This window comes from Anolis sagrei, chromosome 4, assembly GCF_037176765.1.
Source record: "Anolis sagrei isolate rAnoSag1 chromosome 4, rAnoSag1.mat, whole genome shotgun sequence".
Classification (NCBI taxonomy): Eukaryota; Metazoa; Chordata; class Lepidosauria; order Squamata; family Dactyloidae; genus Anolis; species Anolis sagrei.
Window position 1 is genome coordinate 166,035,002 of NC_090024.1, and position 113,420 is coordinate 166,148,421.

A 113,420-nucleotide genomic window follows, 5' to 3' on the forward strand; every position below is an offset into this window, starting at 1 on the left:
TGTTCTTTTGCCAGTGCTGATGTTGGATTAGTTTCACAAGGTAGCTGAAAACTTGCTTTGAGTGGCATGACGATAAAACTTTAGATTGCTATTAGGTTTATTGACTGAACTGCCTTTGAACTTATATCTCATATAGTGTCAGCTTTTCCAATTGTTTCTCTTCAATCCTGCTGTCACCTGGGATTGCAACATCGACATACTTTGTTTTTTAACACGATCATGAGGTCAGGAGTATTGTGCTCCAAAACTCTGTCTGTCTGAATTCGGAAGTCCCAGAGTAGCTTGATATGTTCATTCTCTGTAACTTTATTATTTTACTGACACAAAAGCACAGTATGTCACAGCAAACGAGATCTATTTGCTGGATTTCGTATCAAAAAATCACAAGTCGAACACTTTTGGCATGGCACCCAGTGTGCCAATGACCACTGGGACCACCTGCACTGGTTTATGCCAGAGCCTTTGCAGTTTGATTTTGAGGTCTTGATAGTGGCTGAGTTTTTCTTCGATGCGGCTGTCACCTGGTATTTTTATTATTATTTTATTATTATATCATCCAGTCTAAAGCAGAAAACCTGAGATCAGATCCTGGGCTATAAGGCCTGTCTGGAAGGGCCCTGAGGCTACTCCTCCCCTGGATTGCTTAGGCTCCATCTACACTGCCGAATTAACACAGTTTGACACCACTTGAACTGCCAGGGCTCAATGCTGTGCAAACATGTGAGTTGTTGTGATTTCCAAAGTCTTGAGCCTTCTCTGGCAGAGAGATCTGGTGCCTCACCAAAGTACAAATCCAAAATTGCCATTGCATTCAGCTGTGGCAATTAAAGCGGTGTCAAACTACATTAATTTTACAGTGTAGATCAGGTGTGAGCAAACTTCGGCCCTCCAGGTGTTTTAGACTTCAACTCCCACCATTCCTAACAGCCTCAGGCCCTTTCCTTTCCCCTCTCAACCGCTTAAGCGGCCCGAGGCTGTTAGGAATGGTGGGAGTTGAAGTCCAAAACACCTGGAGGGCCCAAGTTTGCCTAGGCCTTAGTCCTGTCTTCCTGGAGGTTTCCTCATGTAGGGAAAGCGGTTTGTAAAGGAAACAAAGCAAGCCGATGCAAATGAGGACCGGATTGCCTTCGAGGCGAAGAGCGAGAACGAGACACTGAGCCAGAAGTTGACACATCCATGATGATCTGCAAAACCGGGAAGTCCGACGTCGAAGGCAGTCCCGTGGCCTTGAGTGCGCATGCTCGGCGGGCAAGTCCCCCTTCGCTCTTCCTGCGCATGCGCGGGGGGGGGGAGGCTCAGTGGGACGATTTCCCTCAGAGCGGAGAGAGCGAGAGCGCGGTGGGCACGGAGTGGGGTTCCCTCCGCATTGACACCCGTGTCTTCCTCGCCCCTCGGCTGGAGCCGGCGAGGGGAATATGCGGGGCAAAGAGTGAGAAGAGGGCTGAGCGAGGAGACCTGTTCCTCTTCGGGGAGGCGTCCAGGGAAGTGGTGAGTGCGGGGGCGTCGTCGAGGCAAGAGAAGGAGAAGGACTTGGGCCTACTCTCCTGGGGGGAAGCGGGAGGGGGCTGGCCCTTGGTTCCCTCAACTCTTCCCCTTTTCCCTCTTTGATCCCCCACCAGTCTTATCACCTCCCAAATAAGCCTATCTCTAGAGCTTATCTATAAACTACACTTGTTTGTGTTGTTGTCGTCATCATATTTATGTATATGTTGCTTTTTCAGAGACTGAGCAGCGTATAAATAAGAGACAACAATTCAAAACGCATACAATCTTACCTAAACATTAGAAAGAACTTCCTAACAGGAAGAACAGTGGAACTCACTGCTGAAGAGTGTGGCTGACTCTCCTTCACTGGAGGCTTTTAAACCTAGCCTGGATGGCCATCTGTCCTGAGTCACTGCAACACAACTCATTTTCTCCCCCCCCCCAAAAAACAAAAACCTAGTAGTCTTCTAACAATTTTTTGTCTAATCAAAGCAGATAATTTGTCCATTTCTGCTGCTTTGCTCACCTTTTTCAACCATCACCACTATATAGTAGGTAATTTTGGATTATTCTATTTTTTTTGTTGCCGTTATCATATATTGAAGTAATCTTCCATTGTTCTTTTCTAATTGTTCAGTCATAAAACCCGGAAGAAACTTTTGTTTTTACTTGTACACTAATTCTTAAAATTCTCTGCATCAAATTATGTATGGATAGGTATTTGGGCTTTTCCCAAATACCTATCCAAACGCATCTCACTTTATGAGCCAATTAGAGCATTAGGATCGGGTGAGGAGGTTCTGCTTCCTTCTCAAATATGAATAGTGGGGACGAGAGACAGGGCCTTCTCAGTAGTGGCCCCTTGGCCGTAGAGTGCCCTCCCTAGTGAGATTAGATTGGCCTCCTCCCTCCTGGTCTTTAGGAAACAACTTCAAACATGGCTGTTCACATTACTACTTGATCAAATGGTCAAAATATCTTCAAGATTGATGCAATTGAATGTTTTTAAAGTTTTTGTGTAGATTATGTCATGTTTTAAGTTTTATAGTTTATTAGTTTTAATCTATCATATATGTGTCATGTATTGTATTTATAATTTGTAAGGCATTGAATTTTGCCATTTACTTCATTGTGAACCGCTTTGAGACTCCCACCAGGGGTAGGAAAAGCAGTATATTAATGGAATAAATAAATAAATAAATATACCACATAAGATAGAAAGCCCCTTCTTCTTGTTCTCATTTTCAACATACATTTGAAACTCCCTTATACATTCTAGGCAGCTTTTCTGGTGTTATATACCATTATGATATCTGTATACTCACGACTGAAGATGAAAAAATTGAGGCAGACAAGAAACCCGCATCCAACCCTTGTATGCATACCCACACCATTGGTACGCATGCCTGTGCAAACTTTTGTGGCACTTTGACTATCAGCAGCCCAACCAGAAGTGGGTATGGCTGACATCCTGTTTATTATTGCACCAAAGAACGGCCTATTTTTTTTCCAAAAGTTTTGGTTTTTTTTAAAGCTTTCCCCCCTCCCCCTTTATTTTCTTTTTCTTTCAAGCGAATGTATGTTTGTCATATTCTTGGGAAAATCAAATGAGGAAATGCCCGATTTCTCTCTTTCTCTTTTTCACTCTTTGTGGGTATTTAACAAAGAAGAGAGTGTGTCTCATATGGTAATTAGGATTATTGACTGAATTGAGTTGTTACATGAGGAAATTCCATGCTGTGTTTACAGTTATGTTTGAGAGGAGGAAGCTGTCTTTCTAAGATAAATGGTGAAGTGGAGGATGGAAGAGGAACTGATACATGCACAGTTAGGAAAGTTGCGCCATGTTGTGTGCGGCACAGAAGGAATAGGAAGCATGATGCTAGGCAAAACAATGTTTTCCCTTCTGTGCTATTGAGAGCTAGATAATGTTTTCCCCATTTGCTATTTAAGATATTTAAAAAAGTGTTATATGGCGAGTCCTAAAACACATAAACGACTTTCTGAATAGAGACATGTATGATCAAGACTCACACTCTTCTAAGCAATTACGTTGGCTTGCCAGATCTCAGAATTTCTGGTTTTAAAAGGCAGTTTTATCAGTGTTTTATGCTAATTTCTTTGGCTGGGAGCCCCCGGTGGTGCAGTGGGTTAAACCCCTGTGCCGGCAGGACTGAAGACCGACAGGTCGCAGGTTCAAATCCGTAGAGAGGCAGATAAGCTCCCTCTGTCAGCTCTAGCTCCTCATGTGGGGATATGAGAGAAGCCTCCCACGAGAATGATAAAAACATCAAATCATCCAGATGTCCCCTGGGCAACGTCCTTGCAGATGGCCAATTCTCTCATACCAGAAGCGACTTGCAGTTTCTCAAGTCAATCCTGACAAGATAAAAATTTTTTTTGGCTTGAATCCTATAAGTTGCCTCAAGTAGAGTAAACCAATGGATTGATGGAATTTGCTTGCTTTTTCACTTCATGCTCAATAATCAATTTAATGAATTTGCACTAGTTGGAACAGTCAGAAATTCTGAAGCCTTTGCAGTTAAAATATTCCTACTTTCCCTCAAATATTTAGAGGTAGAATAGGTTAAGAATTTGACTAAATACCAGTAGTAGCTGCCTCAAATATTCAAGGTGATAAGATTTGTGAGGAAATAAATTCAAGTGCTTTCATCTTTTGCTTTTTATTTCAAAACTATTTGCTAAGTAAATTATTTAGTTGGTGGGCTTTAGTAATTAAATGGACCACAGTTTTATTCATGACTAGGTCTGGTTGAACTCTGGACTCTGTTCTTATGTATATTTACTTAGAATTGGCTATAAGAGTTCTTCCTGTGCTGGTACTATGGATAACTCATATCTTATGCCAGCTATTAAAATATGTGTCTGCAATGTATGGTAATTGAAGAGTGACTGCTACTTTAGTATATATTAGCCGTCCCCTGCCACGCGTTGCTGTGGCCCAGTCTATGTATATATGTGTGTGTGTGTGTATAATATTCGTGTATATGCGTATATATGTGTGTTTGTGTGTATATGTGGTTTTGTGCATGCATTGTAATGTAATTTTTGTCTTTTTGTCTTTTTAAGTCTCTTCTGCTGTTTTTCAGTGTTTTTATGAGTGATGGTCACTTGTCCAAATTTCGGGTCAATTCGCCCAGTGGTTTTTGAGTTATGTTAATCCCACAAACAAACATTACATTTTTATTTATATAGATTTTTGTTTATTAAAATATTTTTATTCCATCGTATATCAAAAGATCCGAGGGCATTATACAGTAACATCAGTTGAAACAATTAACATGTGAAAACATTAAACATAATATACAGTCTAAAACTTATTAACTAGGAACAAAATTACAAATACAGCGTAGGTATTTGGGGATCAATGGGATAAATTTGATCCCCAAAAGCTTTAGTAAAAAACCTTGTTAATTTCGCACTGAAATGAAACTAATATCTGCACGGATTTGACCTTTAGGAGAAGACATCCTACAGTTGGGTGCTATAGCAGAAAAAAGTCCATGTCTTCACACAGTGTATTGCTCCCACTAGTGGGTTGTTAAAGAAGACCCATGTGATAGACTTTTGCCCTTTGTCATGTGTATATAAGAAATGGAGCTCCATTACATATTTAGGTACAATATGCACTTACTTAGATAACTGTTGTATGGCTGATATAAGATGTTGTAGTTGCTGCATTTTGCAGTAGGTGCGGATTCCGGTTCTCTAAGATTAGCTGCACAGTGCCTAAATTGGGAAACTTCCAGTCTCTAAATTTTCCCTATCCAGGAAAGGCTGTTGCTAGTGGATTATTGAGCCATGTTTTTCTTCTGTGCCTCCAGTAACAGAGATAGATGTGGGAATATTCCCAAGCTGCACACATGTAAGTTCAACCCATCCAAGGCAAAACATTTACCCAGTTCCTTGACCCAAGAACTACCTATGCACAGCCTTTGTTCTATCAGGATTCAGATGATTGCACAGCCCAGCTGTCCGTAGTAACAAGAAGTAAAGCAGAAAGGCACAGTACCCGGTCTGCTAATGACCTCCCTCACTGGTTTCATATAGATATGGAACTGCGTGAGAAACAAGATGACACTTGATGGCATCCCACAGCTTAATGGACTTGAAGGAGAATCCTCTAGTGCCACTGTCTAGAACTGGCCTCATAGATAGGAATGGAATCACTTAATATACGTTTGCCTACTCCCTTCTGATGGAGTCAGTAAGGGATACCATGTTTGATAGTTTCAAAAGCTGCTGTGAGACTACAAAGATCAACAAAAGTACTACTATCCTGTCTTTCATCTAGATTAGTTGATGGTCAAGGTAACCAAGACTGTTTTAATACCATGTTCTGTCATGAAACCAGGCAGAAATGGGTCCACATAATGTATTTCCTCTAAAATGGATTACCCAGTCGGTGGTGGGCTTCAGAGTCAACATACAGATAACCATTCTGCCCTCATGTTTTATTCCCTTTGAAAAATGCACTAGCTGAAGCTGAGTTGTCATTTCAGGTTGAAAGGTATAAGCAGAACTTTGGTATTTGGTTTGTTCAACGAATGTATAACATTTCATAATTAATCCCAGTTATTAAGGTAGAAAATTGAACTTAATTCTGAGTAAACATTTTGTAAGATATACACAGAAGCAAGAAGGTCTGGGGGGATGACATGGAGGATGGATGGTTGACCTGTGTCTATCTCCCACACGTAACTGGATGCTCCTCTTGCACTTTGACCTCCAGTCAATGGTTATGTTGGTGAGGTGCAGAAGCTAAAAAGTGCACTTTGTAAAAGAGGAAAGCCTCCAGCCTTTCACAATGACAAAAAAATAAAAATGACCTACTTTGGGAAAAGTTAGACTTACACCACAAAGTCACTAATATTATGATGTTAGCCATCTACTCTGAGGAGTTGTAATGTTCTAAAATCAATTAAACTCTTAAGTATGGATTAACATTACTATTAACCAGAAAAATTTTATGGCCCAGTTTACTTGTCTGAATGTATCTCCCGCTATGCTCCACCTAGAGCCCTAAGATCATCTGAGGAGACCCTGCTCGCTGTCCCCCCATTGTCGCAATCGCTTTTGGTGGGGACAAGGGACAGGGCCTTTTCTGTGGTGGCCCCTCAGCTATGGAACTCCCTCCCGAGTGAAACTAGATCGGCTGCATCCCTCTTGTCCTTGAAACATGTAAAATCCTAGCTGTGGGATTAGGCTTTTGGAGAGTAGGCTAACTTGCTAACGTGCTGACCTATATAGAACTGATGGACTGCCCATAGATAATGTTTAAATCGGTGACCGCTGACTGTTTTTTGTCTGTTTTTATACTGCTTTTATATTGTTCATATGGTTTTATACTGTTTATACTGCTTATATTGCTGTTTTATTATATTGTTGTTAAATTGTATATTCATGTTTTGATGTGCGTGCCATGGGTGCTGATTCGTTAGCTGTCCTGAGTCCCTTTGCGGAGGTTGAGGTAGGACGGGATATAAAAACCCTAAATAAATAAATAAATAAATCCAAATTAATTCAGCCATATAACTACAGAAAACTACCGTAAGTAAAGGTTTCCCCTGACATTAAGTTTAGTTGTGTCTGACTCTGGGGGGTGGTGCTCATCTCAATTTCTAAGCTGAAGAGCTGGCGTTGTCTGTAGACACCTCCAAGGTCATGTGGCCAGCATAACTGCATGGAGCGCTGTTACTTCCTGCCAAGGTGGTACCTATTGATCTACTCACATTTGCATGTTTTCAAACTGCTAGGTTGGCAGAAGCCGGGCCTAACAGCAGGAGCTCACCCCACTCTCTGGATTTGAACCACCAACCTTTTGGTCAGCAAGCTCAGTGGTTTAACTCGTTGCACCACCAGGGAGCCCTAGAAAACTAAACAGTTCATTATTTAATCAGTCAGCTAGTTTTCAGGTTCTTGACATTAACTTTGTGTTGTGTGAATAAATATTGTTTCCTTCAGTTTCTTCTGATATAGAAAAGCAAACCTTTAATCGGTATTTATTAGATTGATTACATTCTTATCAGGTACCGAGAGAATATATATATATGACATTTTGCTCTCTCTTGTCATTAATAAATATTATCTTTTTAATGGAGTGGATGTGAGGGGCGAGGAACTTTGATTCATATTCTCATCTTGCCAGACTACTATCAGTATCTGTTTTTTTATAAATAATCATGAAAAATTGAAACATAAATATCTTGTAACTACCCTATTGCATTCGGTAGCAAGAATATTCATAGCTAGACTGAAAATGCTGAGGAAGTCAAGCTTTTCACATGTTGGAGAGAACTGTGGGATCTCACAATGGTTATGTTCAACATATGATAAGTGATGATGAATTAGAATCTTTCATACGTTGAACAGAACTGTGGGATCTGACATTAAATGAAAAAAAATGACCAAGATAATAGTTTTCAGAAGGGATGCTAGGGTAAAAATGATTACTGAGATATGATACCCATTCATTGTTTTGTTTGTAAAACAATGCATCTCATATCAGGAGACTACTGTGGTCCCAGTATAAATAGCGGAAAGAGTTGATACAGGATCTCAGATTATTTACATACTAAATATTAAAACTTGTCCACTTGTTAGAGATGGATGGATGGAATTCATTTAATTGTGCTGCAAAATTGACTGCATCTTTTTTTTTGTATTTTTGAACATATGGATAATATATTTATATTTATTATTTTGTATGATGAAATAAACTAATAAAATTAAATAGAGCGTCAAACTTAGAAGCATTTAGAGTTTAGAAGTGATAACAATGATAAAGAACTTATTTTATGCAATGCCTTAAGAGCACCAGGTTCCATATGATCTTGAAAGCTCAGAAGGGTCAGGAGTGGTTAGCAGTTTTACAAGGTTAGTTAGCAGTTAGAGAAGGCTAAACTACAAATCTCAGAATTCTATATCATTGAGCTATGGCAGTTAAAGTGCTTTCATGCTGCATAAATTCTACAGTTTAAATGTACCCAGAGTGTCAATTTCTTCAGGTCTGAAGTCCTAGAGCAACTAACAGTTAATGGTGAGTGTACTCGTTAGTCATAGGGGCAAGTAAGCCTTACAGTGTTTCCAATCCCATCAGTCAGTATCTTGTTATTAATGTTACAGTAGTTATTGTGGTATATGCTTTAGTTACATCCATAAATGGTTGCATACAATAAGTTCATAGTAAATATTTTGAAACTTCAGCTACATCACAGACAGCTACAGCCAGGCTAGTTACTAAGTCTAGAGCACACAACTCACTTTTTACAGTCGTTTCTATAGCCATCAGTATGTTTCTGGGCACAATTCAAGTTGCTTAACATGATGTAATAACACTGAACAGTGTGTTCTTGCCCAGTGGTTGCTTCTCTTGGGTATAATAATTGTAATTTCAGACTTCATTGTGAAGCATTTTAAAACTCAAAATTCAATGAATTTTGCCAAAAGTAGTCCTCCTTCTCCCCCTCTGTTGCATGCACTGATAAATTCCAGACTAGACTACTGAAATCTGTTCTATGTGGGGTTGGCCTTGAAGATAACTCAAAAGGTGTGGCTAATGGAAATCACTCAGTGAGATTGCCCAGATAGTCATATGACAACCATGTAACGCCAGTGCTGCTAGTATGCTTCCAGTTGACTTTAGCTTTCTGGTTTGGAGGTACTATTCAGGAATGAGGCCATAAGGAGGAGCCCTCTTACATCTCCTAGAATTCAGAGGTGATAAATAAATACAATGAATAAATAACTCTCATGTTTGCCTCTTCACTTTTCCTCTGCATGAGCATGTAAATGGGAAGCTTCTAATTAACTATATTGAACTAAATTAATTAACCAGATTTTTTTAAAAAAAACAGGAAACAGTGAATTACAGCTTCAGAGGAAACCAATTTACCCATATGCACTTGAGTCTAATGTGCAATTGAATCTAATGCACACCTCCATTTTCAAAACCCCGAAACCAAAAAAAGGTTTTGCTGGAAAATGCAATGCATAGCGGCAAAAAGTGCATTCTTTGTGCAATGCTGATTAATTAAGAAAAAAAATTCAAACTTGCATTTAATAATCACTTCATATGAGAGTGGTTCGTTTGTACTCCTTTAAATGTTGGACTTAAACTTTCGTCTTGCCTCAACATTTCTGATGACTGATAGGAAATGGAGTCCACCAGTGCCTGGAAATGGGGCTTTAAATTGTTTGACTCAATTCTCCTTCTGTACAAGGTGCTGAAAGTACTCCATTCACTAATTCAAACCAACACTCTCAGGCAAAGATTTCTATTTATGTTAATCAGGTTTTTGATATATTTCTGTAGACTGAAGTCTACAAAGACATGTCTGTCTAATCTTGTGTCCAATGGCATATTAAATGAGGGCGATATGGCACTCAGTGTTCCACACTAAACAAGCCAGTCGGATGTCACTTTGACAACGAGTAGATGTGATTAGTAATAACGGTGTATCAGCAAAATGAAAGGATGATTTTAGAATAAGGTGAAGGTAGGAACACACTTCAGATAAAAAAAGATGCATTGCTCAACAGTGCCACATCATTCATACCAGAAATCCATCTTACAGTGAGTGGAGATTAGGCCAGAAATAGATTTTTCTGATTTAGGCAAAGTACCAGTAATCTTCCGTGCCATTTGATACATAAATGATTTTGGAGTTGAGTCAGCAATGAAGCAGACAGCTTTTTAGATAATACCAAGATACTGATGGGATACTGCCAATGAATGCCAGGTGCTGTAGACTGTATTTCAGAGGAAGAAACTGACAGAATCCCTTCTTAGTATTCCTTGGCTAAGAAAACTCTATGAAATTAATGGGATTACAGACACACCCCACAAATCATTCAAATTTGAAAAAAACTCAAGCAAAGTGAGAAGTCTCAAAAAATCATTTGTAGAGACCAAGCATTATGCCAACTGACCTGTATATTTTTGAACTGCCCTTGGGTCTCTTTTAATGTTACACTGACTGTTTTCTAGCCCAGTTGTCCAAGAATATGTAATATATTTAGTTTTACACCATCATTTGGATTTTTAAAGCGCTGCCAGATGGATCTGTCTATGCTCAGTGTTTATTTGTGTACGAACCCACACAATCCCTTCATCTGGAGAGGCCCTGCTCGCGCTCCCAACTCATTCGCAGGTGCGATTGGTGGAGAGGGAGAGGGCCTTCTCAGTGGTGGCCCCCGGACTCTGGAACTCACTTCCCAAGGACATCAGGCATGCCCCAACTCTGGCAGTCTTTAGGAGGAGCCTGAAAGTGTGGTTGTTCCAGTGTGCCTTCCCAGAATAAGGAAAATTCTCAGCAATATGCCCTCAGAATGCACTTTACTACTGGTTTAGGATTGACTGCGTTCCCTCATCTCTCTTTGAAAACCCTATACCAGTTATATCCTACCTTGTTCATGCCCAGCATTTTTTTTTAATTTCTTAAACTATTACATTTGGCCCGTCCATAGGTTTTTAAATCCTTGTGTGTTATTGTTTATTGTTTATATGTGATTTATATTAATTGTATTGTATTTATTGTTTTTGGTTATTGCTTTTTTATTGATGTACTGTTGGGCTTGGCCTCATGTAAGCCGCTCCAAGTCCCTTGGGGAGATGGTGGCGGGGTATAAATAAAGTTGTTTATTATTATTATTATTATTATTATTATTATTATTATTATTTGTTTCCACTTTGTCACTCAGGTCTAGAATTTAATTTTTTTGTCTCAACAATTTGTCTCATGTTTATTCTTCAAATTCTTTCCCCCCCTGAAAATATCAGTTTCAGAACAGGTATCTGGCCAAAATCTACTGCAGTGGAAACAGAAATATATCCCAACTTCTATCCAAATTTATCTTTAGCAATCTAGGGACCCAAGAGTTCAGCCCTTCTTTATATACAGTACCTGTATCTCAATAGCTGGGAAAGGAACTTACAGCTTTATCTGTGATACACATTTAATGAGGGAACCAGTGACTTTTCCCTTTTTCTACTATTCTAAAACCCATAAAAAGTACTGTGATTTTAGTGGCTATCATTGTAGACTTCATATAACAATAAAATATTATCCATTTAGCTTTAAGCATTATGGATAAGACTGTAAATTTTTCATGATGGCCATAGATTTCTGTAAACCATCAAATGCCCCTAAATTGCTTCAGTACATGAATATTTTAAGGCTAATATTAAATACTAGACAACATGCAGTAATCTTTTTAGATATTTCCGCTAAACATTTGTTTACTGGAAAGATAATACTATTATAACTATTTGTCGATGTTGGGAATTGAAGTGTAACGTCTGGAGAAAGTTTATTCATATGTTCATGACTCAGGATTTTAAGAAATCTTAATTGATGGATTACATTTGCATATGCGTGAAGCACAAAATATGAAGATAATGAGTCAACACAGATAATAAAACAAAAACCTCTTTATTGTGAGAGCACTGGATCCTGGATCATCTGATACGAAAGTTTCCATCTTTGCTCTCCTTTTTTCTTGGTTGCATGCCAGAGAGCAAAGAAATTGGAGAATGGCCTTGAAGAAAGTTGTTATTAAGCTCACCCTGGCAAATAGTGTAAATATTTGTATCTCTTTAAGGCAGTACCACTACGCCTCAGTTTACAATCCTTTTTACAAAGTCTTTTTAGACCTACACAGCCTTCCCTTTTCTTTCTTTTACCATATCAGGTTGGGTGGTCTTTTTAGTAGCATCAGCATTAAGAAGATAGTAAAGGAGGGCTAGCAGACCTCAGATTGCAACAGTGTGTCAATGGAAAATTGTGCTGGGAGAAAATTGGGATTTTGTTTGGGCTGATCCTACAGTAGCCATGTGTTTCTGTCTACCACAGGAAAGATAAAGAGCAGGTTCCTCCGGAATCCCTTACCAATATATGCAAACTACAAAACAGATAGAAAACGATATAACAGATAATTGTGCCTCATCAAATAACAGCAAAACAGAGAGAAAAGGAGATTTTTTTCACCATATTAAAAGGCCTACATCTCTAAATTTGGTCACCAAAATGGAAACCCAAGTTAAAATGGAAAGTAACGAAAGAAAATAATCCCTCCTAGCTGCAGTTTGGGAGTAGCCTTCAGGTGGTTTATAGATAGTTCCAAATATTTTCGTTTACTTATGTAGGTTTTCCACAATGTGGTTGTTTCATTTCAAACATATACTCTGTTAAGTTACGGTAAAGGTTTCCCCTTGACATTAAGTGTAGTCGTGTCCGACTCTGGGGTGTGGTGCTCATCCCCATTTCTAAGTTGAAGAGCCAGCGTTGTCCATAGATATGTGGCCGGCATGACTGCATGGAGTGCCATTACCTTCTTGTCTGAGCAGAACCTATTGATCTACTCACATTTGCATGCTTTCAGACTGCTAGGTTGGCAGAAGTTGGCCCAACAGCAGAGCTCAGCCCACTTCCTGGATTCAAACCACTGACCTTTCGGTCTGCAAGTTCAGCAGCTCAGCAGTTTAATCTGCTGCGGCACCGGGGGCACTGTTAGTTTTATATAAGTTGAATTCACCAAAGTATCTGGTGAACTCCATTCCCTATCCCTGCTATAATATGCTTTAAGAATAGGCATGGGCAAACCGACTCTCCAGATGTTTTGGACTTCAACTCCCAGAAATCTCAGCCAGCTTACCTGCTGTTAGGAATTGTAGGAGTTGAGGTCCAAAATATCAGGAGAGCAGGAACTGCTGCTCCGTGCCCCTAAACATGTAGGAATATTTGACTGTGTAAGAGCTCTTATATAGTGGTGGTTTCTTTATTCCCTCATTACTTGATACAACTGTGCAAGTTGTGAAATGCAATCTGGAAATGAGGACTCAAAATTTAGTCATTATGCAGCACAGTAGTGAACAACAAATCCTGTTGCATGAGACTTTCTCCCACTCCAGATCAGGAATGGAACTGGTAGTCCTCTAGATGCTTTTCTTTTCCTATTTCTTTTAGCTCATGACAGCATCACACATAATCAAACAAGGCTGGAGTCGTGTGCTACAGGTCCTCATCCTTCAGTGTTGCAAAATAGGAGCTTTAAAATGTGAACAAGAGCGAGCAAATTACCTTCATTCAATGGAAAGTTATCAGAACAGCTCTATGAGGGCTTATTGAATAGATATTGATTGTTATGTTCCCTAGAAAATTATTGTAAAAGAATTGCACTTGCTAGCCTTTGTATTCCTGGAAGAACTGCTGTAATTGGAAATCATGTAGGGGTTAAGGGTTTGTATATTGCAGTTCTACAAAGCTATAGTTCTGACAGGTTGAGATTTTGTAAGCTGAGTATTTTACCCTTCATATTTTAAAAAATATTTGTTTATTACTTTGCAAAGTTGCTGCAGTGCCTTTGACTGAAAGGTAGTTTTCAAACACCCTTTTCTATAGAATACTGCTTTTGCAATAAGTTACAACAACTTTTCAGAGAACCATAGAGTTGGAAGAGACCGCAAGGGCCATCAATCCAGTGGTTCTCAATCTGTGGGTCCCCAGGTGTTTTGGCCTACAACTCCCAGAAATCCTAGCCAGTTTACCAGCTATTAGGATTTCTGGGAGTTGAAGGCCAAAACATCAGGGGACCCACAGGTTGAGAACCACTGATCTAATCCAACCCTTTGCCATGCAGGAAAAGCACAATCAAAGTGCTGTACTCTTGACAGATAACCACCCAGACTTCGTTTAAAAGCCTCCAAAGAAGGAGCTTCCATCATTCTTGAGGGAAAAAAATAAATCACTTTGCTGTGAGATGCTGTGGGATTGAAATAGTCTTGTGCCATGCTTTCTGGAATACATTGGCCTCAAAGTCATTGTAAAAGTAATATAATCACCCTAATTGTAATCAATTAACAAATAGAACATTAATTCAATTACAGTTAATGTTGAATTAAATTAAATTAAATGGATCTGTCACATGTCAATATCTTCGTTTAAATCTATGTCTACTTAACAATGACCATTACCAGTAGTCAATATTATAATTGCACTAATTAATTCACTTAGCAAAAGTGAAACTAAATGAAGTTATCATACATTGGACATATCGTGAAAAAATGCTACATTGGAGAAGACAACAATAGTGGAAACAAAGGGGGAGAGGAAAAACTTTTATTGAAGTTGGATTGGTTGAATAAAGCATGCCATGGCTCTCAGTGTTCAAGATCTAAGCAATCCTATTAATTACAAAATCTGTTGGAGGGTTCTCATTCATTTTCTTGCCAGGGGTTTCACTAACTTACATAGCAACAAAATTTCACTGAATATCACAAAAGTCACAAAACATTTTATTGGCCAACAAAAATGCACAAAATACAGCACATAAGCTGTTGAAGTTTCACTAGCTTTTTCGTTAGGCAAAGACGCTAAAAACCATAACATTCACTGAACAGTTTACATTGCAGAATATATTGAAAAGATGTCATCAAGCTCATATGAAAAAGAGAGGAAACTAAAATAAGACTGGAAAGGATCACAAGTCCTTTGACCTGCGTGCAAGAAAACTCAGGCTGTTTGCATTCAGATAGCAGGAAAAAAAAGCCTCTCCTCACCAAAGCCCTATGTTTCAACCTCAGCTCAGTTGCCAACCATCTGGGGTCTATTTTTAGTCCGTAGAGCACATGGATCTATACAAGGTGGGTAAAAAGCCTATCTCAGAGCATTAAAAACGATATAAACACAACACCGGGACCTTCATATGTATCAAAGTTAGAAGTCACTTCCTTAATGAATGCTCTTACAGAGCTGAATGCAAGCGAAACCTTCAGTGTAGAAAGAGGCTAGAAAGGGTTAGAAAAGGTCTGAAGAAATGAGATTGATGTTATAATGTATAACCTTGTGGGTTGATACTGTTTTTCTTTGCTTTTAAACAGAATTGACTTGATTCTGCATATTTTTAAGTAACACCTATTCAACTGGTTTGGAAGATTAAACATCCATATAAATGCAGGTATGTATTTTGTGATTCATATGTGTTAATGTAATTATAGTTTATACTATCAAAAAACCTCAAAACACAAAACAAAAAACTTCTGCATGTAACTCACTCTGTTTTCTAGCTGGCAGCTTGTGTGGTCATTATATTTGAAAGATATTAATTGCCAGTAATTGCCTGACAGCTTTGGAGGAGACGTTATTTATTTATTTAATTTATTAAAATAAAATATTTTAGAAATACAGAACACCTGCTCATAGGAGGCTACACTCTGTTTTGTGTAGTAATAAATGAGTTTGATGCATCAATTCCTAAAAAAGTTTGTTAGATGAAGCTAAATTGGTTAAGTTGTTCCAGAGATGATCATTTAAATCCTAAGATTTTTATGTTTCATTGTAGATCAAGAACTGATTTTTTTTTCTCATTCAGGGATAAAAATTATGAAAGTTTAAGTTTAATTATTTGACATTGTCTTAGTTGTGCAAGAAAACCTATATGTCAGAATCAGGAGTTATTAATTAACAGAATACCATACTTAAGTAACAGTTTGCTTCAGTTTTCTGGATTGTATATATGTTCTATGTTCTATGTACGTTCATTGGCTCTAACCAGAACTCTGGTGCTTAGAACTATAATATCATGCTTAAAACCAGAATAAGAATTTAATGGCTTTGTATATTTTGTGTCCCTTTTCCTTTCATCTTTGCAGTATTTTAATGTAAAAGAAGACTGTAAAGCTATGGCTTTCTGTGCAAAAATGAGAAGTAGCAAAAGAAATGAGGTCTACATAGAGAATCAAGAACAAGGACTGGAATTGGCATTCTATTTGCAAGAGAAGCCTTCTCTTTCATATACATCTGGAAAGTACACAGCAGAAGAACTTTGCATTGAAGCTGCCCAGAAATGCTGTGAGTTTCAGTAGTGTCAAATCTTATTTTTAAAAGTAAAATCAACAGCTAATTGTGGACCTAAATCCATTTGTAAGTCGCAGTCAGAGTGAACTGAATTTATGAATTAATCTCAGTGGAATCAGTGGAATTTATAAACACATTGACTTGCCGACTTCCTGTTTACTAAGTAAGTCTATTGTAGCTGGGACTAACAATTGGATTTAGGCCACTGCTTATCTATATTACTTGAAAACAAGACAGGGATTTGTATGATTCTGCCATCCCACTCTTAAATGTCCTGTTTCCACTTTATTAGAGTATGATTTTCTGTTTCTGTTTTTGTTTTAAAAATACCCTTTCTTTTTGGATATTATATTAATTTCTTCCTGTTCTGTCCTTAGTACTTACTTAGACGATCCCTCGTTGTCCAAGTAGGATAATCCTCCAGGGTGGGTCCGTTGGTGACTGTGGAGTCCTATACTTGATCTGCATCGTCTCCCGCAGTGAGGGCATTGGTTTCCAGGTGGAAGGCGGTCCCGGTCGGGGTTGGCTTGACACGCCTTCCTCTTGGCACGTTTTCTCTTTCACCCTCCATTCATGCCTCTTCAAATTCTGCAGCACTGCTGGTCACAACAGAGCTCCAGATGGAGCGCTTATGGGCCAGGGCTTCCCAGTTCTCAGTGTCTATGCCAGAGATTTTAAGGTTGGCTCTGAGCCCATCTTTAAATCTCTTTTCCTGCCTGCCAACATTCTATTTTCCGTTCTTGAATTCAGAGTAGAGCAGCTGCTTTGGGAGACAGTGGTCGGGCATCCGGACAATGTGGCCAGTCCAGCAGAGTTTATGGCGGAGGACCATTGCTTCAATGCTGGTGGTCTTTGCTTCTTCCAGCACACTGACATTTGTCTGCTTGTCTTCCCAAGAGATTTGCAGGGTTTTCTGGAGGCAGCGCTGATGGAATCGTTCTAGGAGTTGCATGTGACGTCTGTAGAGAGTCCACTTTTCGCAGGCATATAGCAGGGTCGGGAGAACAATAGCTTTATAAACAAGCACCTTGGTATTCCTACGGATGTCCCGTAGGGAAAAATGCTGCATTCGCAGAGCTCAGGCGGTGTTCTATTTCGGTGCCAATGTTGACTTTGGTGGAGAGGTGGCTGCCAAGGTAGCAGAAATGGTCAACATTTTTAATGTTATACCATTAAGCTGTATCTCTGGCATTGGAGAGGGATTGGCTGGTGACTGCTGGAAGAGGACTTTGGTTTTCTCGATGTTCAATGACAAGCCGAGCTTCTTGTAAGCTTCTGCGAAGGTGTTTAGAGTGGCTTGTAGGGCTTCTGAATGCACACAGACGACGTTGTCATCAGCATACTGGAGTTCTATAACAGATGTTGTTGTAACCTTGGTTTTGGCTTTCAGTCTGCTGAGGTTAAATAGTTTGCCATCTGTCCAATAGATTATTTCCATTCTGGTGGGAAGCTTCCCATCAACAAGATAGGCAGTGCTGCAAGCTAATCCCTGGTTTGTTGTTGTGGGATTTGTGAGAGAATCTCTTCGGCCACGTTGGAGCTGTGATTAGGAGGCTTTGGTAGTCTTCTTTTCAATGTAGTGCAATTGATTTTTTTGTCCTTCAGAAGTTTGGTTCCATCTGATGAGCGTAGCGTGGTTTCTTGGTCCATAGATGACCTTTGTGGCTTTGAAAAATCCCTGAGCATTATGGGTATCTGCCAGGTGTTGGATTTCTTCAGCCTTCTTTGTCCACCAGATGTTCTTGAGTTCTCTTGTCCTTTGGACCTCAGCTTTTGCACTGGCATAGATCTTTTTCTTAGCAGTATACCAAATCCATAATGTCTGGTTTGGATCTCAAGTGTAAATATACCCTACTATTCTTGTTGGCAAGTAAGAACTTATTAATACATTTTGCCCTTTTTATTTTTTCATAGACAGTTGAATCTCTTTGACAGACTCCCAGAGAATCAAATATACTAATACTGGTTCTATGTAGCATCTCCTCGTTATAAATTGCAATGCATACTTTAAAGCCCTAGTACTTTTGTCTTTGTTTATTCTGAATGTCCTGTATATGGTTGTGGTGGGTGCTATGTTCCTGTTCGGGGAAAAAGGACTACCTTTTTTGCTTCTTAATAAATGTTTCTGTAATGCCCCCAAACCTAATCTGTAATACCTTTGTGTTTGTATGTAGCCTGTTGACTTATGGCGAATTTCAGGAGTTTACCAGTACATTCTGATTGGTTAAAGGGGTGATCAGAGGAAAAGTTCAACATTCCTGCAGAATGTTGTAGGAACCTTTATTTGAGCAGAACCTATAGTTTTAGATTTAATCTTACCAAACTTTCCTTCCATGTTTATAGTGCTGTCACTGCCTGATCAGTAGCACTGTTGCCTATTTATATTACTGTTTTATTTAAATATAGGTCTCTTGTGTCTCACTACCATATTTCATTGTATTATAGTTGCACTCTCCTCATTTTTCCATCAAAAAAGGGGGTACAATTATTACACAAAGAAAAAAAATCTGCCTTTGAGTCTCTGTTTGTTTGGGGGGGGGGGGTTAGAAAAAATAAAATTCCTTACCTCTGAAAGGTGAGGAGGGGGGATGATTCAGCCTCAAACAAACACCTCTGTTTCTGTTTGATTGTTTTTTTAACTGCAGAGCCATTTGGGGATGATTCTCCCTTCTTTCTCCATAGGCAAAGCAGTTTCAAAACTATGAAATGGAGGTTTTTGAAAATAGGATCTTTCTTACTTTTTCCAAAGAGCTCCATTTCAGATTTTGTAAAGTACCTTGCCTTGGAAGGAGAAGTGAGGAGCGAAGAATGGAGCTCCAGAGACCTCCATTTTATAGCCTTGCCTTCAGAGAAAAAAAGGAAGGAAGGGGCAATCGGCACCAAACGGCTCTGTGACTACTTTGCGAAGAACACGAAAATACCAATATTACCACCCCAAAAATGGAGGTGCGGCTATTATGTGTTGGCAACTATTAGGCGATGAAATACTGGTATTCTTTCTGGTCATCCATTGCTCCCTGTGGTTGAAACTGACACTCAGCATTTTGGTGACTATAGTCAAAATTGTAACAATTTTTGTATCTCTTCAAAATAATTTTTGTACAAAATAATCTACTTTTAAATATTTAATCCATTTTTCCTTTTTAGGACTTGTGCAAAAGTATCTTGAACACCTAATATATGTATCTCTTACATGTTGATGTTTCTCTCTTAATAGCTATATCTCCATTGTGCCATAACCTGTATGCTCTCTTTGATGAAAGCAGAAACCTATGGTATGCGCCAAATCATGTCTTCCAAATAGATGACAAAACTGCACTCCGGGTTCATTATCGTATGAGGTACATGTGATATTCAGTAATAAGATTGTTTGAATTTAAGTCTTACATTAAAACTAACTGTAATTCAAAAGTTATTCAATTGTAGTTACTAATTGAACTACAGCCTAGGTAATGTAACTAATTACCTAGGTAATTAGTTACATTACCTAGGTAATGTAACTAATGATGAGGATAGAAGGGGAGCTGAAGTCCAACATTTGGTAGGCCATAGATTGGTCACACCTTATCAAAGAACTGTACAATCCTGAATTCTCTTAACCTTAAAGCACAGCAAGTTTTCTATTGTAGCTCAGAAAATAGAGAGATATAAATTTTTCTGATAACTAGAGGTTTTAAAAAGGTCAGTATTCTTGCCAATTATGGAAAAGAGGATATTCATTATAATTTTGTTACTTGATTGCAATATAGGCAGGGGACAGAAAGTATACACATAATGAATTAAAGAATTAGTTACAATGCTACAATCATATGGATTGAGCGTCGTCCCAAAAAGAAAAGTATCTAATTAATTTATTCTAGTTTATATATAAAAAGTAATATACATTTTATATGATAAAACGGGCTTCTTGAAATGTGTCCTTTTATATAATGTTTCTCAACAGATTGCTTAAATCGGGCATGGGCAAACTTTGGCCCTCCAGGTGTTTTGGACTTCATCTCTCACAGTTCAAATACAAACTTGTACGTTTATAGTGAGAGCATTTATGCAAGAAATGTTTAGCCAAGCTCTGTAATACCAGTCCTGGTACCAAACAATGTTTGTTGTTGTTATTCCTGTTGCCTATAGGTGCTTAAGTTTAAACTGCTTGTCTTAGTTTGCAATAACTGGACATCCCCAGCATCTTGTTATTAAAACAATGCAATCATTAAAAGTAACAGAAGCAAGTACAGATTTTAAATGAAAAAAATATTTCTGTCCAAGGTGATTTCAGTCTCCAAAGAAACTTATGATTAAAGGGTTTTTTTTTTTAAAAAAAAATAGATAATTGGGTAGGGTGTTCAGAATCCCAATCCAGAAGTATTACTCTTGGTTTAATCAGAATTAACAGGGTTGAAACCAGGGAACTCTTTTATATTAAAAGTTCAGGAGCTCTTCTCTTCGGTTTTAAAATTTCACAGGTAAAAATTAGTTCAACACCCAAGAAAGTAAATCATAGTAGAGGATTTCTTCAGACCATTGCTACTAACTATAACCTTGCGAGTGTGCTTCAAAAATGTTGCCAATATTTGGACTGGAAACATACCACAGAGATGTTAAGAAGCCCACAAACAGTTTCAGACAGAAGGAATTCTTTTGTGGAACAGTGAATCTCAACTCTGTGGATAAGTGGGATTGTATCAAGTTGTGGCCATTAGTATTTATTAGACAGCGTGAATATTTAAAATGAAAGCTTTAGTATCATTTCTGTTTTGGGAAGGCTTTGGACTTCATTACCTGTAAGAAAATTTTCATTTTGTCACCAGTACTTAGGTGTGAGACCTGGGTCTTAGAGCACTGAGGTTTGAAACAACCACCACTCCTTCAAGTTGATTATTATATTTTTAATATTTGTTTTCAAGTCATATTTTTAAAGCATTAACTAACATATACAACTCCGTTTTTTTCTTAACTCTTTCTTGTTATTTTCGAAAGGTTTTATTTTTCTAATTGGCATGGGACAAATGAAAATGAGCCCCCTGTCTGGAGACATTCTTCAAAGAAATCAAAGAATTATGAAAAGAAACTAGTGCAAGAAGGAACACCCCTCCTTGATGCATTTTCACTAGAATATCTTTTTGCACAGGCAAGTGACTTCTAAGACAGGGTTTTAAGAAATGTTATATTTAATGTTGTGTTTTATAACATTGAGTCGGACTTTTTATAATTAAAACTAATAATTTTAATTTTATAATTAATTTACCCTGCCTTGAGCCACAAGGAGAGGTGAGTGGTGGTGATGATGATGATTTAAAAGAATTCTACCCTTGCTTCTGCCCTGGGGGTGGATTTAGGAATGTTTGGACCATGTTGCCCTGGCCACTTTTAAGAAATAAGTGATAGAGAAATGCAAAATTCATTTTTAGGTATATAGGACATTTTCTTTGATCACATTTTTAGTAGTGTTCAGTTATTAATTGGTTTGAATGTACGTACATAGAAAAGCAGCCCAAAAATATGATGACATTTCTTGGTAACGTATATTTATCAACTGAATGTTCAGTGGTGATGTTTCATTGTATTTTTCTGATTACTGTGGAAAGTAACATGGCCATTTCATGATATTCGGTGTCCTGCACAAAACTAAAATTGCTTTCTCACACTTTAGGGACAGAATGATTTGGTGAGATGTTTTGCACCTGTTCGGGACTCAAAAAATGATCAAGAGACTCAGGAAATTCAAAACGAATGTCTGGGCATGGCTGTTCTTGCTATCACCCACTATGCAATTAAAAAAAACTTGAAGTTGCCAGAACTTCTCAGAGACATCAGGTGAGCCTGAAGTAGTTGTGTATTGTCCCATTGTAGATCTACCTTTGTTGACTAGAATATGTTAGAAAAGGAACTGCAAGCAGAATGAAGATAATGTTTTTTCTCCTGCTATTAACTAACAGTTAAGAAGACTAAGCATTTCTGGTCCTATAGCAGATTCCTAAAGAGTGGGTTGGAAAATACTTTAGAAATGAATTCATAAATTCATGCCTGTAGTTTATGAAATAAAATAAATTTTAATTTGATACACAAAGTTGCTATGTGCAAATAAAAATCAATAGGGTTGTTGTAGTTTTTTTGAGCTGCATGGCCATGTTCTAGAAGCATTCTCTCCTGACATTTCGCCTGCATCTATGGCAGGCATCCTCAGAGGTTGTGAGGTCTGTTGGAAACTAGGAAAATTGGGTTTATATAACTGTGGAAAGTCCAGGATGGGAGAAAGATCTCTTGTCTGTTGGAGCTAGGTGTGAATGTTTCAATTGGCCACATTCACACCTAGCTCCAACAGACAAGAGTTCTTTCTCCCATTCTGGACTTTCCGCAGTTATATAACCCCCCCCCCCTCAAAATCGATATATTTCAAAGGGAAGTTATTGAATAGAAATGACAATAAATTGAAGATATATTTATGAATACACTGCTCCTTCAGCATTGTCGTACCATGTAGATTTTTATTAAATTATTTTTCTTTTTATCCCTGAAAATATTAAATGAAATGTCCTTTCCATCATCTAAGAAGAATAAATATTGAGCAATAAATGTGATCTTTTCCTTCCATACTCTTTTTTCCAGCTACAAACGTTATATTCCTGAAAGTCTGAACAAAACCATCAAACAGAAAAACCTTTTAACGAGAATACGGATCAACAATGTTTTCAAAGACTTCCTAAAGGAATTTAACAAAAGGACAATTTGTGACAGCAGTGTTTCCCCACATGATCTGAAAGTGAAGTACTTGTCAACCATGGAGACGTTAACGAAACATTATGGAGCAGAATTATTTGAGACCACTTCATTGTTAATTTCATCAGAGAATGAGAAGACTTTTAACATGGATGATTGTAACATCATCCCACATTATGAAGTGATAGTAACAGGCAATCAAGGAATCCAGTGGCGTGTAAAGCCGTATGGAAGTATGATACCAGTGAGTGTTAACAAGGTTAATCTGAATCATCAACAGGTTGTTGCCTCCCTGCCTCCATGGCCCAAGGAATTTCAGCTTTGGGGACACTATTTTATGGGTCTTTCTAGCCCTTTGAAGCATGTAATCGAATGTGGAAGGGGAATTGAAAGGAGAGCAGAGTAGAGAAAGAGAATCATCCTACTTAAAAGTAGAAATACTAAAGATCAATAAGTGAAATGAGAAAGCTACCCTTTTATAATGGTACCATTCTTTTAAGAATGCAGGCTATAAATTATCCAACTAGCTAACTCAGCCATTTTTTAGTTAATACGGGCAGTCCCTGAATGACAAATACCTGACTTACAAACTGCTTATAGTAAAGAACTGGGGTGAAGCAACAGGAAATAAGATAAATCCACCCTTTGGAAGTGAAATTCATGCCTGAAAGAGTTGTCATGAGGAAAAGGTGTCTCCACTGAAGCTTTATCATCAATCCTTATTTCTACAACAAGCCAAATTTTTCAAAATCCAGTTATCACAAGGACAGAAAGTGAGGTGAAATCTTCTGAACAGGGACTTGGACAGCAAAAAACAAAACAAACCAAAAAACAAAACAAAACCCCACTACAGGGGTGTTAACCCTTCCCTATACTATCCAAAGCTTTGTGTGTGTGTGTGTGTGTGTGTGTGTGTGTGTGGAAAGAATTAAGTTGAATGTGTGTGTACTTTCCAACGTACACACACATTCAACTTAAGAACAAACCTACAGACCCTATCTTGCTTGTAACAAGAGGACTGCCTATAGTTTAATTATCTTTTGCAATATGTCACTACGTTTTAGGCATATATTTTATTCCATCAAATTCAAAGTGCAGTTGAATGTAAGGCACATACAAATTTCAAACTTTGATTTTAAGAAAAAAGAATTTTCTTATAATGTCCTTTGCATGCACAACACACTTTTTGTTGGTTTGTTTCAATACGACTTTGTAGTGCAATCTTTCTTTTGGAGTGAGGAGGAAGTGTGAAGAAGCCGCAAGTCATCTGTCTGCATGATCTATATTAAGTACTGCGGAGGCAGTAGAAGCATGTAGCGCTTAGCACAAATACCAGTAAATAGCTATCTGACCAAGACTGAGGACAAAGTAGTGGGACATGGCAGAGCCATTTGGGATTCGGGGCCTCCCTCACTCTCTCCCCACAAGACAGTTTTGCAACTGAAAAAATAGTGATTGCAAGGCTCAACCGCAAATGTAAGGCTAATTTTGAGGCCTCTTAAATGGGAAAAAGTACACCTTATTATAGATGAAATACAGTATATTTATAAGTTACTGTTATTTTGAGAAACTGCTAAAATCTAAATGTCTATAAAAGGTTGCTGCTGGCAGCTACATAATAATGAGCCAGTAATTTTGCCTTACTGTGAACAAGCAGTATGCTAGTGAAGTTAATCTTTCTGATCACCCTTTAGAACAACTAAAGTATTTTTTTAATAAAGCGTACTAGTAAACCTATAAATCCGTATTTGGGAGTAACAAAAAGGTTCATAAATTCAGAGATCTTATTTTGTTTTTCTGTTTGTTTTACCCACATGCACAGTAAGAAGGCTAAGACAGGAGCAATGAACCAAATAATCGCTCATATAAACTGTGTAAGCTGTAATCCTTGTTTGTAATTGCAGTAGAGTCTCACTTATCCAACCTTCACTCATGCAATGTTCTGTATTATCCAACGCAGTCTGCCTCCTGCCAGGATCCACAACTGTTTCAATGTATTGCAATGTTTTGGTGCTATATTTGTAAATAGAGTAACTCCTCCATAACGTTACCGTGTTTTGAGTTGCTTTTTCTGTCGTTTTGTTGTAAAACATGATGTTTTGGTGCTTAATTTGTAAAATTATAACATAATTTGACATTTAATAGACTTTTCCTTAATCGCTCCTTATTATTCAACATTTTCACTTATCCAATGTTCTGCTGGCCCATTTATGTTGCATAAGCGAGACTCTACTGTGTATGCAGTCAATCTGGTTTATCATATATCCAGTGTTCTGGTACATACTGCCCAGTCACTCTCTTTTATTTGAAAAGAGCTAAAGCTTATGAACCTAAATTCAGCTGTTGCTCTGGTTTGTTTTTTTCTCAGCAAACCTGAGATGGATTCCATAGTGTATTTTATTTGTTTGTTGAAAGAAAAGTGAACCCAGAGAGACATCTGTGCCTGGTTTGCATTCTTGCTGCAAGCGGTCTTCTTGTCCACAATATGCCAAGGTTTCCTTAGGCCCTTGGTTTCTCAGGGTGTGTGTACAAACATAGCTAGTAGCTTTGGCTGGGTTGTATTCTTTATATAAACACACCTGGCACTGTTAGAAGTGGGATTTCTTTTAAGTTGATAAAGCATTGCTAGGTCCAGATAATAAAAGCATGTTCAAATAATGAACAGAAGCCTTTACAATGCTGGCACTGACTGTGTATGTGTTTATGTGTGGTTTTAAGGAGCTGATCTGGCCATGAAATGAGTAGAATTGAGAGCCTACATGTGCAGAGATGTAAATTTACAAATCTGCCGGTATCAACACTACACTACACTACAGTAAATGGGAAATTTCTGTTTTAACAACTCCTTTTGGAGAATAAATTCCTTGTGGAACTGGAAAAGTTATCTGGTGTTCAATACAATTGAAACATTGTCTGTTACCAAACAGCTTAATATTTAGACCAGCACTGGTTTTGAACTTTGTTTTATTACTTTTCTTTCTAGTAGTAAAATTCGTGTTTTCTCTTATCATCGACACTTTCCCTCATGTTCTACAGATTCATTGTCTCCTTCACTATTTTTTAAAAAACTATATGCATTTATTTTAACCAGGTTACTCAGACAGAGAAAGAAAAACATAAAACAAAGAGAAAAAAATCAGACGGCAAAGTTAAGAAAAATGAAGAAAAAACTAAGAGGGAAGACTGGAACAATTTTTCTTACTTTCCTGAAATCACTCACCTTGTGATCAAGGAGTCCACAGTTTCTGTCTATAAACAAGATAATAAAAGGATGGTGAGTTTGCTCAGTTCAAAAAGCTAGTTCATATATATGTATTATGTACTTTTGCTTCCAGAATTGGTGACCGCTTGATTCTGTATCCTCATCCACTAATATAGTTTACAACTTAGATTTCATACTAATTGCATACTGATAGAATGGGATAGGTCTACACTTACTTAAGCACTCTGAATATGCATACATGTAAATGTTGTGCCTTCAAGTCATTCCCTACATATGGTGATCCCAAGCCATGCCAGGGCTTTCTTGGCATGATTTGTTCAGAGACGGCTTACCTTTTCCTCTTTCTGAGGCTGAAAGAGTGTAACTTTCTCAAGGTCACCCAGTGGGTGTCTGTGGCTGAGTGGGGATTTGAACCCTAGTCTCTAGAGTCATAGCCCAGCACTCACACCACTACACCACATTGGGCTCTCATCTGTGCAAATTTTGCTTTATCAAATATGAGAAGACTTCCAAGTCTCTTTTTGCTTTCTGTATTCATTACAGTAGATCCATGTATTATATGATATGATTTTTGCTTATTATTTGGAACTCTGTTTTTCTTACATCGAATGAATGATATCTAATGCTTCCAGCTGAAGCATATTGTTTAGGAAGATGTAGTGATGTCTAGAGAATTCTCTAGACAATTCTCTGGTCAGTTTCCAGCAGAAAATTCTGGAAAAAGTTGAACTTTGAGTCACTCCGGAGGCCTAGAGAGAATCTTTCTGTATGCTTTGCTAGGTGCTCCTCTGGAGTGACTTTGTGTATAACTGAAACGGATTTGGTGAACTCATGTAATGTGGTCTACTGTAATTTTTTTCCCATTAATAAATACATTTTACCTGAAACACTGAGGATGAGGAATTATGTGCATTTAATTAATAGTACAAATTGTCAAGTAAAAATTTAAAATAAATATAGCTCTAAATATAGATGAATCTTCATTTCTCATGTGAAAAGGCATAACTCTTCCTAAAATTACTTTTCTGTTAATAGGAGCTTAAACTGTCTTCACACGGCGAAGCGTTGTCATTTGCTGCTTTGGTAGATGGTTATTTCAGACTTACTACAGATGCCCACCACTATCTCTGTACAGATGTTGCACCGCCCCTCATAGAACACAACATTAAAAATGGCTGCCATGGACCCATCTGGTTAGTTCATGTCCTTCACACACTATGTGATGGTTTTCTTGCTTTTTTCTTAGAAATCTTAACTTGATAGATTTTTTTTGCTGGGGAGGGGGGGAGAACAAACAAATATATTTTGTTGGGGGGAGAACAAACAAATATATTTTGTTGGGGGGAGAACAAGAAAGAAGAGGAAGTAAATAGCAATGACTAAAGCATGTCCATGAATATAAACTGACTTTGTTTCAGAGAATTGGAATTTTTTATATATAATTTTTAAAACTTTCATGCATATCTAAAACGGATCTTCTGACCACTGAATCATAGATGACAAATTTATCTTGTGTCCTTGCAGAATACGTCTAATTTGCAATAGTGAAAACATGTAGGGGCCTATCACATTAAATTCCATTTTGCAGAATAAAATTTAAAAGAATGTGGGCATATAACAATACAAATTTTCTAAAGAAAAACTAATACATTGTAATATATCCAAGCCCAAAGAAATAGTGATAGGTGAATATGCTTACATGACATACCACAAAAAATATCTGTTGGAATTACTAAAATCTGTAGACAGTTTATTATTGGGGGAGATGGTTGACCTTTTTGCACACAGTTTTAGTTTATGCTGATGGCCTTAGGCTTTGTTTTTTTTAAAAAAACATAGTAAAGCATAATGGTCCCGTCCCCCTCAAACTCACTGTAATATGGCAAGTTTTCCCCCATCTCTACTGTAATATTCTGCAGACCATTTGGGGCATTTTCCTTCAAGTTTTTCATATAAATTCAAGAGCATGTGGCCTTCCAGCCTCCCTTAACCTTCAGCTATTGCCCACTTCTACCGTAAACCCCCCATAAAGTAATAATGAATTATCTGCCCCCATTTAGTCCTTCAAAAATAATCGTTCTGAACTAGCATGTGCATGGTTTTTCTTCTGTTGTGAAAGGTGGCTTTGTACAGTGAGTATTTATTCTTAGTAAAGTTTTATCTTACTAATCTTGTGATCATGGAGGAGTTATGTAGGCATATATGAGTAAAGGCCCTTGAAACAATCTGAAAATGTTTTTTTTTCTATTTATTTTGCAATAGTTTTTTACAAAGTATATGATATTGGCAAAATTGAATCTCTCCCAGAAGTACAATTTGTGAGAACATGTACCACTCAAAAAACAAACAAATGTTTTTGGAATTAAAATCAGATTTCACAATCTAGATTTTGCAGTCAATCTGCATGATCTCTGTTTCACTATCTTTGGCAGTTTTTTCCATAATGTGTGGTAAAAAAGATTGTCTTCCTTTGAGGAGTATTTCTACTAATTTCTAAACACTTACAGCACAGATTATGCTATCAGCAAGTTAAAGCAAGAAGGTAATGAGGAAGGCATGTATGTCCTGAGATGGAGCTGTACAGACTTCAACAACATCCTCTTAACTGTGATATGTACAGAAGGCTCACAGGTATGATACCAAGTTTTGTCAGGTATATGAACAATAGATGCATGTATGTCTTTTGATATGTAAAGCCTAATTTTTGAAGAGACGGTTTGAGGGAGACTTGATGGTTTCAAACCATGATGCTGAGGATCTAACCAGAGCTTAATACTTTCTTTCTATTTATCTAAAAGCAGGAATTTTTAGCTTCCTTTGGCAGTAAGTGGTAGACCATTACTTGCTTCATTGTTGAAAGTGAACAATACATTTAAGTGAATTGAATACTCAATGGCTTTAAATATTAGTCTGCAAATTTGATAATTGGCAGATCTGAAATCTTCTTACAACCATAGTACTATCTATGAGATTGATCTCTAGGTCTTGTGTATTTCTGGTATAATAAAAATGTAGTGTTTGTTATTACCTGTCGTTTTAGGTATCCACATATTCCCCTGAATTCTGGTTTCTAGGTGTAACGAAAGTACATTTGCTTTCTTCTCAGTGTGTCATAAGATAAGATTAAAAAGTTTCAAATGCTTGCTAAAAATCACATGAGGAATTTCATTGCATTCTCTTGAATCTCCCTGTTGAAGTCTTAAATTATTTTCTGCATTTTACTTGGGTTCACTTAAGAGTGATTCTTCCTCTTCCTCTCCTTTACTTCCTTCCCCACAACAGTTTTTAAATCCACTCAAACAGTACAAGAACTTCCAGATTGAAATGAAGAAAGATGGCTGTCTCTTACATGGATCTGATAAGTTTTTTTCATCTTTGAAAGAACTGATGGACCACTTAAAAGGGCAGATCCTTCGAACAGATAATATAGAATTCACACTCAAGCGATGTTGTCAGCCAAAGCCAAAAGGTTAGAAAGGTTTGAATTAGCATTCTTTTAAAAAACATTGAATCTTTGTCATGGAGAACTATTTGTTAGTGAAAGAGGAAATTTGTGGTATAGTGCTAAACTTGATGTCAGATTTCAGTCCAACATGTACATATTATTTATTTATTTTTTAAAGATTTGCCTTATGAGGGAATTTTGAAATTTCTAAAGAGCCAAACAGATTAAGAACCACTGGTATATATGAAGCAGAAATGAAGATATCTCATACACACGCACACATATCTGTACACACATACAGATATTCCAAAACTGGTAAAATTCCAAAATCCAAAACATTTCTGGTCTCAAGCATGTCAGATAAGGGATACTCAACTTGCACTGAAAGAATATAACAAGTTGGGATGCAAATTTATTTAAATTTAAAACGTCTTTTTTCCCACCAGAAATCTCCAATTTGCTGGTGGCTACCAAACTGTCGCAAGAATGTAAGCCGGTCTATCCTTTAAGTCAGTTGAGCTTCCATCAAATCCGTAAAGAAGAAATAATACAAGTAAGTTGTTGTGGCTTTTTAAAGGTTTCATGAAAAATATAGACCTCAGAGAACTTCCCTGTTACTATTTGAGAAGTACTGATGTCTGGGATGTGTGGCAAACACATTCAACAGGTTTAATTTAAATTATATTGTAAGCGTAAGTGTTCAGGTACTGTAAATTTCTACGATGTTTAGAAATTTTAATCTTCCTTTTGTAAATTATACACGTTACTATGCTGATAACATGAATAAGAACCCAGTTATTTATTTATCAGGTTACATTTATGATTACTTCCATTATATTGGGCTCATTTAATATTAATATAGAGGTGTTTCACCTATGAAATGAGCACAGTACAATTAATGTCATATATAGTAAAATCCAAAATGTAAAATGAGGTCTTATTTAACTGTTGTCTTTGGGATGATTAATGATGGTGTTTTTCACTAAAATAAAGAAATTGTTAAGACTTTCACAATTTCTGACTGAATTTCAACTGTGTTATAGGGTGAGCATCTTGGAAGAGGAACAAAAACACAGATTTACTCTGGGATTCTAAACTATAAGGACGATGAAAGTTATCAGAGTGAAAAGGAAATTAAAGTTCTCCTTAAAGTCTTGGATCCCAACCACAGAGACATTTCTTTAGTAGGTATCTCTATTGATTCAAATATAAATAGCCAATGTCATTGTTACTCGTTTTCTTTTATATGGCTGATAGAATGACAGAAAATAAATATAAATTTCCCACTTGTTTCAATATCCTTTTGATTCTGGAGTATTCATAGGTGAAAGTTTATCCAGATGCCCATGTATTATAAGTATGCTAGGTGAGTTGAAGCACAGCTCTTTGTATTATGAAATTCTGTCTTCTCTTGCCACATCTTGCCAGTTTGGTATGAAACTTACAAAATATTTTTCACTACATTATGTATTACTTGGGAATTGTTTCTGACATCACACATATGGGTCTTGTGCACAGGACAGCTTAGAATTCTCTATAGCTTTAAGAAGCCTCTTGATTGAAGCCCCGCCCACCTTCCCCTAGAGGATATATAGCCATCAGGCGGGACTAGCATCTCAGTTCCTCTGCCCTTATGACAGCAGCTTACAGAAACCGAGATTCACAGATGACAAGATGTCACCTAGTAGCTGTTTTAGACATTTACACGAATCTGTTGTGCAGTGTTTACAGTGGACTTTCCAGAAGATACTTCACCTTTACTTCGTAAAAAGGAAAATCAGCAAGCCTTTCAAATGCTGATTTGGTATCAGCAAATGTTTGGGGTTTTTACCTATTTTATATGCCTACATCTTTGGATCATGTAAACATTTATTGAACCAAAAAAGGTTGTGAGTGGAAACATTGAAGAAGCCTTGATCTGGAAGTATTGTTCTCCCATTCATTGAACAAGATTTTTCTTGTGGTTCAAAGCAACTTCAAATAGTAACGTAAACACATGCATATCACTGAACTTAGCATTCTTGTGGGAAGACTTTGTTGATTTATCCTTTCATTGTTTTATTGACCTTAAATCTCTGTTGAGTTGCCCCTGAAATGTGTTTATTTTTAATAGGCATTTTTTGAGACAGCAAGCATGATGAGACAGATTTCCCACAAACACATCGTCCTTCTTCACGGAATTTGTGTCCGTGATGTAGAAAGTAAGTAATTATATATGTCTGAAGTTGTAATTATCTAGTCCAAATACACAAAAGGACAAGATCTTGTCTGCTTTTGGAAGCTCAGCAGGTCAGCTCTGGTTAGTACTTGGGTAATTATTGTTGTCATTGTCATCACTTATTTAAATAGAGCCATCTTTGTTTTTGGCATTTTATAAGTTAAAGAACAATAAAACTGACCCTGCCTTCATGGTTACAATCTGGTTAAGATGTGACACAAGATGAAATGGGAGGGGATTAAGTCCAGCAAATACTGTCCCTACTTCCAGGTGTAGAGATGATTGAATTGTGCCTGCTTCTTCATTCCTTCTGAGGCGAAAGCAGTGGCAGTTGGGGTGGAGGTCAACTGTTTTGCATTTCCTAGGTGTTGCAAGCCACTGCTCCTTAAACTATGCGTCCAAACCCCAAATGGGTTCCCCTTAGCTCAGTGTTGGAGTCATGACAAATTGGCACCAATAAAAGGTTTCTGAATATTCTATTTGTATCCATCATGAAAGTGCACTGACCATTAAACTATATGCACTACAGATTTACTTTCCCTTTTGCTGCAGACATTATGGTTGAGGAGTATGTTGAATTTGGACCTCTGGATCTCTTCATGCGCCGCAAGAGTGTTTTGCTAACGACACCTTGGAAATTCAAAGTAGCAAAACAGTTGGCAAGTGCATTAAGCTATCTCGTAAGTCCTAGATTTGTTTTTACCAGAAACAATAGTCTAATAGATGATATTTCTGGAAGACCGTTCATATATGTTTGTTTGTTATCTGTTTTGAAATTCCCATACACATGGATTTGTTTATTTCTTCCATTTATTTAACATATATACGTAAAAGTTCAAGTTGAATCTTTAACAAAATATTGCAAAATGCACTGTTCAGGTTTCTGCATAAGCCGTTGCCTTCACCATACCCCAGTTTGTGTTTTTCACCCTTCAGAGCAGTCAGTTCCCACTTTGTATCTATTGCACAAGCTTGATTTTCATAAGATTGTGAATAAGAAAATGTGGGGGCCCCCACTCCAGTTAGGTTTTCTAAAACATTGAACGAGTAATATACAGAAGTGAAGGATGCCTCAGGATGGCAGTATTAATAATTTTCATGTGAGTCATTGAGGCAGTATAAGAATATTGAGATTGCTAGATTTATGATAATTATTTTCATCTTTTGCAGTAATACCCTAGTTGATCATACTGGCTATCCAGTGCTAAATTATATAGGCTATAGAACTTGAATGTGAACATAGGATTTGGACCCAAATATAGGTTAAAGAAGATTGTAAAAGGAGCTTTGTCTTGCCCCATTTTCTTCCCCACTGCAATGGTCTTCAGTCTATCAATCTCAAAAAAAGAAACTTGACTAGAGGGTAAGGATTCCCTCCTGGGAAATATAATTTTAGGACTACAACTTCTGGTCTTTAGTGCCATGGAGATTCTGGAAGTTGTGGTCCAAAATGACCATTTGGAATGGCCATTGATTATGATTTTGGATAACCTGATTTTAATATGTCTTATAAGATTGATATATTTTTAATGATTGTTTAATATATATGTTTATTTTATTGTGTATGCATGTTTACATGGCATCAAATCTTTGCCTATATATGTAAGCTGCCTTGAGTCCTGTATGGGGTTGAGAAAGGTGGGGTATAAATAGGGTAAATAAATAAATAATTTTCCAGGTTTTGAACTCAATAAGCTTCTGAGGGAGGCAGGGACAGCTAATATTCCTAGTATGAAGTTCCTTTGCTTGATTTAGCATTCAAGCCATATTTCTATCCCTTTCATCATGTTCAAAATGTGTTCACCTTATTTGGATTGTAAGGTTGGAACATCCTAATGCATATTCTCTCATAAATGCAGGAGGACAAAGATTTGGTACATGGGAATGTGTGCACCAAAAATATATTATTGGCCAGAGAAGGAATTGATAATGAATATGGACCTTTCATAAAATTAAGTGACCCAGGAATTCCTGTTACGGTGCTATCTAAACAAGGTATTGTTAAATATGTATGTATTTTCCAGGATATTAAAAAAACACACACACACAATTTACTGGCTCATGCTTTCTGTTCTTATACATTTCCCTACATTACCATACCTCATACTGCATCTCAGGTTATATAATTATTTGGTGCCATCATTGGCGATCATTCGTGTCTGAGTAAGATGGCCTTCCAAGTGTAGGGTCTTGACGGCGGGTCCGAAGGTGACTGTGGAGATCTTTTCTTGACCCACATGTTCTTTCACAGTGAAGACATAGGTTTCCAGATGGAAGGCAGTTCCGATCAGGGTTGGCTTGATGTGCCTTCCTCTTGACACATTTCTCGCTTTCATCCTCCATTTTCACCCTTCAGAGCAGTCAGTTTCCACTTTGTATCTGTTGCACAAGCTTGATTTTCATAAGATTGTGAATAAGAAAATGTGGTTCCCCCACTCCAATTAGGTTTTCTGAAACATTGAATGAGTAATATACAGAAGTGAAGGATGCCTCAAGATGTCATCCTTCCATAGCACTGTTGGTAACAGCTGATCTCCAGTTAGAACGCTCAAGGGCCACGGCTTTCCAGTTCTCAGTGTCTATACCACAGTTTTGAAAGTTGGCTTTAAGCCCATCTTTAAATCTCTTTTCCTGTCCACCAACTTTCCGTTTTCTGTTCTTCAGTTGAGAGTAGAGTAACTGCTTTGGGAGACTGTGATCAGGCATTCGAACAGCGTGGCCAGTCCAGTGGAGTTGATGGCAGAACTTCAATGCTGGTGGATTATTTGGTGTATAACTGGCAAGACTTAATTGAAATCTTAGTACTGGTATTAGGAATATTGCTTTACCCACATTGTGATGATGATTTCCCTAACTTAGTAGTACATTCCGTGAAGTAGTGAACTATTTTGCCAGCTCTCGGCTGCCTGCCAAAACCACTCATTTGTTGATGCCAATCTCTAGCCTTGGGAGAGAAGGACAAGTCTTTAGCTCTTCACATTGTTTCCAGAATACTAATTCATTTCCAATAAGATGCTTGGCCCTCACTAAGAAGAACAATTAATTCAAATTGTTTCTTTATTTATATCCTGCTTTTCTTCCAAACATGGAATATTTCAATGAACTGCACTCTTGGACTATTTAATGTGCATGCCAACTGTGAGATTCTTAAGAATGGGGGAATCAATCTGTTTAATATGGGAATGCCATTCACATGCTATCTAAAAAGCTGAAATTTGCTATACCTGTATATCAGAAATCTCAAATTAAGTATGGGCATACATTAGGATACATTTATTAGAAAAAATATGAAAGAAAAATGTGTTGCAAAAGTAAGAAATATATTCTCACATTGATAAAGTACTTTCAGGCTACATGGAATTATGAAACTTGACACTTTCATCATCAGGATATTCTTAAATGGGACATTTTTGTACCTAAGAACCAAAATATATCTCTTAAATTGATGCCAGCATTCCAGGACAGAACAAGATGTACAATATGATAGAGAAGGGTGTAGCAATGTCAGTATTTTAATTTGTGTCTTCTTGCTTGGCTATGAGGGTAGAGGGCATTTCTAGTAGCAGCCAAAGAAATAGATTGTTTCCTTGTGCTTTTTTTTTAAAAAATGAAAAAGCTCGATGAAAGCCTTTCCTTGTCAGGTGGAAAGGCTTTCACCCTTGATCCTTTTGGTTTTCCCAGCTGTGTTGTGATCAGTTGTGAGACAGAAGAACTCGAACTGAAGCCTGTATTCTAAAATACTGCCCCCCCCCCCAATAGAACAATGTAATAGTGCAGCAATGTGTATCATTTTCTAGTAGTCCCCAAAAGCAAGTTTGGCTTTTCCATTGCTAGAGTTGATGCTCTCAGTGTGCTTCCTACTTCAGCATCAAAACTTCTGTCCAGAAGAATCAAAGTTTGTACTGTGTCTTTGTGTATATTTGAAATACAAATAATCCTCATCATCTCTGGTGAAATGTAGACATTTATGTGAGAGATGTTCAGAGTCAGGATTTTTTAAAGTCAGATATCACATGCTTTAGCTGCTTACACATCACTTTCTTTGCTCATCACTTTTCTTGCAATTGTCACATTTAATATAGTCTTGTGTGCACCTGATAGTATCTCTTTAGTTATAGGTCATCTTCTTCAAGTTAATTCTTATTTCATCTAAAGAACATTATGCATTTATTGCTTTATTATAATTCATTGCAACGCCTTTTCTTCTTCTTCCAAGAATGTGTTGAGCGCATCCCTTGGCTTGCACCTGAATGTGTTGAAGACTCCAAAAATTTGAGTGTGGCAGCAGATAAATGGAGTTTTGGTACAACATTGTGGGAGATTTGTTACAATGGAGAAATGCCACTTAAAGACAAGACATTAGCAGAGGTGAGGTGACTGTAGGCTTTTCCTAGTAGACTCTAATTTTGGAGGAAACAAACATCTTACGGGATAGGAAGAGGTAGTTGAATGACCTCTTCCTTGAGTCAAATAGGCTTATTGACTTCTTCCAGCACAAGGCATAATCTGAGCAGGATAATAAAATAATAAAAATATTTGTTTTTCCCATCCCATGTTGCAGAAGGAAAGGTTTTATGAAGGACGTTTCACACTTAGAACGCCATCTTGCAAGGAGCTGGCTGATCTGATGAAGCAGTGCATGCACTACGATCCTAACCAGAGACCCTTCTTTAGAGCAATTATGCGGGATATCAACAAACTGGAAGAGCAAAGTAAGAACATCTATCCTTATTATTCCTTGTCTATAAGTGAATGTTATTTTCTTTGATCAGTGGGATTGTTCAATGTAGTACCTTCATGGCAATATAAAAACACGGCTGCATATCCCACCATTTTTGTTGTTGTTCCAAAACTAATAGTAAAGAGTTTTGCAAAGGTTTTGCATTCTGAGATCTGAAATCAGTCATGGTCCTGGAGTAGAGATGCAGAGTATGTTGTTGCATATCAATTGCTTAAGAAGCATTCTCTGTGATGTAGTATACATGCAGTCTGGCCTATTACTTAGTTGCTGTGATTGTGCTGCTTTGGTATAGTAACATACCAGTAGTTGGCTGGCTGGCAGTCAGCTCTGAAACAAGGAGACTAGAACAACAATCCAAGTGCTTGATCCAACTAAAGATAACTCATTTAATGACTATTCTTTTAGGCAGAAGTTTAGAAGTTCTTTGATCTTCACCTTTAAACATATCAAGTTTGCTGTTGTGTACTTTCAACTCGTTTCTGAATTGTGATAGTTTAATATCTGAATTTAAAATAAACTCCATATAAAGTTTTCAGAGTGCAGTGTTGATTTCTCACATATGTCTTTCTGTCAGATCCTGAAATTGTCTCAGAGAAGAGGCCCAATGATGATGTTGACCCTACCGTTTTTGAAAAACGCTTTCTGAAGAGGATTCGTGACTTAGGCGAGGTATGCTTACTACTACTCTTTCTCCATACTTATCAAATACTACTACAAGTGCTGTGCAAAGCACACAAAAAAGAAATCCTGTACCTTGCAGCAAGAGTGTTCCAAAGGATGTCTGGCTTTCTTGCAGTCATTGAGCAATACAAAGCATGAACAGATTTCTTTAAATGCAGCTTCTGGATTTTCATCACTTTTTTTTCTCAGTCCACTCCTCTTCATCAAGATAACTGATCAGGATAATTGGAAATAGGAAGTAAGAATGACCTGTAATATCTTTCATGAATTCTGGAAAATGGTGGTCAAAAACAAACAATATGATCACTAAAAAGGTCAAGAAAACCCAAGAAACGTGCTTATTAGGACTATTTAGAAGGTGTATTAGCGCAGGAGATGATAAATTTGTCAATATTGCTTTGTTGCGGTAAGACTAATAATAGCTAAAACATGGAAGGGGGGAAAAGAGGTAACTATTAAAGATTGGAGAGATAAATTATTAGATTATATCCAAATGGCTAAGATGACAAATAGTAGCAGAGAAAGAAATAATGAAGAATTTGCAAGCAAATTTAGGCTTGCACTTGGGTATCTGAGAAAGAAGACAAAGATAGATTTGATGACTGCCACAAAGGGGATTTAGTGAAAGAAGACATATAGTAGTTGTCAGCTAGTTATGTGATCCTCATTGAGGGGTGTCATGGAGGTTGGGTTCATAGGTGCGGGGTTGGAGGGATTAGGATATTATAAGGTACAGTAACTGTACAAATAGTATCACATGTTTAATGAGTGTTTGCTGTATATATTTTATTTGGTTAGAGCATTCGAACTGTCAAGGAGGCTTGATTCAAAAAGCATTTTAAAATAAAATAATGTATTCCCCCTGTTTTAAAAACCAGGGCCATTTTGGCAAAGTCGAACTCTGCAGATATGATCCTGAAGGCGATAACACCGGAGAGCAAGTGGCAGTGAAGTCCCTAAAGCCCGACTGTGGTGGGAACCATATCGCAGACCTGAAGAAAGAAATTGAAATTCTTCGAAATCTTTACCATGAAAACATTGTAAAATACAAAGGGATCTGCACAGAAGATGGTAAACTGTGGATGTTCTGAACATGTTCTCATTTTTTTTCCTTTCCAAGTTTCTTATGTGAATTGTTCTTTGTGAGAACCTCTTTACTTTTTGGAGAAACCAATTCATAAAACTCAGTTTTGATCCTGCTGAGAGCATGCTGACATAACAAATGATGGGTGATCCCTTCCTCCCTTCCTTCCTTTCTCATCTAAAACACATTACTTTTTAGTAAAATGGAAAAGCTTTATTTTCTGTGTCCCTTCAAAGGGCAAGTTCTGTTGGCAGTGAGGAATATCCTCCCACTTCCCTCTATCCCTGTTATCTTAAGTTGATGCTCAAAGCCAACATTGAGATTTCTGCTATGTGCCAGAATTTGGCTCAAATAGCTCCTCAGGAGCTCTGTTTTTTCCCCCCTTGGGTCAATTCTATTTCTGAAAAATTTCATTTGGAGTACTGTGAGAGCTCTGAAACGAAATTAATGGAGGATGTGGTATAGGCCCTTCAAATGCCAGTGCATTATGTAAATCTTGAAGAAAAAAAGAAAACGTTGGCAGGAGATTGGCACCAAGCCCATAACTTTGTGAGATTGTCAATCTGGTGATACTAGCAATTGCTGGATTCCTTCTGAAATGTCATTACATGTCTTTAGTCTGCTAGTCTTAGATTTGTTTGTGGAAGCCGCACTCCAACTGCTGGATTCTTGAAAAGCACATACTCGCAAAGCTAGTTTAATATGACTATTGGCTCCCTTTGACTGTTTTTGGAACCACTTCTGTAGTAGGAAGTGGCATCAGTAGACAAAGATTCAGATTCAAATATCGATTTTGTGAATAGCCTTCAGAAGGACACCTTCATATTGAATTATGGCTTCTAGAAATAATATATTCTCTGGTAGCCTTCACTAGAAGCCAAATAGAAGGAGCCACAGGACTTGTCTCGGTTGGAAGAGCTGGAACGCACAAAATGAGAGAAGGAAGGGAGGTGCAGTTGCCTTTTAGAGTAGTGGTTCCCAACCCTTTTTTGAGCAGGCAAACAAGAATCCTCTTTACTCCAAACATTAATGGGATGCCAAGGCACTTTGAAAATACTGGTTTAAATTGTACCAGAGAATGATTCAGAATATTTAAGGAAATAAAGGTTGCTTACCTGTAACCGTATTTCTTCGAGTGTCCATCCGTGAAATTCACACTTATGGGTTATCCTTTCGCGCATGCGCAGCAATCCGGAACTTTCTAGAAATTTTAAATGATTTTTAAATGATTATTTAAGTACAATATAAGCCCCGCCCATCCCCCGCCCCCCCGGTATATAGGCCCTGGCGTGCGCCTGAGAGGTAGTTCCCAAGCGCCAAATAGCGGCGTAACATATATAGGCATGACAGAGGGGAGGACGGGCGGGTCGTGTGAATTTCACGGATGGACACTCGAAGAAATACGGTTACAGGTAAGCAACCTTTATTTTTTCTTCGTGTCTTCCGTGAAATGCACACTTATGGGTGAATAGCAAGCTACTGACCTGGAGGTGGGTCATGCCACGCAGGAAAACAGTACAGCTCTGCCAAAGGCCGCATCCTTCTTGGCTAGTATATCCAGTTTGTAGTGGGATGCAAACGTGGACGGCGTGGACCACGTAGCAGCTCTACAGATTTGATCCAGTGGAACTCCACGCAAAAAGGCTTGAGAGGTGGAGACCGATCTGGTCGAATGGGCCACCAGGTGAGATGGTGGTTGTTTCCCTGCCAATTGGTAGGCTAGGCGGATCGTAGAGACGATCCATGAGGCTAACCCCTGAGAAGATACAGGGTGCTCCATCATGTCTTTCCTGTATTTTAAAAAGAGTCTGGGAGATTTTCTGTGTGGGGATGTTCTATGGAGATAAAATGACAGGGCTCTTTTAACATCTAGTGAGTGAAGGGCCACCTCGAGAGGAGAGGATGGATTTGGGAAGAAGGCTGGTAGTATGATGTCCTGAGACATGTGGAAGTGGGAGACTACCTTTGGTAGAAAAGTGACATCGGTTCGCAGTACAACCTTGTCATCATGGAACCTTATATATGGTGGGTCTGATCGAAGGGCCGCGAGTTCACTGGTCCTTCTGGCCGAGGTGATGGCCACTAGGAATGCCACTTTCCAGGAGAGGTGAGAGATATCATTAGAGGCCATAGGCTCAAAGGGAGGTTTTGATAGCTGAGATAGTACTAGCTCCAGGCTCCATTGTGGTGGGGGAAGGGAGACAGGAGGATGAACATTTTTATATCCTTTTAGAAACAATTGAACCAAATTATCTTGAAAAAGGGACGGCAAGCCACGTTTTCTTCTAAAGGAAGAGATAGCCGCTAAGTAACATTTAACAGAGGAGAGGGAGAAGCCTTTCTTGGAAAGGTGAACCAGAAAATCCAGCACCACCTGAGTGGGTGCAGTGATGGGATCGTGACCCACTGATTTTGTGAATGTTGAGAATATTGACCACTTGTAGGTATATGACTTTGTAGTGGATGGTTTATGAGCAGCGAGGAGTATACGCGATACTTCTTCTGACAAGTTTAATGTGGTCTGATCCTCCACGCCGTCAGGCGGAGGGAGTGGAGGTCTGGGTGGAGAACGAGCTCGTTCTCTACTGTGAGGAGGTCCGGAATGGGGGCAAGGTGGAAATAGTCCCCGTTGGAGATTTGGAGGAGGGTGGCGAACCAGTGTTGGCGTGGCCACCAAGGGGTGATCAGGACGCAGTTGGAGTTGTCCTGGATTATTTTGGCTATGACAGGTGACAGGAGGGGGAGGGGGGGAAAAAGGTAGATGAGGTCTGCTGTCCAGCGGAAAAGAAAGGCGTCTCCTAGACAGCCTGGGGATACGTGAGGGCGGAGCCTTGCGCAGTATATTGGGCAGTGAGTGTTCGCTGGGGATGCGAACAGGTCTATTGTAGGTGTTCCCCATTTGCGTGTAATGGCTTGGAACTGAGACATGTGGAGATGCCATTCGTGATTGTTTTTCGCTGTTCTGCTCAGTGAGTCTGCTAGAGTGTTGTCTTGGCCCGGTAAATGAATGGCCGTGAGGAGGATGTTTCTCTGAATGCACCATTCCCAGATGCGTGTTGATATTGACGTCAGCACCGCGTTCCCCCTTGTTTGTTGATATAGAATTTGACTGCAGTATTGTCCGTCACTATTTGGATTATGCGATTGGAGACGATGCGGGTGAAGGCCCGAAGGGCTTTCTCTACCGCCATCATTTCCAGGGCATTTATGTGGAAGTGTGTTTCTTGAGGGAGCCAGTGACCACTGATTCTGAATCCCTTGAGATGTGCTCCCCAGCCTGAGTTGGAGGCATCTGTTGTTAGGGACATGGATGGGTGTGGCTGTATGAAAGGCATGCCTAGGCGAACATTGTGTGCTTTTGTTCACCATTTGAGGGACTGGAGTATCTTGTGTGGTGGGTGCAGAATTCGAGACTGTGGATCGTGGAGGGGGTCGAAAACCCTGATGAACCAGTTTTGCAGGGGCCTCATCCGAAGCCGAGCAAAGGGGGTTATGGCTGTGGTGGAAGACATGTGGCCAAGTATAGACTGAATGGCCCAAGCCGAGGCTTGTTGGGAGTGGAGGAGGGAGAAAATAGCCTGTTGAAGTTTTAAGAAACGGTCCTCTGGAAGGAAGGCTTTTTGAAGTGTGGAGTCTATGATGGCTCCTATGAACTGGATGCGCTGAGTTGGTTGGAGTTGCGATTTTTCGTGGTTCACAACCAGGCCGAGATCCTGTAAAAGAAATAAGGTGTAATGAATATCTGTGTATAATTGAGATTTAGAAGATGAGGCCAACATCCAGTCATCCAGGTAAGGAAAAACTGTTATACCTTGTTGGCGGAGGTGTGCGGCTATGACCGCCATGCACTTTGTGAACACTCTGGGGGCGGTGGATAAACCGAACGGGAGAGAATTGAACGAGAAGTGGTAGTGTTGGACTGTGAAGGTGAGAAACCTTCGGTGTGAATGTCGAATTGAAATGTGGAAGTATGCTTCTCGTAGGTCTATTGTTGCTAGCCATGAACCTTCAGGAATGAAGGGGAGGATGTTGGGAAGAGTGACCATACGAAATTTGCATGGAGTAATGAAGGTATTGAGTCTGCGAAGATCAAGGATGGGCCGTAATCCTCCATCCTTCTTGTCTATGAGAAAATAGCGAGAGTAGAAACAGGTGTTGGATATGTGTGGAGGTACAGGAGATATGGCTCCTTTGAGGAGTAATGAGTGAACCTCTTCCCATATGGCCTGGGAAGGTTGTGTGAGGATGACTTTTCCCACTGGTGGGTATTCGTTGAATTCAATCGCATATCCTCTGTCAACTATATCCAAAACCCAAGTGTCAGAGGTAATGGACTGCCACTGTGGGAGAAAAGAGTGTAATCTGTCAAGGTAGGTGATTGGTTGTGTGGGGGAGGGGGAGGGAAGGGAAGAGGTTATGCTAAAAACGACGTTTGTTGTTGTTTGAGGGCCTGGTACCACGGTACTGACCTCTAGACGGAAGTGAAGGGCGTCTTGTAGATGTCGCAGGCGTATATGGTCTTTGTCGTCCTCTGTAGAAAGAGTTGTTGTAGGGTCTGTTATAAAACTGGGGGCGATAGTAATAGGAGCCCCAACGTTGTCTTTGATAAGTGTATGGTTGTTGGTCATATTTGTACACTTTGTTTCATTTTATGAGAGTGCTCCAATTGTGAGTCAGTCTCTGGGTTGAACAGGCCTGCTTCATCCATAGGGAGGTCCTCAATGAGAGAACATTGATATTGGGAAAGAATTGCTGCCCTAAGCCATGCATGGCGCCGGAGGGCTACTGAGCCTGCAATAAGTTTTCCAGAAGTGTCAGCTGTATTTTTTGCTAGGTCTTTTTGCAATTTGGCCAATAGGAGGGCTTCCTCGTGGAAGGCTTTAGCCAATGGTTGTTCGGCTGGTGGTAATAGGTCTAGGTATGGGGATATTTTGTTCCAGAGGAACGTCTGGTATACACTCATATAAACCCCATAATGGGCCATGCGTGCGAAAAGGCATGCTGAGGAATAGAATTTTTTGGCCATAGAGTCTAGCTTTCTCCCTTCTTTGTCAGAGGGGGATGCTTGGTTTCTTTGAATAGGCTTTGGTTGAGCATCGGTCACCACAGAATTTGCCTTGGGCATCTTAGAGAGCCATGAGGCTGTGGATAGATCAATACGGTACAAGTTTTCTGCTCTTTTAGGAGTTGCTGGAACCAGGGCTGGTGCAACTCCTGTATTTTTTAGAATTTTCAACAAATATGGAAGAGTGGGCAACACAGTGGATGCAGGTGTTTGTTGTTCAGTAGAGGTGAAGCATGGGTCTGTCACAGTGTCTGTGGGCTCAGGTGTGGTAAGATTTAAAGATCTAGCAAGTCTTATCAACAGTGCTGAGAATTTTTTAAAATCCTCTAAATGTTGAGGGGAAGGATCAGGGTCTGGTTGGGGGTCTTGGATAACTGGTGTGTCATCTGTAGACTCCAAATCAATGGTCTCTGGGTCTAATTGGGGGGGCATGTTTGGATCCAAAGGGAAGGCTTGAGGGTCCAAATCTGCTTGGAGATCTGGAGGGAGAGAGAGTGTGGCTGAAGGAGGGTCACGTGGAGGTTGGGGGAAGTTTGGATCCGGGAGGTGAGGAGGGTGGGATCCCCTGAAGTTATCAGGAGGATGAGGGTAATAATAAGGATAGAAGGGGAAAGGAGGAGGAGGAGGAGGAGGAGGAGGAGGAGGAGGAGGAGGGTAGAGGTGGTAAGGATAGCCGTGGTAACCATAAGGCTGCTGATGCTCCGAAGGCAAAGAGCGCATCCTCTTGGGAGGGGGAAGAGAGGGAGTTTCAGGGCGGTGTGGAACCGGGGTCGGAGAGCGGCGGCGGCGTCCGGCGGCGTGCGCCGAGGTACTGGGCTGTGTGGGCGAAGGGGATTCGCCCGGTTCCGGGGATTGAGGAGGGCTGGGGGAGGGAGGAGGCGAGGTTTGAGATGGGGGGAGAGGAGGGGGTGAGGCAGAGAGATCAGTCGGAGGCTGTGTTTGCAGTTCAAGGTGCGGAGCTAAGAGTTCCAGGGGAGGAAGGTGGGAGGGGTCTTCCATTTGGAGGATGTTGGGGAGCGGTTCCTGCAGATGCAGAGCGGAACCGGGAAGGAAAGGCACAGTTTGCAGTATAGGGGGACTCAAGGGCTGTGTGCCAGTGAGTTGCCGTCCCTTTTTTTGTTTGTTAGCTTTTTCTTTTGTTTTTGAAGACCTTGTGGTCTGTTTTGGTGCCTTGGATTTCTTTTTCGGCGGCTCCCCAATGGGAGCGTCTGCCTGATTTTTGTCCCGCCTATCCCCAACGTGTGGGGAGGAAGGCTGGGAGGTCTCTTGTATCGGGGAAGATTGGGAAGGGGTGGGAGCCGTTTGCGGGGCCAGGGCCCGCTCATAAAGCAGCGCTTTCAGCCTGGCATCTCTGCTTTTGCGCGCTCTGGAGGTAAAGGTTTGGCAAATCTCACACGTTTGGAGATTATGGGTTTCTCCTAAGCAAAGGAGACATTTAGAGTGCCTGTCTGCCTCGGGGAGATTAGCCCCGCAGGCAGAGCAATTTTTAAAACAAAGAGAAGACATTCTAGCCTGATAATAGAGTCGTCAGCCGGTCCGAGTCAGGTAAGGAGAGTTTGGGAGGTCGAGAGACGGTCCTAGTCAACAGAAGCCAAAGAAGTCCGTAGAAGGTAGAGAAAGTCCTGAGATGCTGCCTGTTTGGCGCGGAAAAAGGAACTACCTCTCAGGCGCACGCTAGGGCCTATATACCGGGGGTGGGGGTGGGGGTGGGGGATGGGCGGGGCTTATATTGTACTTAAATAATCATTTAAAAATCATTTAAAATTTCTAGAAAGTTCCGGATTGCTGCGCATGCGTGAAAGGATAACCCATAAGTGTGCATTTCACAGAGGACACGAAGAAAAAATTAACTTTCTTATTTTGTGAAATAACTCAATTACTTTTTTCGCAAAGGTGGAAATGGAATTAAACTCATCATGGAATTCCTTCCTTCTGGAAGCCTAAAAGAGTATCTTCCCCGAAACAAGAATAAGATCTGCTTGAAACAGCAACTGAAATATGCTGTACAAATCTGTAAGGTAAATTCTCTTGGTATTGTATTATGTGTAGTGGTAGGTATTTCGATCCATTGGTGTTTATTATAATGTTTGTATTGCATAATAACACTTTGAAATTATTATTCAAAAATAAAAAGAACTTGTTCGTTTTTTGGGGGGAAAATCATTTGATTTTTTAGACAGTTCAAACATTAGTTTTGAAAAGCTAAGAAAATAACAAGATTCAGCATTATGCTTTGAGCAGATCCTTTAGTGGTGCTTTGAAACGCAATAATTGGAAGAGTGTGAAACAGATGTGAAAGTTTTGTGTGCACTTTCTTCACTGGCAGGGAATGGATTATTTGGGATCTCGCCAATATGTTCATCGAGACTTGGCCGCACGAAATGTTCTCGTTGAAAATGAGCAGAGAGTAAAGATTGGGGACTTTGGACTGACCAAGACTATTGAGACTGATAAGGAGTACTACAAAGTCAATGATGATCGGGACAGCCCTGTGTTCTGGTAAGGAGATATCTACTGGCAGTGTAGTAGAAATACAGCAGGTTTGTGCTGCAAAAGGCAAGAACGTTGTGTTTAAAACTTCCTGTATATGACTGTAGATTATTCAAAAGCTTAGAGTCAGGCTTTCTTGTCCAGTCCATACAACTACTGTTCTGTGTTAATAAAATCACTTGTTTATGTGAGTTAGTCATAAGGACAGATAATTGTATTGCTTACTTCAGTCTGATGGGTGTTTATTTCCATAAATATCCATGAAATGTAAAGTCTTCTTTTAATCAGTTCATATTTATCACTTGAACACCCATTTCATTAGTCCAAGAATGGTGACGGAGTGGCCCTTCAAACACGGGACTGCCTCTGCTACAATCCATGATCAGGTCTTGCTAGACAGAACCAATGGGAATGAAGTCCAGCAACACTTGGAGGGCCACATACACCCTTGGGCAGTACTTCTCATCTTTTGCATGCTTTTCTTGTTATTTTTGATTTGCAGTCCACGCCTTCTAATTATTTTCATTTTTTCCTGTTTTGTTTTCCCTCCCAATGGGTTGTTTGCAAAATCAGGAATTATAACTTAATTTGGAGTGCTGCTATTATCTCTGTATTTACATTAATACCACTATACATAAGTTAATATCTCACTATTTAAATTTGAAATACGCATTGGCTGGCATCCTGGTAGTTACTCTCACTAAAATAGACTTACCATCATTATCGTCATCATTGTTGTTCCCTACCAAAAAAGGCTCAGAGTAACTAACATAAGAAGCCAAAACAATTGATCCAATCAATCAATCACTGAAAAGTGGATTATCATAAAGGTAAATACCACTGACTAGAATAGATCTACGCTGGTCAGGAATAACAACAGGATTTTGGCCATTTTGTGTAGCAGACTTATCAAAAGAGTAAATGCCACCTTTTATGTCTACAGGTATGCTCCAGAATGCTTGCTGCAGAGCAAATTCTATATTGCTTCAGATGTTTGGTCTTTTGGAGTGACCCTCTATGAACTATTGACATATTGTGACTCTGATTGCAGTCCAATGGCAGTAAGTAGCTGGAAAAGAATGTGACGTTTTCACAATGGAGATTTTGGATTTTGCAAAGGGTCAGTTTTCAACATAGACTTAGAGAGGTCTCTTGGTTTAGAAATGTTTTCAGGTAGGAAACAGAGGCAGTGCACCACACATGGGTTCATCTCTTGCACCAACCTTTTCAAAGGGTTATTCAGGGGTGAAGGTCAGTGTATTGCTTGATTCTGGACATGGAATAAAAGAAAGCTCCTTGTATTTAGTTTGTGGCTACCGCCATCTGCCTCAGGAAGTCGCTGATTGACTAATGCAAATTAGTTTTGTAACCTGAGAAAAGTCTGTGATGTCAGCAATCCAAAGCTGGCACATTCTCCACTGGTGGTACGATTTGTTTAGCTGAACCAAACTAGTATAACTGGTTTAAATGAGTATCACTGAGTAAGTCCTGCTCCAATATTTTGGGTCAACAGTGTGCATTGCCTTAGAGTTTCTTTTTAAGGTTCTTTTGAAAAGAAGCAAGTCAGGTACTTCTCTGTGGACCCCTGTGAAATGGGCTTGCACATTAGTTTCGGAACTTTCTAGTGGCTTTAAGATGCATTTTGGCAGAAGCCCTGCCCACTCTCCCCTTGATAGTATATATAACCAGTGAGAGGGTCTATTGCCCCAGTTCCTTTTTTCTGCCACAAGTGCAGTATTAGGAACATCTCTCCTGCTTGTTGGACTAGCTACTGACCTCAATTTGATCAATATCCTAAATTGTGGTTTTGACTTTGGGCTCCTCTGCCTATGTCTCTTCTCCACAATTTGGACTGTACACCTCTCTGTCTTCTCAGCTGACTCTGGAGTGCCTAACTGATCCTCCCCCCAGGCCAGTTGCCTCACCCAGCTATTGAATATTGCCAATGTGTCCACTTAAAAAAGTGCTCCCAATGTTGGGGGAAGCTCCCAGACATGGACAGCCACTCAATGCCCTCTCCTAGACCTGTTGTGCTTAGGAGAGGGCAACGCGCCCCATTCATGCCCAATTTGCCAATCCTTCACTCCCCAGACCTGTAAGAACAGAGAGATACGATATTTGTGACCCAAAAGATAAAAGAGAAGCTGTGCTTTATTGTTTAGGGGAAGAGTTCCATCCCTTTTTAAAATGGCGCAGAAGTGTTTTCAAACAGCGTTAGAGTGGGAAATACGTCTTTGTTGCTCAGAAATTGGGCCAGCGTTCACTCGTTGCAATCTAGTGGCAACTAATTTAACTGGCTGTAGAAGAACTGCACATTTCTTTATCTAATTGAAAGCAATACATTAAATATTGTCAGCAGATACTGCATATTCATATTGCATTGTTTTATTAGGGTATGCAGATAGTCTTGAGTCCTATTCCTAAGGTTTGTTGCAAACATCAAACTGCTTATAAAGATCTTATGAGCCACCATAAATACAGCTGCGTAGACAGGTGCAATGATGGGCACAGCAGCAAGGATAAAATGAGCAGCCACAGGAAAAAGCAGAAACCAGCCACCTTGTCAATCTCCCAAGAAGTTTCTGTTGATTCTTGTGTAACCTTGTCCCCACTGTGCCAGTTTGCATGAGGGTATTCAAAAGTGAAAAGAAATCTGGGAAGGCTCTCTTGGGACATTATTTGTCCTGCCTAACTCTGTGGGAAGTGGCGAGATGTTTTTACTGCCTCCTCTGCAGTTCTGCTGCACAGCCCTTGGGGAAAAAGTGGGTTAAGCATCATAGGAGAGCATTACACCAGCATGGTACAATAGGATTGCAGTCTCTGTAGTATTTCATAGTAGTTGAGCAAGTAACAGAGCTAGACACATTCACTTCAACTTAAGCTGAAGTCTGAACTTGAAGAGCTCTCAATTTGCGAAGCGTTTGGAATACTCTCTCTTCTCCTTCTGTGTAGCAACATTTGGGGAAGTGTGTGCTTTTGTATTTCACTTCCCCACTGCCACGTTTATTCTCCTTGGACTCAGAAAAGACCTAATTTGCCATTCAAAATTGGCTTGAGTCCACAAAGCCCCCGTTTTCACCATTATTGAGTTCCCTCCCTCTCTCTTTCTCACAGACCCAGTCTGCCAGTTTGGATGCACTTCCTATCCTCTTCTTAGTTCATTTTATCATCTGGTCCACAGGTCCCTGAATGCCCACTTCTGCTAACAGGATAGTAAACATGTGTTTTTTATAATATTTACAGGAATTCTTAAAGATGATTGGGCCAACCCAAGGTCAGATGACAGTCACGCGGCTTGTGCGTATATTAGGAGAAGGAAAGCGTTTGCCATGTCCCAAAAGTTGCCCTGAAGAGGTAAGCAGTTAAAAATTGGAGACCTACACAGTTCTCACTCCTGCCCTAAAGGCTGACTTCATAAGGCTTCAGAGAAGTTTGCAGTGCTTGAGCTACCAAGCACATTGAAGGGAAGCATGTGGATCTGAGGAAATTCCTAAACAGAATGAGATACTTCTGATGAATTTTTTGTCTCTGGAAGCCCTCAAACCCAGAGTACTAACAATCATAGCGGGGGGGACGGGGGGACCCATGTCTAAATGTATCCTGGTTGCAAAATCCCACATTCCTTGCTTGAACATACAGATTTGCATTACACAGCTCCTGTTCTTATCAAATGCATCAAATTTGGAGGATTATTGGTATTTCTTGAACCATTAGAAAGTATTTGGGAATTTTTGTATAATTTTGGTTGGGTTGTGGCTGAGAAACAGCTGAAAACCCCACTTGATTACACTGGCCAACCCATATTTTGGTGCCCCAAATATCAGTCCTATTTCTAGGTATATTTAACCTAATTTTAAAAATGGCATCAATTTTTCTCTTATGAGTTCTAGTTTTTGAGATACAGAGCATGTGCCATATATGAGTCGTCACTTGCTCACCCATAGAAAACTATGATGACCATAATTAAGAAACTAGAGCTGATGCTTTCTATCCAATGCAATTCTTTGCTTCAGCACCTCAAATAACCATAGGGACAGGCCTAAAAACCCAAACACCAAGTTTGTTGTTGGGCTTTGTTATGCACGTCCAGGATCATGTTGTGCATTCTGGAAAAATCGATAAGGAAAATGACCCTGTATATATCTGAATATTCCATATGGGATTAATTTCTGTTCCAGATATTATGATAATTGGGGGTGGAGGGATGAAGTCAAATCCTTTCTGATCGTATGTCGATCAAGATGACTTTGCAGGGACCCTACGAATGAAAGACCTCAGGTCCTTATACCTGTAGTGTAGTCTTCCGCTTTCCTTGCTGCCATCCACTTTACCAAGCATCATTGTCTTGTTTGTTGTTGTTGGTAGTGGGTTACTCTTTAACTTCCATATTTTAAAAAACTTATTATAGATGTAACAAACTAAAATGTTTGCAGCATTTAACCACATTGCCTTAAAATATACAGTATTACATCTTCACACATTTAATTAAAGTTTTATCCAAACTTGAAAAAGGCAAAACTGAATTACAAATCATAAATACTACTGAACTTCCCATTTATCTTTATGTACATCACTACATGCTTTTGAAGAATGATCCTTCTGTGATGTCTGTTAACTCTTATAAGTACCTGAAGCATTTCCCCCCTTTGAGGGTTCTTGGGCTATATACGTGTCTTCCCTAAGTGTGACTCTGTACGATCTACATAAAAGGTCTGGGTCTTCCTTAAATGAAAGATTAACATGTTTTGAGTCTGCCTGCTTTTTCTTTTCTAGGTTAATCAACTGATGAGGAGATGCTGGGTGCATGACCCTGGCGAGAGGACAACGTTCCACAATCTGATTCAAGGATTTGAAGGATTTATGAAGAAGATGTAATCCAAGATTTTTATACTATTCACTGTCAAATATTTGAGCTCTTTTATTACCCGTTGTAATTTTGTACTTTGGTAACACTGTGTTTAAAGGCACTTTCTTTTCTCTTAAGTGTTCCTCTTCCAGTAGGAGCCAAGAAGTACACAGAAATCATGGTTTGACACTTCTCTGGTCAATATTTTATTCTCACAATGGTCAAGGCCCTACTTCTTAGAGATGTGACTGAAGATTCTAGTCAGCATTCTGCTATTTCTGACAGTCTAAATTATTTGAGAACTGTGGCCTTAAAACACAAATTTTAGTCATTTGTCTGTGCACAATTTCAATTATGTTGTATTCAAACAAAACATACCAGAAGAAACAGTTTCATGACTCAGTGAGTAAAAAAAAAGTATGTTAATAGTAGTTCTTTCATAAAGATACAAGATATCCTCAAAATGTATATATCCTAAAGAGCCTATAATTATGTTTTTTAAAAAATCAAAAAAATGTACACTCTTAGCAGAATTAAAGATTACAGTAGCAAAGAAGTAATCTTTAAGTGGGATTTGTGATTGTGCTTTGACAATGCAGCAGGGATAAAAAAAACTAACACCTTACATAAAATTGTAATTGAAGATGGAATTTGTAATTCTGATTAAATCATCATTATAACATTGATAGTTGTGAATAGTTGCTAAAGCAGGTGTGGACAAACTTCAGTCCTCCAGGTGTTAGGAGTTGTGGAAGTCCAAAACACCTGGAAGACAAAAGTTTGCCCATGTCTGCTTTAAAGTGAGTATTGTGCAAAAATATTAGATCACTTTTTAATTGGGATCCTAAAAAGCCATATAACTACTTGAGTATAACTATTAGGGGTGTGCAAAATTTCATCTTTAATTCATTTTTCGGATCAAATCATTAGATTTGTGCATATGAATTGATGTTAGAAAGGTGTGTGTTTGTGGGGGGCAGGATTAAGAATCAAAACACTCACCAATCATTTTCGTTAAGATTTTGTAACATTCGGATGCCTCCCAAGGTCACTTGGGAGAATTAGCATTAAGCAACTTTGGTAAAGCCAAGAGAACAAAAAGCATTTTAAAAACCAGTCCTTTTTCTTTGGCCTGATTGTCGCCATAAGCAAAGGTACTTGGGCGGGACTAGCAAAATTAATGGGCAGGAGATTGAGAACACGTCATTCTTAAAAATGTAGTTTGGGAAGGCAAGGCCTCCTGTGGCAGAGAATGCAAACACCCCTGCCCTAAGCTACATTTCCCAGAATGCAATGCTCAGCATCAGAAAGTCCCAATGGGTGGCACCATCTGTTTAGAGTCAGTCTAATAATAATAAATAAAATTATTGAATTTGCAAAGAGAACTAAAGTAAATAATAGTATAAACCCTGTGCTAAGTTGAAATTATGTAGTTCAGTGTCATAAAGATGACAAACATTCAAGGGCATTGCTGTTGTCGCTTTTGTGGGGGATAAATTATTTTTGTCAAAACTTTAAAATCCCCAAAAATCTGTAGATGTGTGAATCTTTCTGAAGCTTCTGGGGATTCGTGCTCTGGTTATCTTTTGCATTGTATATAAAAATTCAAGTAGATAGCTCTTGTAGGTTTTTTTTTTTAAATGTTGTTTATAAAAATTTTGAAAATTCCCCAGAAATCTGTGGATAAATGAAGCATTCTGAAATTTGGCAGGCTAACAGTGGTCAATGAGTTCTACATTGTAGCAAATTTCACTCCAACAGCTTTAAAAATGAGAGAAAGCCCCTGAAGGTGTTCCCAATTATAGTAATTATGTGCAATTACTATAACAAAATAGTAACGAAATTTTGTTACTCTCATTATAGTAGCAATTTTTTTTCTTAACAATACTTTAGAAACGCTTTAGAAATGAAGTGGCAGTGTCCCCCAGTTTTTTAATGCCTTTTGAACCATTTTTTAAATGGATCGCACATCCCTAATAACGATACACCCAAAGGGTTTAAAGAGCTATTGTGTCTTAAACATCAGTGATTTCATGTCTGTGAGCAAATACCTGTTGTACCTGCCTTAAACATTCAGAAGCACTTTCTATTACAGTATATATGACATGTTCAAAACAACTTCAAGGACAAAAAAACCCCTTTCAAAGTCACCACTGAGCATGCTCATATTTTGGATTGCTGCTTCTGTTCATACATATGTTGCATTTATAAACTTTTGCTAGTATTTTTTATACCAGTGCTGTCCCCTCAGATGGGAAGTTTATATTGTATTGCCTGATCTTCAATAAGAGTGCTCATTTATTTATTCAAAAGGAGTAATTCTATCATTTAAAGAGTTGCCTGATAAATTTGTTACAGGACAGAGTGGAAGTGTTAGGGTTACTCTTGCAGGGGGAGAGGTCAGTCCATGGAAAGTGTGCCCTAAGGAAAGTGCACCTAATGTTCATTAGAGATGTTTCTTGACTGAATGCTGAAATAATTATGAGACTCTGAAGTAACATTTTAATATATACACCTTGTAGGCATCCAAAGGTGGTCACAAGACATGAGAACAAAACTGCATTTGTGGAAAAGTGCACTTAGTAATCTGTAAAAGGAATATGTTGATCCTTGTGCATGACAACATGGGGGCTGTTATATTTATCAGACTAAAGATAAAAAGAAAGTTATAAGGATGAATTGTTTTTGGAAGCCATAATCTCTGGTCTAGCAAGATGGATGTGTCTAGGTGCAAATAGGTTTCATTGTGGATTCCAGCAAATACTGCAAGAAGTTGCAAGAGAGAATAGACCATAGTGATAGAAGCTGTGAACACATTATCCTACCATAAAGAAGTTCCTATTTTTAAAAAATCTCAATTGGGACCATTAATAAAGGAGTCACTTTACTTTGCCATGCCCTTCTGTAAATGTACTGCACCTTTTACTGGTGAAATAGTAAAATGGGCTTAGTTTATAACTGTTGTTCTTTAGATAATGATGTTCTTTTTTAAAGTCAAATATTGCATTTGAGGAATTGCAATAATGTAAAATTTAATCAAGCATCAAATTAGAATTGAATCAAGCTAGAGCCATTTTTTTGAATATTGCCTGTTTCTGCTGTATATGCACTTTGTTATTCTTTATTAAAAAATAAAGCTTTTAATCCATGTATATTCTGTAAGATTTTCTTTTAATTTTATTGCGTCCAAGCAACCAGGTTAATATTGCTGGATCCATCTTATAGTGCATCTGACACATATATCTTCCCCACTTACATCTATCTAACTTTCCTATCTTTCCATAGCTGCACTTTTCCTGCACTTCATATTTATATTCGTTTTCAATTATGTAGACCTACCCATCCAAGTCTTCAGACAAAATGTGGCAAGCTGTTTTAAGATCCTTCTGTTCCACACAAAGTATGGAAATATACATATATACATATGGGAGACTTGACACTGTGTAAATGCTATTTTAGACTGTAAGTCGCTCGGAGCACCTTGGTGGAGAGCGACTAATTAAGAAATAAAGTGAAGTGAAGAAGTGAAGATACAGTCCATGGATTCACTTGTCTGTCTTCTGCTCTACAGTTCCCTACTTTAAACAGAAGTGAATTTTCCCCCCTTAAGGATTTGTTTCTTGTCTGTGTTGAATGTACTGTTTGCATATTGTGTGTATTCATATGAAGGCTTTCTGTACTCCTATCTGAAAAACCACCAGATTCCTTACTGTGGCTCTTTCCTCCACGACAGGAGCATAGATAAAGGAGGAAAAGAAAAAGATCCAGCACTTCCTTCAGGGGGACAAGATCACCATAGAATTACATAACATCATGAAATGGTTTTTTAGTTTATTCGCCAAGGGGCTCTTTATTCAGAACTAGACTCAGTAGAGAGGAGACTAGAATACTCAAAGTGTAGGAAGGGAATACGTCTCTATAAGTCCCAGCGGCATCTGCTATGTGTGAGTAATGCCTGTTTGATTCATCACTGCAATCTGACTCATAATTAAGACAAATTATAATTCATCAAATGGTTTAATAATAACTTTCTCAAATTCTACTGGATTGCATTCAGGCTTTCTTTTGAGAGGACCCCTGCATGTCCTTCCATATGAGTACTTCCACTTTTGCCTTTCTCTTAAACATATTAATCAAAATACACCCTTATGAGGGCTTGCTTTTTTCAGTTCAAGGACACTAAACTGTGAGTGTGGCTGCTCCAGGGGTTTTTGTAAGTAGCCAATTCTACTTAGAAATAAGAGAAGAGTCACCACATAGCTAAACAACTATACAAATACAGAAAGTTATAACTCCAGGAGTCAACCAAGAATTGCCAAAGCTGCTTAGTGAACTCAGTGCTTCAATGTTTTTAAACTGGACACAACAAAAATTTAAAAATGGGTTTATAGAAATGGGCTGTGATCCAATATAACCTGGAGATGCACATCATTACTAAGCCATAATTTAGATTGGACTCTAAACAGAAATTCATACTCATTTTGGAAAAGCATATGAATATTGTCTGTAGGGACAAAGCAAAACGAATAAACACAGGTGAGTCTCCATTTTGTTTCTATAGAAATGTTGACATTCAGACATGTATTTTCAGCATTACACTAGGATAATCTGATTAATAAGACAACTCTTTACTGATATCTTCCTAATGTTCTAGCACTTTAGAAGATGTGACTGTTACTTTTCCTGTCGTAGTCACTGTGAATCGTACATTTGGTATTTACACGCATGCGTGGAACAGCTTTCGGAACCTTCTAGAAAGTAAAATAACAATTTAGACCCCGGCTAGACCCGCCCACCCTCCCCCGAGTATAAGTAGCCCGTGGGCGGGGCTAGCCAGCAGTTCTCTTTTCCGCGCTCCAGTTGGCAGCTTGAGAACCTTCTTTCTCCGTGCGAGCTTTCTCTTGTTATATTGGACTTTGATCAGGACTGTTTGACTAAGGTATTGGATTTAGATTTGGACCCCGTTTGCCGTCGATTAACTTGGATCTCTCTCTCGAGGCCTTGCGTGCCTGAGGCTTCTAGCCATGGCGACTACCTCATTCAAACGGTGCTCCAGTTGCCCTAATTTGTATCCGAATACGGATGGGCATTCTATGTGCTTGGCCTGTCTAGGAGAGGGGCACCTCACTCAGGCCTGCCCGATCTGCATGGCCTTCACACCACAAACGAGAAAAAGCCGCGAGCTTAGACTTAAAGCGGCTTTGTACGAGAGAGCCCTGCTCCCGCCTACGCCATCGGCGCAACAGGCGCCCTCAGTGCTGAATACTTTGCCGTTCCTGGAAAAGGCTGGAAATGTGCCCAAAAAGAAGGCAAAAAGGCCTAAAGATAAGACCCCTCAAGATGGCCGCGGCCTCTTGACCGGGAAAAAAGCGGTCTCAAAAAGGGCGGGAAGCGCCTCTTCCTCTTCAGCTCCGCCCCCTGTAATGGCGGAGCAGCGAGACCAACCAGATCGGCCCTTACAAGCACCTACCTTGTGCCTCGAGTCGGCAGATGTTACTCCGGTCAGGGCCTCCTCCTCGAGGCCGGAGAGCCTGCCCCCAGAGACCTTGCTGACTCCAGCGATGCCGATTCTGTCTTCCCTCGGGCCCGAGGGAGGACAGGAGGCGGGGCCAAGGCAGGACGGACCTCCCTCTGTAGCTCCACCCATAACTCCGCCCATGGAGCCTGTTCCTTCGGGAAGCGGCGCGTTCGGGGGGCTCTTCAATGGCCCGCCCCCCCTCGCAATCGATACGAGTGTGGCTGTAGCCTCCCCGAGGTCGGCGATCTCGGAGTTCCCCCGGGCCCCGGGAGGAGCCAGCTGATTATTCGGCTGACATGCCAAGTGCTGTCGGGCCCGCGGCAGTGGCCGCTTTTGGTGACCGACAGCGAGAGAGCCGGGGTTCCCGCCGTCCCAGCAAGCGTCCCAGGCGCTCCAGGTCCCCATCGCGGAGGAGCAGAGGCTCCCGGCGCCGCCGGTACCGAGCCTCGCCGAGAAGCAACAGGCGTTCAAGGTCGTCCTCCTCTTCCTCCTCTTCGACCTCATCCTCCTCCTCATCCTCCTCATCGCCCCCATCGAGGCGCCGGAGACGCTCCCATCGGTCCCGGAGGGGACAGGAGCTGAGAGTTGCGGCCCCGCAGGGCTTCTGGCAAATGGCCCCGTCGGGCCAACTCATCTTTGTGCCGGCCCCGGTGCCGTTTTCGGTGGCAGCAGCCCCTCCACCCCCTTCCCTGCCGAGCTCGGGGCGAGGGGGAATTGGCCTCCAGGTGGCGCCGTCGCCCTCAAGGCCCCAGCCTCCACAGGCCTCTCCAGCGGGCCTTCTCTTGACCGGGGTGGGCGAGACTGCCCCAGCTGCTGATAGACTGCCCATCGCGGGCCCCCAGCCGTCATCCTCCAACGCTCCCCTGGGAGCAATGAGGGCTTCTGACTTACCTGTATGCATCTCTCCTGCCACAGTGGTCCCAGCCACCCCGGGCTTGGCCCGCACTGCGGAACTGGACATTACGTTGGCCACCCCCGTGAGACCCGCACCCGTGGAGGCGCCAGGGGTTGCGGCCCAGGAGGATAATGAGCCTCGGGACAGTGACTCCGGCTCAGAACCACCTGATGTGACTCAGAACTTGGGGGGTGAGGATGCTTCTGTTATTCTCCCTGCTGATTTTAATAAGTTTGCAGCTCTGGTGGAAAGGATGATACGGGCCCTGGAGAACCCTGCCCCTAAACCCCCGGAACATGTCGAGGACCCATCGGATGAGCAAAATGTGGTCCCCTCCTCGGCCCTCCCAGTGCTGCCTTATCTATTGAAATTAGCCAAAATTGTAGACATGGCCCCTTTGGCGGTGCCGGCCGTTCCGAAACGATTAGATTAATTGTATAAGATTGATATGTCTGCTGCCAAATGGGCGCTGACACCTCCTAGAGCCAACACTGTGGTGGCCGAAGTCACCAAATCCAAACGGCCTAAGAACTCAGTGACAACCCCCCCAGACAGGGAGGGCAGGAAATTGGACACGATGGGAAAAAAAGCTTACTTTGCAGCTAGTTTATTCACGCGCATGGCTCATTATGCTACATATATGAGCGGTTACCAATCATTTCTGTGGAACCGGATGTTGCAGCATATTGAGTCCATGCCGCCGGAAGAGCAGCGCCTTCCCAGGGCACTGCAAGGAGAGGCCCTGGTATTATCGAAACTACAGAAAGACTTTGCGAAACATATGGCAGAGACAGCGGGCAACTTGTTTGCCACTGCCACTTCCATTCGGAGGCATGCCTGGTTGCGGGCCTCTAACCTCTCTGAGGAAGGGAAGGCCTTAGCTGAAGACCTCCCCTTTCACGAAGAGGGACTGTTCAACCCCAATACAGATGACAATTTGAAGCAGAAGCAAGACGTTAGGCAGTCAGCCTATAAGTTTGGATATACGTGGCAGCCGTATAACCAATCCAGGGCCAAGTGGCAACAGTCTTCCACTCCGTATCGCAAACCCTTCAATAGCTCCTCTTCAGGACCCTTTAGGAATAGATTTTCGGGGACTTCCAGATATCAAGGGGCCCGCCGAACCCCATATTTCCAGAAGGCTAGGGGGCAACCCTTCCAAGGGAAACCCAAGCTTCCCGGCGCCTCCAAGAAGCGCCTTTGACGCTCCTACCACGAGCTTAAGGTCGGGCCTGCCCAGACTGGCGGGGACCCCATTAGAAGACTCCGGTCATCTGGTTCCCCTTCCACACTGTTCCACCACGTTGAACCCTGAGGTCCCAGTTGGGCCAACCCCCTTGTTCACAGACAGGCTTGCCCCTTTTTACCCTGCATGGGCACGCATCACAACGGATGCCTGGGTACTGTCGATTGTTTCTGATGGTTATGTTATTGAATTCCATGATATCCCTAGAGTGGGTCAGTTGAAAGACACCACTTCTTCCCCTCAGCTCATGGAGGAAGTGGGTATGCTGTTGCAGAAGGGGGCCATCTCCTTAGTGGACCCTTCATCGGTTCAGTTCTGTTTTTTCTCGAGATATTTTCTGATTATTAAACGTGGTGGTGGAATGCGCCCTATCCTTGATTTGAGAAATCTAAATAAACACATCAAGCCAAAGAAATTTCGGATGGTGACTCTTGCTTCCATAACCCCCCTCCTTTCCAGGGGGGTTTGGTTCGCGACCGTTGACCTTAGAGATGCGTACTTCCACATCTCTATTGCTCCACACCATCGTAGGTTTCTCTCCTTTAGGGTAAATGGCCAAACGTATTGTTTTAACGTTCTACCTTTTGGCCTCTCCGCTGCCCCAAGGGTTTTCACAAAGTGCATGGCGGTAGTGGCCGCCCACCTTAGGACGAGGGGCGTGACAGTTTACCCTTATATTGACGACTGGCTGATGGTGGGCAGATCCCGTTACGTGCTTCAAAATCACGTTGCTATGGTTTTGTCTCTTCTCCAGTCGCTGGGCCTCGTACTCAATCGGGAGAAGTCGGTGTTGGTGCCTTCACAACGCATCCAATTCATCGGGGCTCTTCTGGACTCCATCGCCGAGAGAGCCTTTCTGCCCGAGGACCGCTTCGCCAATCTGCGCGACCTGGTCAGCCTGACCATCAGGGCACCCGACATGTCGGCCCGGCACTTCCAGGTGCTCTTGGGGCACATGGCTTCGACCACGTCGGTTATCCGCTATGCCAGGTTGCGTATGCGGTTACTCCAATCTTGGTTCCTCTCCGAGTTCAACCCGTTGATGGACAACCCAGCCGTGAGACTGTCCCCGCCATCGTGGGTCCGCTCCTCACTCCGTTGCTGGATGGATCCGGAGTGGGCTTGTGCGGGACTGCCTTTCTGCGCCCCTCGCGCCACAAGGACGGTCACCACGGACTCCTCTTTAACGGGCTGGGGGGCCCACTCCCAGGGCCTGGTGGCTCACGGCATGTGGGAAGAAGAAGAAAGCGCTCTTCACATAAACGTGCTAGAGCTTCTCGCCGTCGACAGGGCCCTAAAGTCCTTCGAGAGGGTAGTCACAGGTCAGGTAGTACACATCCTCACCGACAACACCACGGTGATGTACTACCTGAACAAGCAGGGAGGCACACACTCACGCACCCTGCTGGACCTTTCCATACAAATATGGGAATGGTGCATAGACAGGGGGACTCATCTGCTTGCGACCCACGTGCCAGGAGAATTGAACCTGTTGGCGGATTCTCTGAGTCGGAACCCGCTAACACATCACGAGTGGTCCCTGAACCAGGAAGAGGTGCAGAAGCTCTTCCGAGCATGGGGGACCCCGGAGTTGGACCTTTTCGCAACTCAGTCCAACTCGAAGTGCCATCTCTTCTGCGCACGATCACATGCGTCGCCTCAGGGGAGGTGTCTAGGAGACGCCTTCATCCACACCTGGACAGACTACAGGACTTATGCGTTCCCTCCCTTCCCGCTTCTGTTGAGGGTGGTGGCGAAGATACAGGCAGAGAACGCACACTGCATATTAGTGACCCCGTGGTGGCCAAGGCAACCATGGTTCTCGCCGTTGCGCCTATTGGCGAGGGGAGTATTCACCCGCCTGACGGACAGGGCAGACCTCCTAACATCGCAAGGAGGACAGGTGTTGTACCCAGAGGTACACAGACTGAGACTCACGGCGTGGCGGATTCTCCCCAGACTGTAACTCCGTTTTCTGATTTATCCCACTCTGTACTCCGGATTATAGAAGCGGCCCATAGGCCATCTACTAAGCGATCTTACCTTTATAAATGGTCGAAGTTTTCTTCCTATGCCAGGGGACGGGGAGCGAATCCAGACACTGCTCCCATCTCCCTAGTACTTGATTTTCTTGTGTCATTGTTGGATGCAGGCTTATCCTACCCATCGTTAAAATGTTACTTGGCCGCGATTTCGTGGTTTCGTAGGAAAATGGGCCTCCCTTCGTGTTTCTTAGATCCCCTTGTGAGGGCTTTTTAAAGAGGGATTATGAATACTAGACCCCCAGTAACTCCGGTGGCCCCTTCTTGGAGCTTAGAGCTGGTTCTTAATTCGTTGATGAAGGCCCCGTTTGAGCCCTTGGCCTCGGCCAGCTTATTTTGTCTGTCGTGGAAGACGGCCTTCTTGATAGCGATAACGTCGGCCAGGAGGGCTAGCGAGCTGTGCGCTCTTAGGGCAGACCCACCGTACCTTAAATTTCACAAAGATAAGGCAGTTTTGAGGACGGACATTGCATTCCTGCCTAAGGTGTCTACGAAATTTCACATTTCCCAAGACCTGATATTACCTTCTTTCTTCCAGAATCCGACTACTCCCTTAGAGAAGAGTTTACATTTGCTTGACGTTCGTAGGGCCCTGGCCTTTTATGTAGACAGAACGGCTCCGCTTAGAAAGACCCCTAAGCTATTTATCAAATATCGTTCTGATGTCTTGGGCATGCCTGTTTCATCTCAAAGATTGTCTTCCTGGATTGTGTCTACGATTGAGTTATGTTATCGGGTGGCGGGCAAGGAGTTGCCCCGGCCCGTGAGAGGGCATTCAACGAGATCTGTCGCTACGTCGGCGGCATTTTGGAAAGGAGTTCCTCTGGATGCTATCTGCCGAGCAGCGATATGGTCTTCACCGCTTTCCTTTGTGACGCACTATAAGTTGGATGTTGTATCCAGGCGTGAGGCTCAATTTGGCAGAGCAGTTTTGTTTTCGGCTGTGGCATGACGCCCACCGTCCTTGGTTAGTAGCTCGCTAATCTACCAAATGTACGATTCACAGTGACTACGACAGGAAATTATAAGTTGCTTACCTGTAACTGTAGTTTCCTGAGTAGTCACCTGTGAATTCGTACATACCCGCCCATCCTCCCCTCGAGTACATGCCACACCTTCTGGCTGCTTTGCGGCGGAAGAGAACTGCTGGCTAGCCCCGCCCACGGGCTACTTATACTCGGGGGAGGGTGGGCGGGTCTAGCCGGGGTCTAAATTGTTATTTTACTTTCTAGAAGGTTCCGAAAGCTGTTCCACGCATGCGTGTAAATACCAAATGTACGAATTCACAGGTGACTACTCAGGAAACTAGTTACAGGTAAGCAACTTATAATTTTTTTGTAACTTCCAAGTAGACTGAACTGTAATGTTTGTATTCTCAGGTAGTAATAAACTCACTGGGCTGTAATCCAGCATGCAAAGCCCATTAAAATCAATAAGTGGATATTACTATTGTCAAACATCAAAAGGAAGGATTAAACACAAATATTTTGCAGCCAGGAATCTAAATCTTCCAAAGGTTTTTAAAACACACCAACATAACTGTTTTGTTAAGACTATCACTGCAAGTGTCCAGAAAGATAACAAGAACATTTTCTCTCCCCATTTTTATTGCTTTGATAGAAATTCTCAACTCACAAAGCTGCCATTTCTTAAAGAAATTTAATTGTCATCCAGCAGATACAATCTAGTCTGGGGAGTAACATCCACCCCCCTCTTGCTTATTACATATAAGTTTTCCTTAGAAAAATGAACTTCCTATATAGATTTTTTTTAAAAAAAATATCTACAATACTTATTGAAAGTGAAGAAAATGGATGGTAAGAATAGTATGAAGTGACTTTGTCTACAAGCAAGATAGTGATGTCAATAAACACGTTTTCTTTTAAGATACAATTCTGCGTAATGCACTCCTGAGCCCTGAGCGTGTTGGCCCACATATTCCACAGGACTCTCTTCCGGAGTGGAGATGAGGTACGAAGAGCCTCGCTTTTCACTTCTGATTGGTGCCATCTAAGGATGACAAATGATTATCATTAAAGACAACGTATAATTCCAAAAGAATGCTAAATTGTTTGTTGTATAATCACTGCATTTATCTTATGAAATTCCAAGATCCATTCAAAGAGACAGATGCATTAGTCTGTTATAATATAAAAGAGTGGAGGGGGTGGCAAGGGAATCTTGCAGGGCCTTTAAGACTGATTTATTTCACCATCAGCTTGCTGTGGATTTAAACCCACATCAGTTTTATACATTTTCAGAACAGCAGTAACACACTTTAAGAACAATGGAAATCTGCACATAGATCAGGCATGGACAAACTTCAGCCCTCCGGGTGTTTTTGACTTCAACTCCCATAATTCCTAACAGCCAGTAGACTGTTAAGAGAATGTGGGAGTTGATGTCCAAAACACCTGGAGGGCTGAAGTTAGCCCATGCCTAGCATAGATACTTCTAAACTATGGGGAGCAGCCAGTCTTTCAAAACATTGGTTCCTGTCAGATTTGCATTCATGACATCAATTACATTTGTCACAACTTGCTCCAGTGTCTCGTATCATGCCTAGTACTACAGAAACAAGAAGAGCTGTATGTATGCAAAGTCCCATTTATAGGTTAAATTATGCAAGGCCTAATGCCAAAAGCCTGGCTGCGGCTCAGAAACAGAGGGGCATGATCCGTTTTTCTTACCTTCAGTGCATTTTGAGGTGTAAGTGGCAAGACGCCTGGAGGGAAGGATGCTTGAGTGGTAGCATAATAAGAAGGCATGACCTGCAGGTAGGTACTGTAGTCACCATAAACAGCCCCATCAGATTCCTACATGCAACAAATAATGAGTTTTATACCCATGTCTTTTGCCATTGTGAGCCAGCAAAAATGGGGGGGGGGGGGATTCAACAACTGTACCATGTGGGAAGGAGACTGGTCACAATTAAAAGCTCCCTAGATTTTCCTTTGCGTGATTTGGGCAAAAACAGTCAAGCTGTTAAAAGATATGAATGTGTCAAGCCCTATACCAACTTTCTCCATTGTTTGTTTTTCTTTCAGGCGTAAATAATTTGCGACAAATACTGTATTGCTTTAATTGTAAGACATCAACGATTCTAAGACACACCCTAAATTCAGTACCAAATCCACCACCAACAAAAGTACATAAGATACACCTGTGATTCTAGGATGCTCCCCATTTTTAGAGATGTTTACATAGGAAAAAGTATGTCTTAGAACTGAAGAAATACAGTATATCCTGCATTTTTAAAGTGATTCATAATAGCATATTTGATTAGTCTAATTTCATTCTCATAACTATCCAATGAGTCAGCAAAAACATATATACAGTGGCTGGGCCAAGATGGAAGAGGAACTTGAACTCAATAGTATTATACCCATTATCCCAAGCGGCCTCTACAAATCGTCAGCTTGACTCACCAAAACTAGGGAATGGTGATGGCTAACTAACTGACTTGGAAGAGGCTGACTTAAGTATTTCTTAGAATGCTGGAATGGAAGGGGAATCTATTTACTAGTCATGGCCTGGAATTTGTCCCATTCATTTCATTTGTGTTATTTCCATTTTGTTCCGTCCATTCAAATGGCATGAAACAGAAAGGCCCCTCCTGAAACAAAAATGCAATCGATACGAAAGGCAGGTGGGCCTGCCTTTCGGATGGATTGCGTGGGGCCTGAAGCTGAGCGTTGAGTAAGGCACCCCAGCGCTTTGGGCCTATGTGCCTGGGCCTGGCAGGGCCTGCAACCAAGCACCGAGTAAGGAGTCCTTCTTACTTAGTGCTCGGCTGCAGGCCCTACCAGGCATGTAGGCAGGGAAGCCTGCACCAGTAGGCCCAAAGTGCCTGGGTCTACGGGTGCAGGCTTTGGGCCTACACACCCGGGCCTCACAGGGCCTGCAGCTGAGTGCCGAGTAAGTAGCGCTCCTTATTAGGCGCTTGACTGCAGGACCTGCCAGGCCCTGGTACATAGGCCCAAAGCCTGCACCCATAAGCCCAGGCACTTTGAGCTTACAGGTGAAGTCCCCTCCCCCAATAATGTAAACAAAAAGAGGCCTGGGGCTTTAGCACAGCCAGTAAATCACCAGCAAGGATAAGGTCTACCAACCAAAAGGTTGCAAGTTCGAAGCCCCGGAACGGCATGAGCACCCGACTGTCAGCCCTGCTCACTGTTTACCTATACAGTTCAAAAACAGTTTACAGCTGTGATTAGAGAAATTAGATACCACTAATGCAGGGGAGGTATTTTACAATACCATAAAGAAAAAAGATCAAAGAATGCTGGTGACCAAAAGAAAGGAGGAAGTCCTGATGCCAGTTGTGGCTGGCAAATTCCAAAGGCACCAACAAGCTGGATGTTCAACTGGATGTCAACACAACACAATATGCCTCCTTTCTGTTCTGTCTTTGTCCCATCCAAAAACACGGCATTTAATGTTTGCCTTGTATGCATACTGTGATCTGCCCTGAGTCCCCTTCGGGATAAGAAGGGTGGAATATAAATAAAGTATTATTGTTATTATTATAAATATCTGACCTCCCAATTTTAGGAGGCTCCAAAGAAAATGGTTCGGGGCCCCCACAAAAGCCGGGACGCAAAACATATCAAGGTAAATCCCGAATGCACACAGCTACTATTTACCCCATAAATGCATGCTTATGAATTTGGGAGAGGGGTTAGCTTAGGGAGCTATATCTATATCTTTGTATTATATCTTCCAGTTAAGGATTTTCAGGCCTGTTTTACAATTATCATAAATATATTACTGACAGTATGCCTTTTGGCAAATGCTTAGATCATTTTAATTTACACGTTTTCTATGTGCAAAATTATCTCCACAAAGAACTTGAAGGTTTTATGATTAACAGTGAAGATTATAAAATCCTATTACTTTATTCTTTATGAAGACGTTCGCAGAATGTAGAGCTATAGTTAGTAACTGTTATTGCTTCATTACAGTGTATTCTTTGTGCTCCAACTTATGGCAACCCTGAGGCAAACCAATCATGGGTTGTTGATATTATTATTTTTTTGGCCAAAGTTTGTTCAGAATGTGATCTGCCTCTGCTAAAAATACTCATTAAAAGAAATTTAGAAAGTTTCAACAAAAAGTAATGTGTTTTTGGTTGTTTTTCAAAATTGGGCTTTGCAATGTGCTTAGTATAAGAGAACAATAGTAAGAAACAATAATATAAGCATAATTTAGGGAAAAAATAACAGAAAAAGCTCACCTCTGTGCCATCATTTTCTAATTCTCCTACTCTAGACTGAATGGTATGATATGCCTGTGCGTACTGTTGATACCATTGCTGGAGAGAATCCTGCAAAAGGCAAAGCAAATTTCACCTGATTTACCATCTTGTGTATTTTACATCATAAAAACAGGACAATACACATAATCTTCTTTCCAAAACAAATGTATGTTTAAGTAAGCTATGGCCTATTTTTAGTTTTACACTTCCATACCCTAACATATAGAACAGGCATGGGCAAACTTCCTACCGGCTGTTAGGAATTGTGGGAGTTGAAGTCCAAAACACATGGAAGGCCAAAGTTTGCCCATGTCTGATATAGAAGGATTGAGATTAGAGATGTCTCAATCTTGTTGTTTTAAATCTTAATTTGAATTAAACCAAATCATGTTCCAAAAGAGCACATGAGCCAGCTGCAGTGAAGTCATGTGTGAGTCGCATACCTGTGTGTAATCTCCGTATTGAGGCGAATAGCTGAAATAGTTGTCCACCGTTTGCTGCGAAGTGCTTCCGGGAGCAGCTGCTGTATCGAAGGAGGTATTTGAAAGTCCAGCTTGCTGCTTAGCATTACTGGCCTTGTTGCTCATGGCTACCCAGAGGGGGGAAAAACCCACATCATTACAACAGCACACAAAACTTTTTATTCCATGCGAAAACAAAATAATGCAGAAATAAATGTACATGGTTACTTCCACAAGAATTGTAGCTCAAAAGCAACAAAGCAAGACTAGAAAAGGCAGGTGTGGTGACAGACAACATGGCAAGGGGACTTTCACCCAGCTTAAAATAGAGATAACATTGTTTGCCCCATTCTCAAAAAATGTGACATTTTCCTGCCTGACTATTGCCCTGCCCTTTAAAGTGTGGTGAATGCTTGTGCACCTAGAGACCCCTTCCCACGTTCTCTTCCAAGAAAAAAAAAAAAGACTCGCTACTTACCCGAAAGGCACACAGACGGCAGCACACTGGCCAAGTTCAAGTAGGGATTTGTACTAAGGTGGATTTCTTTGGGAGGATCTCCCAGCAGAGAGGTCTGGTTTTTCAAAGAATTCTGTAAAATACATATATGTTTTATGTATTCCATTTTTACCCTACCACTGACTGGTACGCAGAGTTTAATACCATACTGATATCTTTCCTGCATGCCAACAGAGTTCCTTTGAATTCACTGAAAGCAAGTTTCGGCGATTGGGTTAGAAAGCTACTCCCACTTCCTCTTTGAAGCCAGTTTTTGGCTGACTTCACTGTATTTGGGACAAGTTGTTTCCTTTATGTAGAATAGAAGTTCCTTTCAGGCCTGAAAAAATAATGCCAAAGAGATGGCAAAATTTGCCCCCCTGCACCCTGGAAGGTACAGGAGCAAACAGGGAGGGATCTCAAAATTTGGTAAACATGGAGTACCTGATGGCTTTAAAGGTGCTTTAGCGTAGCCACAAACCTGTGGGCCAGATTTCTCCACCTCTGCTTTCCTTATTTACTTGGGAGTAAATCCCAAGGAACTTTTCAGCAGACATGAATAGAACTGTTTTGTAATTCCTGCACCAGTACTGTGTAATTTACTTTTGCACTGAATATGAGAAGGCCCATGTTTACTTGTGTCAGGGAAAAGAAAGAAATGCAAAACATACTCATATCACAAAATAAACTTCCCTCCCTAGGGGTAGATTCACTCTCACTTCCTCTTGTCTCACCCCTGCTTGTAACTAGGAGTCAGGTGTAAGTCGGATGTCTGTGGCTGGATCTACACTGTCATATAATGCAGTAATGCAGATTAATTTCATTGAACTGGATTATATGGCAGTGTAGACAAATATAATCCAGTTCAATGCAGTTAATCTGCATTCAGAAACTACATTAAATGGCAGTGTAGATCCAGCCTGTGATTTGGGGACTGCCTGCAGAATATCATCTGGCACATGTAGGTTCTATTTTAGACATTGTAACAAAAGGCAATAATACTTCTATTTCTTTGTTCAGAATTATTATTATTAACTTTATTTATACCCTGCCTGTCTCTCTGTGGGGACTCAAGTGGGCTAACAATCCACACTAGACAATTTTAAAAGTCCAATACAAAAGTTAAGAAAACAATTAAATAGTAAAAGTGTGGTAGAAACAGAATTAGAATACAATAAATACACTTAAAATGCCCCCTAATCCCACCCAACCTCCCCAAAGCCAGAATAATTTGGATCAGTTTTTAAAATGTCTCTTGTGTAATGACTGCATTACAAATGGGACTGCAATAGTTAAAGGCTGTTTCTCACCCCCAGGGCAGAGTCCACGCTCTTTGGCTGGCTCTGTGGCGTGAGATGTCCCGCTCTCAGGCCTCCAGCAGTGGCATTTGTCAAGCTCGGCCGATACGGCTGTGATCCAGAGCCAGTGCCTTCTGTCAGCCCCACTCCAGGTGGCAGCTTCTCCTGTGCGCTGTTTGGCCTCGGCATCGCTTGGCCAGCCACGTGCTGACTTGGGAAGAATGGCATCATGCCCATCCCTGTTGCGACCGGTGTTTGAGCCGTATTTGATACTGTATCGTAAACCATAAATGGGAAAAAGAAGGTCTATTTGGCGAGGATCACCAGGATACTCTGCTCATGGTGTCTGCTATAAGAAAAGCACTGAGGAGCCTGTTTAGTAATTGCAACAAAACAGAAATACCTCCCCCCACCAGGCACTTAGGCCTTCTGCTTTTCCTAAAAGCAAGCAAAGTTTTATTTGCATAACAGCCTGTTTTCATAGAACAACAATAATTACAAAAAGAATACAATTTTGTGTTGGAATTCTGCAAGTAACAGCAGCAAATTGGTTCAAAGCACAACAGAGTTACTGCTGCATACATGGCCATGTATGGTGTTTTGTTATATGTCTTTTTTTTCTTTCTCTCTCTTTTGCCTTTCATTGTTAAAACTTAAATTAAAAAACTGTTTACACAGAAAACTGCCTATGAAAAATAGTAAACTTTTGCACATGATAATGGAGGTTCCTTCTTTGGAGCCTTTTGAACAGAGGCAAAATGGCCATGTGTTGGGGGTGCTTTGAATGCGATTTTCCTGCTTCTTGGCAGGAGGTTGGACCCATGAGGTCTCTTCCAGCTCTAGGATTCTATGATTCTATGAAAATACTTATGTACAAGCTTTTCAAAATAAATCTGCATAAAGCCACTTTTTATTACACTGGACAGAGTAATAATACTTTGGGTAAAAAAAGAGGAAGTTGCCTCATTCTTAACAAGAAATTAATTTTAAGGGAGTTATGTGAAATTGAGTCATCTATATTTCTAAACAGGATATTCTTCTATTAAACCATCCCATATCAAGCTGGGGGTGGTGACAGTTGACAGGGAGCTTTGGTGTGGGCTGGTCCATAAGGTCACAAAGAGTTGGAAGCGACTGAATGAATAAACAACAACATATCAAGGAAAACAATTTTCCAAGCCTTCAAAATCTATTCTACTTTGTTAGACATTTTGACTATGTAGAAGGCAAAGGCTTGTGACTTCTAACTTTAGATTAATATGTTTTTATTTTCAGTTTACATATTCATAAAAAAGTGAAATAAATCTATTTTGTTGTTTATTCATTCTGTCATTTTCGACTTTGCGACCTCATGGACCAGCCTCATGGATGTATCTATATCTATCTATAACAATATCTCTATCTATCTATCCTTCCTTCTAACTTTAAAAGAGGGGATCTAAATGATCATAAAATCAACGAGGGTCATGCTTCCCAACTCTGTCCTACTACATAACATATGTTACATTACAGCAGTAAAATCCCCAGGTGTTAGTTGGCCATGATGTATCAGAGGCTCAGATCCAACTTCTTGTGAATGGTAGAAGCGCAGCAATAAGGGATTGTAGCTGCTTCATGACAATCAGTTATACATCACACTTGTGTGCCACCACAGGAAGAGAAAAATGCACAGGTGGATTCCCAAGGTGCCTTTTCCAATAATGTTTTGGTTTGAACCTGGGAGACTCACTTCACCCAAACTGAACATGATCTTGGTTATGATGCTTAGGTTAATTTTAGGTTTTTTAGCAATGATGCACCAGATTGGAAGGATCTGGTGGTTGAAACCAGTGGAGAGTAACATGTGGATTACAATTGGCATGTATCACGATGTTGTAGATTTTGTATTTTGTTGTAACTTGCAGACCTTGTGATTCTATTAATTTCTCAGCTAGGCATTCCATTGTTGTTTAGATTAGTTTCCTGTTCCTCCTGCTGCTTTCTTGCTTGATTTTATGTAACACATTCGACATCAGCATAACATGCAATTACGTTCATTTGGTATGTAACTTTATCAAACATACTTGCATCTTCGTAAGTTTGAAAAACTACTGAGTATCATAACCAATGGCTAGGTTAGGATGGTAAGGTAGAAGTAAAATGAGGACACCTCTTGGATAGTCAAAAGCTGAGTCAGTCAGAATTTCCATTAGCAGAATATTATAAAACGAATGGGCCATTGTCTCTAATGCTGCCTCTTTTCATAAATTATTTAACTGTATCTAACAACAGAGTTGCTATCCTTTTGCCAGTTATTCAACATGCCCATAACAAACTCATCAACACAACCGTCATCTGCCTTTGCTAAACACTCCTGCCTCTTATTTAGCTGTCTGAACTGGGCTACAGCATATTTCCTAAAGGTGCTGCCCTTCGTAATTATAGATATATTGCCCAGAGGTTGTTGTCTTTTTAAAGGGGAATTTCTTTTACTATAATAGGAAATGAAATGTCACTTGCAATTGCGTGCTTCTCCATGGCTCCCGATGTCTGCAGTTACTTGTGGCGCAGCCCCCATTCCTAGCATTGTCTGAAGCAGAACTGCTGGAGGCTCTCCAAGTAAGCTAGGTTTCTGCAAAGAAGCACAGAAGTGTGGTAGATTATTAAAACAACATCTTATTGAATTGTTACCCAGCCTTTGATGGAAGATATTTGCTTTACACTGTTTATATGAATGGAAGATCAAATAATATTACATTTTCAGGAAGAAGACATTTCCACTTTTTTGTTTATAAAGAATTATTGCCTCTGGGATAACTATGACTCATCTATGGGCAGTTTAATTTATTCAACTCACAGTGTTAGTATGAATATTTTCAGTCTTCGTTAGTTGTGCCAGTTGTAGATGAGAGAGATTCTGTAACATCAAACTGGATGCATTTCCAGGAATTGGTCCCTGATAAGGAAAAGCTACATGAGTTACATATGGAATGGACTTTATTCTGCCATCTTACAAATGAAAACACAGATGTCAAATTCCCTTCATATCTGCAATAAGGGCCCTTTTCTTACTTTTGACTGGTGGAAGTCCCTTCATATCACTTTGCTTTATGTCCATGGCTAAAAGGAGATTTGAACCCTAGTCTCCAGAGTTGTAGTAGTTCAACATTGAAACAACTCCTGGTTTAATAATAATAATAATAATAATAATAATAATAATAATAATTTATAACCTGCCCTTTCCCCCCACTCAGTTGGTGGAAAAATACTGGTGTCCACCAACAGCCTCCCCCCCCCTTTTTTTTTTTTACATTTCCATTGTATTTCTATTGTATTATATATAAGTTCAATTGTCTCAATGGATTCAGCCTAGCTGGAGCAAACATTTGAATGTAGTTGAGAATGCTACCTAGTACAGAAATACAGTATTTTCCAAGGAAGGTGCAGGAAACAGGTGTATCAAGACTGAAGTATAATCCCCCCCCCCCCCCCCCCAGATTATACAACTGGCAAAATCAGGTTTTTGGGTCAAGTTGAAAGATTAATTAAAATCATAATCCTTTTTCCACGACCAATCAGAATGTGATTTTGTTGCAAAGAAAAGCACCACCTTGTTTATTTGTGGAATATGTAATCAAAGACAACAGTCAAACGTGATCAGTTCAAACTTCTATGTGCAGCATGTCTCACTTTCTCCTGTGAGTGAATGAAAAGTATGTATTTCTGCTTTTAATTTTTTCAAAAAGGTATACAGTCGGCAAGATCAGAGAGGCAATAACACTAAAAACAGATATCAAGAGAATAATAAGAGAATCACTAGTATTTGTCTCTCAGTAATCTTTTACAACTGAAAAGAAATAACACTACCACCACCACAAAATTAATTGGGGTCTACATCAGCGTATGAGGAGTCCGTTTGAAGAAATAACCTATTTTCTCCCCTCTGATCTAGGGAGGAAAATTTCAAGCCTCAACATAGCCTAGGAAAGCAGAGAAACTCTTATTATCCTTATTTAGGCTGCTTTATGGGGGAAGTAAAGAGGATTTAATCTGTTTTATGAATTTACTGTTCAAAATAACTTTAAAGAGATATATGTGATACCTTTGTTCTAGTTTCCTAGTTATCCTTAAGGTTTGAGAATAGTATGTCCTATTAACATAGATGAAAAAAAGACTATCTTACTGATAATCTTTAAAGATTAGACTGCTAAAATGAGGTCACAGTTTAAATGTCTACCTAATTTTTTTAAATTTGATAAGTTTTATTTCTTACTGCTTAATAAAGAATATCAAGACCTATGTAGTCATTCTGAAAGTATGTGATGCAAAGTTTGTGATGCAGAAAGACAGATCTATAAAATAATAGCACATAACAACATAATTCAAGTACTATTTTTGAATTATGGATCCAACAATATATTATTAATAATTTAGAAGTTAATATAACTGAAGTATTACTTTGATTGCAAGTGAACAGCATAACCAGCAACAAGGTTCGGTTGGAATGGAAAAGGCCATATTGGTTACATTTGAAGAAACCAGGCCCAACATTGGCCTGGATCAGGCATCTCTCTAGACCTACTTGCCAGGTGAGCTGATGTAGACCTGGAATGGGTTCCTTTTAGAGACAGAAGCCACTGTTTGCAATCTCTGCCATCTGAGAGTGAGGCAGTACCACCCACTGCAACCCACAAGGGTATGACCATGGCTGCCTACACTTCCTAGGGGAACCCTTTGAACTGGGTTTTATGAATATGCGTCTTCTCATAACAGCCCCATGGTCAACCTGACAAAGTGGTGATGGGTCAAATTACTGAAAACATAATCCAGAATATTTCAGCCAGCCCCAACGCTCATAGACAAAAGAGGATAAACAGCCCCAAAGCTGGCTGACCACTGGTGCACCTAGGAGTGGTGTTTATGCTCCAGAAGCCACTGCTCCACTCCCAGCCTCAAGTCTGTTTAGTCAACCAAGCTGTTCTGACTAGCTTGTTTTCCTGCCCATTCTCAGAGCTTGAGAAAGATGTGAGGACTTCTAAGGAACACATGTCAAATTCAAAGCACATGGGCCAAATCCAGCCCTCCGTGTCATTTTATGTGGCTCTCCAGATGCTGAACTACAATTCCTGTATGCTTCATGAGACATCATGAGCTGATGTGATACAATGATACAGCGGTTCTCAACCTATGGGTCCCCAGAGGTTTTGGCCTTCAACTCCCAGAAATCTTAACAACTGGTAAACTGCCTGGGATTTCTGGGAGTTGTAGGCCAAAACACCTGGGGACCCACAGGTTGAGAGCCACTGCAATAACACATGGAAGGCTCCAGTTGTTTTGTTTAGTGAGGATAGTGAGGTTTGGATTTAGATACAAAGCTTGTGGGTATGATGCCTGACTTTAAAATGTCATTTAACCTTTCCCTAACCTCAGAGCCAAAAGTGCTGTCAGGTTGCAATGCCCAATATCCCCAGTTTGCATGGCAGATAACCCAAAGCTATGGATGTTGTTGTCCATTAACATTTGGTGATCAAAGCTATGTAAAAACTACAGAGCACAAACCACTATGTAAAAAATTATAATTGGCTCTGTGTATCGCAAGATTCAGTGGCCCTTTGAAGGCAAATATAAGGCTCTCGATGAAAATGGGTTGGACTATCCTGCTCTAGAGGAAGTCTGCAAGACTGCAAATAAGATGGCACCCACCCATGCTTTGCCCAACTCTGTCAGGCCCAATGGGGCTTCCAAGAATCCAAGGGTCATCCTTCTTACCATATGTTGACTCAAACTGCTTAACCAATATATTTTACATCAATTTGTAAAAAACATACCTGATGAACTTTATTCAAGTGTACAAATGCTGGGGCGAATGGGGATACAACATGGGGTACAGTCACAGGAGCGCCAAGGACTGTTTTATAAAAGATAATAGAATACATATTTATTAGAAGACTATCTTGTTTAAGTCAAGAAAAAATACATTTAGACAGAATGAACTTCTAAAAAGTAAATTTTCCCCCTCATAATCACTTTTTCCAATAGCTTTACATGACTTGATATATAAATAATTTAATAATATCATAATGACAATTTTTCACAGGCCTGACAGTTGTGTGCCCTTTACAAAGAGTCTGCATCTCTATGTTTATTGTTGTGTGATTGTGCATCTTTTGCACAGATGTATCACTTTTTGGCCCTGTAATTGGATCTGAGATCAAATTAGGGGGGCACCATATCACCTTATAGGACTTGAATTTTAAAAGCTTACCAAATTTGTTAAGACTTCCGTGTAATTGAGGTTGTAGTAACATCTGCAGCATTGCTGGGGTGTTTAAGCTTTTCATAATCTGCACTGCATTTGGCTCTGGAAGCAACCCCTTTCTGTTGTTCCTCATCTTGATTAAGGAAAATAAGAAAGTTAATTCTGTAATATCCTATGGCTTCTCTATAATTAGCACATTTCAACGAGCAGTGGTATGAAACTGCGGCCCTCCATTTGTTTTGGACTTCAGCTCCCAGAATTCCTGGCCATTAAACAAGCTGACTAAGGCTTCTGGGAGTTGGAGGCTCAAATATATGGAGGGCTACAAGTTTGATACCTCTGATACAGTATTGGTTAGCAATCTTAAAAGTCAAATATGGGACTGGACACATTCAGAACATCATCTAGAAACATTCATAGCAAACCTATGCATGCAGCACTTTCTCATCTGGCATGCATACGACTGCCCACCCCCTGCTCACTCACCATCCTGCCTTGTGCCTACTTGGCTGTCCCCCTGCTTGCCTGTTTGCTTACCCGCCTCCCTTCCATCCACCCCCCAATCATCCACTTGCTCTCTTACCTGCTTGCCCACTCCACCCCACCCCGCTTGTCCACTCACTTGCCTATCTGTCCCGCTCCCCTCAGTGTCCAACCCCCATTCCGAGTTTGAGCACTCATCTCTCGAAAAGTTTCACCATCACTGACCTAGAACCTTCTAATGTTCTGGTGGAAAATACAGGTACTACCACTTATTCCTCTAATATTAAAGTTTTAGTCACTATACCTATGCTGTGGCTATTATCCTTCCATCAAGAGTAGAACTTCTTATTTTTGTTTTTAAATAGCTAGATAAAGGTTTGAACAAAGTATATAACTATGAAGTTGCCTGTTGAAGTCATTAGGAGGTCATTTGAAATTCTGATGACTCTCAGCTTGATTTCCAGCCACCAGAGTCAAACTGGGGTTGTGCAAATGATGGACCAGGGCCTGGATGCTACAACTGATTTAATTAGGGGCAATAAGCTGAAATTTGGAGGTCGCTCCTTTCCTGAAGGGGAGGGGCACAGTTTAGTGGCAATCTTTGTCACTAGAGACCCAAGAGGACTCTGTGAATTCTTGGTGCCAGCTTTGACTGGTGCACCTACTATAGCCTTTCCTGGATACAGGTAATCCTAGCCACAGTAGTTCATGCACTGGTAACCTCCCAGGTAGATTACTACTGTAATGTCATACAATTCCTGGAATCTTATATAACTTCTGATATTTGAGGGAGTGCTTCTCCCCTGGTATCCCTGATAAAGGGATAAATCTGCTTGGGGAAGGGCTCTTCTATGTCCCACTAAACCAGTGGTTCTCAACCAGTTTACCAGCTGTTAGGATTTCTGGGAGTTGAAGGCCAAAACATTTGGGGACCCACAGGTTGGGAACCACTGCACTAGAGAGATCAACAAACAGTATGAGAACATGGAAGAAGGCCTTCTTTACTATTACTCCCCAGTTGTGGAGGATTCTCCCCTTTGGGTCACATTTGCACCACTTTTGGCATCATTTATAAACCAGGTAAAGATATGGATGTTCATTAAACTTTGGGACCTACGTGACTCACTCTAAAATGTTTATGCATGTGGATTTAAACTACATTGACTTTTAAATCTTTTTCTAACTTAGAACAATAGAATAATAGAGTTGGAAGAGACTATCTACTCCAACCCCTACTATGCAGGGAAAGAACAATCAAAGTACCCCTGACAGAGGGCCATATAACCTCTGTCTAAAAGGTTCCAAAGAAGGAGCTTCCACCACAAAGAGTCCCACTGCTGAACAGCTCTTACAGTCAGGATGTTCTTCTTAATGTTCAGATGGCCTTTCCTGTAATTTGAACTCATTGCTCTGAGTCCTAGTTTCCAGGGCAGCAGAAAACAAGCCTGCTCCATATTCCTTATGGCATCCTTTCACATATTTATACATAGCTATCATGTTATCATGGGTCTCCTGGTGGTGCAGTGGGTTAAACTGCTGAACTTGCTGACTGAAAGATTGGTAGTTTGAATCCAGGGAGTGGGGTGAGCTCCTGCTGTTAGCCCCAGCTTCTGCCAACCGAACAGTTCGGAAACATGCAAATGTGAGTAGATCAATAGGTTCCGCTTCTGCAGGAAGGCACTTCATATAGTCATGCTGGCCACATGACCTTGGACAACGTCAGCTCTTTGGCTTAGAAATTGAGATGAGCACCATCCCTCAGAGTTGGACACGACTAGACTTAATGTCAGGGGAAACCTTTACCTTTACTATCATGTTAAAATATTTGTTAATATATGTAATATATTTTAGTCTATTTTTTGTTTTTGTTTTGAGCTGTTTTAATCTTTTTATTGAATTCATTTTTATGCCTCTTCCCAAGTTGTGATACAGAGCGGGATATCTATCCATCCACAGTAGCTCATCTTAATCCACCAAGTAGGACATATTAAGGAAAAAAACAAATCCACTAGGTCAAATTGCAGGAATGTTTTGTATATTTGGAGAATCATTTGAGAATCTATGTGCATGACAGATCTACAGTTGGCCCTCCACATTTGTAGATTTAACTTTTCTGGGTTTGATTAATTGCTAATCTGATTATTATTATCTCTTTAGAAATCTCTAGATTTCTCCAGTACAACTCTATACTCAATTTCCAGAAGATGTTGATCACAGAAAGCTAGATTCCTTATGTTCTCTCTCATAAAAAATAATGTTTTCTATTTGCATGTTTTCCACTCTCACACGAGTCATGCATCCCTAATCCCTGTGAAGGTGGAGGGCCAGGTTTTCTCACTACAGTAGAGTCTTGCTTATCCAACATAAACGGGCCAGCAGAACGTTGGATAAGTGAAAATGTTGGATAATAGGGAGGGATTAGGGAAAAACCTGTTAAACGTCAAATTACGTTATGATATTACAAATTAAGCACCAAAATATCATGTTCTACAAAAAATCAGCAGAAAATAAGTTCAAAACACGTTAACATTACGTAGTAATTACTGTATTTATGAATTTAGCACCAAAATATATTGAAACAGCTGTGGATCCGGGCGGGAGGCAGACTGTTGTATGAGCGAAAGTTGGATAAGCGAGACTCTACTGTACTTGCCCAAACACCATCAGAATCATCACCATCATCATTTTTGTGTGTGCAGTGCATCCATTCCTTTTTCACAAACAAACCCCTCTGGAGACATAAATTCTCTCTTACCATTCGCTGTGCTGCTATAAGTGTCGCAAGTGTGCTGCGTCCTGGGGCTCCAGGAGCACAGTATGACACATGCACACTCTTCCCTTTGATAGTTAAACCATCTGTGCTTTGCTGGACTTCCTCTGCCTTCTCTGCTGTTTCATACTCAACGACTGCAAAGCCACCAACAGAGCTATCTTCCTCCTGGGCAAGCTGTAAGGAAATTTCATAATACAGTACAGTGGATATGGTACTAATTTCTACGATTGGTATGAAACTCCACTATATTACCCCACCCCACTAAATATGAACTACTTGTGAAAAATATTTAACATTCCACAAAGCAAGTTAACGTTGCAAATCACTCCCCCCATTAAGCTAAATTTAATACCCAAATATTTTTCAGATGACAGTCATGCGGCTGTACTTGAATTACTCTTGCCCGGCAATGTAATCTCATGAAGAACCAAAGCTATGAAATAAATTTGACAGTTATTTTATGGGGCGTAAAGAGATAGAATTAAAATGGGAATTAGTTATTAATCTTGGGAAAGATTTTTCTTGATATTTGTTCCTGAAGAATGCTAATTATTTTGAAACGCCACTTTACTGATGACACCTCCCTGCCCCTTCCAAATCATGTGATAAATAGCAGATGGGATATATGTGAAACTCCGTGAAATTCTAGTTGATTAGTCTTCGCAGCCCAGCCTTTAGCTGAGATACAGGAAGCTATTCCCTTTCCACCCATGTCAAGGATAGTTTATAGCTTCTCTTGCAACCTCTATAGCCAACATATACCAGAAGCTAAGTTTTACACACTTGATCTACAAACACCTTTTGCATTTCAGATGTCAAGACCCAGTTATTAAAAAAGAGCAAAAGCACATAAATCAAAAGTTCTACTGAAGAAAGAGATTTGATACAAACACCCTTCTCGATCAGTAAGAGACCTTCCACATTGCCCCTTTATCCCAGAATCTGAGCTGATGAACTTGCTGACCAAAAGGTCAGCGGTTCAAATCTGGGGAGGAGGGTGAACTCCTGTTGTTAGCCCCAACTTCTGCCAACCTAGCAGTTCAAAAACATGCAAATGTGAATAGATTAATAGGTCACAGTGCTCCATGCAGTCATGCTGGCCACATGACCTTGGAGGTGTCTATGGACGACGATGGCTCTTCGGCTTAGAAACTGAGATGAGCACCATCCCCCAGAGTCAGAAACAATTAATTCTAATGTCAAGAGGAAACCTTTACCTATTAATCTGGAATCAGATTCTGGGATATAAGGACAGTGTAGGAGGGGTGTTAGTGTTACAGGAGTATTCCTGAAGAACTACGGGAGTAGCATCAGTTTGATATAATTGTCTAATTCTTAAATTGTGGGTCCTGACCCCAAATGGGGTTCCCTTAGCTCAATGTTGGAGTACTGAAACTTTTTTCTATGCATCACCTAATGGCTGGTTTAGACATTTCATGAATCTGTTGTGCAGTGTTCAAAGTGGGCTCTTCAGAAGATGCTTCAGCTAGACTTCATAAAGACAAAAATCTGCCTATTTAGCAAGCCTTGAAAATGCTGATTTATTATGTTTGGTTTTTATATCTACTTTATTTACTTATATTCCCGAGTTCTATAATGGAAAAGTTTAAGAAGCCCTGGTCAAACCACTAAGGAAAAGTGATAATTATGTAGATGCTGATACTGTATTTTCACACACTACAATGTTTAGAGACAAACTGTAGAATGGTCATTCACTTTTAGCAACAAAGACAGCAAATAAATTGAAGCTGCTTCCATTTGTACAGATGTTTGCTGGTTCCCAGGTGATTGTATCATACCATTTTCTTTACAGACCATTTTAAGAAGATTTAACACAATTCTGTATCTACTCATATAACCCCCACAGGAACCAGAAAACTCATCAGGACTTATTTCATGCCAATAGCTTTTGCCCTTTGACAAACATGCAGCAGCTGTTCATATTGTCCTATGGAATCATCCGGGAACAATGTAACATCATAAACAGGTATAACCCACCTGTGCAAATTCTATCAAAATGGATTGAAGGTGCCTAGCTAGCAAATAATATCTAGCAACCAGAATGTATATATTTAAACAATAAGGTAATAGGAAAATACAGCAAAATAAAGCAGTTTCATATAATATTTCAGGCATATTGGAAGTTCTGTGTGGGAAGTTTGGCCCAATTCTATTGTTGGTGGGGTTCAGAATGCCCTTTGATTGTAGGTGAATTATAAATCCCAGCAACTACAACTACCAAATGACGAGTCTATTTTCCCCAAATACCACCAGTGTTCACATTTGGGCATACTGAATATTCATGCCAAGTTTGGTCCAGGCCCATTATTGTACACAGTGCTCTCTGGATATAGGTGAACTACAACTTCAAAACTCAAGGTCAATGCCCACCAAACCCTTCCAGTATGGTTATGGGAATTCTGTGTGTCAACTTTGATTCAATTCCATTGTTGGTGGAGTTCAGAATGCTCTTTGATTGTAAATGAAGTCTAAATCACAGGAACTACAACTTCCAAATGACAAAATCAATGCCCCACAACACGTCCAGTATTCAAATTTGGATGTATTGAGTATCTGTACCAAATTTGGTCCAGTAAATGAAAATCCATTCAGCATATCAGATATTTACCTACGATTCATAACAGTAGAAAAATTATATTTATGAAGTCGCAATGAAAGTAATTTTATGGCTGGGGTCACAACACCATTCAGGAAGGTTGAGAAACACTATTCTAAACACACTGGAAAGTAGTGTGAACATATAAAATAGCCTCCTCCATTTAGTCCAGTAATGTGACTTTCAAAGAAAACCCTCTCAGTTTTGCTCTCTACGTTCCTTTTAAGCAGAGATGGCAAGGGATGAAATCTGGAACCGCCAACATATCTCCAATGAGAATGACCATTCTACAGTTTTAAAATGATCTAATATTTGCCCATGCAAAAACAGAGATCACTTCTCTGCTTTTTCCATCTTCCAGAAGGACAGCCACATTAGTTCACTGCTGTAAAAAATCAGAAAAACATTTGAAGTCTAGCAAATTTAGTATGGCATAAGATCCCATGTGGAGTTTCACTACCAAAAATTCAAGAAGTGTTCTCAGTTGGAAGGCTGCCTTCAGGAGCAATTATTTCTACACTTAAATTATTCTGAGTGTCTTCTTTCGATGTAATATTTTGATATACAGGAGCTTTAGAGGCAAAGATGAAGTACTTTGGCCACATAATGAGAAGACAGGAAAGCTTAGAGAAGGCAATGATGCTGGGTGAAATGGAAGGAAAAAGGAAGAGGGGCTGACCAAGGGCAAGGTGGATGGATGGTATCCTTGAAGTGATTGGCTTGACTCTGAAAGAGATGGGGGTGGTGACGGCCAACAGGGAGCTCTGGCGTGGGCTGGTCCATGAGGTCACGAAGAGTCGGAAGCAAATGAACAAATAAACAACAAAGGAGCTTTACTGAATATGAGAGAGAGGAAGACAGAGAGAGACTACATAAATAAGAGATTGTTTAAAATAATTTGAAAAAGTATCAAAACAGCAATTTTGTTAATGTTTGTGATAAGTAAACTATGCTCAGATGTCCTTTTATGTAATTTCCAGGTGACTAACACAGGTAAACCAAATAAAAGTTTTATACAGTTACTGTGAATGTCACAAACATGGCATAATCATTCACTAACCTGAACATATAAAGTGGGAAACCAAACAAAGGAAAAGACATACAGGCTATATTGTCAAACCATAAAAAATGCCAAAAAAGGAGCTTTGGCTTTCGAATAGATACATACCTGATAGAAGACAGGCTTATGTTTAGCTGAGAATGTTTGCACCAGATCGTTTGAATCGGTGCAGTCTATAGGGAGGTTTTCTACACATAGACACTTTGAATGTATCAGTTTTGGAGTTAATTGGTTAACATCCATCCATTGTGCAAAGAGGACATTTCCACCTAATTGTTTTCCTAAAAGGTCCAACCTAGCTTTAGCGGCAGAATCCTTTTTCATGTATTCCACAAAGCCATAGCCTTTGGAATAGCCAGTAACTTCGCTGTAAATCAAGAAATGTCTCTCAATGTTGCCATAGGGCCGGACCAACTCTTCAAACTCTTGTAATGTATAGGAGGTGGGTAAATTAGTAATGCAGAGTAGAGCATCAGTTGGTTGAAGCTGTACTGATATTTCTTTCCCTCGAAGAGTATGTTGGTGAAACAGCTGTATTGCGTTCTGAGCTTGCTCTCCATTCAGTAGAGTAACGAAAGCTGAAAGACAACAAAATAAGCAACTTGTTTACATATTCTGTACTACAATTCACCTTCAGCAGCAGTGCTATTTTGGAAGTCACAATACCATGTGAAAAAATAGAAGTTGTAACTTTTCTGATGCCCCCCCCCCCCAAAGTATATAAATAATTGGAGATATGAAAGTAAATCTGATATGCGATTGCTTGTGATTTCCTTAATTCATGGTTGGAGGTCACCACAATATAAGGAACTGTATTAAGGGCTTGCGGCATTAGGAAGATTGAGAACCACTGGCTTATATCAAAGGTGCTAGTAAACTAAGCGGATCAAAAATAAGTCCCAATTTTATAAAGTGGCGCACTATGATTAAAGTATAAACAATGTTCATTTTTAAGAATAAAATTATGTCCAAAGCCTAATACTTAAGGGGTAACGTTAAACATTATTACTAGTGCTATTAACAGCGCTATTGGGGGGAAAAACCCCTCATATAAAGTTAAACAAAGTCCAAAGTAAAATGGGATGCACGTTTTCATTTCGACAAGACATGGTTCTTTGTTAAAAATTGCCATAATGTGGCTGGGAGGTAACTGTGATGCCTGGCACACCACAGCCTTTTAAAGTTATTGCTGAGATATCATATTTCAATAGAGCCTTTTCCTGACATTCAATTCCAGGAAGCTCTGGTTGCAAGATTACAGTTTGAAACAGAAAACATCTTTTATTCCAGACTGCCTATTAATCATCTCTTTCTCCTGAACAGCAAAACTTCAGCAGAAGTCGAATTGACTGGCAATATGATACCACTGAGAATTGGGAATGTTAACGTTTTCTTTCAAGCTTGAATAATCAGAGGTTACACTATCTTCAAGTCCAAAAGGTTTACTAAATAAATTATAAACATAAGTCACTTAAAAAACATGTTTAACTCACCAATAGCTAAGATCATTAATACCAATTAAATATACTCAAAAATTTCAGCCATCATATTCATCAACAACCAGGATATGTGATAATTGTACACTATAGATCCTATAAATAAAAGAAATAACATGCTAGAGGAGAGAAACACAATGACTGTCAGCCAGACTTAAACAACAATAGTGGGATGCCTAAAGCAGCACTTTTGATAATGAAGGTACTGAAACGTCCAAGTTAACTTACACATATTATAACTTGTTTCTCAGGGATAACACTGTGTCCAGTGTTTGCATAGATAAATCTTAATATAAAAAAAGCAGTATGTCCTCAAGTATAATTGACATTTACAACTGAAAAAAGTGAAAGTAAATGATCTCCTTAGAATACCCTCTGTTTACAGCCCCAATTTCACATTGTATTCTAGCAGCCCTAGGACACTTCGATTGCACTAAATATATTACTTTATATGGTAAAAGTGAAGTAAAGTAATATAAAGAAATATTCTTGATTAAACCACAAAGAATGTGTAGAGTTCCATTAAATTGGAAACATATAGATACAAAAAGAAATTGGCTCTAAGCTTGAATACTATTGTAAAGACCACTTAGAACACCCATGGACCAAAGGGTGTTTGGTCCATTCCGCAATTGATTCAATGAATCTACTCTACTTGGGACTAATTCAGGCATGGGCAAACTTTTTTGCCTTGGGGCCGCATTGCGAGCCTGGCCGGGAGGCCTGGGCCAGGAGGGAGGGGAGCCGGGCACACACTGGGTGGAATGGGCCTGGGAGTGAGAGCGCGGGTCCCAGAAGGGGCCAGGGCAGTTCCTGGATCATCCTCAGGTTGTCCTCCCAGAATAAGGAGGGACACGCAGCAACTGCCCCGATCCTCAGGCTATCCTCTTGGCTTTATGCCGGAAGATGGGCAAGACAAGAGGTGGCTGAGAGGGCACTGGGGAGCTCTCAGCCACCGTGTGCCTTCTTCAAGCCAGGAGAGACACAGGGTGGCTAAGAGTGCTCCAAGGGCAATCAGCTGCTACGTGCCTTCCTCCTCCATGTTTTTGGCAGAAGGACATGGTAGGTCACCGTGTCATTCTGCCTAGAGGACAGGGAAAAATGAAGAGGGCTTGAGGACCCAGGGGGCTACAATTATGCCTGGACTAACCAATTGTATTTAGGCCATAGAATTTCCACCAGGCCTTGGATCAAATTCCCACATAAGCAATGGTGCTTCTGCTTGGTTCACCTCGGAAGGCAGCTTAGCAACATGCATCATCTTTGCAAGTGTGGAGCTATTTACAACACTATAACACCAAAAGCTGTTTTTGTCCAGATCTATTATGCTCCAATCAAGCAGAAACCAAACTAAGCACACAATAGCCAAAACAAAGAAAGTTGTGGGAAGATCCACCTTTTTTCAAGAACCTAACTAGAGTCTGAGGGGACACAAGGCATGGAGAAAAGAAGGTTATAAAGTAGGGCAATCAAGATGGATTTCTCTGGGTAATGACCACAGCTGAACATGCAAAGGGCAAACTTCCACAGTGGATCTTTCCTTTCCTTCACTGAGAGTTTTCAAAAGTCACTTAATGGAATCAAGGGAGCTTGTAAATATTGTGGACTGTGCCTTATTGATTGGCACTGGGAGGAGAGCCAGTGTGGCAGTATTTGAGTGTTACACTACAGTATATCAACACCAATAGTTTGCAACTTTTGATAAACTTTAGATTCGGTTTGGTAATTTGGGGTGCTGATTCAGAAAATTGCATTGGATAGACCAGCTCTAGTTTCTGATACAGAACATAGGCCATCCAACAGTCACCATCTGCTCGCCCACAAAAAGCCAAAGAGCTGATGTGGTAGTAGTAATCTTTCATGGGTAGTCAACCTCTCCCCTCCTGACATCCCCGTTGCCTCAGCATTGTAAGAGGGTTTCGTGAGACCAGTCGCTTTTGTTGTCACATGGTTTCAAGGCAATGGTGTAGTAATGGTGAGGCTGCAGACCATATTTTTGTTCTTGCAAACCACTGGTGGTCCATGGACCACGGACTGGGAACCACTGATCTACACTGTAGAATTAATGCAGCTTGCTACTACTTTAACTGCCATGTCTCAAGACTATGGGATCATGGGATTTGTAGTCTGGTAAGGTACCAGCATTCTTTGGTAAAGAAGGTGAAATAAACACCTTTTAAAACTATAGCTTCCACTATTTTATAGCACTGGGCTGTAACAGTGAAAGTGATGACCAACTGCATTAATTTTGCCATGTAGTTGCACTCTAAGAGACCAAAATTTGAATTCCTGCTGAGCTATAAAAACTCCCTCGACAAGTCAAAAACCCTCACTCTGAAAACAATCCTTGAGACAGAGTTGCCATAGTCAGAAACAACTTGAAGGTACACAACAGCAACAAAAACAACCACCATTGACAGGGAAACTATCCAAAATTGAACAAAATAATCTTGGACTAAACTGCAGATTCCTGTATTACGGCAATTTCTTCTCTCACAAACCCATGATGTACAGCAGCTGCAGAGGAAAGAAAGGGAAGCTCATCTTCTTACTGGTCACTGCTGTGTATTAAACTCATGAAGAGATCTAGATAATTACTCCATATTACTGTTTTAGACCGCTATTACTGAATGTAAGTTTTAAAAGACCACTTCTAGAAACAGTGGCAATGCATCAGGATAGCTCAATGCAATTAAGTACTGTAACCCACAAATCATTTTAGCAGAACCGAATACATTTATCAGGAATATTATTATGTAATAATTTATGAAGCATTTACATATATTTTAAAGAAAACTCTTTGGATTAGAAAACAGAATAACATCCAAGTGGCTCCAAACTCTCTCTCTCTCTCTCTCTCTCACACACACACACACACACACACACACACTTTTTTATATATAATATATAGAGAGGGGGGAGGGGGGGAGAAGATTCATGCTCATTCTTTAATGAGCTGTTGAAGTTGGTAGGACATTTATGGGGGGAAAGCATAAAATATGGGAACAAATGTATTTTCAACACAAACATTTCTTCAGCAAATCTATACATAATTGGCTCAAATCAGATTTTTGGCCTTTGTACTTGATGTTTCTGATTTCATGAAGGGGGAAATCTTTCATTATGTAAAGTCTAGGAGATGTTTATTTTTAAACCTTTCATTATCTGAAATTGAGCACGTGCAGTACTTCCTCCAGTACTGGTTCTGAGAGGACAGTAAGTGATATAAAAGCTCTGCCTGCCTTTCAAGTCTCATCTTTAGTGGCTGAGTCACACATTCAAGCTATCACTTGATACTGAAGCCATCAAAGGATGAACATATGTATTTTCAAACTGGTACTCAGGTTATGTATCATAGGCTGACAAGTCATTTTTATTTCTGGGTTCTTAGATGTCAACATTGATTACAGTTGTCCCGCACCTCCCCACCACACACAGCATCCATGTATTTGATTATTCACGAGTTTGCCCCCGGCCCCTCCAAAGAAGCCCTTGCCCATCCCAATGCCAGAGACTGCATTGGGATGGGCACAACTTTAGGCTTCAGGAGGAACAAGTGTCAGCAAGTATCATGGCTACTACTCCTACTCCTACTACTACTAATAATAATAACAATAATAATAATTTTATTCTTGTAGTTCACTACCACCACCCCGAAGGGACTTGCCCTGTTTTTTCCGCTTTCATAGGCACCCTATTTCCCTAACTCTCATGAGTGTGATGAATTGACTGTGTATGGAGAGCAGAATTTGCTAACTCACTTTGGGTATAAAATAGAAAATAAAATTACATAATCCAAATTCCATTATTTTTATTCTTTAACTTTTTTAGGTTCACGAGTGAATTTGCTTCAAAATAAAATAGAATTTCCACACACTGCTTCTGAAGACTGGAGATGGGTTCAGACCTAGAGCCAAATCACTGTCTCTCAAAGTGTGAATGGAACCCCTGGTGATGCAATGACTTAAACCCTTCTGCCGGCAGGCCTGCTGACCAAAAGGTCGGTGGTTCGAATCCAGGGAGCGGGATGAGCTCCCACCTGTCAGCTTCAGCTTCTCATGCAGGGACATGAGAGAATTCTCCCACAGGATGGTAAAACATCCGGGCATCCCCTGGGCAACGTCCTTGCAGACGGCCAACTCTCTCACACCAGAAACGACTTGCAGTTTCTCAAGTTGCTCCTAACACGGGGAAAAAAAGAGTATGAATGAGGGTTAAAAGATCCAGACTGGGTCCACTTTTTCCTCACTTCATCGGATCACACTGAAATCCTGTTTTTTAGAATACTGTAGTTTAACAATTTATCGAAAGGTGAATCTTACCCGTTCTTTTGTTTTTGTCAACATAACAGTACTTCAATTCGAAGTCTTTTAATAAATCATGTATTTCCTATAAAAAGAAGAAAGGACAATATATCAAACAACAATTTACAGAGCACTGATCATTTTTATTTTAGTGCTATGGTTTTGGAATCATGCTTAATGAGTAACTATTGCTAAGATAACAGTTAGGAATTAATTAGACAAAAAGTTGTTTCAATAAGAGACTTTGAAAGCAAAAGTTCATAAAGCGTGAAAAAGCTTTACCAAAGACTGTGTTGCCCAGTACTGAGTTATCATAAGGATTATACAGTAAACAATTTGATAATAAGAGTCAAAGTCATATCTGCTATAGCATACAACAAAATCAGTTGCTATAAAATTCTTTACTCAGATGCATTATTTACCTGAAATAGAAGCCACAACAGATGGGATCTTGAATCTAAACTGTAACCATTTTGCTACAGGGAAGGGATAACGTTACACATAACATCAATTACCTCTTGCAACACCTATGATTACAGGACAATTCTTATCTGCTACTAGCATTTTGCATCTTCCTTGTACAACATATTAAGATTTCACTCTGAAAAAAATGCACTTTAGTAGCACAATCAAGGGGACAGAGAAGTACTGAATTTATATTTCACTTGCTTTATAATGCTTTTGCTTTTTTATAATGCAGCTCTGTTGAAATCTCTATGGAATACAGACATTAAATGGTTCAAAGAACTGTTATTATGCAAAGAGAAATATTAAAGTGGCAGGGTTGAGAACTGTTGTTTTTGTATGCTTTATTTTGATTTAATGCTAAATCTGTTGAACTTATCATGGGGGTTTGTGAAGCTAAGAGTTTGTGATTTGTCCAAGGTTACTCAGTAGGCTGCCATGGCCAGGGAATTGAATCCTGGTCATGCCAATCCTGTACACAGAGGTGGGAAGGGTGAATAAATTTACCTGTCCAAATGTATCTCTCTCTACAAGCCAGCTAGAACTTTAAGATCTTCTGAAGACGCCCTGCTCTCAGTCCCGCCTCCCTCACAGGTGCGGTTGATGGGGATGAGAGACAGGGCCTTCTCAGTGGTGGCCCTTCAGCTACGGAACTCCCTCCTGAGTGAAATTAGATCAGCCCCCTCCCTCCTGACCTTCAGGAGAAAGCTAAAAACTTGGATGTGGGAACAAACATTAAGTTACTAATTTACCAGTGTAATAAAAAAATATAAAATAGTGCAATGACAATCTGGAATGGCCACGGACTACGATATTGGACTGCATGGTTTCAATTAAGTGGTTTTTAATGTTTGATATGCTTTTAATGATTGTTTTAATATATATGTTTATTTTATTGACAGATGTTCTTATGGTATCGAATCACTGCCTACATATGTGAGCCACTCTGAGTCCCCTATGGGGTGAGAAGTGACATGGAGTAGGAATGCAAAATTACATTAATGAAGTGTACAGAAATAGGTCCATGGGCTCAAATTAAAAGTGAACAGTATTAGTCAACAGAATGAGAAGAGAAACTGCTCCAGACACATTGAAGCAATATGGTAGTCATTGATCTGTTTTGTCAATTCAAATAATGGAGAAATTCATCTATTAGCTAAAGCTCTGAAATTCTAGAAGAACATCTCCTGAACTGAGGCCATCACTATTACTTTTTGAACTGTCATAAAACAGTTTAAAATGCATTATACATTAGATTAATTATCTAGATATAAAGAAAACAAGGAAGGAATTAGTTTGCACGGATGAGATGGATAGAAGGTTATACCAATGAGAATGTTAAACCAGACTGAAAATTGTACTCTTGACCACATTTATTGTACTGACTGGCTGAAAAACTACTACCATGAGCCCAGTTGGGTGCTTCTGTGCGCTAAAATACTTCTCTCTCCTTACTCAACTTCTTAAAGAGATTGGCTGCCACTATCAACAAATTACTTATTATAATAAAACAAGCATTGTAAAAGTGGAAAGACCAAGTCACCTTGTATGGGAAAAAGAATCACGCTTGTGTACTCCAAGATAAACAACTGAAGCACCTGCACATAACAATCTGCTGTCAGATCACTCACATTTGGACCAAAGCTAAGGACTGAAACAAAGTATTTGTCCATCCAAAATAGACTGATTTTTACTTGCACAGATTTCTTCCATGACCTCGTTCATCTGAATTTATTTCATACACACACACACAAACATATATATAAAGAGAAATAACACTTCTAGGGGCCATGTAACACAGAGCCAGGCATGTAGCTGGGGGGGGGGGGCTTGAGGGGCTTCAGCCCCCCTCCCAAATTCTCATGGTGGTTCACAAAAAGGCCTTACTGGTACATTATTTAAACTGTTATGTTTATTCATATCATGATCTGATCACCATACTCAATATATCCCATATGCTTGGGGGTATTGGGGTAACGATACAAAAGGTTTGCTAGGGTAGACCCTCGTTCACCCAGACTCAGCCCCCCCCCCCCCCCGAATCGAAATCCTGGCTACGGGCCTGCTTAGAGCAGTTCACAAGAATTTAAAATCATGCAGGTGGACTTTTAAAAAAAATCCATCTAGAATAAAGTGAAAATACCATACAGAGAAGCTAGGAACCATCCCAGGAGATCTGGAAACTATCCAACAGATAACAGCTGTGACTTTAGTGGATATAGCACATCTTCTCTATTTGCTAGTTACATGAAGCCATCGTGTCATGGGGCAATGTCAGAATACCAACGTGATTACTAGCCAAACTACACATTGCATTTAAAACATTTTAACTACTGAGTAATTGGCTTTCTCTCTTGACAAGAGTGCTCTGTCCCAGATCAAGTCTTTTTCCTTTTTCTTCCTATTTAAAACTATTCAAAGCAGCATCTTCAGAGCAAAAGAAAGCTTTATGTGACTATTTTAGGCTGGAAAATGGGGGGAGGAAAACTACTGCAATCCCAGTCCAGATGAGAGCTCAGCAACTTTCGCTAAAGAAAGTGACTTATCTCATTTGAAGCACCAAAATACTTTTAATGCACCATACAGTTCCGACTGAAGCAACATGATTCGGTACCTCTTAAATACCCACAATACCTTATAAGACTCCAGCAAAACTCAGTTGGTTATAAACAAATCTCTCAGCTCGACAAGGTCTCCTAGATCATAACATATTCCCATTTTGCCAACCTGCTAATTCAATATACAGAGCTTAGTGAGTAATGGGGTTTGATCTGAGCAGGATCAAGTGTATTCTTTCTAGTCAAATTGGATACTGGTCTCTTATTTCATCGGTTAACAGCTGTCAAATGCCATGTTAATAAAACATGTTGAGGCTCCTCAGACTGTTTAGTATACACTGATACTAAGTTACTGCTGCTACTCAATAATCAAGCACATCTGCCCAGTGTGCATGTGTGTTTTTATTTCTTGCCCCCATCCATCCATCTACCTTCCTACCTATCTATGGTGTCGTGTGTGTGTGTGTGTGTGTGTGTATAAGCAAGAAGAATAGTATCCAAAATGAGAATTTCAATTATCATAGGAATATGGACACAAGGTGAAATCTGTTGGAAGTGTTATGTTATTTTCATCACTGAAATACACACAATAAAAAAGAGCAAATAGCTATTAAAGAGAATTACCCTTTTCTATATAAAATGTATTTAATGCTTACAGAAGATACAATAAGAAAGTATGCTGGGAATTGTCCATTAGATATGAAACGTAGATAGTACAATCAATATTCCATATTCACGGGTTCTGCTTTCAACCAAATGCAGGTCAAAAACATTAGGGGGGAAATCCTCCCCAAAAACCCACATGATTTTGTCACATACTGAGCACCATACTGACATGTAAGCATATCCTACTGTAGCCTCCTATTATTTCACAGATCCTCAGGCTCTGTAGATTTGTTTGCCATTTTGCTATTGAATATACAGTAATGGGATTGAGCATCGATGCACATTGGCATCCATGGGGTTCCTCAAAGCGAACCCCAGCAGATACTGGAGGCTCACTGTAATATTTTAAAGAAATTCATACAACATGCTAAACTGACCAACTAAGTCAGTGGTTCTCAACCTGTGAGGCCCCAGATGTTTTGGCCATCAACACCCAGAAATCCTAACAACTGGTAAACTTGCTCGTTGTAGGCGAAAACACCTGGGGACCCACAGGTTGAGAACCACTGAACTAAGCCTATTTTCTAGTGCTGAAAACACATTTTTTTTCTGTCAGATTAAGCAATGTTCTACAGACTGACAGTGTTTGCATTTACAGATAGCACTGCTAGAGTCTAAATGTTCTGATCTGTGGATTTCAACTATTGATTCAACAACAACAAACAGAATGGACACTCTGAGATGATATCAGAACTGTATTATGCACCCACACTAGCCCTCTGAAGCAAAACTGGGGACTTTCTAATAATTATAGGAACCACAGAAGCAGCCAAATCATGTTTACTTGTCAATTTGTATGCTGCTTTTTTTCTAAGAAGACCAAGTACAGAGCTGGATACTATGAAAGCTAGAAGATTCCCTTTTCAAGGGAGCAAAACACATTCCTCTTACTGTATAATAATAATAATAATAATAATAATAATAATAATAATAATTTATTTATACCCCGCTACCATCTCCCCAAGGGACTCAGTGTGGCTTACATGAGGCCAAGCCCACAGTACATCAGCAAAAAACAACAACAGCAGTAATACAAAACAATAAAATAAAGCAAAAATAGGCAGTAAACATCGACAATAACACAATAACATTTAAAAACCAATGGCTGGGCCAAATGCAATAGTTAAAATTTAAGTATAATGCTGGACAAGATCAGGTGAAATATAACTAGGATAGAATTTCGGAAAAGAATGGGGTATACAGACAGTTCTAGATCACTAATAAGGTGCCATTAGGTGCAATTAGTATTGGTTCCTTCTTCATCTACCATTTGGAAATCTCCACTGTTCACACAGCAGAATAATCAAAATATTCACCCAACACAACACCATGCACATCTTGTAGTTAGTAGAGGAGGCAGGAAGACAGCACCGTTTTCCTGACTGTCATATTTTGATCATAACACCACATCCTATGATTGTAAGACCAGCTGGAGTTAGGTGAACTTACTCTTAAATGGATATAACAAAAAAAAAATCAGTCTTAGACTCATGACTCTAATTCTATTTCTCACTAATGTTCTCATCCCTTGCTCTTTCTGTCCCTTGACTCACAGCCTTATAAACTGATTGCATAATGGCTTTATTACTTAATCTTTACAGAATCTCAGCTTTACCTCTTCCCCACCATGCGGCATTCTCTGCCTATTTCATAATATAACTGAGTGCTCAAAATGTACTCAGCAAATAAATAAATAAGCATACCATTTATAAATATTTCTCTCGTGTTGATCTTTGAGGTAGGCAAAGCTTCAGCAATGCCTATGACCTCCCTCTCCCCACAAACCCTGGCATATTTAATATTAATTTAAAATGCTGATCATTTCATTTCATTGCATCAGATGATTAAAGCTGTTAGTAAATTCAGTACAAGGACTGTATTAAGATGTAACAAGAGTGGTTAGTACAAAAGGCGAGTTAATAACAATCTTTTTCCATATTTAAGCTAGGAAAGTGCTTAATAGTATAATCCAAAATATCTACTCAGAAATGTATCACCTTGAATTCAATGGTGCTTCCTCATGGGTACTTAGACATAAAAATGCAACTGGATTACAGCTCCCTAGCATAATTGTATTGGCTTCTGCCAATTAATTTCAAAATCTAGGTATATTATAGAATTGATTTTTTAGTGTTCTCTGTTCAAGTATGCCAACATTTGTGACAACTTATTCTTTCTTTCTTGGATTTGAAGAATATAAACAATAGGGAAAAATTATGCATGTTTATTCAAAAATAAGTCATATTATATCCGATGGAGCTTAATCCCAAAAATATAGGTATGCAGCTGCCACTTGACAACATAATTTTTGAATCTAGAATGAATTATTTTTATGAAGTATGCCAAAATAAATGTTTAAATCTTGAGGGTACTGCAAACTGATTCCAACCATGTTCAATGAAATTGTTACCCAAGTGCATCTTCTACCGTGATCTATAGTATGATGAGATCTTAATTTAATAAAATTTATTCTTTCTTTCTCTTTTTCTTTCTTGAGCTGAAATCTCTGTAGCCAATCGAATTACTCAGAGTAGTCTGCCAAACCAGATGAACAAAAGTCACAAACACCTTGCTCCCAAAAACAAACTTTGATGTGCTGCTCCAACTCGGCTGTAAAGGATATAACAGTGTCCATTACAACAACCCAGTGTCCATTTCCCCTCCATCCTGAATTATTCTCAACTGCCATCAAGTCAACCCTATGAGCGAGAGATCTCCAAGTCATCAACAATCCTGCTCAGGTCTTCCAAAATCAGGGCTTTCTCAATTAATATTTGATTAAGTACCTGCAATGTGTCTTCTTTTCCCACTACCCTTCAGTTTAACAAGCATTATTGTCTTTTCCAGTGAGTCATATCTTCTCATGACACAGCAAAAGACTCGATTGAGTGCCCTTCCAGACAGGCCCTATATCCCAGGATCTGATCCAGGTTTTCTGTTTATCCCTGATTATTTGGCAGTGTGGACTCATATAATCCAGTTTAAAGCAGGAAACCTGGGATCAGATCCTGGGATGTAGGGCCTGTCTGGAAGGGCCCTGAGCCATCTTGGTTTCTAGGGAGAGTTCAGATTTGATTTCCTCTTGTGTTTTTGTTTGTTTGTTTTTGGCAGTCCAGGTTATCCACTGAAGTCCCCTCCCCACCCCCCACCCCCCAGTACCATATCTCTATCAAGAGTTTCCTTAGCAAAATTCACTCAGAAGGGGGTTGACTTTGCCTCCTCTAAGGCCCATGGTCACAAAGTGGGTCTCCACGGATGAGTTGTAGCACAACAATTTTTGTCTGTAGTAGTCCAACACTCAAACCACTGCAACATGCTAGCTGTGGGCCTTTTCACACAGCCCTATGTCCCAGAATATCAAGGCAGAAAATCCAACAATATCTGCTTTGAACTGGGTTATCTGAGTCCACACTCAGATAATGTGGGATTTTCTGCCTTGATATTCTGGGATGCAGGGCTATGTGGAAGGGCCCTATGTTTCTTCACTGTAAAACTGAATAATTCCTGAACCTGAGCTTAGAAGTAATGAAATATAAATAACACATCTTTGTGTAACTTGCTACATTTGAAGTTAATAAAAATACAATAGAGTCATGTTTAAAAGACAATGTCTGTAGTTCCTATATTAATATAATGAGACTCGTGCGCCAACTGCGACCATACCTCGTGAAGGCTGATCTGGCCAGGGTGGTCCACGCCTTGGTCACCTCTAGAATGGATTACTGCAATGCGCTCTACGTGGGGCTGCCCTTGAAGACGGCTCGGAAACTTCAATTGGTCCAGCGGGCAGCAGCCAGGATGCTAACCGGGGCTCATTATCAAGAGAGGTCTACCCCTCTGTTTAAGGAGCTCCACTGGCTGCCTTTTATTTTCCGAGCCCAATTCAAGGTGCAGGTGCTTACCTACAAAGCCCTAAACGGTTCGGGACCACCCTACCTGCGTGACCGCATCACCATCTACGAACCCACACGCTCGTTACGGTCATCCGGAGAGGCCCTGCTCGTGATCCCACCCACGTCGCAAGCGCGCTTGGTGGGGACGCGGGACAGGGCCTTTTCTGTGGCGGCCCCCAAACTTTGGAACGCCCTCCCAAAAGATCTCAGACAGGCCCCCACTCTAGCCGTCTTCAGAAGGAATTTAAAAACTTGGCTGTTCCGTTGTGCCTTCCCAGACTAGGAATCCCCACCCAAGTCCTAGTAGCACCTTAGCATAACAAATTGTCGCTGCACACTGCACTTTCAACCTTACGTGCCTCCTACCATTTCAGCACTTTGAACCCTTGTACCCCAGTGCGCCGGCCGAACCAGTTTTTAATTAATGTCCTGATGTTCTGCCATTGTCGTTATTTGCTTATTTGCTTACTGTTGATTTGCTTAGTTATTGTGGAGTTATGTTATTTTGCTCATTGTTTGATTTGCTTTGTTATTGTGATGTTACGTCCTTTATTGTATTGTGTTCTGAGGCTTCAGCCTGTGTAAGCCGCATCGAGTCCTCCGGGAGATGCTAGCGGGGTACAAATAAAGTTAATAATAATAATAATAATAATAATAATAATAATAATAATAATAAGAGTTTCTAGTTAATTTAAAGGACATTTTAACTTTTATTTATATAACCCTCTTATGATTCCTAGGACATTTTCCTCTCAAAAGTAATGGGGAAATGATTGTAACACAATGAGAAGTGCTATTTTTCAAATCCTCCAGTCGTATTAGAAATAAGTATGAATATCTTTTGTAAGTAACTTTCCAAGTTGTATTCTGAACAGAAACATTTATTTGAATGGATGGGAATGCACTGAAACATTATGTTTCGTATTCTTTATGCTATAAAATTATTTTCACTCTGTGTATAACCCTAATATAATTTACTGAAACATCAAGTGAATGTGTTCAGTTTTGGGTTTCTAATTTTACAACATGATCCTATATTAAGTCTCTCTTAATTCAATGAGACCAACTCCCAAAAAAGTATGCTTAACAATTTTAAACGTTGATTACATAAGATATCATTGCCAACCTAAGCAAAAAATATGACAGGACCAAGAACAAACATGTTTCTAATGCTAAACTACAGAAGATATTTCACAAGAGAAGCGACACCAAAATGTCATATAGTTGTTACGTAAAACTAATGCAATGACAGTAACTTAATTAATGAGCTGTTGACAAACAGGGAAATGTTTTTTCTACACAGAGATGAATTTCTATAGGTGTTAAAGCTAAGGTAAAAATGTTTTTCGGGAATTGAGACTTTCATAAATTTTTCTGGAGGAATATGAACAATTCTCTCTTTCCTGTTGTAACCCTGCTTTTAGGCATCCCAAAAAATTCCTCCAGAAATCTTAGGAATGTAGGAGGAATGGGAAGGAAAGAAAAGTTTATGGAGTAAATTAGCATCACAGTGGATTTAGGCCACTGGTTTACAAAGTAGTTCATTAAAACATTAATTACAACATTTCCAAGAGAAATTTGCTTTTAGATCTGTTTAACCTTTGTTCCAAATGGACCAAGATGAAGAACTCTTTAAAAAACCAGTATGTCTTATTTTGTGCCAGTTTTTTTTTGCCAAAAGAAGATAAAACTTTACAGCTGAAAACTAAGGATCACAATTATAATGAAAACAAGATTGTTATTCTTTATTCTAAACTTAGTTCTGCTACAGTATCAATGATAAATTTAAATAAATGTTTATTTCTAAATAAACTAAATAAATAGCTCTAAATAAAGTTCATTGAAAACTAATTTTGCTGCATTCGCTCTAAATATATGTGCCCCCCCCCCCAGTTAATACAATCAGCTGTTTTGGCTTCTGATCTCACATTTTTCACAAGTTCTTTGCATTATCGCCCTATTCTTCAGTTTGGCAAGTGAGGTATTGTATTTTTATACACTGACCAATTTTGTGTATATTTTCTGTAGAAGTTGGGAGGAATCTGAAACAGGAAGAAAAATCATTCTAAAGAACATGTTTTAATTGAAAATATCTTTCGTTTTATACAAATGTATATGCTTGATAAGATTTCTTAGATGTTGTATGCCAAGTCATTTCCAATGTTTGAGCCCCCTAAGGTGAACTTATCAGAGCTTTTTGGGGCAGAATGTGAATGAATCACCCAAGGTTACCCAGTGGATTTCCATGTTCAAGCAGGAATCCAGAGTTACATCCCAACATTCAAACCACTACATTATGCTGGCTCTCAATACTATCTATCCATCCTGTCTTAAATATTTAAAATTAGTCTGAAGTAATATACTTATTTTAATTTTAAATGTCTTTCATGATATAGAAATTCATAACCTTGACAACTGTCAATAGGCTTTGTATTTTAATCCATTGGGAGCCAATACATTGAGTACTTAGTGCTCTTCTACAACAAACCAACTGAATGTCTTTTTTCTGATCTAGAATTTATGTTTTGACCAACCTTATATAGACTAAAACTGACATTCCTAACAGCTTTGTGCAGATTTGGAACCAATCAACAAACACTTCCCAGAAACTCCTGACTTTGGCTTACTTTAAATGAAAGTTAGTGAAACTATGGTTCCTCCTTTCTTTTCAGGCAGCCCATACCATGCCTCTGCTGCCCAGCTGCTGTTGTGGTTGTTGCTTCTTTTTTTTTTCTTTTTTTTTTCTTGGGGGGGGGGTACTATCTAAGATGCTTTTTTCAGATCTGCTTTATTTTTTGTTTCCTATCAAAAGCATTGCATAAATTAGTATAAAACTGATAAAAATAGAAGGAGCGCAGATGGCTAAATATCTTTTGACCAAAAACGGGCAACAGCAATCGCACTGTCTGTAGCCTCCAACAATTCTTCCTCTGTACATGAGGCAGGGCATAGTGGACAAGCATACAGAAGCAGAGTTGTCTGTTCTGCTCCACAGTCACATAAGGTGTGGAATTCTTTTAGGTAGTTGTCTTCTGATCTGCCCAGTCCACTTCTGAGTCTATTCAGGGACTTCCAAGTTGCCCATTCTTGGTTTGCCCCTGGAGGAAGACCCTCGCAGGGGGGCCTCCAGTTGGGATTTCCTGGTTTAGCTGCTCAGAGGGATACCCTTGCTATTGCTGAGGGAGCGCCAAGAGGAGTGGTAGTTCTTATAAAGCTTTTCCTTGATTTGAGTCTACTTGGAGGAGGCTGGTAGCCATGTAGTGGATGGCTTTCAGTGTTCACCCTTATTCCTCTCACATTTAGCAGCAACTTCCTGTCTCACATCGGGGGGGGGGGGATGCCAACTAGCTTGTAGAATGTATCAAACAGGTGTAGATCTCCTGATGTCACTGTTTTGCCTAAATCCATTCTCATTTTTGCTAAAAAAAATAAGCATGGGGTGATATAGCTCTAAAATAGGGTAGGAGAGAGTCCTAACTGCTTAGTGATGCCAAACATGGTTCGGTGCCACTGGACAGCCACCTTTACTGCCCCATCTCATTCTTCATGCTGTGGCAATCTCCAGCCATGACAAGTGTCCTACTGGTTTACTGTCACCTGTAGTGATATCCGCAGGGTGATGGGGTGATAAGTGAGGGGGGAAAGGAGTCACCTCCTCTTCTACCCCCTCCTTTCCTAGAGTGCCCTGTCATGGCAGGCAATGGTTGACTGGTAGGATCCTTATTGCAGACACAAAATGGAGGATGGAAGGGGAGTGTAAGTGTCATCTAGTGTCCTCTGGAATACACAGGATGGGAATGAGAATGGTTATAGCCAGTTCTATTATGGAAATGGCCCGACTGTTAAATGGGCCCAAAGTTGGGGGATACTCCAAATACTGGCCCATAATTTGGACTATCCCCCAACTTTGTTGAACAAGGACAAGGCTGTGTTAATGTGGCCTTGCCCTGTGTTACCTGGGATCAGCTCCATGCAACATTTGCCTGTCACATAGGTGATCCAGGATTCTTCCAAATTAAGTGTTCACTATAGATGTGCCCATGAATTGCATATTCAGACACTTGCTTTGCATCATCAAAATGTAGCTGCGTATATTATCTGTACTACAGTATACACTCATGTGCTTCGCTTCCACGATCAGATGGAATCTGGTGCCTTTCGGGTATTTAGCCAGAGGAAAGCAATTTAGATAAAGTTTGAGCTTTGACCATACTCAGGCAGCATTGACAAGAAAAATGAAAACATCTTAGCAGTGAACTCCTTTTTTGGTAACACTCCTTACAGTCCTATTTGCACAAGGAATATACATGTCCTCAAATTACTTTCGAGCTTAAAGCAGCAACCTGCTCACTCCACCAGAAAACCCTTGAAGTATATTACGTTTGAATCTGTTTTTAACAATTAATTCTGCGCTTCCTCTTTAAAGAGTATAGCTTAGCTGTTAACCATCAATAGACTAAAGTTATAAAACCTACTGAAACTCTCCTAAAGAAACTGGACATATTGAAGTTAATACACACACACACACAATAACATACAGAAATAAATGTAAATCTTCCAGAACAATAACATTGCAACTATAGTATCGAGAGACTGCGTACAGATTGTAACCACTTGCCTTTTGATTTCAGATTTGTAAATAAAAAACAAGGGACTTTAACATTCGTTTTTAAAGTGTAAATACTACTGAACAGAGATAACAACCTAGTCCACAGATGATATTTGCACTCAAATGAGTTTTTCTCTTTGATAATTCCCAAGTGTTTATTTACATCAGGCATTTGAGAGTTCTGGAACATATTTCCATTATGTTTGAAGCCTCCTTGTGCTCCCCCCCCCAAAGGTTCAAAAAAGTTTGCAAAAAGACTCAAAATGTATTTATTTACTATATTTATATACTGTCTTACTCACACCGGGGGGGAGGGGGGAGGGCTCAAGGTGGTTTAAAGCACACTAATGGCAAAAATTCGATGCCATTAGTATGTTGCAATCTAGGGGCCCAGAAAGGTCCAAAACGTAGTAAAAATTGCCCTATTTCCCCTAGACCAGTGGTTCTCAACCTGTGGGTCCCAGGGGGTTTGGCCTACAACTCCCAGGAATTCCAGCCAGTTTACCTACTATTAGGATTTCTGGGAGTTGAAGGCCAAAACATCTGGGGACCCACAGGTTGGGAACAACTGCCCTAGAGAATATTTTTAGACATAGTGAGGGCGCAGTTCTCCAAGGTCTTGGGGGGGGGGGCTAATGACCCCCAGTCTTATACAAGCCGCAAGTTTAAAAGTGCCTATCTTTCTATGGCCATCTCAAAATAAGCCAGAAGAATTGGCACAATGTCTGTAAGAGCTATGTGATGGGCCATTTTCCACTTAATTGAGATGCCAACTTTTTCATCTTTCTATTTGGTAGTTAATGAACGTGTTCTGCTCATCATCCAGTTGTATTATGCCATCCATAAACTAAGTTAGCAATAGTCATTCGTCTGCTAAGAGGGGCAAATGCAAAAAAGTACACAGTGCATTTGATGTTATCTTGCTCTTCAGTATTTTTTTCCATCAGAGCCAACTAGTTCTTTTCTGGCCGAACCTTTAAAGACAATTTCAAACTAAAATGAGGTGCAAGGCTGCAAATGGATGTTTCCTAAAATGGGAGATGAAAACTAAGAGGGAGCAAAACATTGTGTAGGCAGAGCAACAAATGTAAAATGATTTACTTTCTTTAAAAATTACTTATTTCAGCAGAGTCCCTTATAACTATTTCCTAGTTCTCTAGTGACCAGCCACTCCAAAGTTCACCATGTATAGTCCTTTATCAACTGCTGACAGTAAATCTAGATCCCATCTAACAATTTCAGCATGAAGATCCTGGATATGATTGATAATTTGCATCCAAGTTCTATCAACCTAAAGTACATGGTATATTTCTCCTACAACATTTCTATTCTGAGATACCCATGAAGGGTTGCTTTAAAATCTGTTATGCAGGTGTAGAAATTAAATTAAGTTTTAACACATTTTTTCTCACAGTTTTAAATTACTGTCAAACTTTTAGTTATTGTATTGTCGAAGGCTTTCATGGCCTGAGTCACTGAGTTGTTGTAGGTTTTTTAGGGCTATATGGCCATGTTCTTGAGGCATTCTCTCCTGACATTTCACCTGCATCTATGGCAAGCATCCTCAGCGGTTGTGAGGTCTGTTGGAACTAGGAAAATTGGGTTTATATATCTGTGGACTGTCCAGAGTGAGACAAAGAACTCTTGTCTGTTGGAGGTAGGTGTGAATGTTTCAACTGACCACCTTGATTAGCATTTGATGCCGTGGGAGTTTTTTGGTGTGGCTTGTTAGTGCCTGAGGGAATCTTTGGTTGAGAGGTGATTAGCTGTCCCTGATTGTTTCCTCTCTGTTGTTTTGCTGTTGTAATTTTAGAGGTTTTTTTAATATTGGTAGCCAGATTTTGTTCATTTTCATGGTTTCCTCGTTTCTGTTGAAATTGTCCACATGCTTGTGGATTTCAATGGCTTTCCTGTGTAGTCTGACATGGTGGTTGTTTGAGTGATCCAGCATTTCTGTGTTCTCAAATAATATGCTGTGCCCAGGTTGGTTCATCAGGTGCTCTGCTATGGCTGACTCCTCTAGCTGAAGTAGTCTGCCGTGCCTTTCATGTTCCTTGATGCGTGTCTGGGCGCTGCGTTTGGTGGTCCCCATGAAAACGAACACAATCTGGCTACAAGTTTTATAAACTCTAAAATCAGAAGAGTAAACAACATTCAGTAAACAACACTCTGAAAAGAGGGGAATTCCAGACAGGAAACAATCAGGGCCAGCTAACACCTTCCAACAAAGGATTGCCACAGGAAGGAAGCAGCCAGGCTTTGAATGCGAATCAAGCTGGCCAATTGCAACAATAACACTTGCCTCCAACAGACAAAGAGTTCTTTCTCCCACCCTGGACATTCCACAGATATATAAACCCCACTTGGTCAGTTTCCAACAGACCTCACAATCTTTGAGGAGGCCTGTCATAGACATGGGTGAAATGTCAGGAGAGAATGCTTCTGGAACCTGGCCTATACAGCCCAGAAAACTCACAGCAACCCAAGTTTTAACAGTTTCACTTTTAATATCCAAAGAGGTCACCCAATGGAATTCCATGGCAAAGTGCGAATTCAGACCCTGAATCATCTCCAGAGTCATACAATCCATCACTCATCTGCACCATGCTAGCTCTCTATTTGTCAAATATAACACTAACACTAGAGATGGATCTTCTCTACTCCACCATAATCTAGTTTAAACTCCTTCCCCCTTTTCCAATAATCAGACTCACTAGGGCACATGGGAATCTGAGTCCCAAAACATGAAAGGAAGGAGTACAGCCCACTTTATAACTTTTACCAGTAAAAATTTTCTGTCCTAAATTCTGAAATCTCCCATTTTTAGAACTTCCTTTAAAACAGGCATGGGGAACCTTCGGCCCTCCAGGTGTGGTGGACTTCAACTCCCACAATTCCTTGAGGCCAAGGTAAGCCTTTGGGGCGAATGCCGAGCCTCAAGGAATTGTGGGAGTTGAAGTCCACCACACCTGGAGGGCCGAAGGTTCCTGACCCCTGCTTTAAAAGTTCTGTCTACACTCCCCCCCTCCTTAGAAGGGGGGAGCATCTTATGGGGGATGGTCTCTAAGTTCAGGGTTCCACACTTTAAGTTTTAACAGTGATATTCCATTATCTATGTAAATGCTAACTCGGCCAAATGTATGGACTCCTTCACAACTAAATTCAGGGTGTCGTCCATCTCCCCCCAAATATCTACATTTATAAGGGCTTATAATTCAAGGGGGGTTGCAGCCCCCTCCACAAATGTATATAACCTTAACAAAATTAAAGATTCCAATAATAGAGAGAAATACCACAAAATTGTACGAGGCTTGAAACTCTGTGCCTTGTGAGCTGTACAAGGAGTGCCTAACTTTAAAACTGCAATTTAAGATGCAATTTGTAACTCTGATTAAATCACGAGACTTGTGAGAAAACCAGGCTATTCAAAAGACTGGCTGTGGAAATGGTATAATAAATGTGTTTGTTCAGCCTTCAGATAATCACCATAGCTACTATTAGCTATTAAAGAATGTATACAATGAGGCAGCATTGTGTTGGTCTAGGATCCAAGAGAAATCCCCACCAGGTCACTGAAATCCACTGGGTGACTTTAGGAAAGTCACACTCTCTCAGCCTCAGAGGAAGGAAGGGCCAAATTCCTTCTGAACAAATCTTGCCAAGAAAACCTCATGATCTAAAGTTGTCACAAGTCAGTAATGACATGATAACACACAACAACCTCTTGCAGGCTGAAGTATTTCATATTCAGAAATCTGAAATGACCCAAAATGGTCCAAATGGGTGGCTGAAGCTGAAGGCATTAACGGTATTATTTTAAATTTAAAATATTATGGATAAAACTACCTTCAAGATATGTGCCTCATTTATGAAACAGAAATTAATGTTATGTTTAGACTTGAGTCCCATCTCGTAGGTATCTCATTATGGAGGTGTATTCCAAAACTGGAAATCTAAAACGCTCCTGCTCCCAACCATGAATGATTTATGCCCTTCTCACTCTTTTGTATTATTTTAAAGGGACCAATTTTCAATCTGATGTACACAGGGCATTTTGCCTGGCACTTGATTTTTTTTTACAACTTTTATGCAGGAAAGAGTATAGAATAAATATGATTATTAGAAGCATTTTGTTTGTTCCTCCTGCAGTTTAACATGTTGTTATCCAAATGCTTCCATATTTGTCCACAACAATTGGATTCACAAACAATGAAAACTCAACTTCTCTTCCTTACCTGCCTTTCTCTATAGAGTGAGACTCAGAATTTATCCAAGTCTTCTCCACATTCTTTTAATTGGCCAACTGGTCCCCATGTCACTCTCAGAGCTAAAAGAGAGAGACCAAGTCCTCTCCTCTGTCTTTTAAGCCCACTTGATCACAACTAAGTGTGTAGGACCCTGAATTTATCCAAGTCCTCTTCTCAGGCCCCTTCCACACAGCTGAATAAAATCTCACATTATCTGCTTCAAAGTGGAATATATGGCAGTGTGGACTCACATAACCCAGTTCAAAGAAGATATTGTGGGATTTTCTGCCTTGATATTCTGGGTTATATGGCTGTGTGGAAGGTCTTTTTAACGCAATTGGTCCCTATGTCACCATCAGAAGTGAAAGTGTGGGACCTTGACAAAGTCCTCTCCCCAGTCTTTTAAGCTCTATAGGCCCCTTTGTCACCCTGACACCTAAAAGTGAGGGATATTGGACTCTGGGCCCTTCTACACAGCCATATAACCCAGAATATCAAATCAGAAAATCCCAGATAACTGGATTATCTGAGTCCACACTGCCATATATTCCAGTTCAAAGCAGAAAATGTGGGATTGTATTCCGCTGTGTGGAAGGAGCCCTAGTAAAGTTCTCTCATTGGTCTTTTAGGGTTTTTCTGATTTGATATTCTGGGTTATACGGCTGTGTAGAAGAGCCCAGAGTCCACACTGCCATATAATCCAGTACAATGTGGATTTTATACAGCTGTGTGGAAGAGGCCTGTGTTACTGTGAGAGTTGCAAGTGTGGGCTCTTGTGCTCAGCTAAGTTCTCTCCCCATTTTTTACAAGATCCCTGTGTCACCCTCACAACTGAAAGTGTGGAATCCTGAACTTAGGCCACTTGTCTCCTCAGTTTTTTAAGTTCAAATGATCCTATATCACCCACACACCTAAACATGTGGGACCCTGAAAATAGACAACTCCTCATAGGCCCCTTCCACACAACTAAATAAAATTATCTAATTTGAACTGGAATATATGACAGTGTGGACTCAGATAACCCAGTTCCAAAGCAGATAATATGGGTTATTCTGCCTTGATATGGCTGTGTGGAAGGGCCCCCAGTCTTTTAAGCTCTGTCACCCTCAGCCAAGTTCTCTTTCCATGGTCCCTGTATCACCCTCACAACTAAAAGTGTGGGACCCTGAACTTGGTCAAGTCCTCTTCTGGGTGTTTGAAGCGGAAGGGCTCTCGACGAAAAGTGTGGGACTTTGGGCCCAGGCGAGTTCTCCCCCCAGTCTTGGAGGGCCAGTTGTTCCCTCAGCCTTGGCCTCCCGGGGGCCACGCGCCCACCTCCCTCCCTCTTGCACGCGCCCTCCCTCCCTCCCGGGGCAAATGCGCGCGCGACCCACCTGGCTGCTGCTCTCGGCGGGCAGGTTCCGGAGCAGGACCTTGCGCCTGTTGCTCAGCTCCCGATGCATCCCTCGCAGGCGCCGGGAGACCTCCTCCGGGGACAGCAGGGGCTCCCCCGCTTGCGCCCCAACCCGCCCCGTTGCCGCCGCTGCCGACATCGCCATTTTGCCGGCCCGGAGGCGAGGGCGCTCTCTCTTTCTCTCTCGCCGCCCGAAGGAGGGAATGGGGCCAGAAAGAGAGAAAGAGAGAGAGAAAGGGAAAGAGAGGGAGAGGAGGGAGGAAGCCCTCGCCCGCCCCCTTCCCTCTTCCTCTCCCTCCCTCCCTCGCCCACACCTCTCCTCCGCAGCAGAGGGAAGGCAATTCGACACCACTCGGAATGGCCACGGCTCGAGGCTATCGAATTGGAGGAAAGTTTGCACTTTTACCAGTTCCCTCCCCAAACGGGCGGCGTTTTCATGGCGTGGAATAGTCTGCATCCCAGAGGCGCCCAAAGCATCAAGCGGGGCGCATTCGCTTCGCCTTCGGGTCTCTCCAGCCGACTTTGAAGCGGCTTTGTAGTTTCCTTAGGCAACGCCAACTCAACAATGGCTTTTCCCCAGTTTCCTTCTGAAATATATGTTTGCTGGCGGTCTCCCATCCAATTACTAACCAGGGCTGACCCTGCCTCTTAGGCAGCACACGCTACACCAGGCGTGAGCAAACTTGGGCCCCCCAGGTGTTTTGGACTGCAACTTCCACAATTCCGGCTGTTATGAATTGTGGGAGTTGAAGTCCAAAACGCCTGGAGGGCCCAAGTTTGCCCATGTTTGGTCTACACTACAAAGTTAACTCAATTTCAAATATTATTCTCCTGACGGGCTATAGGGCCTCTAGAACATGGCCCTATAGCCCGAAAAAACCCCACAAGAACCTAGTGATTCCAGCCATGAAAGCCTTCGACAATACACAATAATATTATAATTATAATAATAAAGAGAAACAGCTGGAAAGGCTGACGCAATATGAGGATTTAAACATTGAACTGCAAAGACTGGCACAAACCAGTCAAGGCGGTCCCAGTGGTGATCAGCATACTGGGTGCAGTGCCTAAAGACCTTGGCCTGCACTTAAACACAATCGGTGCTGACAGGATTACCATCTGCAGGTTGCAAAAGGCCACCTTAACTGGGATCTGCACGCATTATTCGCGGATGCATCACACAGTCCTAGACACTTGGGAAGTGTCCAACGTGTGATCCGATACAACAGCCAGCAGAGTGATCTTGTTTGCTGTGGACTCATCTTGTGTTTCTATTATTATTATTATTATTATTATTATTATTATTATTATTATTATTTATAACTCACCCTCTCTTCCCGAAGGCTTATCTGTCTTGATATTCTGGATTATAAGTCTGTGTGGAAAGGCCCTTCCTTTTCTGATTATTTATTTTATTTATCCTGCTGGAAATGAATTGAGAATCCAGCTATGATGTATAGAAAAACCACAAACAAAGTTAAAAACTTGGTGTTCTATTAAATGTCCTTTGACCAGAAGCTGGCCTCTTGGACTGTCCCTGGCGTCGCTGTGCATGTGGCAGGGCTCAGGCTGCATTGTAGTAGGTGGTCTGTGGTTTGCTCTTCTCCACACTTGCATCTCGTGGACTCCACATAGTGGCCCCCTTTCTTGAGGTTGGCCCTGCATCTCATCGTGCCAGAGCACAGTCTGTTCAGCACCTTCCAAGTCACTCAGTCTACTGTGTGCCCAGGAGGGAGTTTTGCATTTGGTCTCAGCCACTAATTGAGATTCCGAGTTTTAGCCTGCCACTTTTGGACTCCTACTTGCTGAGGTGTTCCTGTGAGTATCTCTGTAGACATTAAAAAGCTATTTCTTGATTTAAGGCATTAGCATGCTGACTGATATCCAAACAGAGGTTGGGCTGGAGATGTCAATGCCTTGATCCTTTCATTGGCTGCTACTTCCCAACAGATGTCAGGTGGTGTGATACTGGCTAAACGGTATAATTTATCCAATGGTGTAGGGCAGTGGTTCTCAACCTTCCTCATGCTGTTACCCCCTAATACAATTCTGCATGTTGTGGTGACCCCCAACCATAAAATTATTTTCCTTCCTACTTCATAAGTGGCATTTTGCTACTGTTATCAATCGTAATGTAACTATCTGATATGCAGGATGTGTTTTCATTAACTGGACCAAATTTGGCACAAATATCCAATATGCCTCAATTTGAATACTGGTGGAGTTTGGGGAAAATAGACCTTGATATTTTGGGAGTTGCAGTTGCTGGGATTTATAGTTCACCTGCAATCAAAGAGCATTCTGAACCCCACTAACAATAGAATTGAGGCAAACTTCCCACATAGAACCCCCATGACCAACAGAAAATACAGTTTTCTGATGGTCTTCAGTAACCCCTCTGACACTCTCTCGTGACCCCTCCAGGGGTCCCGACCCCCAGGTTGAGAACCACTTGTGTAGGGCATAGATATCCTGTGACAACACATCATGTCTCATTAAGAGCCACATCCACTGTTTTAACGTGATGAGATGTATTCCATACTGGACATGCATATTCAGCAGAAGAGTAGCAGAGCGCAAGGGCAGATGTCTTCACTGTGTCTGGTTGTGATCCCCAGGTTGTTCCAGTCAGCTTTAATAGAATATTGTTTCTAGCACCCACAATTTGCTTGATATTCAGGCAGTGCTTCTTGTAGGTCAGAGCATGGTCGAGTAACTCCCAGGTATTTGAGTGTGCTGCAGTGCTCCAGTGGGATTCCTTCCTCAGAGCTTGAGATGCTTGTCTGTTCTTAAGGTGCAAAGCACATGTCTGTGTTTTAGATGGATTAGGAATCAACTGGTTTTCCCTGTAATAGGCAGTAAGAACACATAAAGCTTCAGAGAGCTTATGTTCAACCATTTCAAAGCTCCCTGCTTGAGCAGTGATGGCATGGTCATCAGCATAGATGAAACTCTCTGTCCCTTCTGACAGTGGCTGGTCATTTGTGTAAATGTTAAACATTGATGGAGCAAGCACGCTTCTCTGAGGCAGTTATGATGATGATGATAACAGTACTACAGTTGTGCTGACCCCTAGTCCCTGCCTGCACACAGATCACTAAGGAGGAGCCCTTTAATTCAAAGGAAGCAGAAGGAAGCAGTGTCCCTCCCCCTAAACAAGCTCAAAAAGAGGAGGCACTCCTTCAAGTAAAAGGGAATGCCACCCCCCCCCCCCAGTTGTATCCTTCAAAAGACACACCACCACGAGGCATCCTCGCAGTTTCAAACAGAAGTTGCTGCTTGCCCTTAAGAACTCCCCCCTTTTCCGTTATTTTATTGCAAAAGAAAGATGTTTCCTGAAATCTGAAGGGATTTTTTTCAGGCAGCTTAACTGCCATAACTTCCGCGGATGACTAGGAACGCATACTCCATCCCAACAGCTTTGTAAAATACAGCTGCATTTGATATAGGCGACTACCGCATTGAGTCGCCTAATCTAGGCTGAAAAATGCGGTATAGAAATAAAGCAAATAAATAAATAAATATAGCAACACAAAACAAATCTGTGTTGGCATCTACGCTGTCTGTCAGATGAATGCAGTTTGATTCCACTTTAACTGCCCTGGCTCAGTGCTATGGAGTCATGGAAGTTGTAGTATTACGAGGTCTTACAAATCCTAGGATTCCATAGCATTGAGCCCTGGCAATTAAAATGGTTTCAAAGTGCATGAATACTACAGTGGAGATGCAGTCATATATTGTAGGGGAAAATAACATTGGTTCAGGAGATAAGGACTGGCCAGTGAAATCCAGTTTTATTTATTACTGTATTTATACCCTGCCCTTCTCACCCCAAAGAGGACTCAGAGTGGCTTACAAGTAGACAACAATTTGATGCCGCATAAACAACAATGTGCATAAAAAATCTACGTTAAAAACCAAAAAGTTAAAAACATCTAAACATTTATGTATCTATTTTGTATCAAAAGCATTGCATACATTAGTATAAAACTGATAAAAATAGAAGGAGCACAAGCGGCTAAATATGTTTTGACCAAAAACGGGCAACAGCGACTGTATTGTCTGTAACCTCAAACAATTCTTCCTCTGTGCATGAGGCAATACATTGTGGACAAGCCTGTTTTGCTCCACAGTCACACTAAGTGGAGAATTCTTTTAGGTTTCTCTAGCCTAGTGGTTCTCAACCTTCCTAATGCCCGACCTCTTAACACTGTTCCTGATGTTGTGGTGACCCCCTAACCATAACATTATTTTCGTTGCTACTTCGTAACTGTAATTTTGCTACTGTTATGAATCGTAATGTAAACATCTGATATGCAAGATGTATTTTCATTCACTGGACCAAATTTGGCATAAATACCCAATATGCCCAAATTTGAATACTGGTGGGGTTGATTTTGTCATTTGGGAGTTTTATAGTTTGCCTACAATCAAAGAGCATTCTGAACTCCACCAATGATGGAATTGAACCAAACTTGGCACACAGAACTCACATGACCAACAGAAAATACTGGAAGAGTTTGGTGGGCATTGACCTTGAGTGTTGGAGTTGTAGTTCACCTACATTCAGAGTGCACTGTGAACACAAACAATGATGGATATGGATACTCAATATGTCCAAATGTGAACACTGGTGGTGTTTGGGGAAAGTAGACATTGACATTTGGGAGTTGTAGTTGCTGGAATTTATAGTTCACTTACAATCAAAGAGCATTCTGTACCCCACCAATGATAGAACTGCCCCCAACTTCTCATACAAAATCCCCATGACCAACATGGGAGTCTTTGGCAACCCCTCTGACACCCCCTCGCACCCTCCCCCAGGGGTCCCGACCCCCCAGGTTGAGAAAGGCTGTTTTAGGTAGTGCCATTTTGCCAGATTGTCTTTTGATCTGTCCACTCCACTTCTGAGTCTATTCAGGGACTTCCAAGTTATCTAAACATTAAATCAATAGTTAAAACCACACAATCCGAAATCATAGTTTTCAACAGATATGGATGAAAATAAGCAAAATAAATGCAGAAAAGGGGAAGGATTTCTGTTTCATTTCTTACTTGTGGGTTGGAATCTAATATAGTGTATCAACAACACATTTTTAGAGTAAGAACAATACAAAACGTAAAGAGATGCACTGATGTGCCGAGATCTTCAGCAGAGCTGTTGGTGAAAGTTAATAACTAAAACGAATGAAAGGAACACCTGTGTAAACAGGATTGTTAGCAGTATTTCCTGGAAAATCGTTATTCACACCGCGGCTCTGATTGCTTTAGTTAAGGGTTGCCAACTCCTTCCTATTGGAATGGCTATAAATAACTTGATTATATTGACCAGGCTCAGAGTAAAATACAGTGGAATCTGTAGCATCCTTAAACAGATTCCTAAATAGGTCCAGAGTTAATTACCCTTCAGTTAATAAAGTTGCAAATTGCAGCTTAGCTGTACTTCTGTATTTTTAATTTCCGCATATTTCATTTCTCTATACATCACCATCAATTAAGACCCACATACATTTGCAGGCTTGCATTCCTTCTGCTAAATGTATTAATGCCGCGTGATTGACTGCATGAGCAAATAAGTAATTAGAGTTTTAAAAGCTATAGCAAATGAACTACAGTAAAGGATGTACGACTGGCCTGATTTGTTGTCAAAGGCTTTCATGGTCGGAATCACTGGGTTGCTGTGAGTTTTCCAGGCTGTATGACCATGTTCCAGAAGCATCATCGCACATCTATGTTTCACCCACATCTATGGCAGGCATCCTCAGAGGTTGTGAGTTCTATTGGAAAGTGAGGTTTATATATTTGTGGAATGCCCAGGGTGGCAGCAGTAAAGCCATTCAATGCTAATCAAGATGGCCAATTGCAACATTCACACTTACTTCAAGCAAACAAGAGTTCTTTCTCCCACTCTGGACATTCTACAGATATATAAACCCCACTTGCCTAGTTTCTAACAGACCTCACAGCCCCTGAGGATGCCTGCCATAGATGTGGGTGAAACATCAGGAGAGAATGCTTCTGAAACATGGCCATACAGCCCGGAAAACGAACAGCAACCCACTGGCCTGAATTACTAACCATGGACACAAATAGATCATGTGTTGGTCAGTGTTTATACATATTGCAGAAAATTTGACAAAATGGGGCTTAAACAAAAAGGATGCTTTCTGGTGGGAGGATGCCTGGCACTATCGAAATATATAATATCCTCAATCTATCAAGATTTCTCTCTTTAATCTGTTTTTTTAAAATAAAATAAATATGGGAAAATATGAGAAGGTTAAATGTAACATATCCAGTCACCTCTAACACATACAATTACAATTAATGAGGCCAGGGAGCTTTCAGATGACACCATTATAGCCCTATTATTCTACTTTAGTTGCTATGGCTCATTGCTATGGTATCCTCGGATTTGGAGTGTAGGGTGGATTATTTAGGATCCCCAGCCAGACAGTTCTATTTCCTCACCAAACTACAAATCCCAGGATTCCTTGGTACTTAGTCATGGCTGTTTAAAGGGATTCATAGCAATATACAGGCAGTCCCCGAGTTACAAACATCTGACTTACAAACAACATTTAGTTACAAATGGAGGTGATACAATAGAAAGTGAGAGAAATCCACCCCTCAGAAGGGGAATTCACTCCTGAAAGAAGAGTTTTCATGGGGAAAAGGGTCTCCGCTGAAGCTATATCACCAATCCTTGTTTCCACAACAAACCACATTTTTCAAAGCCCAGTTATCGCAGGGAGAGAAAGTGGGGTGTAATCTTCATGCCACCCCTCTATTCTGCCTTGGTCAGACCACACCTAGAATGCTGTGTTCAATTCTGGGTGCTGCAATTGTTGGCAAGCTGGAATGTGTCCAGAGGAGGGCAATTAAAATGATCAAGGGTCTGGAGAACAAGCCCAACGAGGAGTGGCTTAAAGAGCTGGGCATGTTTAGCCTTCAGAAGGAGACACAATGGCCATGTATAAATATGTGAGGGAAAGTCATAGGGAGAAGGGAACAGGCTTGTTTTCTGCTGCCCTGAAGACTAGAACGTGGAACAATGGCTTCAAACTACAGGAAAGGAGATTCCACCTGAACATTAGGAAGAACATCCTGACTGAGAGCTGTTCAGCAGTGGAACTCTCTGGCCCGGAGTGTGGTGGAGGCTTCTTCTTTGGAGGCTTTTAAACAGAGGCTGGGTGGCCATCTGTCAGGGCTGCTTTGAATGCAATTTTCCTGCTTCTTGGCAGGGGGTTGGACTGGATGGCCCACAAAGTCTCTTCCAATTCTATGATTCTAAGAGCACAGACAGCAAAACAAATGCCACAGGGGTGTTAACCCTTCCCTATGTCATCCAAAGCTTATATATATAGGGGGGGGGGGCTGGGGTTACTTTAAAATGCCCCTGTTTAGACTTACATACAAATTCAGCTTAAGAACAGACCTATAGAGCCTATATTGTTTGTAACTTGGGGACTGCCTGTAATCATGTTGCGTGAAAGGCCCCAGCTGACAGCCCTTTGAAAAGGTCTTGTTTAGAGGCAACCTACTTCCAAACAAGAACAGATGAAAGCATTCTTTTCCGTAAATAAGTCACTGTCAAGACAGGCATACCATCGGCTGTTGTAGTACATCTTGTGCCTGAGCCCAAAATATTTTCTAGTTAACTTTTATAAAGAGACTGCTGCATGTGATAGGCAGAATAGTCGCTTATATAATGTTTTTCTTAACAGATTGCTTAAAATATCTTTGAACATCAGGATGAGTACTCGTTTGGTCTTGTAATGTTGTACAGTATTATGGGAAATAATTTGAACCTCAGCTGGAATACTTAGGTTCAACTTCATCACAGAATTAATGCAACTTGACATCACTTTCAACGCTCTGGTTCAATGCTATGGAATAATTGGAAATAGTTTGGTAGAGTTTCCAATTTCTCTGCCTCCTTTTCCCAAAATTTGTTGCATTCCCCTCCTTCTTGCACCCCTAGTATTTCCTAAAAATCTGCTCCAATTAATTGGAAAATCACACTCTGAAACAATGTTTTGGCACTATGAGAATTAGCAACAGAAGTGGAAGAGAAAGAGAAAATTATAATTCTATTGTGTTGGATACACTTGTACATTGTTGGCGCTTGGCCTATACAATTTTATTACCACAGTTAAGTTTTTGGAACATTTCTGTTTGTGAAGTCTGATGTGATAAGGGTCAAAGAGGAAACTGTACTAGTATTTGTGGCAGATATACATCCTAATTGGGAGGTCCTAGTATTTTAATCTGTTGCATTTTACCACATTTCATCACATAATTCACCACACCCTATTTTGGGGGTCCCAAAATTGTTTATTTGGTGCTGTTTCTTTCACAGTAGTCTCGCCATTTGCAGCTACATGGATAGGTGAATGAGCAGGTGCTCATCCCCTCCTACATATGGGGCTTCCCTTAACTGCCAGCCAAGGGAAGCCCCATAGCTTTTTTTTCACTGCGTAAAGTTGCACTTCTTTTTTTTCAATAAAAAAGAAGAAAGTGAGACTATTATGCGG

The 113,420-nt window shown here is 40.4% G+C and overlaps 2 protein-coding genes across 2 annotated transcripts; one reads left to right on the forward strand and one right to left on the reverse strand.

The window, feature by feature from the left end:
- Window positions 1-1,285: 1,285 nt before the first annotated feature.
- Window positions 1,286-54,020, forward strand: JAK1 (Janus kinase 1). The gene is made up of 25 exons (XM_060773669.2): window positions 1,286-1,488; window positions 15,386-15,462; window positions 16,157-16,355; window positions 19,579-19,702; window positions 21,336-21,486; window positions 22,009-22,172; window positions 22,965-23,319; window positions 26,167-26,349; window positions 27,334-27,491; window positions 28,806-28,929; window positions 29,581-29,767; window positions 30,190-30,296; window positions 30,787-30,927; window positions 31,857-31,944; window positions 32,514-32,641; window positions 33,821-33,956; window positions 36,178-36,329; window positions 36,523-36,673; window positions 37,277-37,371; window positions 38,262-38,454; window positions 45,426-45,550; window positions 45,859-46,031; window positions 46,966-47,083; window positions 49,266-49,376; window positions 50,796-54,020. Exons 2-25 carry the CDS (start codon window positions 15,457-15,459, stop codon window positions 50,895-50,897), a joined length of 3,471 nt encoding a protein of 1,156 aa, XP_060629652.2. The 5' UTR covers window positions 1,286-1,488; window positions 15,386-15,456; the 3' UTR covers window positions 50,898-54,020.
- Window positions 54,021-62,158: 8,138 nt separating this feature from the next.
- RAVER2 (ribonucleoprotein, PTB binding 2) lies at window positions 62,159-105,177 on the reverse strand. The gene is made up of 14 exons (XM_060773670.2): window positions 104,864-105,177; window positions 87,071-87,137; window positions 81,361-81,830; window positions 77,558-77,749; window positions 74,326-74,452; window positions 73,889-73,968; window positions 70,918-71,016; window positions 70,581-70,692; window positions 68,094-68,353; window positions 66,766-66,877; window positions 66,270-66,415; window positions 65,806-65,895; window positions 63,260-63,385; window positions 62,159-62,579 (listed from the first exon to the last, which is right to left on the reverse strand). The coding sequence occupies exons 1-14, from the start codon at window positions 105,026-105,028 to the stop codon at window positions 62,433-62,435; spliced, it is 2,193 nt and encodes a 730-aa protein (XP_060629653.2). The 5' UTR covers window positions 105,029-105,177; the 3' UTR covers window positions 62,159-62,432.
- Window positions 105,178-113,420: the final 8,243 nt, after the last annotated feature.

Coding starts and splice junctions, on each gene's coding strand:
- JAK1 (XM_060773669.2), top strand. Junction 27,492..28,805: donor GGCTGCCATGGACCCATCTG/GTTAGTTCATGT, acceptor AAACACTTACAG/CACAGATTATGCTATCAGCA. Junction 45,551..45,858: donor ATGCTGTACAAATCTGTAAG/GTAAATTCTCTT, acceptor CTTCACTGGCAG/GGAATGGATTATTTGGGATC.
- RAVER2 (XM_060773670.2), bottom strand. CDS start 105,028: ATGGCGATGTCGGCAGCGGCGGCAACGGGGCGGGTTGGGGCGCAAGCG. Junction 87,138..104,863: donor CCGCCGAGAGCAGCAGCCAG/GTGGGTCGCGCG, acceptor TTCTTTTTATAG/GAAATACATGATTTATTAAA. Junction 65,896..66,269: donor AATACGGAGATTACACACAG/GTATGCGACTCA, acceptor TGCCTTTTGCAG/GATTCTCTCCAGCAATGGTA.